Raw genomic sequence first — 117,692 nt, forward strand, 5'->3', positions numbered from 1 at the left:
GATTGTATTTAAGTCGTTAAGATGAAGTACCAGCAAGCGTCCGTCAGTGAAACATGACATTGAAATAACCTTTAACATAAACTAAAAAATTCGTCAGCTGAATTTCCTATATACCATTTCTTTTTGCGTTCTCCTTGAAAAACATATTTCTGCTGCTTTCACTGTATTTCATAGAATCATAGAATTGTTTAGGTTGGAAAAGACCTTTAAGATCATCAAGTCCAACTGTTAACCAATTATTTTAATTCGCAAGACCGAAGATTCGATTCAGATATAAAAGTATAGAAAGTATAGAACTAGTGTTAGTTAGTGGGAACTCAGGCCATTTTCCATTACGACTATTAAATAATGTCCCCTCCTGGAACTTTGTTTTTGAGGACATTTGCATTTTCCGATATAATTTAACATATGGTTGCCTAAGCTAATGTTAGCTAAACTGTTTTAAAGCCCAGACCCAGCCAATTAATCTGTAATTATACTTGGTGTTATACTTACCAAGCAAATTAATAATATGTGGAAATATTTCTTAGAAGATCCTGCAGGTATGAAGATTAAGAACGATTAAGTATGTAAATGTGGCCCATTCCTACAGAGTTTAATTCGTGATAACAGGATAATGCACATGGAGTAGAAGACTGAACCTGCAGAAAATGGTGGCTGCTGAAGTATAAACGCAATAACTTTCCTTCACTCCACCTTTACTACAGTGACTGGGGGACTGGAAAAAGGGCAAGAGTCTGGTGTCCTTCTGCAAAGAAAGGGTGATAGCCGACAGTTGGCAAAAGTGAAATTCCAAATGCTTTTGTGTATGTAAATTGAATTAGTCGTATCTGAAAGAGAATCATGAAACCTTACTATATCTCTGCCTGCAGAACTACTGGTAGAAGCAGGACTGTTCCTAATGTCATATAGGTGATCGGAATACTTGCAAGAGCGTTGCCATACAGGCATATACGAGAGAGGGAATACATCTTCCGTGCTTTGTCATGGTTTTGCACGTTCCAAATGTAGATCTGTCACAGACTCAGGTAGGCTGACGTATCCATGTTGTAGCGCTTCCTGACACTTTAACTTGTTTACAGTAAGATATAAAGAAACTCTCCCCTGACTCCACAGGAATTAATAATATTTACTTATATTATCTACTTGAACCTTATGGCAATTAAATCCAATTAACGAGCAATAACAATGGCAGCATATTTGAACGTTGTATCGCAGAGTAGGTAGCCCCTGGAGGAAATCCACTGATTCCTTCCTTCTACCACAAGCAACCATGTCATATAATCCCTTTTGTAACTGTGTGGGCCTCTATCTTAAAATGAATTAGGTGTTTTGTCCCCAGAATTATAAGAAGAGCTGCATTACAGATGGGTAAGCTGCAATTTAGAAGATTGCTTCTAGGATTATTTCTGGTGAATTTATACCAATTTCTTCTTGTATCAACACTGTGATTTTGCCGCTTTCTGTAGAGTTTACTCTTGAGAGTCAGAGGTCATGTCCTGTGCAGCCCTTCTTCAGAAGAATAACACTCTCTTACAAGGTAGGGATTATTCTGATGACTGTTTGGCTAATTTTACTCTTTGAGTTCATCCTTTTTAAAGATGAATGACCAGAACGATATACAGCATTCTCAATGAGACTCTGAATGTTGTCTTACATAACTGCATTAAAGGAAGTGGTGTTTTCTGGAGGTTGTGAGATTTTATTTCTATATAAAATGTCATTTTTTTAGTAGTTAAATTTAGAAGTTCAATTTTAAAACCTCATCTCTTTAACAAAAGGCTTTATTCCCGTCCATTCAGATTATCTGTGTTGTAGCCCTGTTTTTGTCCAGAGAGTGAACACAGCACTGCTCTAGACAAATATAACTACTTTCATCTATGACAGAATTTTTCTAATGCTCTTTTTGACAACAGGTTGGAAATTCCCTACCTACCCATAGTTTCTTTTTGCTGCTGTTTCATTTGTTTTAGTAAAGAGCGAGCATTTTCTTGAAAAAATAGGTTGAATGATTTTTCTGTTTGGTTTTGTGGTTTTGGGGTTTTTGTTTTGTTTTTGTTTTTTTAAGGTAGGCACAGCTTTCTCATCTATATGGGACAGTTAGCTGCAGGTGAAGATATTTGAATGCTTGAGATATTCAGACTAATTACAACCTGAAAGACCTGCCTAGAATTAAAATGCTTGGTAGAATTCCTGGTTTTGCAAAACTGAGACGCTGCTTCTGTATCTGTGTGAGCAGGGAGTTTAGAGTGTAATAAGTATTCAAGGAGAGCAGACCAGGGGTTACTCAAGTTTATCACTGTGACTATGACATTAAAGGAACTCCCTCATGGCTTCAAGAAGTGTGATCAACAAATAAACTGTAGCACAGGAAAACAAATTTCTTATTTTCAGGGCAGTAACGGGGTCAACACAGTACGATACCACTTCCACTAAACGAAGCGCCTGTATTACATATACACACACAGATGGTGCAAATGGAAAAAATAAATAGGGGAGGAAATACACTGCCTGGAGGCAGGTGACTTTGAAAGTGAGGTAAAAATAGAATGAAAAGGAACCTGAGGAGGCAGATGAGAAAATGAGAGAGTGAGAAACATCCAAGCAATTGAGGAGCGGATTGTGAGGAAAGGAAAGATGGGAAAAAAAATATGTTGGGCAAAGGGGCAAAGTAAATGCCTCCAAAGAAAGCTAGTAATTACAGGGAAGAGAAGGAACACAACCTCTTAAAAGACAGGAAAGTGAAAATGGAAGAAAAAGCATAATGTTGAAGGAGAAAAGTTATGGTATGAATATGAAGAGCTAACACAAGTGAAATTCTGTATATTTTGAATAGATAGCTCCTACAGATAACTTAGTCAAGTTATAAATAGCATACAGCAAGTACTGAACTTTTTTTCCCACCAGAGGAAAATAAGTCTCTGGACAAATATTTCAAAGCAAGAATGTTTTTCACAAACTAGAGAGGTTAAGTGATTTGTAATCACCATTATAATTAAACAGCATTTTCTCATGTTGGTAGTAACAATTTGCTGGTTAAAATAGTTTGTAAGTATTTTTTTTTTCCTTGACTTCTAGTTGGAGAAGCATTTCAGTTTATTTCGGGCCTTGCCAAGTTTATCAGTTATCCACAAAACCAGGCAATATATTTATGGATACGTCTTTTATCATTTTCACCATAAATGGCTCTCTCTCTTGCCAAGTACAAAACCAGCAGAAACACACACTGTATTGGGTTTGCATGGCAAGGTTTTGGTAGCAGGGGAGCAACAGGGGTGGCTTCTGTGAGAAGCTGCCAGTAGCTTCCCCTGTGTCCGACAGAGCCAACGCCAGCCAGCTCCAAGACAGACCCGCTGTTGGCCAAGGCCAAGCCCGTCAGCAATGGTGGTAGCGCCTCTGGGATAACAGATTTAAGAAGGGGGGAAAAAACCCCACCCTGCGCAACTGCAGCAGGAGAGAGGAGTGAGAATATGTGAGAGGAGCAACCCTGCAGACGCCAAGGTCAGTGAAGGAGGAGGGGAGGAGGTGCTCCAGGTGCCAGAGCAGAGATTCCCCTGCAGGCCATGGTGAAGCCCATGGTGAGGCAGGCTGTCTCTGTGCAGCCCATGCAGGTCCACGGTGGAGCAGATATCCACCTGCAGCCCTGGAGGATCCCACACCGGAGCAGGTGGATGCCCAAAGGAGGCTGTGACCCGGTGGGAAGCCCGTGCTGGAGCAGGCTCCTGGCAGGACCTGTGGACCCATGCAGAGAGGAGCCCGGGCTGGAGCAGGTTTGCTGGCAGGACTTGTGACCCCGCGGGGGACCCACGCTGGAGCAGTCTGTTCCTGAAGGACGGCACCCCGTGGAAGGGACCCACGCTGGAGCAGCTCGTGAAGAACTGCAGCCCGTGGGAAGGACTCACGTTGGAGAAGTTTGTGGATGCTGTCTGACATGGGAGGGACCCCAGGCTGGAGCAGGGGAGGAGTGTGAGGAGTCCTCCCCTGAGGAGGAAGGAGCGGCAGAGACAACGTGCGATCAACTGACCGCAGCCCCCATTCCCTGTCCCTCTGCACTGCTCAGGGGGAGGAGGTAGAGAAAATCAGATGTAAAGTTAAGCCAAGGAAGAAGGGAGGGGTGGGGGGAAGGTGTTTTAAGATTTGGTTTTATTTCTCATTACCCTACTCTGATTAGACTAATTTGCCCAAGTGGAGTCTGTTTTGCCCATGACGGTAATTGGTGACTGATCTCTCCCTGTCCTTATCTCAACCCATGAGCCTTTTGTTGTATTTTCTCTCCCCTGTCCAGCTGAGGAGAGGGAGCGATAGAGCGGCTTTGGTGGGCACCTGGCGTCCAGCCAGGGCCAACCCACCACACACACACACACACAGAATTATTTAATTGTTTTTCCACACTTAGTCTGCCCAATTCAGGGCAGGCAAAAAGAGTTTACAACTCTGTAGACTTACCCTAAGCTGACAGCCTGGTTCTGTGAAGTCTCCTGTACTAAAGTTAATGGGACTGCTCAGATGAGTAAATTTATTGAACTGTGTATGTATATGTTTGCAGGATCAGTTTCTGCGCTGATAATGTAATGTGAAAGGCAAATTTGAAAAAGAAATTTAGGAACATTTGGTGGTGTTATGTCAGCAAGTAAATACTAACCATCTGGTCTCTAGATTGCTAATCTATTTCCCCTGATTTTATGGGCAGCATACTTCCTGTGTGTGCAAGCTTGAGACTGCATCATTAAACTTTTGTATTGATCTTTTTTAGTGTTTTAACAGAAACATTTAAATTACTTTGCCATTTTTGGGGTGAAATTTTGTTTCTATGCATAATTTTTCTGGTTGGAAATTTTTCATTCTCCTACAGCTTATTTTTTAGGGTGTTTTATTAAAACACATTTCTAATGAAGATGAATAATTTCAGGTATGTTCTTTGAAAGACAGATCAGTCATCTGCAGTGAACGACATCCAGTTAGCTAGAGCTGACTAATTATTACAGATAAGATCTCAGTTTGATCCTGGTTGAAAGTTACGTCTTTGTAAAATATCTGCGGTGTAGCGAAGGGTGTTACTTGTATTCCAAATTTCTTGTTCGATACTAAAATATTTTTTTAAAATAGCTCATATAAAAACATCTTTCAAAGTAGCTGCCTTCAGTCATCTGAAAATGAATCCTTTTGTAATTCTGTTTTCTTAAACTGTGCTTCTTCTATCAGGTTCTAAGATTTTGGTAAGTAAATAACTCTTAAAATGTTTAAGATGCGAAACCATATGTATCTGAATTTGGATTGGTAAATGTGTTAGTAACATTTTCAAGGCAAGTCTAACTTCCTGACTGTATGTTGTTATCTGAGGGGTAAGATTGCTATGCATTGCAAGAAAAAAATGAATTGGTGCATACTGTTAAAGGTATAAAATCTGCTACATGCTTCAATGTTGAGAAGTACTTATCACAGCTTGAGGAAGGCTTGGTTCACTGAGGGAAGCTATAGGAATATCAATTTTCTATGAACTGCAAAGTAAACATATTTAGAAAATTAATTAAAACTACTTTAAAAACTCTCCATGATCCTCATTCTTCCCCCTACAGGTTTAACTATCATTTATCTTCAATTCAATATAATTAGATCAAATGCGCTCTCCTTCATGGATGCATAAAACCTTGCCCACGTGAATTTGTGTGTTGTTAACTATAACAGTATACTTTCTTTAAACTTACATGAATAAGATTTTATGTACTTCTTTTTCAGTTAGCTTAACTTGGAACTTCACTAGATGAAGATGAAATACATCACTGTTAAATCTTTCACAAAAATAAAACTGTCCACATAGGGTTTAAATCTACATCTCATCTGTATTCAAGGATTTAAGCCTATTTAGAGCTGGTTGACACGGGTTAACATTCAGTGAAAACTACGACTGGATTTTACCACAGTTCAAATGGCATAATGCAGATTACAGTGCCGCCGTGCTAGAAGAAAATTCCTCTCTGATAGTCCTTGTAGTCAGCCATCTGTCTCCAGACGTAGCTATGCCTCTGCATCTCTTAGCTGGAGACACAGCTAAGTCTTGTGATCTTGTCTTGCGATCTTGTCTTGCCCACTCCAAATAAAAACTAAGTATACTTGACGTGTAAGGTATGTGGTTCAGGCTCAGTCTTAAGAATAGTGTGGCTTATGAAAAAAAGCATGGGCTCATTTTCTATTTCAGATGGAATTAGGATGTTATGCTAGGCAATAACTTGGAGTAAGCCAGCTATGAAGGAAAGGGTGTTTATGGAGGATCAGCCATAAGGACCAGGATTTCAGCAGGAACCGCCTGGGTCACCTGGCTCACGAAACGGCCACCACAAATGTTGTATCCCCAAAAAGGTGAAAGCGGAACTTGGCTGCCACAGGTTCAAAGAAATGATCCATCAACGTTTGACTTTTGCCATGGAATAGAAATTTTAGTAGGAGGCAAGACCTTAACCTAGTTCTGAGAGGAACCTTAAGAAGCGGTGGTGAGGGCACTGAGAAGACTTCCACACATGCTGTCAAGGCCAAAATGACTCTTAACAAATGCACTTAATGGAGAAATCCATTTCTTTTCAGTCCAAAAGGTCATTTAGAATAGCTGCAAGGCTAGTCTTAAATGACACCAACGTTTTGGTGGAGCACAAAGAAATTATTCTACTTGATGTAGGTATATCTTAATGAGTTTTTATACTAATTGTCATAAGGATTTTTACCCAGAATGAGCAGGTATCTTCTAATCTTAAAAGCCATTCAGAATCTAGTTATGAGGTGGAGGAAGATGAAGTCAGCCTGAGTTAAATCAGATTGGAGAGCCAGGGCAGAATCCTGTCATTCTGCGTTATTAGGCGTGGAAGCTATTAGCACCAAAACCGCCTCTGCCAAGGTGGACCTACGCGTCGCTGCGGTCATGCCACGCCTTTTCAGCTGAACTTCGGGAGAAGAGATTACCACAAGCAGAGCAGTGCCTCTGGCAGGGATCCTAAAGACAGGCTGAACTTGGTCCAAAAGGACCTTCTGTTTTCTCCAAAGTTTGGAGATAAAAAGCTTGGATGAGGAAATGGGAAAATGCTTGGACTTGACTTTGTCACATCCCAAGTAGAGAGGTGGTAAAATGCATTCTCCCAGGGTTAACTACCGGGAGTAGAGGATCCCTCCTCCTCGGGCTCTCATTTTCACTCAGTTTCTTTTCATGGAATCATGTGTGAACGTGGAGAACTCTTAGCATGTTTTTCCTGAGGTTTAGGGATACGAGTGGCACTTTTATACTGACATTTGTGCCTCATCACTTAGGAAACGTGCTTAGCAATAAACTCAGCCAGCAGAGTCCTGACATGTCACTTGTCCTTGTGTTGTGTGTCAACCTGAGAGCCACACTGAAAATGGCTTCGGAGACGAAAAAAAGGGAGACTGGAGTAGAGCACTGGGAGATGTCGGTCATGATCCGAATTCAGCTCGCTGTTCAGATGCAAGGACAGAGCTCGCTCGCTCTATGAGAAGCTATGGCTGAATACGATGATAATGAATGTTTTGGGATGGTGCTCAGAGCCACAGGGAATACCTCCCTGAGATATCCCTTCTCCTTACAGCACCAAAAATACACAGTGCTTCTTCAGAACATGTAAATTCAGCTGCTAGATGATACATGTCTTTAAGCCTAATGGGACTGAAGACGCTGTGCTTAAATGAGCCCAACGGGTCAGCAGACACGGCTTAAATGGAGCAGCAAGGCCACGGCAGGTTAATTAGTCAGGCAAATTTGAATTAGAAGATTAAAGCTCCAAGGCTGAAAGAAAAAACCTGAGCCCAAAAAAAGCCCTTCAGTAATGTCTCAGAGATATCCCTTCAGAGCAAAAATAATAGAATGAAATACACTAGAAAATGATATGTTTTGGTGTATGTTTTAACAATATTAGAAGGTGTCCATGACACAATATGCAATTAAAAGTTTAAAATCATTCTGCCTCAGCAAGGTATTCCTCAGGAACTTAGGGTATACGCTATTTGACCACAAGAAATGGTGGAGTGGAGGTTTCTGTGCTTCCACTGACACCAGTGAGGCCAAACCCAGTTCTCTGGTCTCCAGTTCTTGGCAGCAGTATATTAGGTATGCTTCTGTACTTGAAAGAGATGTTTTGGTTACACATACACTAGGGTTGCTCGTCAGCATTGGAGGTTTAACATGACACCAACTTTAATCACATGTAGTCACAGGTAAGGGAAGAAAAATGGAGATCAATGAGCAATAATTTGTGTTTCAATTTTTGTGTACAACGACACGCTTAGATTTATGTTAGTGAATTTGGGAAAAATAAATATATCACATTCTATTGCTGGGACGTAAATTTTCTTAAGCTACTAAAGCATTGCATTTGTACTGCAGTGCTATCCAAAGGAGCGGTCAGGGCTACGGCCCAGCTGTGCCTGTTTTCATACAGCGAAAGACGTTGCAGACTGTTGACCTTGTAAACCTTCAATTTTGCAAATGGTACCGTTCACATATTTAAGAGTAAGTGCACGCAAGAATCTTTCAACACAAAACCTATTTAACTATATTTTAACGTCTAATCAAATAACATAGTAGGTAAGGACACCATTACCAAGCCAAGTAGATGCACAAGGTCTATAGATCAATCCTTTTATGTCTGAATAGGATTTGAGAGGATACGTCTTCTATTGGCCAGTCCAGATTTAACAAGATCAGTATCCCTGTTTAGTTCTACTGCTTCACGGCTCCTTGCAAAGATTTTTTTTTACATTGGTATGCTAGGGTGGGAAACACCATCATCCAAACCAAAATGCATTCCTATAAAAATATTTCCTTCCTTTTCCCACCGCCAAGAGTGTCTCCCACTGGGGAGAAGATGATGTTTAAAATAAAGGAGAAGATATTTCCGAAGCTTAGATTAGCTAGTAAACCAAGGTAGATGTTGATGGCTGTATTCATCTTGCAGTCCTCAGCGCGGAAAACATGATCCTCACTGATCCTTTGGAATGGACTCTGATGGTTAACTGAAGGAGGACGAGCTTTTGGAATTCAAGAAATAAGTTCTCTAATAACGATTTTGCTCCCAGCTACGTATTAACTGGCTAGCACAGGCTAACTGTAATGTACATGACACATAATCTTCCCTGATGTTCAGAACAAAATTAAACTAGGAAAACTGGAGCGAAGTTTGTATTCTGAAGAAGCATTTAATGCTGACAATTATATACAATTTTATTATTTCGAACATGTTGAAAACATGAGATGGGAAAATTGACATTTATGTGAGGATATTTCTGTATGTCTAAAATAAAACCTTTTTGGAGCAACCAACACTTTCATTCCTTTAACTAAGGTAATTAAACAACAGTAATTAAAACCATAGACTTTGCATCAGATGCTGGCCTAAGTTTATTTTCTGACTTCTCATCTGACGTTTGTGACAGCAATAATCACACTTCATTACAGTATGCGTTGTAAACCTCTCCAGATCAAATCTGACAAGCTGTTTTGTGACAGCTACCCTCGGTGTGATTGAGATGTCTGCACAGCCAACATTAAGCTACTTAGGCTTATAAGCCAAAGCTTTTACAGCCCAAAAGCCACAAATCCTCATCACTTTGTTTCACACCCTTTCTTCCTTTATTGTCTCCAACAGCGGTGAAAATAGTAAGAGAAGTTACGGCTGAGACCTCGTGTGGATTTTTGAGGGGCCATTAAACACCTTGTCCCAGATTCTAACAGAAAGTCTCAATCACCATTTCCAAAAGTGCTGAAGAAAAGCACTAAATTCATTCACGATGAGTTGGATATTTCTGACTGGAAGCGGGCTGTGTGAGCACACCTGTTTCCATGTCAGTCTGGGCGTTCCCTTCTTCCTCGCTGAGCAATACTCATGTATGAAATTCTGCTCTACTACAGTGAAGCCTTCTGTGACGTCGGAATAATTACGTTCTCCCGCGCTATTACAAAAGTCCTATCAGTTCTGTTGGCTATCACAAATAGGACAGGTTCGGTATCTGTGGAAGAGGTAACCTGACACTGCCACGGAGTCATTATTTTATAGTCAGTAGATGCTGATGCCACTTCCTAGCATCCCTCCTCTTTGAAACAAAATAAAGCAGAATTTCTTTGTATTAACTTGATAACGGCTCAGTGGGAGACCTGCAGATACCTCTGTGGAATAGTTACAATTCCCCTGTACTCTACTTGTCACTTTTAGAGAGATTTTCTTCTGTTACAGCTGTTTACAAGGTCAGACTGTTTGAAATACATGGTTGACCGACCTTCCCTTCTGTAGGCAAGGAGGCAGTGCAAGTCAACGCTAGACCTGCTGAGGTAGCACGGGCAACAGAAATAGTGGCAAAAGACGTGTAGTCCTCATAACCTCATATGGAAGCTGGAAATAATTGGGATATTAAGGGATGGCCACCCAAAACACCTTTTTTTTTTTTTGTAGAACACAATTCTTGTCCCTGTGACATCTCCCCAGTCAAAGGGGTAAAGAACTTAAGCTTGTTTGGGCAAATTTAGATCTCCGGAGTACTTTTTAAAATTATTGTACCACACCTGAAAGAATCAATCATGTGAGGTTTAAGATCAATCAGTTAATTTTCTTTTTCATGTTTTGAATTTTTATCCTCCCTAAAGGATCAATAATTACTTTTATAGGATACAGTACGCCTGGAGAAGTTAGGAAGTCTGTCATCTTGTAATTTTACACTGATCTGCCAAGATGCCTTCTGTGAGGATGAGGAAAAGAAATAATGCTTATTTTATTCAGTTATTTTCTCCTTCAGAAGCTTTTCCCATAAAACCTGGTGAGACAGGTAACAACACTGGGATTTAACTCGATCTAAAATGTTTCATGTTGGTAGAAATCTCCTTGGGATGGAGTGACAGAAAAACACCCAGCAGACAGAGAAGGCGGAGGTAGGAGTGGAGGAGCAGGATCCTCTGTTTTTCCAAAGAGCTGCTTCTTTTGGCCTGTGTTTTTGGTTTTCCTGAAGACTCCAGAATACTGTAAGCATTTCAGAAAGTAAAGGAGAGATTAAGAAAAAATTTCGTGGACTGGATAAAAATTAAACAAATTACTGAAGTTAAACCATCAAGCCACATTTTTAAAATTTAGAAGTTTTCTTACAGACCTAAGAGCAGCAGTGAGATGTGGGATATAGATCCTGCTCTGGAGATTGAAAAAAACTTAAAGAAAAGGTAAGCATTGCCCTTCACCTTGTGACTGGTAGGTTCGGTTCCATTTCAGGTTCTAGTGCATAGATAGACTGAAATAAAGAAATCCCCTATGTAAAACGGATTTCTGCCATTCCTTGTTCACAATTAAAGATTACAACCTTCTGCAAAGATCACAAAATCTTTTTGGGTTCTGCAGGAAGTCAAATACGTTTGTTTAATTCTTCCCTTGTTCTGAACCTTATATTCCTTGGGAATCTCTTAATTGATGTTTATTTTTATGTGTACCATCTTCCCTTCTTCCTATTTCTCCTATTTAAAATAAGGTTTTCTAGTGTTGCCCTTTTGAAATAGCTGTCCCCAATGTATTTTGAAAACTTGTTGCCTGCGCCCTGCTCCATCTGGGTGGCAAAACTTCCCCTTTACCACATACTCCTGCCCTTTGGATGCTTAATTACTATGAAATGCCTCACCTACCTCCTCACCCTCATCGGATGGCTTAATGTTTGAACCCTGCTCCCTCCCACTTTCACCTTTACCTTGTAAGGCCTGTCTCACTTTCTTCTATAAAGAGACTCTTTATAAGGGCAGATAGCGATAGGACAAGGGGGAATGGTTTCAAACTGAAAGAGGGGAAATTTAGATTAGATATTAGGAAAAAATGCTTTACTCAGAGGGTGGTGAGGCACTGGAACAGGTTGCCCAGAGAGGCTGTGGACGCCCCGTCCCTGGCAGTGCTCAAGGCCAGGCTGGACAGGGCCCTGAGTAACCTGGTGTAGTGGGTGGCATCCCTGCCCATGGCAGGGGGGCTGGAGTTAGATATCTTTAAGGTCCCTTCCAGCCCAAGCCATTCTATGATTCTAGGATTCCTGGGCTTCAAAGCCACAGCATACCTCTGCACCTCTGAACGCCCCCCGGCCTCTCCTCCCTGACCAGCCTGCCCCTTCCCCTCAGCACCGCTTCAGAGCCGCAGCCTGTTCTAACGGCTCTCTCCCCTGCCAGCTCACTTCGCAGCGCTGTTTCTTTACGTCCTCAGACGAGGACCGGCTCCGCTTTGTTCTCCCGACTCCGAGAGGACCGAACAAGCCCCCGCTGCTGTGCGATATTGATCATTTAATTCCTCCCCTCGCCCCGCTTTCGGCCGCGAGGCCGCTCCTCCCTCGCGCCCCCTCAGCGGGCGCCCGCCAAGCCGCGTTCGAACGGGCGCCGGCCACGCGCGCCTGCGCGCTCCCCCGCCCGCCGGAGCCAGGGGGCGGGGCGCCCGCTGCCCACCGCGCCCCGGCGAGGCGGCTGGGGGAGAAGCAAGAACTACGAGGCCCGGCATGCCCCGCGCGGCCCGCTCCCCACGGCCGCAGGGAGCGGGCCGCTCGCAGGGCAGGCCGGGAGCTGTAGTTCTTCGGCGCTGGGTATTGTCTCTCCCCTTTCTCTGTCCGGGAACCCGACCGCCACCCCTGCCGGGTGAGTGCGGTGACTGACAGCTCCTCGCAGCCAGTGGCCGAAGCGCTGGGTGGCGGAGCCCGGCGCCCGTCTCCTCGGTGACCGGGGGAGCTGGTGCCTCAGCAGAGTAGCCGGAGCCCCGGGGGACGGAGGTGAGTGGGTCCGAGCCGCGGAGCGCCCGCCCGGCTCTCCCCCAGCCCTCGCCGCCGAGCGCCGGCCCGGGACCCCGCTCGGGGTGTGGTGGGAGGAGGGGGCAGCAGAGGGGCGGCGTGAGGGGGGCCGAGCGGGGGAGGGGAGCGGCGCGGAGCGCGGCGGAGGGAGCCGAGGGGGAGGGCAGCCCCGGCCGGCGGCGCTGAGGGGCGGGGGGGCGGCGGGTTCGCCTTGCCCTCCCCTCCGTTTACCGCTTGATTTTTCAAACCGTCCCCGCGGGCTCAGGTGCCTCCCCGCAGCTCCACCCTCCCGGGGAGCGGCTGCCCCGCGGGGCGGCTGACGCGGAACCCCGCGGACCGTTGCTCCAGGCGGGGAGCGCCGGCGCTGACCCCGCCGCCCGCCCCTCGGCCCCGCGGCCTGCCGGATCGCCCCCCGCCGGACGCCCCCAGGTACCGGAGCCCTCCCCGGGAGGGGGGCTGCCGCTGGGTCCCCTGTCCCGCCCAAGAAGCCGGCAGCGTAACTTTTAGAGCGGCTTTTTTGCAGCGGGAGCCAGACGCGCCCCTCCCGGCTCTCGCCTTTGCCTGGAAGCGCCCGGGAGTGCAAACCATCCCAAGCCTTTTCCCGACCGCTTTTATTCCTGAGCAGATCTCGCGTATCGCTGCTTCGCTCTGGAGTGCTGCCCTTTCTCGCGGCGTCCCAACGGCTTTGGAACGTATTTGCAAGAAAAGAAGGGGGGAAAAAAATACCTAACTACCAACAAAACCTTTTCACCTTCTTAAATACAGCAAATAAATTAATCTGAATTGTAAACACATGACTGTTTATACAGTAGCTTTAGAAAACTTTGTCCTGAGTTGCATAAGTCTTGTCACACAAAACAGCAAATGTCCTGTTTGTGTTCTTTACACTTTGTACATTGGCTTCGGTGTGAGAAGAGTTTTTATTAACAACTATTTTTTAGCCTGCTGTTACTAATTAAAGTCAGTATTTTTGAATGATGGTGCTAGGTACGCCTAATTGTTTTCTGGCAAAGCAGTTGCTGCTTGTACATGAAACATAATGGTATGTTTTGCCAATTGCGAAATGCTGATAAAATTTTTTATTACAATATTGTCCCACCCGAGTTCTGAAACAACTGGTAGCTGTCTTCTACAGGTTGTGCTGTTATATTTCTTGTGTAACTTGTCTAGAAACATGTACCGCATTTGAATAGTGAGTGGAATTCAAATTTTATAACTTCATTTGATCTTTGTAGTGGCATCATTTGCAAAAGTCAGTTCTGCCTTAATGAGTGGCACCCATGCTGATGAGTCTTTTGCAATCAGTCTCTCTCCTCTATGTGCTTCCACTTTGCACGCTCGGTCCCCTTACAGTCTCGCTATTGAAAAACAAAATGAAGCCAACCAGTTCTCTGCTTTAAAAAAAAAAAAAAAAAGCACATTAACATGGATATTGTAGAGCTGAGTATCAGCTCGTTTCCAAAGGCTTTTCCAAATGAACTGGTGGTCAGTAATGTAGTCTTAAACTTCACGTGCTCCCTCGCTGCCCTCTGTAACTGTTACGGTTGTAGTCTAACATAGACTATAACAGGAGTATGCCTCCTGTTTCTGTTTGCTCTTTTTGTTGCTATGAGTTAACAAGAGCAGAAGCAGGAAACAAACCACCTCTCTCCCTTGAAAGTAAGCAAATAAGTATTATTTTCTCTGTAGTAGAGTGTTTGAAAATGACATGAAAAACCAGCACGGATATGTAAAAACATTACATAAAGAAATGCAGTGTTTGTGGGATAAAGTACAGTTCAACTGGAACTGGTATTTTGGGTGTTTTATACCCCCAAAATAATTGATTGAAATGGTAGACCAGAATGTATGCTGGCAGAAACCTCAAATGTTTATTTTTGTTTTGCACTTCTGTGACAAAGCTGATGTATTTGGGCAAATTATGTTATTTTACATATTTCAACAACTCTTTATTTTGTGTATGTTAGTGTTTCTGTCTGAAATGTCCTGTGAAATATTTTGTAGTTATTAAACTCTATTTGTTCTGTGTCATATTACTAAGCTGTGTGGGTACAAATTTTGATGAACTTTCCGAGATCACAGTGGTAATTTTATATTAGCAGTGTTTTTCAAATGATAGTAGGAATTCTTTATTTTCAGTGCTTTTAATAAGTATCTTGAAATGTCACAAAACTGTATTATTTGCTTAAGATTTAGTGACCGTGTATTACAAATTATTCTGCTTTTATAGGCCTGTTTTCTTCTATAACATGCACGTATCCTGACTAATACCCACTAATGTGCTTTGGTATTGTACAGGCTTTTTTCTTTAAGACTTACTTTATCATACTTAGCAATAGCAGAAAGTCAAAGTAAGCTTGGCCATGTGTAGTATTGTGGTGTAACAGTTTTTCTGACCTACTGTATATGGCTGAATGTAGTTATGCTATCAAATTAATAAAATTCAGTGCTATAATTCTTAGACGTAATTACGGTAGTATATTGTTGGTAGGCTCAGTAGGACTCGGTATTTCATTTGTATTGAAAATAAGCAGCTCAAATCATTTTATCTTTGGTTACTCATGACAATTAACACAGGTTGTATGTTTCACTAACAATTTCATGTTTTAGTAAACATGCAGACACCTGCAAAGCTTTATATCAGTGCAACTTAAATGATTTCTTTGTTTCACTGGATGCACTGCACATTTTGTAATCTATTCCAGGAAAAGGATATTCAGACATATGATTACTTTGAAACTGTGGAAGTTTGTGCCCTTTTTGGGCCCTATCTCTTTAGCTCCAGGTTTCAAATCTGCAAAGAAATTGAAAGAAAACTTAGGCAATTAGATAATTTGATAATTTAGTTTTGAACTCGTTTGTTAACAGTTTGTAACTCAAATAATCTGTTGGAATCTCTCTGGTTAAGAGAAACACTATTTTGTAATTTTTCCATTTGCCTGTTATGCCATTGTTGCAGTGAAACAGATTTGAATGCTGAGGGTTCTTGCAGAAGAGCTACATTTGTCCTTTGTTTTGAAGTTTCCTCAATAAATTTAGTGAGCTGTTATTTGTCATGGGTGTAATTGGCACAAAAAATGCACAATAATATTCAGCTGCTGAGGGGGGGAAGAGATGGCTTTTCCAGTGATGTAACTCAGGTGTTTTTTGTTTGTTTGTTTGTTTTTTAGTGTATATATACATTAACAGCAAAAAACCCTTTAATGTTGAATTACTTCCTAACTTTACACTCACAAAATTACACAAATAAATTAATAGCTGGAAGTCTTTACACGTCTGGAACTTCATCATTAGAGGAAAGTAATGTATTAGCAGCCTGCTGTTTTGTTTTTATAATGGAATGACGTTCCCTTATCAGTGATTATCATCTGGAATAATTGCTTGATGTGTAAGGGGCATAGGTAAGGAAGACAGACAGGTAAATTAACTTGTGAATAGAGTTAAAAGGAATCCTCTCATAGCAAGTATGGAATCATGAGGTAAGACAGCGCTGGGGTTTGCTTCCTCCCAAGAGCAGCCTAACTACACTTTCATTGTGTGTTTTTTATAGTTGCATTTAGGGTATTTTTTTATAGATTAGAAAGATAGTTGGAAAAATGTATTTTTTTTCTTATCAGCCATTTCAACGTTACAATATTCAATCTTAATTTTTTTGTAATGACTGCTTTTTATTATATTTTTTGATCAGATTGTTGATAATCTAAGACTCTCTGGATTCTTTCTTTTCCTCTTGCAAGCTAATAGCACACTTTTAGTTGCCAGATACTATAGTGCTTTATGTTGACCAGGTTAGCAGCAGAGTTTTGGAGGGTAACCAAGGGACACATTAGGCTATTCTCCAGACAATTGGGAACAGAAATATTCACTGTAAGGCAAATTAAAACATATATATATATTCATGCTCCCAGATAGCAGGTTTTTATTTACTGTTGGGCATTTGTTAGTGTGTCTTTTTGGTTGAAGAACTATATCTTGAAATGTTTAATGATTATCCTCAGAAACTACCAGACCTAATTAGAGAGAGCTGAATGCACAGTGATCTCTTGGTTCACAAGTTTAGCTTCATCAGGAAAAGGTCAGTCTATGCTTAAGGTATGAGACTGGATGCAAGTTGACAGGGGTCTTTTACAGCAACATGTGAGTTTGGTTAAATGTTTGCAAAGCATTTCTTATGTTATGATTTCCCTTCAAAGGTTAAGTGTGAAGTTTCATAACTTTTTACAGCTAAGTTATTTTCTCAAATTATAGAGGAACTGTTGTTATTGAAGCTAGATAATTGCTATATTAAAACAATTTGCAAAAAGCATACTATATTGAACAGTCACAGCTGCACCATGGAGACATAAAAACCTGATGTCCCTTTGTTCAAAAAAATGCAAACTAAAACCCACAGGTAAAGCCAAGTGAATGTCTTCTGTAGTATCTTGAAGGCTGTCCTATTCAGGGTTTGGAAGGGTCCTAAGGGAATCGCATCCTGTAGTTGAGTATTTAGCAGAATATTCAAGAAACAACAATGTGGTTTTTTTTTTTAAATTTGGTAATCAGACAGCTCATATGTAGTTAAGTAGTTAAGACATTTATCCTAAATTGTATTTTAGGATTTGTTTTTGTTTTTTTGGTGGAACTTTTGAAGTCATGGCTCTTCTGTTTGTTCTATCCCAGGCAGAAATACTGTGAAAGTAATGTGCTGTGGGCTGCATCACATTTTGAGTGTGGTTTTGTTGTTTTTTTTTTTTTTTTTTTGTTATTTCTGTAGCTGAGAGCGATGTCAGAAGGATTTCTTGGTCATTTTTCTTCCATGCAAGTAGTGGGTTGGAGTCCACTAATTTAACACTTTAGATACAATAAACAAGTGTGTGTCTCTGCGTGTGTGTTTATATATATATATATATATATATATATATATATTTAATGTGTATCTATCTAAAATGTTGCCAGCGTTTTGCCCACATATACAAGATACTTGATTTCAAGTACCTTATACACTTTTAAGTATGTTACAATGTGACTGAGTTATGAATAAGCTTGTGGAACAGCTCAAGAAGAAATTATTTTCAGATTAGTTCTCACTTGCTGCATCGAGTTTATTGCAATTTTATGTAGCTGTAGTTCTCCAGTTATTTCAGTCAGTCATCCTCCAGACCTGTGGAAGTAAGAGTTCATATGCAACAAGGGGATAGTTTCAAAGCTGAACAAGTTGTCATGTCTATTGTTTGCGTTAAAACATTTTTATGCATTTGAACCTGCTTAGTGGAGGAAACCTCTCTAAACCAATGGAATTTACCTGAGTATCATTAGAACGAGACATCCAGACTTCAGTGTCAGCACCAAAATGTACTGAAATCTGCTACTTCTTGCTGTTCATATAAAGCTGCTTTATTTTAATTGTAAGTCATGACTAGATTAATACTGGCAGCACATAGAGTTCCTTCTTTTTTCCTCTTTTTTGGAAGTTTTTATCTAAACTAAAACACATGGATGTTGGAATGACTGACTGAAATGCATTTTTGATTGTGTTTGCTTTCTGACAAGTTATTTTTGAGTAGATTAATTGATTGGTGTAACAGAGTAAATCTGATTTTGGATCCCTTTGGTCTAATACATGACAATGTCCATTTGTTGTTGCATATGTAACTGAAATGTAGGTGTGAAAGTTGAAGTTTGAGATACTTATTTTAAGCTGCCTTTACAGTCAGTCAGTGGAGAGATACATGCTACTCTAGGGGTAATTTATCTAACCTGCTCTATATGGGTATATTTGGTACCTGTTTCTGTACATTGAATATAAAGGGGGGTGGGCTATAGCTGAGTAGATACACTTAAGCTCTAATTTTTATGTGGCTGGGAAAGGATAGATGAGCTTCATCCAGGATTTTCACTGTGCTGTGAAATGTGTGGTATTGCAGTGGTGCAGTAAGCCAGAAGTTAACTGAATAGTAGGTAACATGGTGGAGTTGGGGAAGATGTAACATGCTGTAGTATAAAAACACTGGCTGTATGTTAGAAGACTTAGAGTCTGTTCTTAGCTTTGCCTTTCAGTTACTTTGCCATTTTGTACAGCCACTTTATTTGTATTTGCTACTGCTTTCTCATCAGTAAAATTAAGACTGTGGTACGTGCTCTTTTCAAATTGTTTTGAGAGCTGTGTTCATTCTCTAGCTATAGCTTATTGTAGAGTTCACTAGCAATATTTCTGAACAGTAAAGGGAATACTGGGTACTAAAATCCTGAAATATGACTGAGAATTAAATGTCTTTTTTTTTTTTTTTCTTTTTCCCTTTCTTTAGAGCTTCATCAGATGGAGTGATACTGTGAAACATGACAAAAAACTGGACTAATTAAAAGTTTTTTCCTAGTTTAGGAAAAAACCTCAAAATGTATAGACCAGGGGAAACGGTCAAACGTCGGCTTAACATGCATGCTCCTCCTCGGATAAGAAGCGTGGAAGTTGCTAGAGGAAGAGCAGGTTATGGGTTTACCCTTTCTGGACAAGCTCCTTGTGTTCTTAGCTGTGTTATGAAAGGAAGCCCTGCAGATTATGTTGGACTGAAGGCAGGAGATCAGATATTTGCAGTTAATGAAATCAATGTGAAAAAAGCCTCACATGAAGATGTAGTGAAACTTATAGGAAAATGTTCTGGAGTCCTGCACATGGTCATTGCTGAAGGGATTAGTCATATAGATTCATGTTCAAGTGATGAAGAAGTTGGTTTTTATGATGGAAAGGGGTGGCTGAAACCCAAACCTGACTCTAAAGCTCTGGGTATAAACAGAGCAGAGAAAGTTGTTGAAGAAATGCAGTCTGGTGGCATTTTCAACATGATCTTTGAGAACCCTACTCTTTGTGCTGGTAGCTCAGATAATTCTGTACCAAAGCAAAGATCGTTTTCAGATTCTGCTGCTGTTAAATTTGAAACTGGAAATGAAAGTGTAAGCAATCCAAACCTACTGTCAAAGGAAGAAATATCCAAAGTCCTGAATGATGATTCGGTTTTTAGAATTGGACTGGAGAGCGCAGAAGACTTTGCATTAGATGCAAGCATTTTAAATGTTGCCATGATTGTAGGTTACTTAGGCTCAATTGAACTTCCTTCAACAACCTCAAATTTGGAAAATGAGAGTTTGCAGGCTATTCGTGGATGCATGAGACGTCTACGAGCAGAACAAAAAATCCATTCACTAGTGATGATGAAGATAATGCATGACTGTATTCAGCTCTGCAGTGACAAATCAGGTGTAGTGGCAGAATATCCTGCAGAGAAACTGGCATTCAGTGCTGTTTGCCCGGATGATAGGAGGTTCTTTGGACTAGTTACAATGCAGACAAATGATGATGCAAGCTTGGCTCAGGAAGATGAAGGGGTTCTGAGGACATCTTGCCATGTTTTCATGGTGGATCCTGAATTATTTCATCATAAAATTCACCAGGGCGTAGCAAGACGTTTTGGACTGGAATGTACGGCAGATCCAGACACAAATGGCTGTCTAGAGTTTCCAACATCATCTCTACCTGTTCTTCAGTTTATTTCTGTCCTGTATAGGGATATGGGGGAATTGATTGAGGGAATGCGTGCGAGGGCTTTTCTTGATGGTGATGTAGATGCACATCAGAATAATAGTACAAGCAGTAACAGTGATAGTGGAATTGGAAATTTTAACCAAGAGGAAAAGAATAATAGAGTTCTGGTGGTTGATTTAGGGAGCAATCCGACTAAACACGTTCCTAACAGCATATGGGAAAATCCAGTAGGAAGGGGACAAAATCAGCCTGCTTCCCATTGGAATGGCTTCTGTCATGAACAAGAAGGAAACATTCCTTTAGAAGTAATTCAGAATGATAAGACCCAAAATGTTAGCAAACACTTAAGTCCTTCTGCTCGCATTGAAGTTCCACTGGTTTCCTCCCGAAATTCAGTACCCCCATCAAAGAAAAACGCTGCAGGCATAGGCAATCAAAGATGGTTGCCTGTGCATGTTTTACAAGAATGGCAGCATGGAAATGCTAGCGACCAGGAGTCGTACACTGATTCTACGGATGGCTGGTCAAGTGTTAACTGTGGAACTCTTCCCCCGCCAATGAATAAGATTCCAGCTGACAGATACAGAGTCGATGGCAGCTTTGGTCAGCCACAGTTAAAATCTCATAAAAATGAATGGTCTAAGAAGATGTTTTGCATGCAGAACAAATTTGGCCCTCCGCACAGTATTAGGAAGTCTAAAGAAGATAAAAAGGTAAGAATATGTTCATACTGGTTCCTAAAAAACAAAAAAAACCCCAAACCCAACAGCCTATGGTATTATTACACCATGATATTTGCATACTAAAATTTAAACACATATTATATAATTTACAAAATTTCAGATGAAGAAAATAATATGGTTCTTTCTCCTTTGCAGAGGCTTTGCATATTCCTGTTTAATTGAGTGCAGCTCTGGAATTGTACTTCTGCTGGAAGTGTTGTCTGTTAGAGCTTTCTCACATTTCTTCTTGTCTCTTCATTGTTTCCAAATGTTGCAGTGGCATTGCAATAAAAGGAGACATGACATTCTAGAAACTTCAGTTCCTTCGGACCTCCAGCAGCAAAAGAATGGAAACAGTCTGGATCTTCAGTCTGGTTCCTTTTTGTATAGAAGGCTGGCTTGCAAATGTTAGTGATATCTATTTTTATAGAGATGTAGTCTAATCATTAGTCAAAAACTTGTGTTGTACACTTTTAACTTTAACTGAATAAGACAATTTTATTATAAAAAGTCACTCCAGCAAACCTCTCGGTACAAGTAGCGTTAAACCTACATCAAAGGATAGTTGTTAGTGGTGATTATAGTGTCCACTATTAGGTCACAAATCTAACACTCTGGCAGTAAGCTGTAATTCAAATTTTATTCCAAATTACTGCTTCATCTACTTGTTTTGTCTACTATTAGGCTTCTATAAACCAAAGCGAGAAGATTTAAAAAAAAAAAAACAAAACTGTGGGGGGGTATCCAACATAATTACATACCGTTCCCTTTGTCACATACACGTTTTGCTGTTGAGGGAACTAATCTCATGGGAGTCTGTTGTTGATAAGTGGGATTCTAGTAAAGTGGAAGTCATTGGTCTTACACTAAAGGAGTTAGTGGCAGAGCCGTATCTAAAACATTTGCTGACTCCAGGGAAAGATAGAACCTTATACTCCAAATTAGGCTTCAAGAAGCATTGTCCTTCCATGAGGAAGCATTGCTTATATGATTGATTCAAGTGTCCATCATGCTATCCAAATCTGTTTTTGAAAAAATATTATTTTCACCTGATTAAAAATATCCAGCTGCTGCTCAGGTGGATGACAGTAGAGATTCATTAGTTGTTTCACACTTATAAACAAAATCTTTGCATTGGTGAGACACTCGGCATAGACTTTTTGGGGATTAGAATGCAGAATTTAAGAACATTTTGATTTTGTTGTGGAAAGTGAAATTATTTTTATTGCTTTTCTTGCACTGTGAAGCCAACAGTTTTCATATATGTTCTTTTGTACGCATTTTGTGCTGAAAATAACAAAATTAAACTAGTATATATAATAGTTATACAGGAGTGTATTTTTAAGGTGAAGTGACTGCTACAGGCAGCAATATTTTCCAGACCCACAATAATGTATTACATTTCAAGTGACCTTAAATACAAGGTGATTCACACTTTTCAAAAAACAAGCAAATTATCCAAACAGAAACACTTAATTTGTAAACATTGCCCATGCAAGCCACCTAACAATCAATTCTGTCTGCTACCCTGAAGACAACTTGCTTCATGATCTCTTTGCTGATGGACCAAGGAAAGGGCCTCTTTATAGGCAGCACCTGGTGCAGGTGCATTATGGATGTTGGTCCCAAGTGCTCTTTGGGAACAGGACCAACTGCCTGGGATGCTGTTGAAATTCCTTAAAGTCTCTGCAACAAGTTTGTGTCTGTAGTGTTGTCCATGATAGTAATACGGCTTAGATATTTTTTTTCCCAGAGATTAAAACTAAAAAAAAAAATACTTTTGAAATGTTTGAAACATTTATTTCATGGAAGTCAAGAATATACTAATAAAAGTCTCACAGAAGATTTTGTACTTTAAGATGAAAGGTGTTCTGTATGTGGGTAAATGGTAATACTATTTCACCTACTGTATCATTCAGATCAGCATATACCAGAATATGTGTTCCAACACTAAATATCTCAATTAATCTTCCCTTTTAAGTCTATTTACTAATAAAACAGGTATTCTCTTCTTTGATTAATAGCAAATTTGTTTGCAAGACACATTTAAAATGTTCCTACATGGCTTTAGCATTTAGTCTCATTAAGACTACAGAACCTCTTTTACATTTTAATTTTGTTTGTCGGTATTATTGAAGGCTATTGAAACTGATGAGAAAACTTCATGAAAGTCTTGAAATCATTTGCAAGTGTGAGTTGCAAGCCCTTGCTGTTACTTAGAGTAATCCATAAAGATGAAGTAGTACTATGTTCTCATCTTAAATCTTTAATGAAAATAGTCAGGGGATGTCGTTCTTGATGAATGTACCTCTGTACTTCTTTAGGTACTGCAGAAATAGGGAAAAATCTATGTTTTTGCATATTAGAGCACTAATTCGCTTTCATAAGAGAATGATGTTCAGAAATTCAGACTCTCTTTTGGCTTTGTGTGAAGAGAAGAGGTAAGACTGTCTATTCCAAAACATTATTCAGATGGGTTAGATGCTGTGTTCTAGAAAACTATACGTCCTCAGCTTCCTGTGACCTTTTTAAGTGGTAAGGACTGATTTTACACAGCATGCCCCGACACATTCCAGTCATGGAATAAAGTGTATGAAGTGGCCACGTGGGATTACATTCATATTTTTACAACCGAGTGGCTGAGTCTAATGCTTCATTTGGCAGAGCAGTTATTAAACTGCTTTTTAATTAAGGTGGGTTTTTTTTGCCTTTTACATTAACACTGAAGGGTAATATATCCTACAAGTGGGAATGTGCAGAAGCCACTAGAGGCAGAAAAGGTTCCCAACACTAGAGTGTTTTTGTGATGGTCTCTGCACATCCATATTATGTACCATCTTCCTTGGAGCTTTCATTACACACTGGGGAAAGGACGTCAGTTCCTGGATGCAATTCTGATCGAGCAGAACTGCTGTGCAGCTAAACAGTGATGATCACAGCGTGTGATACAGGAAAATGTGCTGTACTGTACAGTGCTAGTGGGGGGTAAGAGGGGCATAAACTCTTCCCTGATTTTATAGCTGCACTGATAAAACATTTGTGAATTGTACGGAGCACAAGAGTAGATGTGAGAAAGCTCTAGTGAACATATCTATTTAAAATTGCACTTTCAGAACTGGACCTGGGAAGTGTTTCTTGTGGGTAGGAATAGGTATGGTGTTTCAGACTTCAGGTTACAAGAAAGTAAACATGTTTTCTGAGCTTTGTTTTCCCTTTCGTGTTGTACTCCCTTTAATGATGATGTTTTCAGCTCACAAATTAGAATTGTGGTTAATGTTGTAATAATTGGCAAAACCACTTTTGAAATATTAATATTCTTCACACTGGTACAAAGCATTTTAAAATTCAACGTAAGTGTGAATAGTTGAAAAAAATTAAAAACACCTAATTTGATTAAATGTTACTGGATAGCATGAGTTTTTTTGTTTTGCTTTAAAATGTTGTAAGGAATTTAGCCCTAAATTACTGAACTCATACTTTCACCATTGCTGTATTTTTTTTGTTTTTTTAATCTTTGGCTTTTAAAGTGGTTGTTGTACGTGGAAAGATGAGAACCAAATCAGGGAAATTTTGGTTCTATTCCACCTCTTCTGACTGAGACTTACTGGAAGGTACCTCTGGCCCTATGTACCTCTAAAATTATTTCCTGTACTGAACTTCATGTTTCCTGTGTTTCTTAAAAGTTTCATGTGAACGGATTTCTATTGAAGCATCTTATAAAACTTTTTTGGTCTCTTTGTGGTCTCTTTTTTTGGGGGTCTCCTTGACTAGTGGGAGGCCTGATGATGTTGCTGAAATTCGCTGAAGAGGAAGATCATGGAAGGTGGCTTTGAATCTCAGAATGACTAAGGATGATTTCTGGCAGCAAGAAGCTTCTGAATTGCTACAAGACTGATACTGGGTAGAGGTGTGTGGTCTAATGAGCTCTCAGAGACTAGCAGATGAAGAGGCTGGTTATGGTTTCAGTGGCAACAGAACAATTCCTACTTTTTTGTTTGTTACTCCTTTTGCACTGTACTAACTTTGCTGTTGCCTTGTTATTTCCACCTTCTTCAGCCTCCCACTAGGTTCCAGTCACTTACCTCCTCACTCTTTTGCATGATTTCGGGTTATGCAAAAGAAAAGCACCATAAGCAATATGAAAACATCAGGGGATGTTAGGATTGGCAAGGGACTTGAGAAATTGCTGAACAGGGAAGCATTCCTTTCCCTCTAGACTAAATTAATTTAATACATTTGATTTTGTTCAACCCTCACTCTGTTTTCAGGCTAGCGCCTGGCCAAAAATATGTCTACCCATTACTGTTTTAAATTAAGTTTTACTGGGAAAATACTCCTTTTTCCATTGGAAAGCTTCGTAACAGTCAGTTTAGTCTTTGAGTTTCCTCTCTATGAGGACAGAATCCTAGGCATTGACCTCTCACCATTCTTTTTTTTTTTTTAAAAAGAAAGTCTGTTCAAATATTATGGAGGTAAGTATAACATTTAAGATTACAAGACGTTTTACAACCTGAGCTTAATAATTAGTATTTAGGTACTAGGTTTATTCCAAGTGAATATGACAAATCTATTAAAAAGTAATTAAAAAGCCTTTTAAAATTTTGGGTATTGATTTTTAGAAACCCTTTTCTGCTTCACATTTGTTGTAAGACTTCTATCTTGACCACATTATTGCTTGTGCTCGTGAAGATTGTGAATTTGTAAACGGATCCTATTTGTAGATCTTAGAGGAAGAAAAAATAGAAAATCTCATTGAGACTCACTGGACAATAGTATTACAAATACTTTTTTTTATTTTTAAACCAAAAAACATATCAACAGCTTTGTAGCCTTCATGACTTAAGGTACTGAAAATACTGTAAAAATGTAGAAGAGAGAAGACAGGTAAGCAACGCTGTGGGTTTCGTTAATGCATCTTTCCTTGCTAATATATTTTCTGGGTTACTATTATTGTTACTCTGTTTTGATCAGAAGTTTAACTGTAACTACTTCAGAGTTGTCTTTGTTTCCAAAGCAAGTATTACTGAAAAAGATATGCTGTTCAAGTTAAAAATGGAATAGGTTTTTTTTGTGAAAATTTGTAATTTGCTTCAAATCCAAGAATTGCAGTTTTTTGTGTTGGTAACTGGATGGTGAACTAACTGAAAGGCAGATATTTTAGATGCAAAGACAATGTTGGCAAAGCTGCGTGGTTCCCATATTTGTTTTTTGTTGTATAATTATATGTTTTTTTCCCTTTTCTCTACAATTCCGTTTGCTCACTAGCTTAAATTGTTCCACCCCAGCTGTTTATAAAGCAGAATTAATGGCAGCTGGATTGCTATTCTTACACAGTACAATTTAATGTTAACCTTTGGAATTATAGGCTTTGATCTGATTTGAGATGTATGTATATACCTTAAAGAGAACTCAACTGAAATCCCAAACACCAAGCTAGATCTGAGAATGTGCTAATGTGAATTAATCTGCAAAGACATGTCTATGAAATAGGTCTTCTGATACATTTTGCTACGAGAAAATGAAAAGCAATTAAATGTTTAGTAATATCATGCAGCCTTTTCATATGTATTGTAATCTTCTAAAGTAATGATTTTTAAAAAATGCTGAGTTCTAGGATCTTTAAATATGCATAAAAAGCCAAAATAATGCTGGGTGCTTTTCTCTGAAAAAGAAATTAGATAAAATCTGGACAGTAAATGTCTGTAGAGCAATGCTGACTTTGTGAAATTTTCTCATTTCAAAATTATGTGCTAGAGATTTAGAATTTTTCATTACACCTGAATTTAAATGTTTTCTAGATCAAGTGTACATTTGGACTCCAATTAACATCGTGACAATTAAAGGGAGATACAGGCATCTAAATATTTCTGAGCCAGTTTAGAGTTGCAAAGTCACAGGAGAAGGTAGCATCTTGAGAAACAAAGAGGAACAATGAAGAAAATAGTGTGGAGAAAATAATTAGCACAGAATGAATTGAAATAATGAAAAATTGCTTTAAGTTTTAAACGTAGAAGCTTTGAGATAAAAGATTATAAAATTACTGTCTGAGCTTTCAGTTGGACAAAGATAGACCCCAATTCCTTGCAGTTGAGAAGATTTAGAGAAGAAAAGGAGATGTAATATACCAGTTCTTCACTGGAGAAGTAATAGATCAATATGGAATAAAGGTCTTTTATTAAAAAAAGTAAATATGGAATTGCTAAAACGAATCCGAAGTGTCTAAACAGAAACATGGAAAAATGAAGTCTCAAGAGAAAGACTTGAAAATTAATCCCACCAATAAAATGGTCACTAAGACATCCATAAGTTTGCAAAGATAGTACCAGAGAAGGATATTCTGCATCATCAAACCAAATTCTAGCTCTTTTAGGCAATCATGTATTATCATGCCTTCTATACACTTAGCAGCTGTACCTTTGCCTTCCCTTCTACTCTGCCTTCTACAGGAACAATATCCATCACTATTACGATGTTAGAAACTTTTGTTTTATTTTCCAGTTTGAAATCTAGTCATGGCCACTTTATACCCATTTCTTCTGCTGCTAGTGTCTCCTTTAGTGAAAGTGACACTTTCTTTAGTGTTTACCTTTTTGTTTATGCATACAAATTGTATTCTCTTCTGGCATTCTTTTCTTTGATGTAAAGCACTTGTCTTTTAGTCTTCCGGGAAGTAAAGTTTTCATTGTCTGGATAACTTCAGTAGCCCTTTTCTGAAGCTATTCTAGTTTAAATTCTTTCTTGGAGCTGAGTGACCAAAATGTTTTGCTGATTTCCTGGTCAAGCTTTTGTGTAATTGTAGTGTACATTTTCCTGTCTCTATCGTTAATAATTCATACAACACCTCTTCATATATTATTTACTTTTTTCATAGTGCATAGCATTGATGGTTAATACTTATTTTGTAATTGATCAGTAAAAACATCCATATATATCAGGTGAGATATCCAATATTGAGGTCAGTATTGTATTTTGGACACTGGCCAGGAGCAGCTGCTTAGAAAAACCATGGAAGAGCAGCGAAAAATACATCCTTCTGATTTTCAGCAGCACGTGGTGTAGAGACTTTCCTCCGGTAGAGGCACCATCCACATCGTGCGTAATAACCTTTGTGAACCTTTGGTCTTGAATTTGTTGTACTTTTGGCATTTCTGGTATCACTTGACTTATATATTCTGCAGTTTAATAGCGTGGAAAGAAAATGGTACATCATTGTACTTTCCATATAGTTTAATTTCATACTTGAAAATATTTGTCATGAGAAATACTGAACAATCTTACTCTGTATTTATTTCCTCTTTGTCATTTTATTTTGTTTTAAACCTCAACCACCAATCACTTATTTTCCAAGCAGAAGTCAGCTTAGTCTCCTCCCATATAAAAGTGTTGGTTTTTTTTTTTAATTGTAATCTTCCTCCCTTAGTTGTACTATATTACTTTTGAGATGGGTTGACCAGAACTATAAGCACTTTTTAAAATGTGTGGGCAGGCAACGTATTCATAAAGCTTATTTCTTGATTTCTTTTGCTTTTCCGATGATTCTTCATTTGCCTTTTTGATTGTTACTGATTATTGGGCCATACTGACTTAACGTTCCCAGCTAATGCCTACCTAATGTTCAAGATGATTTGGAACCAATTATTATGTGTGTACTTGTAATTTTCTCCACGTTTTCCCCTAGTGTACTCAGGTCTTTCTATTCCTCTGCAATTTCCAACTAATAGGCTTCCAATTCATACAAGATATTATTATCTAATTATACTGAGAAAATGATCTTATTATTCCATCTGCATTAATACCATCAACATATGTGATTTTTTTGTTTGAAAAGGGATTAGGATAGTACTGAAATGTAGGTGGTCAGTGTTTTGTGCCTAGTATCCTTAGTACAGGAGACAAGCAATAAATTCCATTTCCTTGGATGTCCGATGTGAACAGGACAGCCTCTTTTCTATGTCTTCCCAGAGTGCATAGAGATCTTACATGAAATTTTATGTCATTCTTGATTATATTATGGGCCTAACTGCCATTAAAAATGCCACTGTGATGGTCAGAAGGCAGTGAAATGTGTCATTATCATCTGATTAGTAAAGAAGTTTTCTTGAGAGTGATCAAATCCATTGACCAGTAATGGTGAATAATACCATTTGAATCCTTTGTCATACTGGTGCCAAAAAAACAAAACAAAACAAAATCATTACAGGAATTGCAGTGTAATTAAAGCCTGTGGAAAACCTGTCTGTAAAGTCCGAATGATGCTAGTCCTTTTTTAATTAACCCTCCCCCACCTAATCCAATTTTGTGAGGTGATGTCCATCCATGATTGGCAGTGTTAGGTTTACAGCTGGACTCGATGATCTTAAAGGTCTTTTCCAACCTAAATGATTCTATGGTGATGGCAGCAGCGCAGTGCAGCCTGGAGGGTGTTGCTTCATTTTCTGTTCCATAGCATATGGAGCCCTCTCTATCAGCATGCCTGCCTGTACCCCAGGGCTTACTGCTTCTGTTCTTGTGTGGTCAGGGGGCTCGACCACAGCAAGCTCTTTTCCCATTTACCTCCCAGATTCTTTTATCTCTTTCAGGCTACGAGAGACCCTAACCCAACATACCCCATTTTTTTAATCTATCCCTTTCTCAGGCCCCATAGACCCTCACTTTCAAGTCCTGCAAGTCTGCACTGTCTCATTTTGGGTGGAGGCGCGTGTGATGCTGGCTGATGGGATGAGGGGGAAAGGGAGGTCACGGCCCACAGCCTTGCCTGCTCTGCATTGCTATGGTGGGGTGGTCACTCTGCTGACAGGACCCATAATCAGGAGAATGGGCACTTAGGGGTAGTAGTGGACAATGGGGGAAGATTAAGCCAAATGGTCCAGAGCAGGATTTCAGACTAATATTGATGACAGAATAATATTTGTATCAACTACTCTGTTCTATGATCCTCCAAGACTTGCAGTATTTTTTGAGATTTTGAGCACTGACTATATTGGTGTTACTGTGGCATCCCTGTTTCCCATCCCTTTTCAGAAGGGTCTAAATTAGGAACTTTCTTTCTGAAGTCTTAAACCTGCATTTTTTGTAAAGATGAACTGCCGCTCCAGACTGACCCTCCTGTTGTTTAACATCCAAGAGTAAATTCGGCGTGTTTTGAATATCCACAGAAGTTTCAAATTATTATTTTCAATTATATGATCTGTGTATCTGGGTTCCGAACTATTATGCACTTTACCGTACAAAGTCATAGAGTCAAACCTAAAAACACTGAGAGTCTTTAAAAGCTTCAATAGCTGGAAATAGCAGTAGGACAAATTAAAAGTTGATGATTTTATAGTTAGTATGATTAAGCTCTGAACACATAGAAAATAGCAAATTCTGTATTATTTGAGCCCCTTAAATTGGGCTTTTAAATGGTGGATTTTTTTTTCTTGGCGATAAAATCTGTGAATATAAGCACCCTCCTTTTGTTATGTGCTTTTTAGAGGCAATTAATCAGAAATCAGTACTCGAATTGACACATTGTACAGACACTCATAGGCAGAATTTTTGTTAAAAGAATCTAATATATTGGACTTTTCAGTACAGGGAGATGCTTACCTGGAGAACTGACCCTCTGGAGCAGGATGGCTGGTTGCAGTCTGGGTAGTGATGGTTGTTTCTGTTGGAAGTGCGGTTTAGCTGGATTGTATAAAACTCCCCGAACTGTTGTTCTGGTGAATTTTTGTAATCCAGCTGCCAAGTGGTCCTATGTGACCATCCTAGCATCTGCGTGGTCCTTTTGTATTGTCTTAAACAGGACAGAGGATAGTATGCTTCTTCCACCTGAAGTGGAGAAGGAAACAATTTCTATCAAAATTACTACATATCAGTAACTATATTTTTCGTTTAGAGCCCTTATAACTTTGTTCATGACATTCAGTTACTTTCTTATGCTTTTTTCCTCAAACATTTAAAAAAATTTAAAAAATATTTCACTCACATGCCTGTGAGATTAGCTTTCATTGTGAAACAGTTTTGAAAGCATTTGAAAGCATCCTTTTGTAGATGTAGATGATCAGGCTTGTTACTGGTTTTTTAACTTTTTAGATTAGCTCCCCTTCTTATATTTTGTCTTTCCCTCTTCCTGCTCTTCCACACAGCAGCCAAAATCTCTGTCCCATAAGATTCAGCCCCTTTAGTTTCCCCTCAAGGTCACAAACTGTAATGTGTTTTCCATGAAAAGGTTAAATTTGCTAGATGTTGTAAAGCTGGCTTAAGCCTCACAGTTGTTTGTTTTTTTCTTTTGCCTTTTTTCCCCTTTCTGGATTCCTGTTGACAGCTCCCGGTATTTTGTCATTCTCAAGGATGCTTAAACACCTAGGAAAAATCTCCCACTTCCTTAGCCTCTTGTACTCCAAGAGCTGCTGTCCTCTCCTTGCTACCTCCTTCCTGCTCCTCCAGCTTTACAACTGTTGTACCAGAGGAGAGGAATCTCACTGATTTATTAGTTATATCCAGATACTTGGATGAGACGACAATATATGTTTAACTGTAGAGAGACACAAAGACTATGTAGTACAAAATGGAAATTTTGGGTTGTTATGTATGATAATTTGTGAAAAAGTTATAGTACTTGATAAGTGCATTTGCTAGAATATGAAAGAGCATGATACAGCTCATGCTATAGCTCGGAATTTCTTTAAGCTAATTGAAGGTGTTTTCTAAAGGTGTTTGGTTTCTTTGGGTTCTGAATAATCGATAAGGTTTCATCAACTTGCTTCTGTGCATTCAGGCTCCAGGTTAGAGTATCGTATTGACTGTCATAGTTTCACATTGCATTTCTTTGGTAGTGCCAAAGGTAATTCCTGTCACGCTCAGGCCGGAGCTGGCAGTGAGCATCATCAGTTGTGTTGGTGTGACCGTCTGTGGATCTGTGTTAGAAAGAGGATTATTTCATTTTGTAAACTATAGTTTATTGTCAGTGGAGAGGAGGGGGCAGCCTGCTGCAAATTGTGAGCCGGCATGAGTGGTCAGAGGTACATGCAAAGTCCTTTAAGCCAGCACAGCTGCTGAAAAAAATGTATATGGAACTACTGCCTAACTTGTTTATTAGTTAAAATTACTTCTAAGAGCCCATCCTTTTTCTTTCTTTTTAAAGAACTAGATTTGTGCAAGTCACCTTTTATTGGATCATTTTTGTTCTTTCTGTCCCTCTGTTTGCAGTCTGAGTCATGTGCTTCTTCATTCCCTCTGTCTTGCTACTACACGAAGTACAACATTTTCCACTTTCTCATTTGTACTTGTACATCTTTCTCGTTATCGGACAGAAACTGTTCTCACTTGGACACATTCACAAACTGCTGCTATATCAATCCTTCTCTGGTGACTTTTGTTTTTAATGCTTTTCTTGATGAGTAGATTAGGAGGTAGCTCATCCACTAGGCCAAATAAGCAGGTTAAAAATTAAATTTAAAAAAATTATATTTGAAGGGAAAGAAAGACTATAGTTTGGCCAGTGATTGATGGTTATTTCAGGGGAATGTGTTTGCCCTTGCCGTTTCCTGTTAGCCTAAGGAAAAGGGGTGATCTGGTCATATATTAAAAAAAAACAACTATGTAGACCCATTCATTGTCCTGCTTTTTCTCTTATGATTATACATTTAACTGGTATTTCAGTCTATGCTAGTTCATAATTTTTACTTTGTTATAAGAATAGAAAAAGGAATAGATCTTTTTGAGCATCAGTGTGTTAATTCCTTTAATCCTTTGTTGTTTTTCCTCTCCATCTGCCAAATCATAATAGGAGAAAGGCTTTTAGAGATACGTTCTTTGTACTTTCGCCATGATAGATAGTAGTAGCAAGCTTGTAAGTATCTGTATTGCAAAATGCAGAGGATGTATTGCTGTAGCACATGCTTTTTACTAATCAACTTGTTTTCACAAATTTCTGTGCTTTTCTGTTTGTTTCTGGATTCCTAAAATGAAGACACTTAGTGGAGTATCAGGTGGACTTCCGTTTCTAATACCGTTCTGTGATGGGATTTCTTAGATTTTCTTGAATATCTAGCTATTTTTGGAGTTTTCTTTTATAGATTCAGCAACACAGTGTTTCCCGAAGAGAATCCTTAAGATATGATAGTAAATAGTTCTAGGGTTTATAGGCAATCTGTATTTAAAAAAACCCACAGCCCAATGTTCATGTAGCAAATTTCAGTGTTTTAGTTTGGCAGCTAACAGTGAATGAGAAAGCATTTTGTTGGTTACACAGTGTACTGTTTTGAAATTTTTTTAGGTTCATTTAATGGTTTTTAATATCTGTTTAATAGTGTAATACAGGCTTTTAGAAGTATGATAATTTCTTTACGGCCAACATCGCACTAGCCATCTCTCTTTGCTCAAATGCTGCAGATTTCTTCAGCCAGGCTTAGTACATTCAGTTGCAATGGCTGTTCTCTCTTCAAGTCATGGATGCTTTTATTTCCAGCTCTTCAGAGTCCCATGAAAAACATTTGCCAAAATGTTGCTGCTATTTGCTTAAGCTACGTGATTCTTTCTTTATTTGTGTGCGTGTGTGTATGCAAGGCAATTTTTTTAATTGATCTGCAGAAGGAGGTCTGCCTTCATAGTCTGAATGTCTGGAATAGAGTCAAGAAAAGATGAAAAGGGAGACTTCTCAGCACCATTACCAGGAAATTAAATACTTGGTGAATGGCAGTCTTTTTTTTTTTTTTTTTTTTTGCCAATGTCTTTCTTAATTGCCTAGATTATTAATTTGATTCTTCAGAGCAAGGAAGAGGTTATTGTCAGTTGAAAATGTTTTCCTAATGGTAATTGTTATCCAAATGGGTTGGGGAAATGGTTAGCTCAGTGAATTTTTTTATTTTTGTAATAGTTTCTTAAGTGCTGTTTTATTCTGACGGTCTTTTTTTCCTAGCTCTTATCTTTACCATTCCATCCAGGGCTCAGTAGTGAGTTTTGTATAAGAGAGTAAAAAATTGTAAATAAAAATTTTGATTGGATACTAATTTACTGTTCTCTTTTCTACTACCACACAATCTGCAAGTGGTTTTTGTCCAGTCTCCCTCTTTCTCTTTGTTATGTTTCTGACCACAAATAGGTAAGCAGCATTTACTTCTACAATGGCGCATCTGGTGATAATTAATCTTATCTAGAATCTGCTTCTCAGTGGAATCTAACGATATTTGTCTTCAGGCAGTTTGTTCCTCTTCCTTCGATTTGTAATGTTACTGTTTCAAAATTTTTTTGCGTGTATGTTCTGTAGTTGTATGTCTTAATCTCCCACAATTGTACACGGCAATCTCCACTATTTAAAAATATACTGGACAATTTATATTCTTTTTGGGCTGAAGTAGAAAGAAAAGTGAAAATGTATTCGTTATTCAAAATAGATATGACTGCTACTTGGTAGTTTTTTAACTTTGTTTCATTTCACCAGTTTTCCTTTATGAAAGATGAAGTCTTCTGAGGGATGCATCTTGTTCTGAGCAATACGTGAAAGACCATTAAGCAGAATCCACACTCTGTAACTATTTCATTAGTTTCAAAATACCAGTTGTACTCGCACTAATGATGTCATTAATTCCACTAGCCTTAGAATTTGCTGAGCTGTTAGCTTTTTCACTAATTCACAGATTAAAAATTTTAAAATTGCAAAACGAGTGTGGTCATACTTGACCAGTGGTGAAACCTAGTAGTTGTACACATGTATTCATGCTGCTTTAACAGGAACATACTCATATAGGAGGAGCCATGTCAGTGTTCTGATACGTTATGCAGAAAGAGTAATGGATACTGCTGAATTTAGCCAGGGGCTAATGTGGAGCTTGCTGTTTGACACAGATTACTGCACTAGGTATAAGCTTTCAGTTTAGATGGGAAAGACTGCTGGGACTCTTAAGATATGAGCCAAGGGCGAACCACCTCAGAGGTACCTGCCTGGATGAAGAGATGATTTTAAAAGTGGCTCAGAAAGACAGGAACTGTCCTCATTGCGGTGGGTGCTATCTGTGAACATTTACAGAGAGCAACTTTCCTGTCTTCGCATTTAGTTGATCATTTTAGCAAAAGCCATCTTAGATTGTTTATACTGCGCTTTTAAATGTTCTCTTAAAAACCTTAGAAGCTAATCTCCATTTGCCAGATTTCCGGTTTTCCTTGGCAGAACCTCCCCAGTTTTCTTCTCAGCCAATAAAAAAACCCTTTAGTAAATTGAAAATTGGGAGGGAAGGAGATTTCATATAAAAGTGGATCACTTTTAATACTGAATGAAGAAGCTGGACTCTCAGCCTGTTGCAGTGATGAACCCTGCTACATACGTTGGGTCCAGATTCCTGTATACTGTGTTACATCTTGACATTTCTACGAGCTTGTGAACAGTCTGTTGTGAATACTGGTGACAGTCAGAGCCCTGTTGCTAAAGAGTAGTGTTGACTCCATAGCAAACAGGCAGACATCTTCTGCTGGATACCTTATCTTTTATTGCAGTAAGGAGGCTGTATAATATTCTCGATGCTCTTTTTCTACTTGGTATGAGTGGTTATTAGCACGAGATTATAAGAATGTGAAATTTATGATCGTTCTTTTGGTTAATGTGACGTATATAGACTTTCAAGCAAGTGATCAAAGGGATACCAAAATATTTCAGAATTGAGAGCACAGCAACTTGCCCGAAGGAAGAAACAAATACAAATATAAAATGTAATAAATATTACAAAGCTGCCAATAAGCAACCATAAAAGTACTAATAAGTATATTTTTAAGCTTACTGTGATGAAGAAAGATGCTGAAATGAAATAGAAGAAAATTTACTCTGAATTAAACGCTGTTATTTTCTAAAGCGAAAAAGCTTCGGAAGACAGGGAGGAATTTTCCCCGCATTGAATGTTACAGTGACAGGAATCCAAAATTTCAGGCACATAATCACAAGTTTTCATAATGTAGTGAGTTTATGTACATCTGTTTAGCACCACTCACTGACTGTGTGCCTACTCTTAGGTTTAAGATTACTCTTTGCCATTTGGCATAAACTAGATATGTACATGCTGAGCTGTTGTAGCTTAACTGACATCTGGTGACTTTAAGGAGAAAGAGTATGATTATGGGGAAAAGAGAAAGCCATTAGATTTAATTATTGCAGCACCAATTCTAGTCATGGAACATCCGTGTGAGGTAGTTTCTTTCCTCAGAACAAAAGTTCCTGCATTTTGTACTGTGTGATTTAAAAAGTTGGACTACACAGCAGCAAGCTTTTAAAAAAAGAAAGAGTAGCGAAAGTAAGATTTTTAAAAGTGTGGAGAAAGATTTCAACAGGAGCTGGGTGAGATGATTCCTAGGATGGTAGTTTCCTGTAGAAAGAACAAATATTTTGTCATTGTAAATATTTTCCAGTTAAGACAGTAAAGAGCTAGGATTGTCTTCCTTTTAATTAAGCTCTGTCTACTAATTCTGACATGTAGCATATGTACACTTTAGCAACCTAACTGATGACTCATGTTTATACAGTAACTTAATGCTGAATATTTATGATAATTGACTTGAGACTGGAGAAGTCATAACTTTAATGATTTTAATACGTGATTTTACAGGGGCATGGCAAGTGACCAACTTGTGTTGAAATTATGGTCCTGTTACAGGGTTGCAAATCCATCTCCTTGGAATTCTGTACCTACTAATGCTTAAAATTCAGATGCTGTTGCTATGATCAGCAATGTACTAAAATTAAAGTAGTAAAATAATAACATATTTTCTGTTTTGTTTAGGGTGCAAAATTTGGACATCCAATGGGATTAAATCAGGCTCCTCCCCCGCGTTCTTCTGTTCGAAGATCATTTGGAAGATCTAAGCGATTTAGTATTACTCGTTCTCTGGATGACCTTGAGGTAATTAACTTTTAAGTAAAAGTTAGAAGTGAGTCCTAGAGAGGAACTTACAGTAGTTAATGCTGATCATTAATGACAGAAAGTAAGTACTATCTGTAGTGTAATAAAGTTACTAATCATCATATGACATTTATGTGAGAGAAATACAGATTTCAGGTATCATCTGACTCAGTGTTTCTTTAATAGTTTACACTGATGCCAGCAATGGCCATTCTTTCTGTGAGGAATTTTGACTTTAGTTTACCCATGGCAGCTGGTCATGTAAGGCAAAACAATACAGTTTGCTGATCAAAATGTTCATCATATCTTAGAAATCATGGTGTCGTGATATCGTATAAAAAAATCAAATGCTCATCATGTTCTTTTTTTTTTTCATTCAGCTGATGATCATTGCATTGAGAAAATTTTGGGGGGTTAAATTTATTGCTGGACCAGGCTCTACGTAACTTCCTAAGGAATGTAGCTTACTGAGTATGGAAAAGTTTTTAAAAATACTTAAATAGGTTTTTCCTCCTTATATGTCAGCAGTTGAGGAAAGGGAAGTCCTAATCAACTTGGTGTTGGTCATTGGTTATAGTGATTTTGGGTCTTTCTGAGTGTAATATAATAACACTATTTCACATCTGGTATAACGTCAGCTGATGCCTGGGCCTCAGTGGCCAGACCTTATTGATTTTGGTGAAAGCAAGAAATGAAAAGCCATCTGAATTTAAAAAGCTGCTCCTCCTGCTCTGCACAGAGCTTCCCTCAACCAGCTGTAGGAATACGGCTTTGCTGTATCTTCCCTTCTAGTGTGCTTCCTCAGGAGAACCTGGCCCATAGTGATGTGAAGGTGAATGGAGAGACTTTTCCCTTACCCTTTTATCATGCTTATCTGGAGGAAGATTTGTGGTTGAGAAGAAACAAAAATATGTGCAGAGCTCCTGGCACAGGAACTATGTAATACATATTATACCACTCTTCAGCATGGGAGGGAATGTGGCACACCGATTCCTCTAAATGGGAAGGGGGTGTTTAAAAAGCGTTTGAGATGGGAGGAGGAAAGAAGGAGATATTCTGAGTTTCCTGCTGTGGGAAAATGTAGGAAGAACGGCATTTCACTGACTCTGAACTAAAGGAGAGGGGAGCTCAGTGCACTGGATTTTTAGGGAACAGAATATATGGAAGGAGCTTCTGGTGTGCTTAGGGAATGCAGGTAGGAACTGTAATTACTTATTTCTCAGATGTTTTAAAGGACATTTTTCATTGTGGTCTATTTCTTGTTGTCTGAAGCTTTTAAGTGTTTTGCTTTTTTTTTTTTTCTAGTCATGGAAAACACTTTTTCATTTCTTTGCCCTCATAACTTTAATACAGTAAGTGCATAACTTTAACAAACAGAGCAAGAGCCCCTGGATAAAGCTGTTTGGGAACCATCTAGCTACATCTGTCTTCATCAGAAAATGGTGATTCTTCTAAACTAAAAGAGCTTGCTACTATATATTACCAATTTTGACGGAATTTCTGGTCACAGTAAAAGAGAATCCTCTCAGAATATCTAACAGCCTACTGCTAGTAATTCACATGCAATAGGAAAAACATAGTTCACACCATGTTCTTCCAGATTGAAATTTCATACAGATTTATGTGCACATCTCATATTTTGAGAGAGTGTTTTAAACACCAAGGATGTAATTTAATTTCTGTTGTTGGAGCTGTTTTACATTGCACAAATATTCATTAAAATAGGGACTTGGTACTTTCCGTTAATTGCAGAAAGATGTCATAGTTACTGGCCTAAAAAGTCAATTTTTCTCTCATTATGTCTTAGTTGGTATTCATTAGTGTATATAAATCGAGTAGCACCAACAAGAGGGATTGAGAGGCTCTCTGTGTTACCCAGCGTCCTAATTGTTAAAGCTGTTACTTTGGATGGGGAAACTTACATTCTAGGTCATGATATGAATTGGACAAAGAAACAATCTGTATTAAAATCTGTATTTGGATGAATGCCCTTACTACATGTAGCTATTTGGGTGTGGACTGCTCTCGGTTCATTGCTTCTTTTCACTTTGAAATCTCTTTTTTTTCCCCTCTGCATGCCATAAGAGAATGATATCCTAGCCACCAGGAGAAATACCAGCCCAGAGAAGAATTTAAAAAACTTCATAAGTCAAAGTAAAATAGTTTTGAGGTGTTTTGATTTCAGTTCTAACTTTAACGTTGCTGCTGCAGCACTTTTCCCAAGTACTGTTACACTAAGTGTAGTAGAACACAATGTTGTTAGTACATGTTTAGATTATTTCAGGCCATCTATTTAGAGTTGCTGGAAGAGGAAATAACAATACCAGGAAATTCTTAGAGACTCCACCTTTGGAATAATGATCATGAACGTATTATACAGGCTTCTCAGTTGCTTTTGTGTTCTTTCCAGTTATCTTAGCAGAATGGATAAGGTACTAACCCAAACATGAAGTCTGAAAATTAATACGCTTCTCTGAGCTTGTGGGTTTGATTCCTGCTGGCATCCGACTTAGTCTTCTAAACTGAGCAGTATAAGTAGGTTCCATGCAGTTTCTTTTATGGGAATATGCGGAACACTGTTCATTTGCTTATGGGTCTGAAGAAGGCTGTATTTGTATTTTTTGTGAAAGTCTGAACTTGTTCCTCTTGTCTTTGGAGCTGTAGTGTGTGAAATACCAGACGTGAGTTTTGCTGTCTTCTGCCATAAGGTGGCATGATTTCTTTGCAGTTTTTTTTTTTTTTTAAAGCTATCCAAGAATAAAACATATTTTTTAAAATATATTATTTTAATACATAAAAACAATGATTGCAAGAGAATATTTCACTTTTTCTTTTAAATTGTTAGATTATGGCTGGCTATACATGCACAGACAATATTCTTATAAGATTAGAATTAGCTGTAATGATACAGTTGCCCCTCCTTAAGCATTTTCCTCTTACCTGCAGAAGCTGTATTATACATAGAAGAAAACAGACAAGTTTGTAGGATTAACCTCTAGGTGCTGTTTTTACTAATAGAACCTGTATAGAAGATTATCTTAAATCTTCAAGGATCAAAATAGGATGAGAGTGTAAAGTGAATGAATGCAGTTATGCTACAACTATGGTGCAGAAAATGTCTCACAAAACACAAAATATACCATTTTATTTCTGCACTGTGGAAATTGTGCTTGTTCACACCAGGGCTGAATATGATTATCTTGCAAGTTGGAACTGAATTCAGAAAATTAGCGTGTCTAGTATATGCCTTAATTATGTTGTTTTCACAAGAAATTTATTTAGAACTTTTTCTTTGTTAAATTACAAGAAATCTGTTTTTATTAAGAACAGATTCTTATTTTGCACGTAGTAATAAATTTTCCTATGTGAATAATTTGTTTTTGTGAAATAGTGTCGATTAACAACTATGTTAAAATTCTGTGATTTCCACCAATTTTACTTTATAGCATGTTTCCTGGTTCATATTTGCAAGGTGTAGCTTAGGCTAAATGGAACTTGCCATGATTTAGGATTATTTAATATTTGGACTAATGAGAGAGCATGATCCTATCTTTCTTGCTACTTTTCTTCCCCGCAGGTAAGTGCCACTACTACCATCCTCTTTCACGATTCTTTCCTGGCAAAGACATTGTTTATAGATTTATAAACACAGTAAAGGTGACTCTGTGAGACTGCAGAGACTAGAACACTGTCTTTGTAAATTTTTACAATTAAACAGAGTAATCTTTTTACTCATCAGCAGTTTTGGAATGAGATTCCATAACACTTTCAACCATAGCTCATTCCATTAATTTTTCTTGAGGTCTGTAAAAATGGGGGACCCTTGCAGTGTTCCCTTGAAGTCAACAAATTTAGGTTCCTCCTCGACAAGGAGAACATTCAAAGCTGTTGTGTTTCCTGAAATTCATTGTGGCACTTCTACTTCTGGTATTTCTACGGGGTTAAAAATAGGGCGGAGTAGTATCATGAAAAACATACTATCTCAAGCAAACAACTGTCAAGCTCTTTGAGTATTGTTAAATAATCTTTTAATGTAGAGATCTTTTTAAAATTAAAGAGTATTTAATTCCTTTAACTAAATATCAGGACAAAAAGATGGCTATTGCTGCTTTTCTTCTTGTCCTCATCCCGTTTTGGTAACCTTAAAGCTATATCCTATATGAAAAAGGACATTTGTTGGATCACATTTCTAGAGTTTAGTAATGTTTTCAAAGTTGGAATGTATCATAAATTCCTTTTAAAAATCAGTGTGAGGAATTTTGTTAGAATGTTCTATCTTAATTATAACCATTAATAATGTAGTACTATTAGCTGTTATTTTAGATAATAATGCTTGATTTTTTTTCTGTTTTGTTAATTCCACTGAAGCAACTTTTTTTTGCATTTCATCTGCTAATTGAAAGCATACAACACATCTCTTTGGTATGAGGTTTTTATACTAATGAATGACATGTCTCTGCTGGATATTAGCTTTGGCATCTGTGGGTGGCAAAACCCCCTAAACGCTCATTTGACTTAATAATGAGTTTTTAAGTGGGTACCTGTCTTTGTTTGACTGATTTAAATAATCAGACAAAGCTTACACACGGAGATAATAACTTATATTAGACCAACTAGTATACTAGGAAAATCAGACAAGAAGAGCTAAACATGCCCCAAACTTTTCCCACCTTGTCAGTTGATCCAATAAAAAGTATTAACTCTCCCTGCAGAGCTTGCTTCTCTGACGTTCTTAGATCATCACCACGGCCACAACGCCACCACTACAGCTAGTATAGTTACATGATTTAAATCAAGAGGCCTCTTCATTCTCAGCTTATAATTGTGAATTTAAAATTTGAAAACAATGTATATTTTTGTCTTAGATTTCACCAATTTTTTTAAGCTATGATAACTTGTCATGGGCTTCCAGTATACACGGCTTCCACTGTGTACTACCTTTAAGTATTGCATCTTTTGCATGTATTTTGTCCTAATTTTTATCTAAGATGTAACTGGCCAATTGACAGTTTTGCTGTCTGCTTTCATGAAGGTGGAGAAAAGGCCAGTTTGAAATAAAACCACATGCAAGAATAAAATCTCCATTTTTGTATGTAAAAGGTAGTCTTGTATTTTTAGCACGCTAACAATAGAGTTCTTAAAGGGCTGCTCCTGTCTCATATGTGGATATTCTGAAGTCTGAATGCTAACACAGTCCAGCCCCTAACACTGCTGGTTTGGAAGCCTCATGGATCTGTGACCACAGAACAGGTTCTTTGTTTCTCTTTTCCATTTGCTAGAACCTGCCTGGAGTAGCAGTGAATGACAGATCCTGTTTCTTGGTCCGTGCCACCAGGGGTCAGCTTTTGAAACAGTGCAAAGCTAAGATGTGTGCTTACTGATTTTACAGTCTCTTGCTATAATAGCTCAAACCCTTTTGCTGAACTGTAATATATAGCTTTAAATAGTTTAAGTTAGTCATGACATTAAACATTTCTTTACCTTGAATTACTGTAGCGTATGTGGTCATGGGGCTGATCCGTAAGGCTTTGAAAGCAACCAGTGGTTTCTGCCAGGCATTCTGCTCTGTTCAGGCCTTTGACTGTTACGGTCCTGGCTGGAGTTGTTTACCCACTGTGCTGCATAGTGGCCGCACACCTCCGCTGGTAAATGAAACAGCTCCAGGACACGGGGGCAGGCAAGGGATTGCAACATTAGTACTGTCACGTTGTTAGAGTCGTCATTTATGTGGCTTCGTCCTGGGCCAACTAGTATTTTCTCAAATTTTGGACATGGTTTAGAAGTTAGCCCTAACAGCTAGCATCACTGTGCCCAGCAGGCAGTTTGGATGCAACCAACTTGATTGATAGGAGGTTGGGAAAGCTTGGTGGTATGATAGTGGCCAGAAAGCACCGTCTGTCTTTGGAATTACGCAACAGCTTATGGTGCTATTTATTTGACTAGTACAGATACAGCTAGTACGTCTGTAGGTTACCATCATCTCATTCTGGATGATGCTTGTGTTATCCCTTAGACTTTTTTTTTGGCTGTCATCATTCTTAGTGTGTCTTAAAGACTTCCAAGAGCATCATTTTTTTCACATTTGGTTCTCTAGACTGCTCTATTAAGAATTTCAAACTCCCTTCAGAGTACTCTAGAGGATCTTCTCCAGGCTTTTACTTTGGCATGTGTGATCTTATCAGGTACCTTAGTTATATCCATTGTTACTGCCTAAAGAAGGAAAACATTATGATAGCAGTATACATTTATTTATTTTTTCCACAGATTGTGCACTAGCATTAATGTTAAGCCTTTGCTGGTATTTTATACTGTACCATAATTTTTAAAAGATTACCAATATATGCTCTTAAGCTTTCCTTACATTTATAGACTTTATAATGCAAAGTTCTTATGCTCTTCACACTGTTTTGTAAAGTATCTGACAAAGGTTGATTGGTCAACAGATGAATACAGTTGTGTGTAACCTCTTCATCGTGAATTGGAGATACTTGTTTCTAGATACAATCCAGAATGTTAAACTGTGTGATTTTTTTTCCAGACACTGAGAAAAATGGGATTTGTTTTCTGTTACTGCAATTGGTAAAATGACCATACTTTGGTAATTTTACTGTTTACTGTTTTCTCCTGCTTTTGGATTATTTTCTTTATTTCAGATTCTGGAGAAATTTGCCATGTAAATTTGCCTGTAAAAAGCAGAGTAGTCAGAGAATGTGCTGAGAGCTGGATCTCATCTCTGCTTTCTTTGTGAGGTGCATATGGCAATGCTCATCACGGCAGCACTCATCCCATACTTTGGTGCCTGAGAAGAAACCAACAGTGTTGCCTAGGATGGATTCCATAGGGAACTCAGTCCCCATATGTGCAAAGACAGTTGGCACTGGATGGAGAAATTTCTCCCTGAGGAAGCAATCAGTACATTGTCTGACCCTGCCACTCAAGTGCTGTCCCAGCCTTATTGCCTCTGGGCTTGGCTGTCCAACACAAGCCAATTTCTGTCACAGAACCAGAGGCACAGTATGTGCTTTCAGGGACTAGATACGAACTTGTATTCTGCATAAATCCTCAGGCAGCAGGCCTTACTTCTTGTCAGTAGCCAGTACAGCCATTCTTGAGATGTGTGATGAAATGGACACAGGTGAATTCATAAGCTGTCAACGTCTTTGACGCAGTCCTATTTGTGGAACTACAAGGATCAGTCAGGGTGAACAAGTTAAAGTAACAACCTGAAGCTACAGAGGGGCCATATCCTTTAGTTCAGCAATATAAGGTATCAGACCTTGGCTTTGGCTCTATTCCTTTGGTTCTCGTTTCCTTGAGTAGTGATGAAACAGTCAGTGCTCGCAGAACTGGGACTCTTGGTAGGTGGGAAACTTCTCAGGGGTGTCTTTCTCTGTAACCTTTGGTATCTAGCGTTCTTTTAAAACTGGGGTTATTCTCTTTGAACTAAAACCGTTTGCTCTTCTGAGTCTAATTCATGAGGCACGTGACTGGGATCTGCACTGGGATCTGTTACTGAAACCCAGAATTATTTGCTGCTTAAGGCTGGTCCTTGCTTCTGTTTCTTATGTTACACTTGTTGATTCAAGAGCACCTTTTAAGGCTCCTTCCAAGAAGGTGAGCAGTGAGGTGACGTTGCTCAAGGTAATAAGGACAAGAGCAGTCTCTGAAGATGAGAGCAGGCTGCTTTCACAAGACTGAATGACTGGACAAGAAAATGGCAGATGAAAATTATGCAGATAAATGTAAAGCAATGCAAATGAGGCAAAATAGCCCTAGCTTCATATATCAAATGATATATATGTCTCTGAGCTGACTGTTTCTTCTCAGGAGTGAGGTCTTTGAGTTACACGAGAGAGCTGCATGAACACATCAGCTCAGTACAGTAGCAATGAAGCAAAATCCCGCATTATGAATTATTAGGGAAAGAATAGAGGAAAAAACCCACATAATGATTCCATTGTATACATCTGTGATTTGCCCACACCTGGTCTCTTTATTTAAAAAATGTTATGATATATTAGAAGTAGAAAAGTTTCAGAAAGGCGTAAGCAAGACTACAAAATCATGGGTGGCACAGAAAAAGTAGTTGGGATTGACTTGCTCACTGTCTCCTTCGGGACAAGAAGTCAGCACCATTAATTAAAGGTAGCTGGAGCCAGGAGCAAAACAAACAGCAGAACACGATTGTTCATGCAGGAGGTGAGTCGATCTGTGGGACGCCTCGCCACCGGGTGCTGTGGATGCAAGATATTTGCATGTCCTGGGGGAAAAGTGGACAAGTATTTGGAAAAGAGAGCCACTGGGGATTATTAAGAAGACAACCCACACCAGGTTCAGGAAATCTCCTGAACTAAAAATACCTGGAGTCTGGGAGAATGTAATCAGGGAAATGTCCTATATGTTACCCTGTGCTACTCGTTGGTAGACATCCGTGTGTGGCCGCTACTGGAAACGTTAATACTGGGTTTGATAAACGCATGTTCTCAACTGATTATGTTCTTAGACTCAAGGATGGATGTTGCTTCTCCTTAACTGCGGGATTCTGGGTTGTTCTCTCGGCAAAGGAAGCTGCGTTACCTTTCACTTGGTGTAAACTTGTTTTTGTTTGCAAAGTAGAGGGCTCGCTGACCACAGCATTTGCCAGCGCAGTGTAACTGCCGTGGGCTCAGGGAGCACTTACTGTTTGTGCTACAGCTCTCTGAGGGAGAGGGCACCTGCAGCTTTCCTGGTTAGAGCTGCTGCTGCAAAACAGATTCCCCGTGCAATTCCCGGGTGGGAAGGAGGACCTGGGTGACTGGTTTCATGCCTCTCTGTTCCTGCCCTCCCTCCGCTGCTCTTCCTCTTACCTGGTATGTCTTTTTGTCGTGTCGCCTGCTAACGGGGGTAAGGAGGGATTTTTGTTCCGTGAGACCTGGTTAATGTTAGGGAATGAATGAAGGCCTTATTGAATGAACGGAATTTGTATTTCTAGAGTATAATCACAGAATACCTATGGCACAAATGATAGCACTGTAGCTATCCTGAATTGCTTCTGACCCTGTCTCCATGCTTAAACTGCTGGGATTTTGGCTAGGAGTTGGTACCATTTAATTTTCACTGTCGTCATGGTTTTATCAGTCCAGTGAAGTTCTGTGGAGCTTCTATTAGATGAGCTACTGCTTTTTATGCAATACTAAATCATCAAAACATTTCTTCTGTTCTGCTGATACGTAAAAATACAGTAAAAATCCTATCCTCTCTTTCCCTCTGGACCGAGGAACTGCAGACGGATGGTACTTCAGCATTATTTGTTGGGCAGAAAGCGTGTGCATTTCTTCCTGAAAATACACAGATATTGCTGGTCTGTCTGGAGAGTAGGTGTGGTATTGAAAATTATAAAATCATGTTTCACTTGAAACACGATCCCTGTAAATGCCAATGCCCTGCTTACTCAAAAGAACACGGAGCATTTTGGTAGGATGAGATAGATTGCATAATATGCATACATGTGATTGTAATCATACGGAGACACGTACCTACATGCCAGAAACTGAAAGAAATTTGCTGTTTGTCTTACAAGTTTTAACAATTTTTTTTAAAAAGTATTTTTAGATTGTATTTTAAGTATTTTTAGTAGGGATTGATGACCTAGTTAATTCAGATAATATGCTCATCAAAGGGCAATGTATTAAAAAAGAGAATACTTTGGAGGAGAAAACAATGTTGACTCAATGCTTAAACAAGTTTGGACAGACGTTTAAGACAGAGTCCTGTAGGCCCTTACCGACTGCATTGTACAGGAGCAGATTCCTCAGCAGCGTGCTCTTGTCTTTACAGAAGCTTTATTGTTACACAGGACCTGCCTAAACACCATTTCAAAAGCTGCCTGTTCCTTTTGATGGGAAGATACAGAACCAGTATTGAGGGCGGAGAATGTGCTGGGGAGGGAGGAGAATGGGAGAGGTGTTGATAGGGCAACAGAGAGAGAAGCCTCATTTTTTTACTGGACTCTGGAAGAAGTAAATATGTGTTCAGACAGAACGTAATAATAAAGTTGAAGGGACTGTTTCTTAACAATGAGCTATTAAACTATTTATACATGGAGAAAACTTTTACTGATAGTCAAGTGTCTGTAAGTATAAAGTTTTGTTTGTCTAAAGCGAGCAGAAAACAGGAATATGGTTTAATGAGTAGTCTTCCGAGCTAAGAAATCTTGCAGTGAAATATGATAAATAATGCTTCTAAGGATTCATTGAGGTTTTAAAGAGACAAAGTTCGTAAGTATAAGTATTTAAGTTGACTTTCTATTTAAGCTCTATTATGAAATTAAGAATACACCATTTTTATAGACTTGTTTTAAATCTCTCTTTAGCATTGTATTGTTTTTAAAATGTTGAGTGAGTTTAGTAGATATACAGATACTTCTCTAATTAAGTTTTTTATAAATCTTTCTGTTAATTTTCACTATATTTGCACATGTTTCCGTAAAGCAAGAATGTCATGTTAAAGTTACAAGTTACCTTCAAATTGTTACAGTGGTTTTTCAAGGTGTGCGGCTAAAGTGATTTTTTTCTTCCAGCTGGATTTTTATCCAATAAAACAGAATCCAGATGGTATGAGTTATTAAATTAACTGAAAATAAAGGAAAACTATTTATAGCATACAAAATTTCTGAGGTGTAGAGACTTCAGACCAGTTTTAGCTTCTTGTTGCTCAGAAAACACATAGTAAATAAAGGTCCTAGCTGTATTATCAGATTTTGACATTGTAGTCTTATTCTTTATGTCTGTATATCTCAGAGTATAATTGCCTTTAATGCTACAAGTATAGCAGCAAAACTGTCAGTTTTTAAAAAAGAAAAGGGAAAGAAACAATTACAAGGCTTAGAAAGATATATATATATTGTTTATTGTTTACTTAAAAATTAGTAGCATTCATGCTCAGTTTTACATTGATTTCCTCAAAATCTATTGATTCTTGGAGGCTCCATCTGCAGTAGTAGGAAATTCAGAAGCAGCTTAATATTGTTTCAGTGATCTGTCACTTAATCATATCCTCCTTAATATGTAATTTAATTTTAATTCACTTTTGGGCTGCGAGTCACCTTCTGTCTGGATATGCAAGTTATGCTGTTTCTGCATGTTTTTATTAGTGGAGAGAATTCAGTTGTCCTAAGACGTTGATCAACAGAAGGAAAAAAATAGTAATTATTTAAAAAACATTTTTTTAAGGAGTGTATTTTTTATTATCCGTTTACAGTCAGGCTCTACAGAAGTATTCTTCAAAGTTTACAATACACCTTTCAAAACCAAATATTTGTTTTCAGAGTAGATTTCTGGATGGCAAATCTTCCTGCACCTAACATTTCAAAACGTGTGCGTTGGTCTCAGCAGGGCAGGCCGACAGCAGGGGGCACTCGGCGCAGCAGTTTGCATCCAGTCTCGTCGCTGAATTTAATGTATGGGAAGTCTTGATGTTTTCCAAGGCGGCTTGTATTTCAGTTATTTATACACCAACAAATTGAAAATAGTTTGGCTTGAAAATAGTTTTCGTTAATATCACCTTGGAATAGGAAGGACTTTTATCTTTAAAATTGATAGAGGGACACCACAATGTTGTAAATAAGAGACTCTTCCCTCTTTTAATCAGTAGCACATATGGGGTCTGTTTATTGTTGAGTAGCTGACAAATGATTGACAGAATTATATCTGGACAGATAGTAGAAAATTCGGAGAGTTAGGAAAAAAATCCAGTTTATTTTATAGCAAACTTTTCTGAATTTGTGCGTAGGCTTTTTGATACTCCTGCTTTTTATTTCAGTAAGTAGGGTCAGTGAGCTAAATCATATTCTTAACAGATATTTTTTCTCTGGCTTTCATGCAAGTAGTTGTTACTTTGTTTAGTATGAGATAAAAAAAGAAATACTTGATATTGATGAGATTTAAGATTTTTGATGGTGCATTCTGCTAGTGTCAAATTTACTTTAGAAATTTGTGTGACCCGGAGCTGGTCCAGGGGATTGCCTCTTTCTCGTTGCCTGGTGTTTTTTGTGTGGGTTTTCTTCTGTTAGGAGTCAGGGATCTATTAAATCCTAATCATCTTTTGACAAGTTAAAACTTATCCAGGCTTCCTGTCATTCTGTCTTTCTCTCCAGCTTTTTCTGCTCTGCAAACAAATGTACAAAAGAAAATATGAGCAGGAAGTGGAGGGAGGGTAGAAGAGAAAAACAGATCAACCGTATCTGGGGTCTGTACCCCTTCCCACAGTTTAGCTTCTAAGCAGATGGATGTGGGTTTACAACTGTTGTCTTTGGTATATCTGAATAAGGTTTTTAAAGCTGTTGTGTCATATTTTAACACTTCCCATTAATAGCTTTGCAAATTAACGTTCCTTCTGCTTTTGACCTTTGAACTTTGAGTTGCCTGCCTGGTTTACAAATATGGTACACAAAATCACAAGATTTTGAATCTGGCAGCTGCTGCAATAACCTGTGAAAATGTAGAGGGATATGAATTTTTTTAAAGGGCTTTCAGAGTCACATGACATTTCATAGCCATTATCATTAACTGGTACTGTCTAATTGGCAGAGCTTATTTGCGGTGCTGTATGGAAAAAATGTGGACGTGCAACGCCGAGTTCAATGAAATAAAATCAACAACTCTAAAGGTCTGTTTAAACTAAGGGATTATTAGGTTTGTAACGCCAAGTATGAGTGCCTAGAATGTATAAAACATTGCCCACACACAGCGTTCCTAACAATGTTCACTACGGTTCCTCCGGTGAACTGCTAGTCTTGCAGCTACGTCCCATTGCACGTGGGGTTATTTTTCTCCTAATCATTCTTGTGTTCTTGTGGGTAACATCCTCACCTGCTAAAACACTGCTAGTACATTTGGTCTTTCTAGGGCATTCCTAGAGGACTTAGGTTGGGCATTAAGTAAACAGTATTGATAAAATTCCTTTTTTGTGTTACCCCAAAAGGCTGTTCACAGGAAAGTTCTCTAGGTATTTCTGATCCATTTGTGCTTTTTACTCTTTTACACTTGTTACAGTGTAAGGATTGTTATGCACCTGGTCAGCTGCATATTTGTGTCGCTGCTTGCTTAAGGTATTGACAGTGAAAATACATTCTGCATCCCACTTGGTTTAGTGTCAAGCAAAATGCAGTATTTAAACAGTTTGGCATTTTTTCTTTATAAAATTGTAATTTTTTAATACTTAACCACACATAGTAAAACTGTTCTTCTGTGCAGGTATCATAGGGCATTTGCTTCTTAAGTCCTAAAATAATGGAGGGTGTAAGTCGTAAAACACATTCATTCCTGTCTACCCACCCATTTGTTTCCATTGCATTTCTTCATGGTATTAAATACTTGTAGAAGACAGCACTCAAAAGTGCAGCGGTGCCTATTCAAACAAGTAATCGATCATAAAATGAACTTTGTCCATTGCAGCAATTTGCTTATGTCTCTGGAATGTTTGTTAAAGTATGCTTCTTCCATTTTCATCTGCAATTAGCTTAAAATTTCTTCTCTGATCTCTCTAAATTAAATGGAGAAGACTGAGTTTTCCTGTTAACCAAGTCTCTTCATCCTAAATCCAAAAATGGGAAGATGTGCAGGCTTGGACTGTCTTTTGCAAGCCAGTCTTACCATGAGGTCTTGAGTGAAGGCTCTTAGCTTCTTTTTGCCTCATTTTCTCTCTCTGTAAGTTGAAAGTAATATTTGCCTTCTTCATAGGGTTTTTTTATGTTAGGGGCACAACCTAGGAACTGTATGGCTGTGGGAGATTCCACATGCTGCATTGAACAAGGGAGAAGATTCCTTTTTCCTAAGCTACTACTAGTAAGTCCACCTTGGCTTTAAGGACATCCCACTAGCATCGACATGCCCACTAATCATTCCCCGTTTGCAATTCTGGTATTTCTTTTTGGCAGAAAATTGTATTCTGATTGCTTAAAAAATAACAGCAATGAATGGGTTAGGTACTATCGCTATTTACTTGTGAACAGCAGCAAACTTCATGAAATCCTATACTTTCCATATACAGTCTCTTGAAGACACTGCTGTCACAGGCAAGGTAATAGCACTTCCCTCTTACGTTACAAGTAGCCTATTTTGCTCTCTGCTCCTAAGGCGCTGTGCACAGAACTGTCTTGACATCAGTTGAGCATAGGCTTGGGTAGTGAGGAAGGAAGGGCAGAATATCAGTTGGTTTCTGAAAGGAGAATTTTGTCTTCAGTGACAATGGGCTGCTCCTAGGTTTAACCAACTATGCCAAGTTTCCTTGTACTGCGGATTTTTACATGCAATTTATAGTGTTAACCACTGAAAAGTTAAGCAGAATAGACCGTTTGAGGTCCTACTTTATTCTGGCTTGCATTATGTAAACCTCTGAAAACAGTGGTTTACTATGTAAATGTTTCTATAACTAATGTTAGGGTGATTAACTAATGTTTTTCTGAAAACTGTCTTGGAAATCTGTTTTATTGAATACAGGACTATCACACAATTCAACGTCATTTTATTTTCCTGATTTGTTATAGGAAACGTTATAAAATACAATCAGCATGATTTATATAAAATGATCTAGCTTTTCTGGTGAGAGATAATTGAGATCTAATCTGAATCCCTGACGAACCACAGCTTCCTGCATTGGCCTGTTGCTATGGGTAACATAAAGGGAGTAAAATAGAACTTCATACGAAATGCCTTTAAACTTTACTGGCATGTACAGGCATGGAACAGGGTTGAATTTTTTAGTTTAATCTTTGAGAAGCTGATGTGTTAAGGAAATGCTTTTTCCATATTAAGTGAAGATGAATTTAGGAAGAGTACTGTTAGGAAAAATAACTGCTGTTTCTTACGAAGAGCGGGTAAGTGATAATGAATTATATTTAGCTAAGGCAAGGCATTGTTGCAGTGAGAAATTAGAAGAGGCTATTGTTATTGGCAAGAAATTAGAGAAGAATGTTATCAGCTTCAGAATGCTTTTTTGCTTAGCCTTTAAGCTTTTTTACTTTAAAGTATTGGAGTTAAAATTCCTTTGTAAATGGAAACATTGGGTTTTATTATCAGAGAAAAGGCAATCTTATTGTACCAACTAACATTCAGATTTTGAGATGTATTTATGAACTGTGCCAAATATGTATAAAGCTAAAAAATCAGTATGTTTATAATCTGTGCCTATTTTTAATTCTGTGCAATGTATTTTGTATGTACTTTCTGTGCCATTATATCAATATTATATCTTTAGGTAAAACTGTATATATTTTGTGTTTATCTTTATCAAAATAATATTAGGGATGGATTTGGCATTGAGGCACTGTGTTTTATGTGTGATAAGGTTGGTTTTGCTTGGGGTAAAAAGTTGAACATTTATTTCTTAAAGGAATTCCAAATGTCACATAATTTACTGTTGTTTTTATAAATTCAAATATTTGACAAAAATATTTAACCTTCAGAGAAGAGTGTATTCAGTAAAATTATTGTACTGTAGTTATACTGTATTTTTTTTTTCCTTGGGAATTCTTACATCCTAAATACTTTTGTATTAACTGTTATAAATGCACTTCTTTGGTGGTAGAGAATTGAAAAGACAAATTATGTCAACAGTCCTCCTTTAAGTGGCATTCTGGAGGGGCATCCTTCTCATAGAATTCTAATCAGGAAATTAATTGCAAGAATATTTTGAAACGAGGATAAAAATGCTATGATATTACTCTAATATTTAGGAGAGAAGTACATTTGAGATTATTTATTTAGGAGGAAAATCTAGCAATAATTTGTAAGTAATGTGGCTTTATTTTTTATTTAAAATGTTAGAACAGTGTATACCATATTTTGAGACGTGATCTCCCTCTCAGAGATCATTGGAGTTCATGGCATTTGTACAATGTTAATGCTGTAATGCATTTAAGAGGATAAAAATACATGTATGTAATGTAAGTCCTGGAGTAATGTGACTGAAGATCTGGGGACCCGCTCATAATTCATTCCTTGGCAAAAGGAAAAGTTGCTTTAGGTGATTTAATAAGGAGTTTGAACAAAGCTAGATGCAAGCAGACGGTCGACTGAGTGATAGGCTTTCCCTGAGCCAAGTGACAGAATGTTTGAAAGTTGGCTATTTGTATTCAGACTGTAAATCTTCAGTGCTTCATCTCTTAAAGAACACAACAAGTTTCCCAAACTTATTCTGTATATTGAAATCATACGAGAAAATCAGTTTAGAAGGTTGGTGGAGCTAGGTATGCTGTTCCAAACTGAAAGGCTTAATTAGAGGGGCTTTTATAAAATAGTGTATAATATAATATTGTACTAGGTAAGTCTAACAGATTCTGAAGGCAGCAGTCAGGCAATTCTTTGGATGCAGCAAAAACCCAATGCCTGTATTGGAAGAAAGTGTACTTTAGAAAGGACACAGAGAGAGGTCATTTTTAATCCCCTTTTCTCTGAATCCTTCTGGATGCCCAGGAAAGAAGTAGATGTTCTATTTAGTCTGTGACTTGGTCATTGTTAGGGTAGGAGAGAGGAATACGTCTTCACCCTCCGTATAGATTTTATCCCTCCGCATCTCAGAAGGAGTTGGAAATAGATATGTCTTTTTTTTTGACTCAGGAAGGCATTCACCCACATTCTATTAGCGCAGATGACTTCATGTTGCTTCATTTTATTGCTAAGGCCTGGCATTTCCTAGTATGTGTCACCCCTCCCAGTATCCACATCTTTCCCTTTGTTCTACTCAAGTACTTGAGCATGACTTTGACTTGAATGACAAATCTTGTGAAGAAAAAGGATGTTTTTGTATTGTGTTATCTGGGTAGTCTGTACACATGGATTTATTTGCTCAATTATTTGTCTGGGATATGGGTAGGGTATTTTTGGGTTTTCTGCATCATGGTATTATGGGAGATTTTGACAGTAGTTAGTTTCCTGGGACCTGATCCATGTAAAATGGAACTAAGTGGATTTTCTGGATAAGAATTTCTGTCAACTGAAAGATGTCATCAGACTAGTTTCGTGCAGTGGTGCACACATCTAGCAGGTTATAGACCATGAAAGCTAAAAGATATAGGCTGTTTCAGCCTTATGAATTATTCTCCTTTATGCCCTCTCTCCCTTTTTACCCTGTTTTTGGGTGCAAGATGCTATGTTGTCTTTTTCTATTCTGGAAAAAAAAAATGTGCTCACAAAGTAGTTTTCTCCCTGTTAATTATTGTAAGCTAACACTCTTTTAGATTTGTTGCAAGCAGATCCTGAACACGACATCATGGGCCCTTCTGGTTTTTCCACCTAGCAAAGAGAGATGATACAAAGAGAAATTTTACATGTTTTCCCTTAATCAGAACTTTACGCTCTCTAATATATGCTAAAGCAATTGCCAGTTTACAGAGACCTAGAACATCTTTTATGGTGTATGATAACTGGGAAGCCACTGTTCAGCTTGCTGGCCCTGACACTGAGCTCCTCACTTGGATCACGGGGATCAAGATCTTGCCCTGAAGTCTAGGGAAGAGAGTTGCATCCTCCACCTCTGCGGGGTGTGCGTGTGTCTGTATACCTCAGCTGCTAATCCAGCTAGATGAGCAAGCAGAGTTCCCATGGTGAGAGATACTGGAAGACATTTTGGTTTTCCTAAACTAGATTTATTTTCTAAATTTTGGTAGTTTGTTACCATCAGACTCCTGGCATATACCATGAGCTTTTTCATAAACCAGTTTGGAAGTCAGGGTGATTTGAAGAACTGATTTCAGTTCTTATCAGGTTGTGAAAGACTGGAGAGTTGAATGCAGTTAGATTTTATCTCTGGGTGATAGTTCAGATGTACATTCACAAAATGACTACATGTATGTCCTGTCGTTTGGAATGAAATACTTAAATACTTTTTTTTTTAATCTTCACATTAGCCCTAACTGGCATGGGATCATACTCTGCCCTTCCTTATCTTTCAGAAATGGCTACATACAGGAGCTCTTCAATTTTATAGCTTTTTCATACATATGTTTTTTAATAGGTAGTTCTTAATATGTATGTGGTAAGTGTTAAAATTAATCAAATAATCAAACTTCATAGTAGATCAAATTTTGTCCTGAAGAGCCTCCAGTGGTGGTAAGCGCGAGTGCTGAAGAATGAAAAACAGCCCCCAACATATAGTGAATTTTTAAAATGAGATCATCGTAGTATTTAAAAAAATCTGGTCTTGCAACTTATACCTTTGGACAAATCTAGACAAGTTTCAGCTGAACAGTTTAGAAGAGAAACTGCTTTGTCTAAATGTGGACTGCATGCAATTTCTGCCAGGTTTATATTAAGATTTCTAAGTACTCACAAATGTGTTTTGAACATATTACTGTGAATTCTTACACAATAATTCCAAGCTTTAGTTTCTAGCTGGTTTTGTTGAATTAAGAGGATTTAGTTCAGTTGCATAGATGAATTTAAAGAAATGTTCTTAAAATAAATTTTATTCATTTATTTATGCTTGGAACATGCTGGGTAGTTTTACTGACACTGTAATGTAAAAAAAAAAACCCATATAGTTGGAATATATCAAAACCAACAGGAAACTTAAAATATCTTAATAGCACAGAAATAGGTGGTTGATATTTAGATAAGAAATTCTTCCTATATGTACTTTTTTTTTTTTTTTGTAATCTTTAAACATAATTATTACTAAGGCCTTGCTTGGAGAGATTTTAAGGTGTTGATAATGTAATGTAACATGCATTAGCCAAAGCATTTAAACACACAAAACCAATTGATGGTATGTAGAAAGCTGACTGCATTAACTTATGCTAAATGGATTGAGGTAAAACTGTATCTCAGTGTCCATAGAACTTAATTAAGTGGTGCTATTACTGTAATGTTTGAGCTTTTCTATGAAATCACACCATTTTTCCTTTAAAATGATATTTTACAATTGTTAACTTCCCAGTTTTTGATGAAAGTAGTGTAAATATTCTTTTTACTGTTGTGAGAATCCTATTCATTTTACTTGATAGCTTTCAAAAACATGAAGGAGAATTGTACTTGCTGTTGGAACCTAGACTCATGCAAGCTGCCAAAGTAAATGACCATTCCTAAAATGAGTGTATTTTGACAGTATTCTTATTTTTTTCTGTCTAATGTGTAAACTGATACTATTACTTTGAGTCATCCTTTTCTTTAGTCTTTGAGAAATTACATTGAAATTGTTTATTCATCAGCTGTTCTGTACGGTATGCGAGTAAGAAATTAGAAGCAATCATATTTATAAAACAGATTTCAGTAATGTAAATTAAATTTCCTAAATTACAAACATGAATAAGTTATGTCTTCTGAATGCATAATATGCTTGCTAGACTTATGTGCAAAATAGAAGTAGAAAAGATGTCCCAAGCCTCACTGAAGAACTGAAAAACAGAAGTACTTTTTTGATACCTGAAACAGTGCTGTTAAAAAGAGGGGCCTGGATACACTTTTGATTATATTATTATGTTTCACAGCTTCAGAAGCATTTATTTTTGTGTAGTTAAACAAGAAGTGCCATCATTTTTTTGATCTTTTCCATGAAAGATGGATTTGTGTTTACCAGAACTAGCACCAGAGGAATGATGTCAATAGAGACTAGTTTAGACTTTGCAGGTTCCTGAATACTTGTATTAAAAACTAGGTCGGATCCTCTGCTGCTGATGTGAATGGTGAGGCCACAACAGTTTCTAACAAGTGATGTTCTTCAGGTAGTGTTAACAGTAGTAGGAGATCCTTCAGTGAAATAGAAAAGAGAAAGAAAGGAGAAGATATTATTCTTTTAAGGATTACCAAAGGTTTTTGTGGATTTTGAAGAGGAGAGGGAATGTTTGTTGCCGAGGCTGGAAAATACAGACAAACTATGGAGAGACAGCTTTTCTTTTGAGTTGTGTATATATGTATGGCTTTTTCTTCTGTGTGTTTTCCGTCTTGAAGAAATTGTAGATATTATAGGGCATTCTTTTCTAGCTTTTTGAAGAGCAGTACAAAATAAGAGAGTTTCTTTTTAACTATCTAGAAAGTTACTTAAAGGTTCAAGGACACCTTATATGACCAAGAAAAGATTCCCCAAAGAATAATCATTTTTAACAGCCATTAAAAATCAGTACAAACTTAAATCTAAAAATCAGCTGTCCTTCCAGTCTCTCACTCAGCTGAGTGTCGAGGTGCCAGTGCTGGAGTACATGTTTGGGAAATGGTCACCTACTTGGTTTTATACAAATGTTAGCTGCCTTGAGGTAATTTGTGATGAAAGGTGAGATGTTTAGGGTAGATAAGCACATAAATGTCAACATTTCACAAGAAGACTAATTGTCCCTGAAAATTTGGTGTAAAATACTAGTAGAGATGGTGAGGAGTTCTTACCTAGCTTATTGGAAACACTCTTAACATCCTTTTGGCTCTGTGGAATTCAGAAGTGATTGGCAGGGGAAGTTTTCAGAGTAATCTGACTGACAAAATACTGAATTTTAATTTTCATTCCACATATTTCTAGATATTGCAGAAAAATAAAGTATATGAGGTGGTGTTTTCATTTTAAGCCTTTGCAGGTCAATTTTAAGGTATCTGCTTTCTCACATACGCCAACCGATTGACTCTATTCCTCTAAGAAGGACTGTTGGAAGCAGTGTAGCTACTCGCAGCAGGAAGTACTTTGTCCAGTAAATCCTAGTGGGATCAAGTTCCAGGACAGTGGTTAAAAGGCCTGGGCTGAATTTCATGGTGGGGAGGAAACACTTGTGAGAAAGTAACAGCTGGTTTCTTTAGATTTTCCTCTGTCATGTTATCTGTTGATAATAGGATGATAAAAGTAGCTAACACTTCAAATATTACGTGAAGCTCAGAGATTTCTAATACTTACCATGAAACTTAAATAACACTTATTTTTCTCTTTCTTATTGCAGTCAGCAACTGTTTCTGATGGAGGTAAGCTGAAGCTTGTTTTTACTTTTATAATGACAAAGAATCAATTTTCCACATTAAACAACATAATATGTGGTAAATAAGGTGATACATTACAAGATGTGAGTCCAAAGTGTAGAACTCTGACTTCTTTGGGAACTGTGCCAATGAAAATATTGCAGGATTAGGTTCACATATGTTCATTGGTTCATTTGCATAATTTTTCTTGTGGCACATCTCTCTGTATATGCACATTTTTATTATAACTAGACTTCTTCATTCATAATAATAAAGAGGCAGAGTTGGTAGACTTTTGTATAATTGGCTGGTAGCTAAAATCTTGTTCTCTGTTTTGTTGTCCTTTACATACCCTGTTTGCTTTTGAAGAGATATGCTTTAGCTCCTAAGTTGTAAGCTGTGTTGGTGCATTTGTTGAGGCTGAAATTTCTTTACAGTGTGATGCATTTTGGGAAGGGGTAAGTAATTTGATATTTGTAAAATCCCAGCATGGAGCTTTTGCAGTTCTGGAGTACTTCTAAGTAAACTCCTCCTTATGTCACCTAAGCTTGTTTGTTTTGATTTTAACATGGCTTTAATATTTTAAAGGGCGTCCACTCTTTGTCAAACATTAGAAGACGAGTTCTCTGAACCTTTGAAGTTAATTGAAACAGTTTAAGTGTGCTTATAATGGAATAAAGGAATTTGTATAGTTTAGGGTATAGAAGAGGTGGCTTTTCTCACTTGTCTTGCTCAGCAGGAGTTGGTTCACTTCATCCTGCAGAGACACTCACTTACATACATATTATTACGTTTGCTATTCTTTGACAACAGTACAAGACAATTTTATTAAATAAAAAGGGTACAAACTGTGTTGCTCTAATTAGCGCAGTGAAACTGAGGAAATATTTTGAATGGTAAGGGTAATTTTTTATATTACATGCAAATGTAAATGCAAAATTAGCAATACTATTCACAAAAGTCCATTGTGTCCCAATTTCTGATTCCTTGCAAAACTAAAACTACAGTTGGTAGAAACATTACTGATTTGGTCCTTTTGACAGAGCCATTTTCCAATGGCTGGCTGACATTGTCAGGTATTTTCCTTCTCTACTGCTGACACAGTCTGCCGCTGTAACAGTGCTTCTATCTAGATGCAAAGATAGACTCTATATTGTACCTGTCTTGTCTGCAAAGTGACAAAAGAAGGAAACAGAAAATAATTCTGTGTAGTCTGCTTTCTGTTTCTAAAATGTAGCCTATGTTTTGTGGGAAAAATATGTATTTTCCCCCCAGATGCTACCTGTTTGATATACAAATCAAGACAAAGCACAGGCTTTTTTTGTTTGTGTATGTAGTTGAATTAAGTTCCAGGTGCTAAGGGGCAAAAAATTTGATCGATCTTTTTTTAGCTAAAATGGAATGTACTTCTGTCTTGTCTTCATGAGGGTTCTTGTTCCATGTTAATGAAAATTATTTTACTTCTGTTGCCTATCCAAACTTGGAGATCCCTGTGATAGTACTCATATAATAGTCATTTCAAGCTTTTTATGCTTCCAGCTGAAAATATATTTTAAAGATCTGACTTATTTTCAGTTCTTCCAGTATGACTTTTGTATTTCATTCCAATTCCGTAGGTAATTGGGTTTTCACAATTAATTCTATACAGTTCTGCGAAGTCGTGAAATCTAAGGGCCATGTAGGTTGCAGAGGTGAAAGAACAGGCAAGTTATATGCATTTTTCTGCTGAGTTGTATGGTGTTTTTTCAGCTACTGCTGAAGATTTAACATGGACTCTCTTCATTGTTAAATGCTACTTAAGAGGGGGGGTGTAATTTATGTAAAAAGCGGTAGTTGAACTATACTGAGTAGTATTGGATCAATGCTTAAATACCTAGAAAGTGGATTGGAAAAATAAGAACTAGAGAGACTGTAACCAGAAAAAGTGAAAAGAAATAAAACCCTAATTCATTTCATTTAGAGCTGCATTGAGTAAAAAGCTCTGATTCATGTCTGAATTACATTTTCAGGCTTTTTTATTGAATATGTCACAGCACTGAAATTTTTCCAGTCTTCTCTAATCTCACCAGTTCATTAATAGTTCAACAGATTTACACATTTTAGGGCATGTCTAGAGAAATTTTCACCAGTGTAACCATGAGTATAGCAGTGCATACTTCCCTTCCTAGACTAAATCTTAATATTAGTATTTGTACATACAACTAGATACTATAAATACTGTTGTTAAGCTTTAGTCTGGGAAGAGAAATTTATGTGTAAAAAGGAATTATTATGTGTTTATATACATCCCTGCAGTATAATAGGAGGCATGACAGCTCTCTGTACGTTTTCTTTCCAAGGTCAACGAAGCCTCATGTCATATGGCTTTTATTACATTAGAGCCAGGCACTGGAAACCATCTACCCCTTGTTGCATTTATTTTACATGGTAACTCAGTTTGTGCAAGGCTGGGATGTTCTCAGCAGCCAAAACTGTGCACTTGGGCTTTGCAAGATAGGTAACATGTGAAAGGTACAGGTACTTGAATTAGTGTTGTTTCCAGGGATGCTGACCAGTAGCAACTCTTAACTGTAATTTATTTGCTTAATGAATTGCAGACAATCAGAATGTAAACTGTAATAATGCTTACATGCAAGATCACTACTATAGATCAATTAATCTGCAGCACCTATGCTCTAGGAATAGCAGAAACCATTTTATGTTACTACAGTGACCTGTAATTAGCAGATTTCTCCTACTCCGCATCTCAGAAGCTGTCCATTCCTGCTGACTAGGAATAGGGAGAGTGTGTAGGCAGCATGCAGGCTGTGGCTGATGTTTTGAGCACTGAGCCATCTAAATCATCACAGAGATGATCAATAGTGCCCAGCTAATGTCTGACTTTGGCTATTGATACCTAGATGGCACTTTACAAAGGGAAAACCTTAAGGTCAAAGGACATATAATAGAAATGCATCATCATTCATCTCCCAGACAGACAGGTGGTGAGGTAGCTGACCTATTGAGAATGTCTAAGTCAGTTCCTACCTGCTATTCCCTACAGAGATCAGTTCCACAAAGTTGTAGTCTATTATTTCCAAATACTTAAGCATAACAGATGCTACATGAATGTCTTTTTCCTAAGATACTACTTTGCTGTAGTTTCTGCGGATTTTTGTTTTTAGTGTTCATCACCTGGAAAGAATTTTCATAAGGAAAAGTTCTCTTAAAGACTTTTTTGAGAGAAATCTGATGTTTACAATAATAAATAATCGAAAACTGTATTTTAAAAAGTAACTAAAAAAAGTAGAGCAAAAAATCCACAATGAAGTCCAAAATAAAACAAAACACTCTTTACGCTTTTACACTATAAATACAGATGGATTATTTTCTCCACCAGGTATATGACTTGTTTGTCAGTTACGTTGCCAATGCACACTTGCTGTAGCTGTGTTCCACTGTAAGATAAATAATTCAGGTTCCTTTAGCAGCAGTGGCAAAAGGTCTTTTCTTTAAATTATTGATGTAGCATTTTATAATGCTTTGTGTTAAGTATACTATTGCTTTCCTCTGCTTGAAGCCATGAGGGTAAAGAATCAATTTGTTTAGGATGGTGTTAGAGGCTACCAGGAATTGCTGGGGGAAATGCCATAGCTTCCCTTCTCCCAAAGTAGCAGAGGAACAATGTGCCGTACAGTAAGACTAATCCGCGCCCAATGGGTTCCGGGACATTACAGCTGAACTTGGTATGGATTCAGAAGGATGGCTTTCAGGGAATGGCTTGAAGTATTTGATTAAGTGGCACCACAGTGGTTCTTACCAGCTTCATCCAGGTAATGTACTTAGTGACTAACTGGAGTATCTTAATTATATGAATTTATGCATTTCGATGATTACAAGGAATACGTGTAGCTTCTCGCAATAATAAAAAATATTCGTAGGTTGAAAAATGCATATGAATTTTATGAACAAATGCATACAAAAACTTCCTTAATTAATTGTATTCAGACTTACTGCTTTATATTATTTAAATCAAAACTTTCAAAGCCATCTTGTCCTGTATACTTTCAAGATCTTAGCTGATTAAATGCCTGCCTTCTCTTACATAATGCTGGTTTTGTAAAACAAAACCAAGAACCTCCACAGAATGTGTGAATACAAAAGGTGTAAAAGGTGGTTTTTCTGCAGATTTTTAGAAAACATTCTGTGTCAATTCTCTATTTGAAGACGGTATTAAATGAAACTAAATGAGTTTGCACAGAAAGTGGTGCTTCCTCCCTTGGTACAGTGTTTCTTGAACAGAACAGACATAAATTTAGGTCCCCGGGATTCAGGATGCTTGAGTAAGGAGCATCCTTTTACAGGTAATGCAAGATGAGTCGGTGCTTCTACACAGTAAAGAAAAAGGCAGGCAGGCATTAGGAAACTTCACAACACTGCTAAGTCTTTTTTGCACCCGAGCTGGGGTTTTCACAGTAAACTCCTTTGTCATCCTGAGATTCCCAAGAGCTAATCTGTTTTTAAACACTTAACAAGAAGGAGGAGGCCACTTTGCACAACAGCCTTGCGGCTGGAACGTTTGAAGGTGGGAATCAGGGCTCTATGTTTCCTCTAATGATCATCACAGAGTGATCATTAGACGAAATATGTGGCTCGGTTGGAAAGTTTCTCCATTCCTGCTTTCCAAGGTGGGCTGTGTGTACCTAGGAACGCATGAGCTGTGAGCGTTGGGAAACCTGACACTGAAGTCTTACATCGGAAACATTCCTCTGCAAGGGGAGCGGAGCCAGAGTTACGGCTTATAGAGTCTTCATTAGCGTGATTTGGATAAACTCTGTACTAGTGTTATAGTTGGTGGGGGTTTTTCTTCCCATCTGGCCTTTCTTTTTCTCTGATTCTAAATGGTATACCTGCACTAGGTTGTAACTGTTTAATTGCAACTGTTGATATATGTGGTAAAAGAAAGTAGAATAACCAAGCCTTTTCTGGGAAACAAGCTTGTTCTGTGTTGTTTTCAGCATGTACAGATTTTTCATGTACAGATTTTAAAAGCAAACTGACTGCATTTTTGTTTTAAGGGATAACAAAGCAGTGTCAGGGTCAAGTATGAACTCAAATAGTTCTTTCTGGAAAAAATCTGAATTAGCTAAATAAAATCCACCAGAACAGAGACAGTTTACTGTGAATGTGTAATCCCTTGATGCAACTTTAACACTTTGAAGGACCTGTGTCAGTAGCTCTCAAAGTTGTTGAAAATGCAGTCTTATTTGTTTTCATGGGACCTCCAGAGCCAGCAATGTATCAGAGGAACGAGAACCCAGTGTAGTTTAGAGCAAATGTGACTCTGACAAGCTGGAGAGAGCGAGCAGCTGCTAGCAATTAAAGGTAGTTAGCAGTCACCCACTGGTGTAAACACTCAGAGACTGTAATTGCAGTTTGGCCTTCCTGCCTGCCATAGGGAAACTGAGGAGCTGCCGCTCGGAGGGAGGAAGGGGAAGCTGACCTGCTAATGACTGCCGTGCCTACCATTTTGCAATCCCTTCTGAGTCCTAAGGCGCCGTGACTTGTGGATTTAGAGTTGAGCACTTCATGTGGCTACTCTTTGATTTCCCTCTGTCAGCCAAGTAGGTTTAAATGGTTTGGTATGTGGGATGAGCTTACCTTTCCGATATTGCCTGAAAGGAACTAGGAAATTTTCATCATTCATCACTGGAGAACACTGGGGATTGAACCCTCTAGGAGTGAGGCAGTATCTGAAACTGTTCCAGATATATCAAGAAGTGGGTGTCTATTTATATCCTGGACTGTAAAATAAAACGTATCCACCTGCAGAGTTAAAGCAAAATACTTCAGATAATAAATTTAGATACAATTCTCTTCAGATTCATATTAGCTTCTTTCACAATAGTTTCACTGTGGTGACAGGTATTCTCTAATGAAGCTAACAGTTGACTTGGTTATGCGCTTTCATGTATCTTAAAGGAAAAAGTGAATAAATATTTCTTATAAAAAAATTTGGCATTATTTGAGTGTTTTTAATTAGCTTTGATTAATATGACAGTTAGGCAAAGAAAAATATCTGTATACCTGATGTCCTATTATAGTCCTTAAATATTATCCCTGTTGAAAATATAGTTACATTTTCATTCCTCCCTAATCTATTTCTCTATCTTTGTCTTATTTTGTCTTATTTTTGTCTTAAACAATAGCTTCGCTTACAGAAATTTGCCATAGTTAACCTACATCTTAGTAAATATTTCTGAGCTACAGAACACATTTAAAAATGAAGTTTCAGAACTGTTTTTTTCTTTAATTTTTCTTATGTTTATAACTTTTTCCTATGTTCATAACTATCTTTGAATGGTCCCTTTTTTTCAAAGTTCATACTTCCAGGGAGGAATAGTAATGTTTTGTAACATAGACTTTGGAAATGCAAAGTGCTTTGAAATATTTATAACAGAAAAGGAGAACTTGGGAGATCTTATAAAGTAGTAATTTTGGTGAAATTACTCCTTGCTTTAGTTAGTCCAGGTGATTAACTGAGGAAAATAAACAACAATAAAAATGTCTCTGTGAAGAACAGGCCATTTCTTACTGGTTGTGAATTCAGTTTTCTCAATCAGTTTACATTTCCAATGAGCTGTATGAGATCAGACCAGGTAGCTCAGGGCTTTATTCAGTTGTGTCTTCACAACTAATTAAACCTGAGATCACCTCTGTGAAGTGGGTATCTGTGAGTACTACTATACCAATTTTACATTTATGTAAACAGAGATGAAGAGAGCGGTGATTTGTAAAACGACGTACGACAAATAAAAGACAGGTTTGTGAATAGGACCCTGTTGTTTACAGTTCCCTCTTTTGCTTAGAGCAGCTGTTTCTTTCACCTTTACACTTCTGTGAACAAGTGGTCACTCCTTTAAAACTTTATTTTTCATGCTCTGTTTACTGTTATATGACAAAGATCATCTGGGTCAATACTTGAAATTACTACAGTCACACTGCTACACAAAGTTGCGTTTTCCTGAATTCTCTGTTTTCTTGTTAATTTGTCTTTCAGAATACAAAAAAAAAAAAATCTGTTTTTCTGAGATCTAAAGAATCTGATCATTTCTCAGCTTGGGGTCCCTAGATTACTGCACTGTGTTGGCTCGAGTCTGGAAGGGAGTCACGGATCCCTGTTTTTGTCACAAACCCTGATAAATTTAGGACCTATGGTTTGATACCTCTGCTTTCCTTGGATGCGGAAGGCATCCATTACTAGCTCAATTTCCTTGGTGTTCTTTTCCTCATTTGACTTCTCTCCTAAATTTTCAGCATTTAATAGGAATCTCTCATTTCCATGAAAAACTTCACATAGTCCCTGTCTGCTGATTTAAGAGTGTAAGAGATTTTGCTATCTCCCATCAACTAATAGATTTTTTTTTTTTTTTCTCTTTCTGGTGAATGGTGGGTTCTTAAAGGTCTACTTGGATAACCTTATGAAGGATTGCAGTCCATGAGATGAAGAATGTGAGCAGAAGATTTTGTCCAAAATATTTATTTTGTGAAGCAAGAAAAGAGATTTCCTTTTGTGCCTCCCCTTTTGGTTCTGGCAGGGGATTGCTGTTAAGACACTCATTTAATTTTCTTTGCAGTGGAACCGAAGAAAATTGAGAGATGGTTGGGGTTGCTTTGTCTGTGCGGTGCTCCTAATAAAAATGGGGAGGGATATTTGGAAGTCCGCACTACTTTCAGCTTGAGCAGGAGGTGTGATAAATCAAGTAAACGATGCTGAAGAGTAAAAGTGAATAATATTTTATTGACAAATTTGTTCTTTTTTTTTTAACAGAGCTCAATAGTACTGATTTAAAAGACTGCATCAGTGAAAACAGCCTCAGTAGCAATGCTAGTCTTCCCAGTGTACAGAGCTGCCGACGACTTCGAGAAAGAAGAGTTGCAAGCTGGGCTGTTTCATTTGAGCGTCTTCTTCAGGATCCTGTTGGTGTTAAATATTTTTCAGTAAGTTTTGAGAGACGGTGAGGGGCCTTTCAAAATTGCTGCAGTAATTTTTCTGTATTCTTTTTTCTTTCTTGACAGTATCCTTACACAGGGCAAGAGATAGTTTGTTGTTACACAGTTGTTATCTGAGCATCTTTCGAAGTTTAAACTGGTTCACAGTTGAACAAGAGTTCATAGTAATACACATATTACCATGCATTTTTGGATAGCAAAAGTTTCAGATAAAAATGGAGGCTATACTTTGCTTTGTATCTGAACTTTTAGAAAGCTTCCCCTTTTTATGAAACATTTGGTTACATTTACATCTGTAGCCTTTGAAAAAAGAAAGAGGCAGTAGTTTCCTAAGAATTGGTAATCTATTCACGTTTGCCTACTGAAATGTTGGAAGCCAGGTAGAACACTTTTTCAATGATACAGTGGTGTATCTTCCTGCAAAAGGTTTTTAGAAATACTTTTTGGAAATAATTAAGGTAGCTAACAGCACTGTTTAAAGCTGCAGCTTGCAGGAGTAGTGCTGAGTATTTGCAAAGCATAAATTAAGCTTCTTCACAGCACATTTATGAAGTTGTAAGTAGTGTCATCTGTTTTACATGTAAGGAAATAGAGGTTTATACGCTTCTGCGTTGTTGCACTGAAAGTCTGCTGCTGATTCTGGATCACAAGGATGTTTTGTGCTGTCCAAATAATTTTCACAAACAGGACATAAAGAAACCTATGGTATAAGAGATGTAGATTATTGGACTCCTTTACTTGATACAAAAGTACATGAAAATATCAAATGATTAATAAGCAGGCTTCCATATTAAATGGTGTGGGGACCCAAAAAACCATGTTAACAGTGAATACCTTTTTGAGGAAACAGAAAAGATGAAAGCAAAATAATATATCCTGGATATTATGTTCCCTGTCTTTCCATTTTTCTTAGTAGAGTAGCCTAAGAGTTATTAGTGTTTCTGCTTAGATACTGAGACGACTTCTCAGGCGGAAAGAAAAATTACAGTTTTGATCTGATGTTAGAATCCACCTGAAAAATGATATAGTTTGGTAGTGTGCTACTGAAAGTTTAGTTGTCTTTTCTCATTACTTTTAAGTAACCAGTAAACTTACTCTGTTTTATGCCAGATTCCAAGTCATGGTGCCTAAAAAAAATGCCTTTTCAAGTGATAGGTTAATGTTCCTTCAAAGGGAAGCTCATAAAGCCCACGGACTGAGAAGGGAGTCACCTATTACTAGCCAAAAGACACAGATTTCTGCCAGTATTCAAGAACACTGGGGCATCAGCATTTAATTTACGATTGCGTAGTAAGCATCTTAGTGCATTTGGGATTCAGCATGCATAGGCCTTTCCTGAGGACAGCTTTGTCACAGAGCAGGAATTACTCTCTAAGAAGAAGAGATTTTGCATGTTTTGCAAATACTCACATTTTGCATAATAGTCGGCTGATTAGAGCAGTCGTTCAGGAAGTGAGAGACCTGATTGCAAGTTCCCTCCTCAAGTGGTTCAAACCAACATCTCCAGCTTCCCAGCCATGTGTGACAACTGCAAGGCTACATAATGTTCCAACTGGGGCACCACTCAGTCTTCCTGATGAAGCTGAATTGTGCAGCCAGCTGTGCCCAAATCACGTCGCCAGAAAGAAAGCAAGCAGGAGATTGTCTATAGATTCGTAGTGAAGACACTGAGCGGGGAAGTAGGCAGTTGGGTTCCAGTTCCTGCTCACTAATTTGATTCTCTTTTAATCTGTAATTACATGTAAAATGCAGAAATGTTCCCTGACTGCTCTCTGGATTGTCTTTTATACATTTGGTGTCTCAGGTTAGGTATCTGAAGAAGTTGTAGTTTAAATTGAGAGATTGCTAGTGTATTTAGACTCCTTGTATTGTATTTTATCTCAGTTGCTCTCTTACAGTTGAACTCCCTAAACTCTATGTAAATCTTAAAAGCACAAATAAAGTTAGGTTTTAAGTATTTCTGTGAAGATTCCTCTTACACTGCTTTCTGAGACTGCCTTGTATGTTAAGGAAGCTTGAGTGATACCATTGTGACACTTAAATGAAGGTTGTGGCTTGTGGGCTGACTTAAAATAAAATTTCCAATTAAACACTGATACCTAAAGCTCTAAAGTGTAAACAAGCATTGTTCCAATTACATGCATGCCTAGATAATTTTTTTTAGAGGACCAAGTTAATTTTTTTTGTATCTTCCCCCCGATGGTTAAAATGCTTTCAAGAAACGTATGCTGAGAGAATATTGAATTATACAGATTTAAATCAGGGACAATTTGTGGTTGTACAGTTTCCCAACTGAATGGGGTCCCAGTCTTCATATGGACCTGTGGATGCTATAATATAAATATCCTGGTTATTGTGTGTTGTACTGGGAGATTTTTTTTCTTTCTCTAATAATGCATTTTTCCAAGGAGAACCTATGTAACCACAGCAGCAAGCAGTGATAAATGTTTTTTTGTAGTTGCCATGTGATGCAGAAGGGCGCTGTAGTGAATACAGAATTGATTACGGGCACTGATTGATAAACATCTACTCTATTATACAAGCAGAACTGCAATTAAAGACAGCCAGTTTACAGTGTGATTTTTAAATGTAGTTATAAATTATTTAAATTTTTATTAAAAGTTTATACACTACTTAACATGAAGCTTCAAGCTTCATCTTTGTACATGCAAATGATTTGATTGTAACTTGATGGATTCTTCTCAATTGTACACATTTAAAAAGAAATGAGAAAGAGGAGAAGCACTAGGCATATATTGGCCATGCATTGATTTTTACTTTAGAAGAAAACTGGACTGTGAGACTGATTGAAATGTTACCATTATGCAAACTTTAGTATTCTTAGCAAGCATTATAAATATGTTGTTTGAAATGGCAAGTAACTTCTTTTCTTTATAAGATATTTATTTATTTGTTTATTTTTCCCCTAGGAATTTCTGCGGAAAGAATTTAGTGAAGAAAATATTTTATTTTGGCAGGCCTGTGAATATTTTAACCATGTACCTGCACATGATAAAAAAGAGGTAAGTCAATGTTGTATTTCAGTATATGGTGTTGCTTACTAAAAGTGTTACTTCTTCAAGGTTATTGAAATTGGAGCTGTGCTTGGTCTTTCTATTGTGACTTCACTAAAATAGGGTTGGAGCCTCCGTCTAATTTTCTCAGTCCCCTGAGAGTACTGTCCCAGGTTTAAGATGATGGATATATTTAGACTGCAGTGAAGTGCAGAGGTAGCTCTGTAAAAATGAGCTAAGGTATACTGGATGTTGAAAAATGGCTAAGTGCAGTAGCCCTGTGCAAGGGAGTGCAGAGCAAGTTAATTTAACATGTCAAGGAGAGGCGAAAATTAGCAGCTAGACTGCCTCCACTAGACAAGATAATGTGTTTATAACTAACTCTAGATATATCTGCTGCTGTAAGTGTAGTCATGTTTTTTCACAAATTGTGAGAATCTGCATCGCATCCTTTTAAGACAGTCCTATGTCGGTCAGGCAGTTTTGGTGAATTTTGAATTTTGTGCAGGTTGGCAACACTTTGTCGACAGCACAGCAAAATCTAGTCAGGTTTATACTGTGGAAACGGTTGCATCTTGCAAGTCCCTCTTTGGTCTTCTGTGGACCATTGAAGCGTTTTCCCCACTTTCTTCTGTCTTTGAACAATGTATTTTCTGAACACCACCCTTAAGGGCTCTGAGCTCAGTTTGGTGGTTTTTTCATTATTTCCAGAATGTGGGTGTTTCAAAGTAAACAAGCTAAAAATAGAGCATGAATGTTGTTGACCGTAAGTATTCATATGTATACACTTAAGGAATTGAAGCTTAGAGGATTGATTTATTTAAATAGTGACTGTTATGTAAAAGGTCTAAAATCTAAAAAAATCTATTCTCCTTTGTAAGACAGCACTTGATGTGCTTCACTTTTATTATTTTCATAGTTTGATTATTTTATTTTTTATTGTGATGGCAACTTTTACTGCTTAAGAAATACTTGATGACTATTTGTAATTTTAAAGTAAAGACCCTATTTATATGCCTTAAACTAACAAAAGCTGTTAAATGAAAAATGCTTGTATATTAATGGAATGGCTGTATATTTTTGGGTGGAATATATCAGTGTAAGAAATGCCTGTCTAAAAATATGGTTTTAAAGCAAACATACATTTAGCATTTCTTTTCGTTAGCTTTCTTACAGAGCTCGGGAGATCTTCAGTAAGTTCTTGTGTAGCAAAGCTACAACCCCAGTTAATATTGATAGCCAGGCACAGTTGGCAGATGATATTCTCAATTCTCCACATCCAGATATGTTCAAGGAACAGCAACTTCAGGTAACTATAGAAAACATGACTGCTGTACCTTTATGTCAATTATCTTTTCCTTTGAAGTACTTTAAAAATCTATAAAAGTAGCTTCACATGCTGTATATTTTACTATGTAGAAAAAGACGTTGAAGTCAAGATCATATAAATTCTGTTAGCAGAATAGAAAAAGGCTGTATAATGGAAGGCTGCTTGACTATTTTTCTGTACATTTGCATATGTGTAGAAAGTTGCCATTAACTGAAAAGTAATCTGAAAAATACTATTATTGAAATGAAGCTTTAGTGCAAGTAAATAATTCCGTGTGTTGCTACACCATTGCATATGGTGTTTGCATACGGTTGCTTATTCTTTTCTTTAGTGGACAATTGTGTACACAAATAGTGTCTAATTTCGGTTAAAGTGGTTTGTAAAATATGTCTGTTGTATTAAAGGAGTCCTTCCCTTATGCTTTAATAGAACAGTCAGACAAAGAGCTTCTTAAAACTGTTCGTGTCTGAAGACCTCTGAAGTGGATGTATTTTAAATAATTATTGATGTTCAGAACAGAACAGTTATGTAACAACAGGATACACTTTACATTTTCTGTAGAATTTAAGTTTCTTTTTTCTCCTAAGTAATCTCTTTGGTAACTCTCCCACCCTAACAATTTATTAGTAGAAATAGTTTTGAGATCATGTTATTTAGAAATCAAGACTATAGCTTTAACTGCATAAATGAAGCAGGTCACAATCTTAGTCTTTGTGCAGCCTCGGATCGCATGCTTTTGGGGCAATCTGGGCAGGTGGGTATAGTACCTTCCATCTGTGAAGTGGAGATAGAACGGTAGGTCTAACTGCTGGTCTGGTAGCTTCTAGCATTACAGCTACCCCCCATGCACCTACCAAGGCCTGAGGCTTCTGTGGCAATTACCAGCCACAATCTCCCCAGACATTTTTTCATGCATTCCTCGTCTTGGCTTTGTAAAGCCCATGCCTGAATTCCTCTTCATCCTCTCCCAGTTGGCTGGTGGAGCAGATGATGTTCTTGTGAGTCTGGTGTCTGGGTGGATGCAGGTTTTCTTCCTTCTTTGAAAACACTGTGTCCTTAGGCTGAAGGGCTCATAAGGTGAATGAAAATGCTGATGTGAAGTGCTGCTGTGGGTCTAATCCCAGCCACGTGGCCTGTCTGGACCTGACTTGCTTATCTCAAATGGTCAATGCCTGTGTAGCTCTTCCGTCAGATCCCTCAGTCAGGCCCGTTCCTCCCACTGGAAAATTAGGTGAAGCAGGATGAGAGTTACTTCTGCCAAAGTAAGTGGCCCTGGAGCTGGGTGTGCCAGTGGAGGTACTAATGGTGTGTTTGGTTGAGGTTGGTGCTGGGTAATCAACTGCTTTGATGGCCCTTAATATGTTGGTTTCACTAAGTGGTGGTTTTGCACTGGATCGCTTTTGTGGTCCTGGTGGGTGGTATGACCTCGGGAACACAGAACTGTAGGTGTGTGTAGTCAGCACAACACACCCGCAGTCTTTCAAAGTTCAGTTTACAGTGGTGACACCATATTAATAATGCGAACGCTGTGCATTTGTGGTCTTTCACAAGATTTGTTTAGATTTCAGCATTGAGCATAGAGTGCAAAGGTGCTGATCGGTGGTGGTTGTCGGATAAGTGTTATATGATGCTAGGGAACAGGGCGTGTTGCTATAAGGCTGCAGTGGAATTGCAGGAGTGTGTGTGGGAAAGTGCCTTGGAAGGCACTGCTGAAACAATTAGTGCTCAAGCACTGCCTGTTGGGAATGCTGCTGGAAGTTGCTTTCTGCCCATAGCCTGACAAATTTGCCCTTAAGCCTGTTGTTAGAGGTGTTGTAATACGACAATGTGGATGTAGCCAAAATGTCTGGTTAGGATTTCGCTGTTTCTTATAATAGAATAAGAACAAATATTTTGAGTGTTTCTGGATGCAAGACAGTATAGGTCACTTGAAGATACTAAAATAAGAATGAAATATCATTTACTTCATGTAGAATTGCATAAATGGATGTAAGTTTTTCTACCCTTGTTTACATGTAAAGTTCAAATTATGCTTTTATAAGCTGTATTTCTCTTTCGCATTTGTAAGAACAAGAAATAGCATCTGCTAGATTTTTCCAATATGCAGAAGTCATTAACATGTGTAAATTAATAAGATGATAATGCTAAAGGTGGGAAATTGGGGATGTAGTGTGGGCTAGCAACGTAGCAGGGCAGATGATGATCAGCTCAAGATAAAGCAGTTAAGTTGTCATCACTCTGTCCAGCAAAGTTAAAAGGTCGGAATGTTTTTGCTGTATTAATTATATGTAATCTGCAGACTTAATTTCTGTGGTAACTCTCTTTGTGTCTCTTAGGAAGAATAAAGGAAAATATTGCAGAGAATTAACTAGCATGAAATAACAATTTTATCTTCTTTTGGTGCTAGATTCCGTGACAGGAGACAACTCTGAAAAGCTTTGTTTTTCATCCTGAAACTGTATTAAATTTAAGGTATTTAAGGTTAGCTGCATCGTAAAATAGTGTCTTATATTTTGGGGGCACAAATTGCATTTAGCTTAAAATATTGTAGTTTGTTGAGTGTAACCTGTATACATTTCATTTCCTTGAAAACCTCAAGGACAGGTGAAGTATTTTGTATTTTCCAGTCAGCTTGGTTTTTGCATCCGTGTTGGTGTGTGCAGACTGCACTTACCATTTTTCCCCAATAACTAACTTTGTATCAGCAGTTCATCTGTAAGTCTGTGAGACTGAGGCGTTTGATATCTTGTAATTGCTCCTCTGTATTTTACGCTATTTTGGCAATACACCACAGTGTTATTCTTTGAGTTCAACAGAACTCAAAAAACATTTCCGAGCTATGTGCGTTGTGTACACTGAATAATTTGTTGAGTCTTGACCTGAAGACTATGTGTGCTCTGAAACTAGTTGACTTTTTAAACTTTGGCAGTGTACCTGTGGTCAGAGGAGTGTATCTTTCATAGCATGAGAGAGAGATTCCCCTTTGTGAGCGGTTTTTCAAGTGGGAAGAGTCATTGACATCGGATTGCCTTTTTGACACTGCATTGAGGGCACGTTAGTCTGCGCTGACCTGTGTCAGCACATTAAGCTGGCAAAACTAACCCTACAAAAGTATTCTTTCCATAGCTTACCATGTGAAAAACAGTTTGTTAGAGGGCCCAACAAACATGACAGGTAGCACCTAAGAGGGAATGGGAAGGCAAGAATGTGGAAGTCAGCACTCAGTTTGAATGAGGTTTCTGTGACACTGCAGCATCTTGCTGTTTGCCAGAAAAATGCACAATCTGAAAAGTGAATTCCATCTGCAACTGGGCCACTGTGGCTTAGTGATGGACTTCCCTGTAGGCTCTTGGGAATGCGGTAACCAGTTGGGTGGCGCGTACCGTTCTCTGCTTGTAGGGAATTTGTCATGTCTAAAGAAGGTGGCATTCTTACTGTTTTTTCAGATCAAGTGGATCACTGGAGAAGGTATAAAGGTAAAAGTATGGCTTCACTTAAAACTATAGGTTTGCAAAAATGGAACAAGAAATTCAAACGTTGTTTAGCATATAAGAAGGAACTTTTCTTCCTTTACTTCCATAAATTTAGCTTTGGCTAAATTAGCCTCAGGCATTTGCTCCAGGCCTGGTATAGAGCTGCTTCCTTCCTATGTAGTTAAAGATAAATGTTGGTCTTGCCCAGAGCAGCCATTTTATGTAAACTGTTCTTCTTCAAGTTCTTGATTTTACAGCACCTTGATTATTGAATCTTCCAAAGATATTGATCTTTTTTTTTTTTTTTCCTTATGATTGGGCACATGAACATTACATAATACTGTAAAGGACTCTTTGCTCCTCCCCACGTCAGTAATTAACCTTGTACATCTGGTATCATTGCATACTATTGCATATTGTGATTATATCATATTACTGAGTTTTAGACCACGAGCTTTATTCTTGTTCATAGCTACCTTAAAACACGCTTGTATAATTTAATCCTGTGACATGTAGTACTGATGTAATAATCTTTAATAAATATTTAAAATGGCAAGCTTGCTATGCGCTTCGCATAGAATGTACAAAGGCATGAATGCAGTAAAAGATGGCTATGAGGATGGTGTTGTCAAGACTCTACAGCATCTCAGCTTCTCATGCACTCTGGAAAAATCACAGCATTTTTCTGAACCTGTGCTAAGGGAATAAGTCAAATTATGTTTCACTTTAAATTGGTGCAGTGTATTTAACCAGGTCTAAACAAAGTCACGCCTACTGCTGTTTACAGGGTAACGTCCTAAATTTTGTGGGAGTTGGGTGTTGTGAAATAGCTTCATTTTCTTGATGTGTTATTTAAGCTTATGTAACCATTATCCATTGCATTTTAATTTCAGATATTTAACTTGATGAAGTTTGATAGCTATACTCGCTTTCTCAAATCACCCCTTTATCAAGAATGCATCTTAGCTGAAGTAGAAGGTCGTCCTCTTCCTGATCCTCAGCGTGTTCCCAGCAGCCCCACTTCTAAACACAGTATCAGTTCAGAGAAGTCCAATATCTCAACACCGAAAAAGGTTATCTTTGTATTGTTGTTATCTGAAAACTATGTTCTTAAATAATGTTTTTCAAGTCCTTTAGAAGATCAAAGATAATATATGAAAAACAAGGAGAATGTTTGTTTAGTGGTGCTGGCAGATATAATTACAAAATCTTTATGTACTCAGGAAAATACTTTTTTTTTTTTTTTTTAATCCATACCTTTGAATCAGATTTCTAACTATTGAATTCCTGAATATAATTTTAAATCTTTGTTATTTTTTAAATACAAGTGTACAAATAAAAAGTGAGGATTATTCTAATGCATCAGTTCAGAAGCTTTTTTGATTGAATATTAGAATTAAGATGTGGTATTTTAACCTTTGCTGAGAGCAGACATTTTAGCAGAAGTTATTGGAGAAGGCTTAACCTAATCTAACTCATCTTTGCAGAGGATAGTTTTTGTAATTTCTCAGCCCCTACTGACCTAAGATAATTCTGTGTAAAACAGATACAGTTGCTTAAAAATTAGACCTGTAGTCTTACTGATCTCCTAACATTATTTAGTTTATTTTTTCTTCATGTTGGTAATACCACCATAGTATTACATAACTGTATGGGTAAATTATAACTTTGCATTTTTCATGTCAATCACTACACATTAGCCCATCTGCTATTATGTATTTTTATGACTAGGAACCTTTTTAAAAGTAGCATTTTAAGGAATACTCTAACAAGAATAGTAGCTTGTTAAAAGCAAATTTAGTTTAATATCGAACATTCCTGATGTTTGTATTCTTCAGCACTAACAAATACTTTGATTATACTTGTAAATGTTAAACAATACTTTGTCATTGTCTTTAAATGTAGTTCATGTTCCAGCCTGGCCTAGGAAAAATTTCTGAAATACGGAAATGAAGTTCTGTGTTTTAAAAGGAAGGCAAATGGCCTTTCCACGTTAACTTAGGCATTGCTGGTGAGCTGTGGAGACTTGTTTCATGTTTGCAGGAGCTCTCTGTGGCTTGTTTCCAGCTACAGTTTTGTACTTCCTACCAAGTAGCACATTTCCATCTATGTATTTCTTTTTGTTCCCACTGGAGGTTTTTTTGTTTTTTTTTTTGATTGCTACTGAGAGGCATACTGGCATATACACTTGTGAGTGGGGTAAAGATGACAGCTAACCTGACCATCACACTCTTGTTTTGGGAAGAAGTGTGGGAGGGTTTATTTTAGATGATATACTTAAAACTGTGATCCAACCAATGATTTAATTGTGTTTTGGTGATAGTTAAGTGGTAAATCAAAGTCAGGAAGATCTTTAAATGAAGAGTCAGGAGAGGAAGACACCGAGAAGAAAAAAAGGGGAACATTTTTCTCATGGTCAAGAAGTAAGAGTTTGGGAAAATCACAGAAGAGAAAAGAAAATGGTGATTATCCAAATGGTGAGTATTCACATTCCACTTTGTTGCAAAGTTGTTTCAGCAATAGATGTGACTAATCTCATCATGTTTAGTTTGCATCTAAGTGACAGAGGGAAAAGAAACTGTCAAGTCAGAATGCCATAGCGGGGCTAGTAGCTATAAATAGATAAAAGTATGAAAATACTTAGATTTGTTTTTATTGACTTCCAAGAGAGTTTTTTCCTGTTTTCCAGTAGACTCTGCATTTCTGTGTGTTGGCAATTGCTTTTTCAAGCAGAGAGTTACTATTTTTATAGTAAGATAATTTCAACTCTTTACAGAGAAGTTCAGTAGCTGTACATGCAAATAGTGCTATAGTTACAGCTATTTAAAAATTCCTCCATCTGCGTTATCCTACGTTTCTCTTTTATTAGTACCGCACAGGTATGTTCACTTTTGAACACGCTTACTACCTGTTTCCACCTTTCCTGACTAAAATGAAAAAAGAAGAGTCAGAGTTGTGGAAACCCTTGTAATCTGCTGTTTTGTTGCTTAACTGTTTTTGAGAGTTTAAGGAAGAGTTCCCCTATGAAAGCACCTCTGCATGGCCTCTAGAGGAAGAGATGAAAGTTTCGCATTAACTTATTCCATTGAGTTAAAAATGATAGAAAAATTCCACTGAAGCACCAAATTTGGACCATATTGTTACTGTGGTTTCTTCTTCTGTATTTTGTAGTAAAGGCCCAGACCCAGAAGATATCTTTGATCAGATGGATAGTTTAAGTGTTCTCATTATATTCTTATGTGAAAAGACATCAGAGGCATTTGCTAAGATTATAGACTTAAACTTCTGAAAGTGACTAGTGATTATCTTAGGTTTTAGTTTTCTAACACCATACTTGCACTTTTCAAAATATTTCTCTCTCTTCAAAATATCTGAAGAGGTAGAATAATTTTCAAATTTTTAAAAACATTTTAAGATTTAAAAAAAGGTTTTTAGTTTTTGGTTTTGTTTAAATATAAAAGCAAGTGGGGTTATTCAACGGTTACATAACCAAGAAATACTTGACCAAATAGCAACCTGATGTAGTTGAAGATGTCCCTGCCCATTGCAGGGGGGTTGGACTAGATGACCTTTAAAGGTCCCTTCCATCCCAAAGCATTCTATGATTCTATGACTCCATATTGGTTTGGTTTTCATGCTTCAGTGCACAGTATGAAGATATGGTGTTTTTTCCTTCAATGAAAAAAATTCTTTTTCTGACCAGAGGAGCTAATATTTGAAATAGTTTTCTGTATTAGAATAAATAATAAAAATCAGCCTTTTTACTGATTGCTGATTCTTTCCACTAACAGATTCTATGCAGTCCAATGGATTATCATACAGACGGGAATCACAAGGCTCCATGTCATCAACTGCTAGTCTTGATTTGGTAATGGCTGGCTCTTAATAATGAAGAAGTGAGGAAGCAGTGAAAACAGTGAATTATTAATTTTCTAAGTAGTGTGAAGTAATTTGTTTGAAGTAATACTTTGAGAAAGGGTCTTTAAGTGCTACAGTTAGAGGCCAAGATGTAATATTAAGCAATTTTAGAATACTAGAAATGTAATAGACGTTGTGTTCATATATTGCTTCTTATTTTGTCCTTGTAACAAAGATATCCTTTGCATCTTGTCTGTTGTAACTTCAGGCACCAGTAAACTTCTGGAATAAAAGTTTGCCTATCAAAGGGAGCTACTGTAGCTCTTTATAAACAGCTTTTTCCATCTACTAGAGCTTTGAGATTCTGTTCTGAGCAACCACATGTTAAAGCTTTCCCTCTGCTTGATGTGTGTGCAAGTTGTGTTAGGCTGATTTTTGTGGTACCCATGTCTGCTGTGCTTCTTTCCTCTCCATTTCTTTTGAAGTTGTGAGTTTTTCTTTTTGTCATTATGACTTAACTCTGCTCCTGAAATCTGAGAAAAGAGAGGTAGGGAATTTCATTGCAAACACTGTGATTTTTGTCATAGTATGTAAGAAAATAATCAGTGAAGACACTGTGATTTCTAACCATCAAGTTCTACCTTCGCATTGTAAAAGTAATGAAATGCAAAATTAAAATGGTATTAATAATAGAACATAAATGTAATACTTCTTAAATTTATTTTAAGTACATTGATATGGAGGAAGAATATAAAAAAGGAAATTTAAAAAAATTTTTTTATACTCTTGATATCACTCCAGTAGACTAGATTCTAGCGACTATGTAATTTTGCCTATGCTACAAATATTTTTCAGGGAAGCAAGCATGGCAAAGTCATGTTTATTTCAGTTGCAGAAAAGTTTTATCTTAAAAACCAGAAAATGCAAAGCCTCCCTAAAGCAACAACCCCTCTTTTTCTCTCCCACTCCACAATTGATTAAGTCAGAAAGTTACTGTGATTTGGATGAGAAGCAGCAAGTTAAACAGAAAAAGCATGATGAGTACCCTAAAAGACTGTTGAAAACAGTATTTTTGTAGTGTCCTTTTAAGTTATAGGTGAGTTTTTTGTTAAATTTACGAAGATACTTTTGATATTTTGTAGTAGTGGTGCTATTCCACTGTTAACTCCAGAATAAAGGTTAATGCTGCACCCTTTAGCCTTAACCCATAACGTTATAGTTTTTGTTCCCTTTAATAACAAAAAAGCATGTTCATTAAGTGAATTATTTTAAAATTTTAATTTCTCTATGTTGTATTTCTATGTGTAGCATTCAGATTATGTTAAAAGAAGAGAAAATTTTCTTTAAGGAACCTGATGTTTTCTCATCACTTAAATGTTGATTCATAATGTGCCAATGGTAATTTTTACATCGGCAAGTCATTATTGAGTATAGACACTTAACTATTTGAAAGTTAAATAAGATTTTATTTGCTTCTTACACTTTTTGATTAGGAGTTCTGTTCTATAGTTTGAGATTCTTGTAACCTGTTTTACACACTCGCTGTTTAAAACTTCATCTGTTCTTGAAATACATTTACGTTTGTGCAGTGCTGTTATCTTTATTGAAACTTTTTTTTTCCCCTGGATTTAAATTTATCTGATATTTGTGATATTTGAAAGGATTTCTAAACTGTAAACATGGTAGAAAGTATGCTTCTTGGCTTAGTTTTATTTGTACAGACTCTAAAAGTTTATGTATATTCCTAATTTTCCCATTGGGCACTGACCTTTCTTTCTTTTTCCTGTCAAGTCTGAAGCCTCAAGATTACCTGCATTTGTACCAGATAAAGAGAAATCCCCCAAATACTGCTGTGTAAACCTTCCGGATGGTTCATCCAGCAAAATGGCTGTTAAATCCGGATTCTCTATCAAAGAGGTGCTATCTGGGCTCTGCGAGAAACATGGCATTAACATAGCTGCAGTGGACCTTTTTTTAGTAGGAGGTGATAAGGTATTGCATATTCCTATGCTTTTTTTAAAAGCATTTTCATACTCATTTTACTAACAAGGAATTAAGTTCTCTCAATAGTAATACGTATCTCCTGGTTCTACCTATAGCTTTACGTTGGCAATGCTAGTTAATGGAAGAATTTTAGTGAAACTAGAACTGCTGGAGTACTGTGATTGGTTGCGGTATCTACATTACAGAAAGCAGAAGAGAGCTTATGACAAGGATTTCCTTATAATAATAAGTTAATTTAGGTATCTAGTCCACATAGTTTGTCCAGGGGAGTGGTTAGTTTGTACTTAATTGAAAGTATCCACAAAGAAAACAAATGTGTTGTAGTAGATGGTACTTCATTAAAGCAAAGAAACATAATGACATTCAGTTGTTCAAAGGTGAATGTGATGAATTCATGCTAGAATTAAGGTACATGTTTTAATATTGAGGAAAATTTCGAAGACAGCAGTGTATGTTGGTGGAAGTATTTCCAATTCAAAGAGAAGCTGTGGATGTGAAACATCTATTGTCTGAAATTTGTGCTTATGATCAATCTAGATGATTGCAATGACAAAAATCAATGAACGTGCATAGTTATGTGCCTGTTCTTTTACATCTTTTAAAGACTGTTAACTTGCCATATTTTCTAATGCATCATTCTATGTAATAATTTGTTTAAGTTGAAGGACCTAGGCTTGTTGTTTTAAAACACTGAGTTCCTGAATACCTGCGGACTCCAGTGGAAGTTGAAGTTTGGTCATTGTCTCACAATTGTAAATGAATATCCGCTAGAATGCATACAACCTATATTAATAATTTTCTGAGTTATCTGAAAATTTTTTTTAACCACTCAGCTGTTCTTTTTTACATATTTTAAAATTAATTTGCTCTCTCTTGTTTTGTTCCTGACATGTGCTCTGTAGCCACTTGTATTGCACCAAGACAGTAGCATCTTGGAGTCTCGGGACCTACGTTTAGAAAAACGCACTTTATTTCGGTAAGAGTCAAAAATACTATCTTGCTCTGGCATTTTCCACCCCATTTTCCATTTTACTTTTTGTAAGTGCCCTAAAGTATATTGTCAGTTACCCATGCAGCAAAACAGTAGTTAATGCAGAAAATAATTTGTCTGAATCTGGTAAAAAATCCAGTTAGTCATGCAATGCAACATCTTAGAGTGTAATCCAGAATCTAGCATTAGGGCATCTGAGGTTCCCATTAATTGTACAGGCACATTAGAAGAAATAGGCCTTAGTATCAAGCAAAGAGTCTCATGTGAAGAAGGAAGGTGATGTAACATTTGTAACCGAAAATGACTGACTTCCACGTCTCACAATTAACTCACAGTCTGAGTTTCTTTTAAAGTAAAAAATCCATTTTTACTTTAGATTGCAATAACACTTATGCAAGAGAAATGCATTTAGCATGGGGATTCTCTGAGTTACACAAGTGCCTAGGCACTGATATCCCTTAGATTTAGAGCCAGCTGCTAAGCGCTTCCTCTTCAGGTAGCGGTGAGATTAGGGTACCTCGGAAAGGTAATTCAGATGAGGGCAGCCAGGGTAAGGACCGACAGGAGAAATGTGGGCCTACAGGAATGTTTCAAACTGAGTAGAGCAGCACCGCAGCACCTGGTGAGTTTTAAACGCTGCAAGAGGAAGCTTTCTGGATTGCTGTCTTGGGTACAAGTGGGATTTTGATGCCAATGTTCCAGTTTTGTCCTTGTGCTTGTTCACAACTGCTAATCTGCAGGCCCAGAGGGACCTTCCACATCAGGAAGAGACATGTTTAGTAGGTTGAAGCAGCACAAAAATGAGATGGAAGTTGAACTGCAAGTCTCCTAGTCTGATCCTAAATACAACAATAAAAAAATAGGCCTTTAAGATTAAATGGATATATTTATTGATTACATATTCCCATTCAGTTACATCTGTAATTATGTGCGTAACTGGCAGATTATGGTAAGACTAATTGTATAAATGTAAATTCATCTGAGTATAGATTTATAACCCTGAATCTTTAGCAAGTCAATGTTATAATATTATTATTAATATGGGTATAATATATTTCAGTACATTATATATTTATATTATGTAATATTATTTTATAGTGTACAGTTTTTTCAAAATAATCTGTTTCTATCTTTTTCCAAAATGCCAGAAAATGTTTTAATGTTCCTAAATTCTAAAAATCCAAACTAGTGCTATGAAAACTCCTGAAATAATTATTTCGGGAAAAAGTAATGAAGTAGAATGTTTGTTACATTAAGGAGTTGTGCTTTTGAAGTGAATAAAATTTATTTTGTCAGGCATTCTTCAGTTTGGCTTTATATTACTTTTCTTTAGGAAGTAGGGCTAGTTTCTATTTAAGGGTACTTCAGATTAACGAATATGGTATAGCATATTCAATTTTGAAATTCAGATTGAGCAGTCTTTTATTAGGTGTGAGTTTGAGTTTCCAAATTAAAAAGGAACTTTAGGTAGGCAGTACCATATGTTGCTTGTGTGTTAATTAAAATGCAGAAATGTTTTACATTGTTTCTTTCTGTGGGTAGACACTGTATAAGCAAAAATACTCAAATATTTGGAATATTTTCAGATATAAGACAAATACTATGTGGATATACTTGAATAACTGAATGTCTGCCACTTCTGTGTCAATTACCAGTTAATGATTAAAATTGATCATTTCTATTTAGTAGCTGTTGTATTCAAAGAAAATATGAAAGACAAAGTTTCAGTTATTCAGGTTTCCTGTGGAAGGGAAAAGTCAATGAGACTAAACATCTTACATTTAAGTAATTTGTGTGAGAGAAAAGATGGGGTTTACATTTAATCGTGACTGACAAAATCACTAATAATTTTCATTTCTTCTGATGATGTACATTTCTGATAATTTTGTTAGTAATAAGCCTGCCCTTGTTTTCATAATATAGTGCCATTATAGTCAAATGCGGCTGTTATGGAGGAATCAGGGCACAGATGAAGGGCATTTAAAAAAAAAAAAAAAACCAAACCCAAAAAAACCAACACACGAATTAGGCACAGTTCTGTCCAGGGAAATAGACATAAATGGAATAGTTGTTTACGTTTTAAAAAAATTTTCTTATGTCATTATTTTTTTGCAATATTTTGATGAAATGATATAAAGTTGCATAATAGACTCTGAAAAGGGCTGTCTTTATCCTTTAAATTCCAACTGAATTGCTTTTACAGCTTTTGCATGTAAGTTTCTCTTACCGCAATTATTTGTGATATGGTGACATCTAGCCAGAAATTAGCATCATCTGGAACTCCAATGTATTTGTTCCTGTGCTTAAAAATAAGAATTCCTAAGAATAGGACATTGCGAGTCTCTCTTGTGGAAGTAGGAAGAAATATTTTCCTTGCATCCAAGGCTACAGTACAGGCATGGAGTCACGTTGGAAGCACTGCAGGACCAGAATGGTCAGAGTAAACTCAGTGTAAAGATGAAAGTGCTATGGAATGTATTTAATTGGTCTGAGGATCACCATGCAATTAGGTTGGTTCACGCCTTCGTTCAGCTCTGTGGAACAGTAGAAGTTTTATTTGTATTAAAAATGCTTTATCCCTTCAGGTTAGGGTAGATTTGTGCTGGTGAAGTTCCAGGGTCACTAGCTATAAACTGGTATAACTTTGCTGTAGATTGGATTTTATGTATTTTGTACATTTCGTTTATCGGAATATTTCATACTTAATGTTACAATTGATGTATTTCAGGCTGGATCTTGTTCCAATCAATCGATCAGTTGGTTTGAAGGCTAAACCCACCAAACCAGTAACAGAGGTCTTAAGGCCTGTGGTTGCAAAATATGGTTTAAATCTTAATGAACTTGTGGCAAGACTAGTAAGTATCTTTTGATGTAATTCAACCTGCAATATTTTTTGTCTGGAGAAGATCATATGGCAGTCCCTGAAATTATTCCTATCCTTATAATTAGGTGTTAAAATCTGTATTTATAACTACATGTTGAGATGAAAATGCATAGTAGTCATAACCATTATGCTTAATAGTAACTACCTCAAAGCTTTAGTCTGCATCTGTTTTATATTCTCCTTTAGAATAAATTCAACATCCTAAATAATAAAGCCTGAACTTAGCTTCTTCCAGAGCTCAACTTTTCCCATTGTTAGCCAGGGAAAGTTGATTGAGATTAGTTAAAGCTATCGTTCCATTATCCTGGTAATCATGAAAGTTGCCTCAAATCCCCTCACAGAAAACTTCTGCGGAAGCAGATTGTTTCAACTTCTCTACTACTAAACACTTGGCTAGCATTTTCTGTGTTCTATTATGATGGAATATCAAGGAATGGAAAGTTAGTTTTGTGGTGTTTCTAGAATGTATACTGTCATGGCTGAACCAGTCCATGTTTTTAAAATAACTGGAAAACATGTTGGTATAAAGATAACGTCATTTAATAAAATTACAAAATTAACAAAGTACAACCAATTTAGAATATAAAATAATCTGAAACTTCCTCTGAAAAATATGATTTGCTGAACATACACACTAATGGTCTTAGAGTATTTATGCACACTTGCAAATTAGAGGATTCTTTTTCTCATTGTATCTTCTTTTCCTCAAATTCCATTCTCCTCACATAAATGGGTTACACTCATTGTAATCAAGGTGGTTTTTCGCAAATGGAATAAGTATTTTTAGAATGGCAGGAGAGAGATATATTGAGGCTACACCGAAACGTAAAAATGCTTTGCTCGTTTTCTTTCAAAAAATGTCAGACTGCATAAATTTATTCTGAAAACAGCTTTTTCTCTGTTATATACAAACTGTGATCCGACTTTAGAATGGTGAGCAGGAACCACTTGATCTTGGTGTTCCTATATCTAATCTGGATGGTCAGCGGGTTGTTCTAGATGAAAAAGAGCCAACAAAGGGTAGAGGTAAGTTGGCAGAAAAGCTTTTATTTATGATGTTAAGTCAGTTTCATAAACTGTGACTTTGGTTAGTTTCTTCTGTTGATGTGAAGATGAGGTAAACGTGATTAGATTTGGATATGTCACATGATTTCCCTGGACAAAATAATTTGAAAAACAGAAGTTAATCAACTGAACAGTTGACAATCTTTTGGCACAATTAACATGCTAAATTAATGTAAGCAGTCTTGAGAGTAAAGGTTCAGTTTCATTAGGAGACCTTTTTATAGATATAGAACACTTAGTTTTAAAAATAAAATTAGTTGTGGTTAAATTAAATTGACTTAGAGCAGAGATCCTCTGAGGAAGAACTAGGAGAATAAAGATGGAGGTGTTTATTGAGGAGAATCAGATTTGTCATTTTTCTAGGAAACAGAACCAATTGTCATTTTGAAAAAAGATATAAATTAAATACTCTCACAGATAATTAGTTTAAGGATTACAAGTAAAACTGTAATCCTATGTGCTGCCAGCTGCAATAAAAACCTAAATCATAGAGGATCATTCTAGCAGTAGGCTGATTCTCTGGCAGCATACCAGTGAAAAAGGGCCATGATTCTGTGTTTGCAGCTCAGTCTTCAGTTAGTATATTTGTTGTAGGCAGGGGTAATTTGAAGGAGCCATTTAGTTACTTAGAAGTAGCCAAGGAGGATATGGCAATGTCTAGAAAACAATTGATGCACAAAACAGGTTGGAAAGGATTCAGCATGACCTTTCAATGGTCTTTTCTGCTGAATTTTTTTTCTTGTTTAAATTCTAAATTTGAGAATTACAAACTGAAGTATTAGCTGAGATTTTAAAAGCTATTTGATCTAAATCAGCTGAAAATTTAGGAGAACTTAAATGAAACTTCAGCATCTTTAAACTTTAACAGTATTGCCAATATTAGGAGAATTTGAAGATGAGAGGGAGATTCTGGTAGGTTTTGACTGAAAAGTATCAGGGATATCAACTGTGCTCACTCTATTTTCTGAGTACATCTTTGAGAAATTTTAAAGCAAAAAATCTGTTTTGTGCATCATTGTCACTTAAATATTACTTCTTTGGGAAATTATAAATCTGTAGTTATAGAAGGTATGTTTATGTTCAGTGTTTACAGATAAACAAAAAGGTGCATCAGTAAAACAGAGTGCAACTGTAACTACTTCAAGAAATCAAGTATCTACTGTAAGTCTTCTGCAATGATTTTTGTCCCTTAGATCATCTTTTGTTTCCTTCTGGAATTCTATACTAAAAGCTCATTCATCCATGATTTTGAATCAGCCAAATTATGTAACTAGATTGAGTATAGCTATAATTCATCTGATATTTTTCCACTGTCAGCAGCATTTATTTGTGAGAATTTTGTCTTCATGATGAATCAAATAGCTCTTTCACTGTGTTGTATTTGTCGTTTCGTGTCTCGTTGGCTTATCTATGTGTGAAAATGATTGAATTACTCTGAAAGTCAAAGGCCCTTTCCATAATTTGAATTCTTCAGAGTAAACAATATTATATTTATTTATACACTTTTGGGAAGTAGTATGGCAAATGTTCTTTGCAATAATCAAGATTAAACTAAAACATTTGTTGTGGTGGTGTTAGAGCAATGTGTTTTCAAAATAACTTTTTTATTCACTTAGACCATACTATGTACACAATGATATAGCCTAAATGTAAGTAGTACCTTAACTTTCCTTCTAATGCAGGGAGAGGGAAGAACTCTAGGAAAGTCTAATTCTATCAAAATGAAAGGCGAAAATGGAAAAAATGCTAGGGAAGTCCGGCTGTCAAAGAGAGAAGACTCTATTGCAAAGATTGGGAAAAAAAAATGTCAGAAAATAAATTTGGATGAAGCAGAGGGTATGTGAACTTTATAGTTTATGTATTAACATAAGTAGTCTTAGAAAAATGACAATTTTGTGTCTGTGTAGGAAAAGGTACTGTGTGTTTAATACTGCATTGTGAAAATCATATTCATGATCCTTATATTTTTGTTTCATACTGTGTTTGAATTGTAAAGTTTTTGATGCTGAAGGTAAAATTTTAAGAATCCCTAAAGATAGACGTAGGTGCCTAGTGGGATTTTCAAAAGTTGAAGCTACCTAATTCCAGGTAAAATAAAAAGAAATTAGTTACTCAATTGCAGTTGAATATCCCATTTGATACCTTTTGCAAGCCACGTAGATGCTTGCCTTTCTGTTCACCTTTACATAAGAATCTTTAACTCACTGAAAGGCATTCTGCACCATGGTGTAGACCTTAACTTACTCAGGTAAGAATTTTTGAAAATTTTATGCTGAAGTCTATAACAGTCAGGGCAGTACAATCTGATGACTGTGGAGGAGCTGTGATGGGCAAGAGTAAAAGCTTAGTTTACATTCAGTAACTGCTCTGAAAAGGTGGTTAGAAGTAGAAATAAGCAAAGAGGGTATTGGTAATCTTGTATATTCTGAGTCCTATTTTTACCTTCCATTATATCTTAATAGTTTTGGTGATACCATTGGAAAAGAACTCATAAGAGAATTTGCTTTCTTATAGAAAGATGTCCATGGGAGAAAGAGGAATAAAAACGATGTAGCAGTAGAAATCTTGACATACCACCCTCTGCCCTAGGGCATTAACTGAAGCAATTACCTGTCTTGTCAGCCCTACACGTTCTTCCCTATTTTCCCAAGTAGAAAAAAATCAGAGGACATATTTTACCCACAGATTAAAATTTACTGCTGATGCTACCTAATATGCATATCCAAAACCTGGTTATGCACATTTTATACAGCAAGTGAATGTTCATCTGTGAATAAATGTCCACTGACTAGAATGAAAAAAAATGCTGTGACTAAAACTTTTATTGCAAAATAGATGTTTGTTAATGTAAGCGTTATTACAAAATATTAGAGCATTTTAAATTATTTTCTGTTGCTTACTATTTTGTTAACTTGTTTTCCATATTTTAATATTTTCATTTTTCTTCCTAGGGCTGAGTAAAACATTAACATAATTTGAAAACTTCAGAATTCGAGGCTTTCACATTTTATTTTGAATTTTGTGAAATTTGTCCAAGTTCGGAAAATACGTACCAAATGTTGTAGACTGTTTTTTAATGAAAAAAAGCAAACAACTGTTCTATGAAGTTTGAAATTTCAGAAAGGAACATTTTGTATGACATATTAGAAATGTTGCATGTTTTAATATGCATACTGCCATTTTGCAAAACTTTGGCAATAAGAAGCATTTTGAAGCTTCCATCTTGGCTACGTTCAGATTTTATGGCATTTAACAAAGCATGTTAAAAAGTAATTTTTACAAATACATTGCTAAGCCTGCCAAATGTGAATAGAAGATTAGGAATAAGGTCATACAAGTGCAAGTGTATGACTTCATATTATGCTAAGTTAAAACTGATACTGACATTTTGTGCTTTATTTTGTAATGGCTTTTGCTTCAAACAGTACTTATAAGCTGGGTTGAAACTGTTGATTTTAATTCATCTGTTGGAGATGGCCTTTTTAAGTATCTTTAATATTCTGTAGTTTCAATGCTCACTTCTTGAAAAATTAGGACATGCAGAGACCCTATATTAAGAGTTACATATTTTTATATTTATATGTTTTGTACCAAAGAGTTTGTTTATTGTTGCGATGCTTCTTTTTTGAGGAGTGGTATAGTTCTTGGCTTATGATTGATAAGTTTCTTGTTGCCAAGTTTTGAGACTTTCTAGAACAGTGGTGTTTTACTATATTATTTATATATAGAAACATATTAAACCATTGGACATCATTAAGGACATGATCAGAAAATCACTTCTAATTGTGTTAAAAACTTTAAAAAAAGCTGCCCCATCGCTTTTAGTAATGGCTCCTTTGATGGTTATTGACTACCTATATGCTACTGATTCATTGCAGCACAAAGTAAAATGGGGTTACTTAAATCAACATCTGATCATGCCCTGTGATGATAACATCCTGGGTTAAAACTACACCATGAATTGAATTTAAACTGTGATAAAATATTATTAAACTGAGAGAAATTCAATACAACAAGGAATTTTGCAACATTTTGAGTCTTTGACCTTTCAAATGGCATGGCTATTTTTGAGTTAAGATGGGTAAAAACCATCCAGAATATAAAAATGTGCACCCATTGTCAGTAAGACCAGAGCCTTGTTTTGTATAAAGAATTTAGAAACCCTGTGTGTGTGTACAGATTTATTAACTGCATAAAACAGAAGATGTGTTCAAGGCTCAGTGAACTGCAGCTGTTCTAAACTGCAAAACTCTTACAATAGCAATCCTGATGGTCTTAATTATAGTGATGCTAGCGAACATTGCTGCAATTGAAAAAGTTCCTAATTAACATGGGATCTTATTTCAAGGCAGCATTGAAAGAATTGAAGATCTTCATGGAAAATAAATGTGCTGAAAATTTACGTTTTAATGACATTGCACTTTCTGACAAAAACTTGTCAATTTTGGGTTTTTCCCCAATAGAATTTTTTGAACTCATATCCAAAGCTCAAAGTAACAGAGCAGATGACCAACGTGGACTGCTAAGGAAAGAAGACCTTATTCTTCCTGACTTTCTTCGTTTACCGCCCACTGGACCAGAACCATCCTCATCTACTCCCGCAGGCCCTAAAGGCCTCAACAGGCGAGTTTCAAAAAATGATGGCAAGGATGGATGTACCTCACCAAGTGGAAAACAGGAGTCCGTACAAAACTTTAATGAAAATTCAGTTAAGAAAATGGGTTACTCAGAAAATAAACATAAATCTGCTTTGACAGCACTCCACAGTCAGAAGACTTTCAGTGTTCCTTTTAATACTGCATTGTCTCCAATTCCGCATGCACAGGAAAACAATGCAACGATATGGAAAAGGCAGTCAAGAGAATTACAAGCTGAAGGCATACAGATGGTAGATGATGAGAATGTGGCAGACTTGACTCTTGTGGCTGAAGGAGATATTAGTAGCCCTAACAGCACTTTGCTGCCACCGCCACCACCAACACCACCGTCAGACGTCAGTAAACTCACAGAAGCCAACTATCCACCCCCAACTCCTTTTGCAGGTAATCAGGAAAAATCTGGATATCAAAGATCCAATTCAGGTATTTCTAGATTTTAATAGTCTTTCCTTTCATGTAAAACTACTTTTCCTTGGCACTGTTGATCAGTATTTGGCACCCATTAAAACAAGAAAGAAAATTCTCTCTGCACCTTAATTTTTTTACAAAAAAAAAAAAAAATTTCATTGCCTTAGTCTGTGCTAACTGTAATATTTCTGGTTGCCTTTAACAATGTACTTTTGTTTGGATTTGGCATGTGGCCAAAGCTGGACACATGCAGACAAACTTTAAAATCATGCATATGCTATAATTATCTCATTCTTTACCCTAGGAGTACAAAATAGGATATCAGCATTTTGAGCTGCATAACACTGTTGCGTTCCAGATTTTCTGATCCATTTGTCATAATGAGATACATGATTAGGGTTTGGAAGTTTAAGTGCTGTAGCAGGAACCCTAATTATGTGTTGAAAATTGCAGTACTGCTTATGATTAAAATTTGAAATGGCTAAACAAGAATTTAAACAATAGTTCTCTAATAAATTAGATACTTTGACCAAAAATAAAAATGTTAGGTTTTTTTAACCCATACTTTGCTACACAGAGAAATAGATTGCATCTATCACCCTTTCTCCCAGAATATTCACATGTGAACTAGCTCTTTCTATTAGATAATTTTAAAGAAAATATGTAACATTTTTTAGGATGTAAGTTTCATGGTCTAGCAATATCACAGAGCAATATTAGCCCAAGGCTGAAGTATGGAATTTCTTTATAAACACGGACTCTAATAATAATTGCTATTACCAGAAACAAGAGTTTGAAGACAATGGGTGTTGGGACATTGATGTTTTACAGTCATTGTACTGTACATTTTAATGTAAAATATAAGAAGAGGTATCTATGTGCTACATTTATTTTTGATGTTTCACAAACATATGGTGCCATAATTTGTATGATCACATTTCTTTGTGATGTGGGAATATACATTTTAATTATTTATCTTTTTACACAGAGTATTTGATACTGTTCTTTATCTGTATGGTTGATGATTTGTAAATACTTCTTTGGTTGTTGGATGCTTATAAATGGCAATGCAAATTATTTCATCCTCTTGGTATTTTAAAAACATTTTCCTTTATTAGTGGTATTTGAGAAATGTTCTGTAAGTGCTACCACTTAATTTCTGAAACTGAGTATTGAACAGACTTGTAACCAGTGCCTACAAATAACAAAACCACAAAATGTACTTCAGACATATTGATGTGTATATGCATAGATTTGTGTTGGTGTCTTTCTGATAATATGACAAGTGTACAACATAGGTATCGATTTGCATATTTTTCAGTGAGAACTGTTAAAAAAACCATTTGCACTTAAAAAAAACTTCATGAATTTACAGTATTTTAATGCATGCCATACATTTCTGTGTAACCACTGAACTGTAGCTTTCCCTTTTCCCACTTTCTACTTTTTACTTTGTAGAAATCTTTGTGTAGTTTTCACATGTATTTTGTATCTTTGTTCTCTCAGGAGTAATAAATTCTAGACCTAGTTACGCAAACTGGTTTTAAGCTTTGATTTTCTTTGTTATTTAAAAACAGTTCTTTCAGTCCTGGATTAAGAATTCTGATTGAAATTATCTTCTAATAGCAAAAGATTAATAGATATGAACTAGCAATTACCATGAGACAAAGTTGACAAATGTTATATTTGTTAATAATCTAGATATCATAGGGCAAATACTGTCTTGAGATGCTGATGGGTCACATGTGAAATCCATAGTGTTGACATGTGCACCAGAAGGCAGATAAGACAGGAGATTTCTTTTAAATGAGTCATAACAGGAACTCCTGAAAGGAGAGTCTCTTCTGTCTTTGGGTTCTTGGGCTGAACTTTATATTCATTACTTTCCTTCTTATTTTAAACTAAAGCAATTCTTCCCTGGTCTTTAAGAAATGAGCTGGTGATCTCAGTTCATTTGGTGTGGAGTAGCCAGTATAACCACCTCTTTATTTGCTAGTCTTGGGTAAGAAACGAAGGGTTGGATGGGTGCCGGAGACCGCACTACCCTTTTCATTCTTAGAGATGGGTCCTACATAACAGCGCTGCGAAGCCTAATTAAAAAAAAAAAAAATACTGCAGAGAGGCTTGTGGTGCTGTTACCTAGGTCTCGTTGTGTTCTGGGGGCTGAAAATGTAGTTTTTCCAAAAGTCACTGTGTTCCCACATGGTTGTGGGCCTCCATGAAAGACAATGAAGCAGTTGAAAGTCCTGTATCAGTTCCCCTTTTAAAATGATTCGGCCTTTTCCACAACAAATCATTAATATCCTACATATTGAATTATTTTTTTTTTTACAGATTTTAATTTTCATGTGTTCCAACTGCTTGTCTCTACTTGGTGATTGTGTTTTATTTTTCTGTCATGGTCACCCATGAGAGACCTTTAAGTAATCAAACAAAATAATTTTGCAAAACTAAAATCGTAGTTTCTCTTAGATTTGTGACAAACCAGATTTTATCTGTTTTTTTGAGGAATAACAAAAATCTGAAAGAAAGATGTAAAACACCTTCCTTTTTGACTACCACCTTATTGCATACACGAGCTCTATTTTACACACCTCTCACAGTACACTACTATTTTATGGGAACTGTATTCTACAAAAGAAAGGAGATTTTATGGAAAAAGTGTGGGCCGAAACAAAACTTCTCTATTTTCATGATTTCATGGAGTTTGCTTGGAAAGACTATTCAATGATGTACAATAATAAAGACTGCTGGAAACTATCTCCAGTCAATAATATTTCAAAGGACTAAATCATTAATAATGGTTGCTTTTTTAAGTGCTTTAATGGTTCTTCATTCATAATCTCCTATCAATGGAAAATGCATTTCTGATTGGTTTATTGAATTAAAATGTTGGGATAAAAAGAAAAATAATGGCTACATAATTTAAAATGGTCTATAATCTTGTTTTCAAATTGGTATAAAGCCAAATCACATGTACGCTTACACTATGCGTTGGGCTTTTATACATTGGGTTTCTGTATGCTGGGAAAAGGGCTGGGGGCGGTGAAGTAGTCCCTCACGTTCTGCAGGGGGCAGTTCTCTAACTGCAGCCTGATGTAGCAAAGCGAGGCCAATATCCACCCCGGTAATGGGTAACTCTTCAGGTTTTTTTCATTTGAAGATCTAGAAAGCAAAATATGAATAATGGAAAACAGCAAAATGAGGTTTGCATCACTCAGAGCTTTTGAGAACAATTTTTCAAACACAGATCTTTCTTAAATAAGTGAAACGTGTTTATGCTGCAGTAATATTTAGCCATGAAGTACATATCAAACCAGTTTGCAATATAAGAATCATTACGGATTCTAGTTGCATTACTCATCAAAAAGAAAATATCTTTATTCTTTAATAAGCTGGCAAATTTCCCACTTTAAAAATCAGGGGTTTCTGGAATCTGAACACTAATTCTGAATTATGCTTACTTCATGTCTCTACATATAATAGCGGTGGTACCCATCTGTGGAAGAAATAATTATTGCGTGGTGTAAGTGTTCAGTGCTTGAAGTGATATGTTCATTTTTGAAAGTGTTAAAATACCTATTTAATCTCTTTGGTTTTGTTTTTTGTTTGTTTGGGGTTTTTTGTTTGTTTCTTTTTTTTAAATTCCACGGTATAGTCTAAGTACTTTGAATGTTGTCCGGTTTTTCCCAGGGGGCTAGGCACATTCATTACCCAAGTGAAAAATAGCTGTCACGGGGGAGAGGCAGTCTTTCAAACCTTTAGTCCCCTCAAGAGCTGTGAATATCAGGCCAGAGGCCTTGCACTAGATGATTTATTCAGCGATATTCCACTGGGGCCAGAGAGTTGCTCACTGTGATTGTTGCCTCTACTGCAAAGCAGGTGGGCATCTAGTCTTAGTCGCAGTTGGGCTTTTTCAGGGAGTACCATTTCATCCTTAGATAGGACAATTTGCAGCAATCCAGACTGAAGGTGCACAAGCTGTAGATTTGATTCCATCAAATTGGTCTTTCTTCTGTTGCTAAAAAAATTCCCCCTTCTTTTTTTTGCATTTAGGATGAGAAATAGTCTTGAAATGAAATTACAGTTACAGTCAGTGGAATTATTGCCTGCTAAGTAAGAAGGTGTTTTTTTGAGTAGATGTATAGACTGGATCCGGCAATTCAGTCGAATAAAGAGTTTATTCAAAACTCCCTTTTAACAGGTATATACTGTCATTGGTTAAGATAGAGAGCCGCTAGGGAAAATAAAAGCATGGTGAACTCTCTGGAATTATAGTTTAATAAGGCTATGGAAGATAAAGGATGAATTTAGACTATAGAAACAGTTACTTAATTTGTTCCGAAGATACTGCTTTGTTTCTGAAATAGATGGCAATGGTATCCTCAAAATAAACTTGCTTCTTTTTGTAGTGGAAAGAATTCTTTCACAAATGGGATGGTTAGTACCAGTGCTAGGATTTTTTTGCTTTGAAAGATAAATTATGCAGAAATAAAATGCAGGGTGGACTCTCAGAGGCCGGGGCTGGCTATTGTTCCCAAAGACAAAAAAAGAATTCCCAACTGCTCATTTTTATTATTCACAGAGCGGACGCAGTACGCTGCAACCAAGGAATAGAGATCAGATAATAGCAGCAGTATTTCTGTAATTTTCACTTCTTAGCTACTAAACTTTTCAGTTATAAGGGTAATGAATTCCAAGTGCAATTTGTGATAGTTAAGGAGATGAAAAATGATCATGCATACGTCTTCAAAAATTCAAAATAAACCTTTATTTTTTTAATAAATGCTATAATATTTTATGTAATTAAAACTTTGCAGAATCCCTTAATTCACGTGGCATATTTTAGAGAATGTCCAGCAATGTTTCCTATGTAAATCAAGATAGCGACATAAGTGAAAACATAAATAAAGAAAAATTTAAGAAAAGGAAGGGATTATGACTAAAAGATGTAAAAATAATGTAAAGCGTTATTTTTAACAAAGGCTGTTGTCCTGCAATTAATTATATCCTTACTGGCTCTGTGTAATTTTATAGAAGATAATTGGATTCTGGATCATTATAAAGAAGTACTTGTGGGGATCCAGTAATACTAAGGCCAGAATCTGTTAATCCTCTTTTAATCAGAGCATGATTAAATTGGAGAATTACATGTAGTACATGACTGAGATCAGTAATAAACAAAGGAGAAGGAGAGTTATGTTAAGCGTAGGCAACCGGGACGTGAGGAAGGCCTTGAGGGATAATTATTTGACATGCACGCTTGTTTCAGTCAAACGGCAAGATATGCATTTTAGAGAGAATTACAGATTTTATCACAGACTAGATAAAATGTTAGAAAAATTACAACTGCTCTTTAAACCAAATGCACACAGGCTAAAACCAGGTCTATTCAAATGCGTGACTTACATTTGGACCGTGAAATGAACTTAGTTGAATTATTAGTTGAAATGTAACTGGTAGCCCTGCTAAACCACATTTTAGAATTTCTTAATTGAAAAATAACATAATGAATGGCAGATTAAATTAAAACTGATTCAAGTAATCCAATCCACTCTTTCCCAACATATTACCCTCCGCAATAATTAAACCTGCTGTTACCGACTCCTGACGGAAAAGCAAAACCAATGTTAACAATAAATGCTGGAAGCTCAAACTGAGGGCTGAATACTTTTAGACCGCTGCAGAGATGTTTTGTCACGCCTATTGCTTGGAGAGCATTCAAAAATTATTCCAACTTTAGCAGTGGAGAAACAGAAAGTTTAAGCCAAGTGGCCAGCGTTATTGAGGGTACGTGTATCACTTTGGATCAAAATTCAGAATTTCTTATTTTATTTCTTCTCGGACTGTTCCTGGCTCTTACATGACGTCGTGCGCAGTTCCCTTCAGCAGCTGTTGTAGCCGTGCGTAGGAAAGGTCGCTGCCCACAGCAAACGCGCTTTGCAGGGTTTCCTTTTTTGATCGTATATGCCACTGGTGAGCCGTAGTTGTCATACCAGCTGCCTCTTCTATGTAATATTCAGAATTTGTCTTTCCAAATAACGTTTTGTGCTTTCTTCTTCTTGCAAATGCTTTTAAGATGGGTGCAATGAAAGAATTTCTATCCGCCCTGTGTTTCTAAACTTAATGCTGCAAATGTATTCCAGAAATTCCCAGGACAAAAGTAAATAGACTGATAATGCAGGGTATTGCTGTTTTGTAGAATAACCCATTTCCTAGCTTGATGCCCTCATCGTTATTGAGCCAGATTTCAAGGCCCTGAGCATATGCTGCAGTTGGTGTTTCATCATGCAAGCGAAATACAGCATATAAAGGCAAATTTCCTTTGAAAAGATTTAGCATAAACTGTAGGTAGGAACCTTTTATTAAATCCTCTTTCTCCTTGGTCTTGTATCAGTTAAGAGATAAAAGGAAGGAAACTTTTGAAGGAAATTTAACCTACAGAATTCTAAATCTTAAATGTAAAGTATCCTTTTCCCTTCAGAAGCATAAATCACTTTGCAAACTAAAAGGAAAAATAAATGGTTACAGTACTAACAGTACCTCAGCCACTGTGGAAGTCATTTATCCACCACTTAAAAGAATCCACACCCGGGAATCCTAAAATTCTGAAGTACCGTTTCACAACAGTTGAGGACAGGAAGGGAGAAGTGTCTTTCCCAGAGTGAAACTGCCGGATTACACCTATCTTAAGGAAAGAGTTACTCATGCTGAAATATTTCCAGGACATCAAAGTGAACACCACTGCAGAACTGACCATCTCAAAGCTCCTTTTTTTATAGTCTCACGTAAGAAAAAGCTCTCTCAGCCAGCATGTTATCACCTTAGGACAGGTGGTTGGATGGAATCGGAGATGAGAACAGTATCTGCCCAATCTCCCGCATTAAAGAGCACACCAGTCTATGAGCTTGGGGACTGAAAATGACTGATTGCATTTGGAGGTGGTATAGGCCAGTAAATAACCAATTCCAGGAGTTGTGCCTGAAAACTTTCGTGGTTTCTTTTCACAAGAGTTACAATATAAATACTTCAAAGACATTCTTATCTGCTGTAAGTCAGCACAAAATCATTAAACTGGAGCTCTTTCTTTTTAACTGAATATCTGATCCTCTCTGACATTAGAAGTCAAATGCCTGGGACCAATGGTATAGAAGTCAGCAGAGTGTTCTTGTTATCTTTCAGTAGAACGGAGAGCCATCTAAATAGTAAATGGTTTTGACAAGAACAGTAGGATTTTAGCAAAGGTAGAGTGCTCAGTGGAATGCTGAATCTACATGGAAGAGGTGTCTGTCTATATGGAAATGGTGTTGGGAAAATTATGGAATAGAATTTAACATTCTGTCATATATGAAATCCACTAAGCATGGACTTTTAAATACAGAGCTCATCTCTTACAGTGAAACTTAATAAATGTCTATGTGCTTCTATAAAAAAAGAGAAATATGGTGTGAATGGAACTAAATCAAGTATTGATCACTTAAAGGTGCTGAATTTCAAATTAGATCTAAATTATGCTTTAACAAGGGAATCATAACTAAAATCAGCACATTGAAAATAAATGGATCTAACAATTATGGTAGAGAAATAATATCATTGCAAGATGTTGTGGGTGAACCTTCAAATCCCAAGCGTCTGCATTGAGTTATGGTTATTTGATCCTAGCATTTACATTTGACAGTTAGTGCTGTTCCTGAAATTTCCAGGCTTTTGTAACCTTGTCTTTGCCTGGAATTTGGCCAAATGCTCCCTTGGTCCTAAACTACTTGGAAGACAATGTCTTCCAATATCTTGCTTAGATCTTACTTAGAGCTTGAGGAATATTTTATACAGAAGAACAAAAAATCCCTTTTTCTTCCTCTGTAAAGGTACCTTTCCATAATCATCATGTTAAATTCAGAGAGCTTGAGAATAATACACAAAATCAAAATTTCAGAAGAAGAGAAATATTGGTAAAGGAAATCAGGAGATCAGCCAAAGCGCTGCCTAATCATTTACCTTCTAAGCAGTCATTTAGCTGCAAGTCTGTAAGATGGCAGATCTCCAGTTTATAGACAGAAGATGACATGCATCATCCCATCTTTAAATCAGCTGGAACATATTAATGGGATCAGATGCACGTGAAAATTCCCTTAGAGCTGTGTGGAATGCTTAGCGGGGGAGCCGAAGATGACCAGTAGGCATGATTATGTTATTCCAGTCTGTTTGGAAATTAATCTGTGCAACTGCTGCTCTAAGCACTGGCTTCCTTTCCCTTCTGAAGTTAGGTAGGACATTTAACAGATTAGATTCAGGAAAATGTAATATCCTTCCTGACATGCTTTATGCAAGGCAAAGCAATCCGCAGAGATACCCATGGTGGTGGTCATCATTTCAGCGCAAGAATATGTGAAGAGAAATTTTATCTGTGAAAGCTCTCTGCACCTTAAATGATGCCCTGCATAGCTAAGTTTGCTCAGGTATTTGTTACTCAAAAAGATAATATGAGCAGGAGACCCATGCAGAAGTGGTGTAGCCATCATTTAAGCCTCATTATAAAGCTCCACTAGTACATACAAGTCTTGAGTCTTTTAAAACTTGCAGGATACATTTATACACAAACTGGTTTTGGGAATCTCTCCTTTTATTTGTGCTAAATAGCCTTGCTTCATAAACACTTTGCTTTTAACAATGAGGAAAAAAAAGCACATGAAAATACTTTTTCAGTGTAGTGCTACTCTTGAAATCGTCCTCCTGTTTGGTGTAGATGAGCCAAGATCTTTTCTACCCTGCCAGGAAAAAAGAAATCATCTTCACAGTATCATCCCTTAGTAATTCCAAATTCTTTTGAACCAGTATTTTGAACAGTATTCTCTGTTACTGTCCTGCCTCTAGTAGTGATGTATCAGATGCTTCAGAGGGATTGCTCCTGAGAAGGGCGTTAATAGAAAAAACTGCCCCTAGTACGGATTTGTTCCTCTTCAGATGGGCTTATGTCTTGTGAAGCCCAAGAGCTAACATTGACCTTATTTTTGCTTTGTTTGTATTAGACAACTTGCAAGCCCAGTTGTGCCGTGTGCTGACTCAGTGACACATAATTCCAAGACTTAATGACATTTCTTATATGTAGCTGTAGAAAGACTTAGCAACCAAATAAATGCAGCAATACTTACACCTTCCATAGCGTTTCTCATCAAGAGTTTCCAGCTCTTTCATCTGTTGTACCCTGTTAATGCAGGCTGTATCTTTTGACTGTGGAAAGTGTTTCAGTCAGCAGAGCTATGAGACCTTCCACCACCATCGAAGTAGTTTCTTTACATTACATTAGCAGGAGGATGTATTCTCAATACTAGGACAACTGGGTGACTCATGCTCCGTCAATGCAAACTGTTTGGTATAATTTATCATTAGTATGGTGTTTTTGAAATTAGTATCTCTTTTAAACAAACATGAAAGGAGAATCAGAGATCTTCCTCAAAGGACATAGAACAGTAGATTAAAAGGATCAAGAGTACAATTCACTACATTCATGCTAAGATAAGCATTTTAGAATAGAAGAATAGCATTTTACACCACAGCCATGCAAACAGCAGTTAAAATTAAGTCAATGTTCGGCTGCAGTAGGAAGATGTAAACATGAAGCGTAATATAGTCCCATTAAATGTTAGCTGTAATTTAGTAGGCTGGAGTCGTGCTGGGCTACCAGGGCTGAGAAAGCTTTCTGCCTTCTCTGCTATTGCTCAGCTGATTTGTTTGGAGTTTGAACTAATTCCTCTGGATGTGAAAAAAGCAAGCATTACTGATGTGGAATATCCACATTATTAATGTGGGGCTGCACTGTAGCTAAAGCACCAAAATAATATTGCACTACTTAGAATTTTAACTTATTTTCATTAAATAGAAAGCTTTAACTCTTGAGAAGACCCTGGAATGATTTGACTGAAACAGTATGAAATTGCTTTTTTGTCCTTTTCATTTGCATTTTCCCCCTTCTTCATATGAAGAAGTTCTTGATTATGATGATTATACATTGAAATTTATTTTTCTTGCAAAAGAACACTGTACACATCACTTTATGGAACAAACAGAAATAAAAGATTTCAAAGCCAGCTATGGGATTTAACCACACAAGTCTCATGGCATTTGTGGGGCTAAATGTGCTAGTCAGACACTTGTGTGTACTGCGGCAAAAAGTTTAAAATGGTTTAGGTAAGGCATGTTGGACAAGATGCTATCTTTTAATAGACCAACTGGTATACATGGGAAAAAGAAATTAAATGTGAAATGGAAGCCCTTACTCACGTCTGCCTTTGTGCCTTGGAAGTTCTTCTATTTTTTTTCTTGGATATCAGTTGGTACAATAAAAGCAGTTCTCTCTCCCTGCAAATTTTGCCCCTTTTTATATCATTATGGTGGGGGCACCTCAACTACAGAAATCATGTTAATAACCACGGTGCGAATCATGAAATCAGCTCATTCCTCATCCTTCCCTTCTTGTGGCCTGTTGAAGCAGGCAAAACAGCTTTATCTGCATTTGCTTTAACAAGTGCCTAGCAGTTTGCAGTGTCACACCTGACCCAAAACTAGCTTTTGGGGAGCTTAAGGTTTTAATCTACGATTAACTTGGGATAGGAACGGCTTTGTGTAAGTAGTCCTAGAGAATAGGCCCGAATCTTAACAATTGTGATTTTAGAAGAACTGTACCAGAAAGAAAGTTCAAGGTTAAAAAAAACACATGTAACTCAGGTGTTTCTTGAATGTTTAAAGCCCTTCAGCAGATTAAGTTATTTCTTCTTGTCCTGTAAACCGTTGCCCATAATTGCTCGGTTGCAGTTCAGGAGAGTGAACTGCAACTTCAAATCACCCTTTCTTAGTCTGCTAGAGAATTAATCTCTAGCCAAGTAAAAATAATATCTCAGCGGGGATCTGGTATTGGAGGCCAGTTCAAATCAAGGACTGTCTCCCGTTCTGCCCCAGTGGAAGCTCTGTATTCTCCTCCTTCACCTTTCGGTTTGCTGGTGGGAGAGGTTTTTTTCTAGAGGCGTATGAATTTATACTAAGTAGTTATTTTTAATGGAGTCTTTTTAAAAAAATTTCTGAAAAATGCTAAATTAAGACAGATACACATTAACATTTACATTAATCTTTGAGATCTACTGTTTAGTTACCTACTTGGTACATCAATAAGTCTCCTTGAGGGGGCAGAGGAATATCCCAGCTGACTACCATTAGGACCTCAGAGGAGGTTGCAATATTGAAAACTGCTAAAACCAGAAGATACATAACTCTCCTGTTTTGTGTTTTTTGTTTTTAATTCTTCTGTTAGGTGCAAACCACAGAAAGAAAAAGGATTCACAAGGAGCTTCAGGAAACTCTTGTGAGCAAACCTCTCACAAAGCGAAGACCAGCAGAAGCTTTAATCCTGGTGCAAGAGAGAACCCCGGTACGGAGCTCCCTGTAAACAGGATAATCGACGTGGATGGAGTCAAACTGGAAGACACTGGCACACGCTCCTGTGACGATTCTGAAGGGAACCTGAGCTTTGAAGGTTACATCTCTGAACTGAGATCTTGCCAAGGGAGGATGAGGACTGGAGTTTATAGGACATCAGATCTTCCATCTCTGATTACTGTCAAGAGTGAGAAGAATAAGGGCACTGAGAATCAGTATAAAGCTACTTTTGTTTGAATCTCTGTTTTTAATTAAGAGTTCTGGTATTTTTGCTTGGCATCAGCAGCAATGGAGATATGCCTTAGAGACATGTTTCTGCAAGTTTTAAGTTGTTTTCAGTACCCGTTGCCTTCACTGAGCCTGCCTGACTGTCTCTTCTGATATGAGTTAGAACCTGTAGAATGAAAAAATAGTATTTCAACAAAAGTATTGAGCTATTTGTTTTTGTTACCATTTCTATATCATTTTCCCTGGGATGATTCTATTGCACAGTGCAATTAAAATTATTATTTCCATGGCTACCCTTCTTGTCTTTAATAAAGACAAACTCACTTTAAATTCCCCTATCTAAACTTTTTATTTAAGATAATTTCACTTTAATAGTCTAATGTTTTTTCTTGGTCTGCAGTATTCCCTGCGTGTCTGTAGACTTTTGACGTGGAAGTAAAATCAGTTACTGGTGTAAAAAGATTAGGATTATTTTCTTAACATCTTCCTATCTGTCTCATAACATTTGGAAGAGGTCCAGGTGGAATTCGGTCTTGTCTAATGCATTGCCTGGGTGGATATATGCAATAAGACCATTGTTATACAAGCAGTAAGAAGCAAAAAAAGAAAAGCTCTGCATTTCCTGTGCTGGGAACAAGGGCTGCTGCCGTAGCCAACGCTGGCGATGTTTCCATACCAGAAATGTATATACTAATTACATAGCGGCGGGAGGGTCATCCAGGTCCCTCCTCACCACTGCTCTTGCTGTCTTTTAGCTTTGGGGAAGGCAAATTTTGTTATTGCTCTTTCAATAAGTGGTTAAATACCCCTCATTCTTCTTGGCATTGATTCTAGTTTCAGTTAACCACCTAGCCTTGGGCAGAGTTTTGAGAAAGAAAAGATACTTAATACTACTGAACATGTTTCTTTTGCCACCCGCTCCTTTTCCTCCTTTCCCATTTCTTCAGAAGAGGTTGTCAGTCTGGACAAGCAAAAGGGTACACAAAGAAATGAGAGCATTGGGCCTCTGCTCATCAATGTGAAAAAATATTGAGTGTATATATTGAGACCTTCTGGTGGTTCACTGCTTTGAAATTATTGTGAGACTCCAAATGTCATATTGCGTAGCTCCTAGATGGCAGATCCACGCAGGCAGTAAGTCTAAAGCATTACAGTAATTATTCATTAACTTTTTCTTTGGTCCTTCTTACTAAAGCCTATCAAGAATTGTGAATTTACTGAATAGCTGAGAACACTGGAGGCAGTCACTCAGCTTCTTAAATTTGTAAGATGAGAAAGAGGTACGTATGATTTTATCACAGTAAAGTAGGATTCCTAAAGCTTAAGAGTTATACATCAAATACTCCAGTGATATAAATGGACACAGCACCCATTAGCTTCAATACTTTAATTCTTTTCTACTGATAAGTTATTTTGCTCTTGATATTGAGGAAGACACTTGTTAACACTTGCTCAACTCAGTGTGTGACTGAATGAGAATATATGCTATGAAAATAGCTGTTCTTTTAAAAACCTTCAAGATTAAAACCAATTCGAGAATCATGCTAAAATCACAGTGGTGTAACGATACTAGAAGCTCAGGGAAACACAGCAGGCAGCAGCTGAGATCAGAACTAGGAGTGGGTGAACAGGCTTGGAAACTGATGTAAATGGGTACCACACTGCGATGGACTGTGCAGTTAAAATACAGCCCTAGCACGGTGCACACAGGCTGACTTCGCAAGCACTTGGACTATACCTGTGCTGAGGATAAAGGGGGAAAGCTTCTATACTGATCCATAGGATATGTTGTTTTGTGTTGTACTATATATCACCTGTGTGGGACACAACGTAACAAAACTATCATAGTCCAATGATGTGAAAATATTTAAGTATCTATGTATTTTTAAAGTGTTTTTCCCATGTTTAGTTCTCTTATTTTTGGTAGTATTTTGCTAATAATTGCACATGATAGGATGTTTCTTTACACAGACAAATGGCAACATTTTTTTCCTATCTTCTGGAAAATTAATAGCTTTGTTCTAATCAAGACCAACATTACACCAGTCAAACTCAAGAGAGGGCCTTTTGACCTCTGATACACTTTGCACTTTTTGTGTGTCTTGGAAAATAACATCCTAACATCATACAGGCAAAAGCTTGAAATTCAAATACAATCATTACGGTCTTTATTAATCTCTGATCAGTATTTTAGATGAAACAAGGCTGTTTACCTTACATTATGCAAGTGTGCTTAAGTGACTTTTAGTGAGCAATACAGAATTCTTCAGCTGGAAAAGAGACAGCTGAAGGGAGATATAATAAAGTCTGAAAAACCTTGAGTGCCATGGGAAGGGTGGATAGGGATTGACTACCACACTCTTTTCTAATACAAGAATTAGGGGTCCATTAGATGAAGCTGGTAGAACCCAGGTTCAAATCAAAGAGCTGGTTCTTCACCTTCTCCTGTTTTCTTTCCACAAACTGCTGTGCTCAGACAAAAAAGCAACCAAAAAAGCTGTTTTTAAATTCTGAGTACAGCAAACTGGATTTGACTGTATCAAGGATTCAGAGGGAATTTGTCAGTATGGGAGAGTCAAGCTGTGTACAAGAAAATGAAGGATGTGAAAGGACAGAGTTTTCTTTAACATAGGGAAAAATCTTGGCACAATGCCTGGAAATCCAGTAAACAAAGGGACATGGGAAAACCCGTTCCTCCCCACGCTGCACTGTTATGCCAGTTATTGGCGTATTGTTTAAAAGAATGACTTCTTAGCTAGGACTCATGGAAATTCATTCCTTAGAAACAATTAATAATATTAGCTCTCCTATTCAATATCTGGCAGAATATAAGAGCTAAACCTGCTGGAATCAGTTGCCACAGATCATGGAGTTAATAAAAATGAATGTGGGCAGCCTGTCTCTGGCTGATGTTTTCCAAGATTTTACTAAGGATGTTGTCCAGTTTTAATTACTGCGTGACTTCAACATTATAATATGATTTTAAGTTGCCTCATTATACTGTGATTTCCAGTACTAATGAAATCTACTTACAATTAAAAAAGCAGCCCAATTGAAGCACTGCTTGATAGCTTAATCCTTTGTCTTGCCAGCTTGTTCCTAAAGTTAATCAGATTTTATGTGGCTTTATTTCTCTTTTACTTTTCCCAGTTTTCCCCTGTTGAAACTCGGCTTGTACAGAGAGTTACTGTTATGTCTCCTTAATCCCACCATGATAAATAAAAGGGGAATTCGGTCTCCCCGTCCTCTTACATGGAAAAGGGAGATCCACTGTCCTATATTAGTACTCAAACCTGAAACTGTAAAAAACAGTGTTATAAGAAAAACCCAACACTTTTAGAAAATCTTGCAGCATTCTAAATCTTATTTAATATACCAGTTCTCTCATATTTCACTTGTTGTCATGGTATTTGATTTTCAAATGGTTGTGGTTTCAGCCTCATAGTCTCCGCAACGGTCACAGTTTTGTTGGTTTTCTGTTTTAAAGCCTCTGTGAAGAATAAAAAATAAACATATAGGCAAACTTGCAAAGGGACTTCCCCCTTAGCATTACTCTAGCATTTGTTGTCAACGAATTTGTGATATATCACACATGCAAAATAAACCACTGTGCAATTTAGCTCTTGGGGACTGCATGACAAATAACCGACGTTTTCTGAAGGCACATAAACAAGCTTTGCAAAGAGACTTTGCAAGAGATTTACTGCTCTGTGGGAAGGAGCCAATACCTGACTCTACCATGTCCTTTCTCATGCCCCTGAAAGTCTTCTGGGGGCTATTGGGTGTCTTTCAAGGATGCTGGGTCCTTCGTGCGCTACTTCTCTGCCTGAAAGTTTTGATCTATTTTCTTGCCTTTGCTGTAGCATGTATTACTTTATTCCTCTTTCTCTTCTCATGCTGGAATTTTCTGTTCTTAACAGAAAACTGTTAAAAGATGTGGCTCAGCTAGTAGCCTCCTTATCTTATTGCAGCAGTGATGATCAGGATTTTTGAGCTTATTTTGATTTTTTGGAAGCAGCCTGATTTTCACCACGAAACTGAAATCCTTGCCAGTAGTTGTTTCTCAGTAGTGGTGCTACTGCTCATCCCAGGCATCTCCAACACCGTATCAACAGCGAATGTTCTCATTTAAAATGGTCTCTCCTAAGGTACTCTTCAGCTGGGAGACGGAGCGAGTGTGCAGTAGTGTGCTGTAGTGTCCGTGATGCAAACACCCGGAGGCATCTTTTCACAATTTCTCAGAGAGTTTGAAAAGTTTCCAAAGGCTCAGTTAGACAATGGCCATGGCCCAACAACAGGTCTTTATCAAGAGGTGTGAGAAGCCAAAATGATTGCAGGTCCAAGCCACTCCTCCGAACTTTCAACTGCAGCTTGTTGTGTTGGGTTTGGAAATGACTGTATTTTCTGCATCAACAGGCAGATTTCCAAGTTTTGTGGGAATGTAGCAAACCCGTGTGACAACAGTGTTGCTCTGTGGAGAGTGTGGGTGTTTACCCTGCAGCAAAAACAAGTGGCACATCCAAATACTTCTCTCTGCCTGTGCTGTTGGAACAGCATCCCAAGCTTAGCATTGTAGAGTCAGAGTAATGAACAACCGAGAGATTTGTGAACCCTAATCCCATGCCAATTAAAACTCAGGACAAACTTCCATTGATCTTACTGAAATATTTCCTTGCTGTAGACCAACTGTCACTTTTAGCCAGGTTACTTTTGATTTTTTTCAGACCTTTATCTGCTGAGAGGCGCTGGATGATCAGGTGTCTGCAAATCTTGCCTGCATTACTCAGAATGTTAGCAAATCCGATATGTTACACGTGAACCAACATGTTTGCTGAATTGTTTGTGTGGAAGATAAGGAAAGAAAATTTTTCATATTTTTTCATCCCAAGTGATCATTCTGTTGTACAGTCTAAAAATGTTGTACAGAATTTGATTTGTATTCTTTTTTTATTTGTGGTTTTGTCTTTAAACTTCTATGTAATGACTTTATAATATGAAAACGCACAATGGATTTATTTCTCATGCCTTGTCTCCCCAAATTATTGAGAAATCCTGTACCGTACAATAACGTTGATAGAATCTTGTGTGTCAAACTCATTTAAAATGTTAATTGTATATGTAGTAAGTAAATAATTTATACCACTGGAACGGATAATGTTTCATTGATATCTAATTTCAATGTAGGGAGAAGATGTGAAAAAGGTTTTTTCAGTTATTCTGGGACCTGCTGCCATTTGGACATCACAGCTTCAATGGAAGTATGAGACGACGTGAAACTAGTCTGCATTTTATTAGATTTTGCAGAGATGTCTTCTTAAACCCAGCTTACATAAAGAAATTCCTTTAAAAGAGGATTGTTAAGAATTTCTGCCAAATATTTATATACCTTAAAAATAGCTCATCTTCTGGAATTTAATAATAGTGGGTTAGGGTTTTAGCCTTTAATTAATTCCTTTTGCTCTATTGTAGCAACACAAAAGGATTGCAAACCTGAGGTAAAGCAGTAGCTGAATGTTTTCCAGGTACAGTGTAATCCTCCTCTGGCTTCCCTTCTACATAGTCTTGGTGGGTTGTCTAGCTCTGTGGTTTCTGAGTGGACAAATGCATCAGAACTGCTCTGCCCTTGCAGCAGGCACTGCTAAAATATACGAATGCTCTATCTACCAAAAAACCTGTGGGCCCCAACAGATCGGTGTCTGGGTACACTAACCTGAATCAGTGACATGAATCAGCTCCTTAGATGGTTCCCTTCTCATTCACCATCCTCTTCACTGTGCCAGAGCAAGGGGCAATGCAGAAGTTTGAGTGCCAATAGTAGAAAATAACAACGGATGGGAACGGGATGAAGAGTAACTCTTCCAATTCCATGCTGATACTCCCCATGATCATCTCGTACCAGTTTCATAGAATCATAGAATGGTTTGGGTTGGAAAGGACCTTAAAGATCATCTGATTCCAACCCCCCCTGCCATGGGCAGGGACACCTTCCACTAGGCCAGGTTGCTCAAAGCCCCATCCAACCTGGCCTTGAACACTTCCAGGGATGGGGCACCTATAGCTTCTCTGGGCAACCTGTTCCAGTGCCTCACCACCCTCAGAATAAAGAATTTCTTCCTAATATCTAATCTAAATCTACCCTCTTGCAGTTTAAAGCCATTACCCCTTGTCCTATTGCTACATGCCCTTGTAAGAAGTCCCTCTCCAGCTTTCTTGTAGTCCCCCATCAGGTACTGGAAGGCTGCTGGAAGGTGTCCCCGGAGCCTTCTCTTCTCCAGGCTGAACAACCCCAACTCTCTTAGCCTGTCTTCTATCATAGGTGCTCCAGCCCTCTGATCATCTTTGTGGCCCTCCTCTGGACTTGTTCCAACAGGTCCATGTCCTTCTTATGCTGGGGGCTCCAGAGCTGAACACAGTGCTCCAGGTGGGGTCTCATGAGAGCGGAGCAGAGGGGCAGAATCACCTCCCTCAACCTGCTGGTCATGCTTCTTTTGATGCAGCCAGGATACAGTTGGCTTTGTGGGCTGCAAGCACACATTGCGAGGTCATGTTGATCTTCTCATCAACCAATACCCCCAAATCCTGCTCCTCAGGGCTGTTCTCAATCCGTTCTTCACCCAGCCTGTATTTGTGCTTGGGCTTGCCCTGACCCATGTGCAGGACCTTGCACTTGGCCTTGTTGAACTTCATGAGGTTTGCACAGGCCCACCTCTCCAGCCTGTCAAGGTCCCTCTGGATGGCTTCCCTTCCCTCCAGCGTGTCGACCACACCACACAGCTTGGTGTCGTCAGCAAACTTGCTGAAGGTGCACTCAATCCCACTGTCCATGTCACCAACAAAGATGTTTAACAGTGCCAGTCCCAATACCGACCCCTGAGGAACGCCACTCGTCACCGGTCTCCGCTTGGACATTGAGCCGTTGACTGCAACTCTTTGCATGCGACCATCCAGCCAGTTCCTTATCCATCCGTCAAATCCATGTCTCTCCAATTTATAGACAAGGATGTTGTGCAGGACAGTGTCAAATGCTTTGCACAAGTCCAGGTAGATGACACTTATCCACCAACGCTGTAACCCCATTGTAGAAGGCCACCAAATTTGTCAGGCACGATTTGCCCGTAGTGAAGCCATGTTGGCTGTTACCAATCACCTCCTCATTTCCCATGTGCCTTAGCATAGTTTCCAGGAGGATCTCTTCCATTATCTTACTGGGCACAGAGGTGAGACTGACTGGCCAGTAGTTCCCTGGGTCTTCCTTTTTTCCCTTTTTAAAAATGGGGATTATGTTTCCCCTTTTCCAGGCAGTGGGAACTTCACTGGACTGCCACGACTTCTCAAATATTATGGACAGTGGCTTAGCAACTTCATCTGCCAGTTCCCTCAGGACCCACGGATGCATCTCGTCAGGTCCCATGGACTTGTGCACCTTCAGGTTCCTTAGATGGTCTCGAGCCTGATCTTCTCCTACAGTGGGCGGTTCTTCATTCTCCCAGTCCCTGCCTTTGCCTTCTGTGACTTGAGCGGTGTGGCTTGAGCACTTGCTGGTGAAGACTAAGGCAAAAAAGTCATTGAGTACCTCAGCCTTCTCCAAATGCCAGGTAACCAGGTCTCCTGTTTCCTTCCGGAGAGGAGCCACATTTTCCCTAGTCTTCCTTTTATCACCGACGTACTTATAGAAGCTTTTCTTGTTGCCCTTGATGTCCCTGGCCCGATTTAATTCTATCAGGGCTTTAGCTTTCCTAACCTGATCCCTGGCTGCTCAGACAATTTCTCTATATTCCTCTCAGGCTACCTGTCCTTGCTTCCACCCTCTGTAGGCTTCCTTTTTATGTCTAAGTTTGTCCAGGAGCTCCTTGTTCATCCATGCAGGCCTCCGGGCGTTTTTGCCTGACTTCCTCTTTGCTGGGATGTGTCGCTCCTGAGCTTGGAGGAGGTGATCCTTGAATATTAACCAGATTTCTTGGGCCCCATGGTTTTACCCCATGGTTCTCCACCAAGCAGATCCCTGAAGAGGCCAAAGTCTGCTCTCCTGAAGTCCAGGGTAGTGAGCTTGCTCTGCACCCTCCTCAGTGCCCTAAGGATCTTGAACTCCACCATTTCATGGTCACTGCAGCCAAGGCTGCCCTTGAGCGTCGCATTCCCCACCAGCCCCTCCTTGCTGGCGAGAGCAAGGTCCAGCATAGCACCTCTCGTCATTGGCTCCTCTGTCACTGAGAGAAGGAAGTTATCATCAGTGCATTCCAGTGATGATGCTGAATCCCACCCCTGCAGGTACACAGAGCTGCAAAGCCACTGGAGCATTTCCAAGCCTCCATAGCCTGCATCAAGCCTCAGGGTAGAGTACTGTAAAGACTGCTCACTTACCTCACTGGAGAAGGCCTTGAAGTCCAAGTTTGGGAAGTGTATTCTTTAATACCTTGTGTCTGTTTTGCCAGGATGCACCAACCTGTACCTCGTTTGCATTCTCTGCCTGCAAAGATCTGCTCACAATCTCAAAATAGTATATAACTTAGTTATTGTACAGCTTCAAGCCTCAGTTCCAGAGCAGGCTGATAAAGAAATGAAAGGCCAGCTAGAAGTTCATCTAATTAAAGCTAATCCTCTCGGAGTGGCATAATCTTAAATCAGGGCACAAAAATGAAACTAATGCCTCTCCCCATTCCTGCGAGAGATAACTGGGGTCTGTCTTAGTGATTTGAATCTTTCCTGGAAAGACGAAACCATGTGATGAGGGGAAACTACCCTTTAATTACTGTTCTCCCTCATTTATAGACTTGCACGAGCATCCTTTTCAGCAATTATTTGCCAGTATTTGCTAGTATACTAACAACATGAACTCAAATACCAACAATTTCTATGTCGCTTAAACCTCTTCCATGCTTTTAATATTTCCAGAGTCAATACTATGGCCAGGATGAAGCAATGCCTGGCTGAGATCAACTCTCTGTATGCAAAGCAGTTAGCTGAAACTTGTTTGCAATCGGGAGATAATCGGTGATGGTGGACACGTATCTTTGATCTTGTCCTTGCTCATTTGAGGGTTGAGTAAAACGTGTGTGCCTATGTATTAGAAAATCCAGAACAATGCATGCCACAGCTTCACTCCGGGGCGAGAGGGTGAAGGCACAAACAGGCAGATGTTCATCTTCCTCTTGGAAGGTGCTGGGTGGCTAAGCACCCCCCATTGATATTACACCACCTCAGTCTCCTGGAGAAAGCTGGTCATCCCATTGCATCTTGCCTGTTTGTTTGATGCTCTTGTGGGAAAGGGACAGATACAGAGGCATGAGATTTTGCTGCCATTCATTGCAATGACATTAGCTTATACCATGAAAGGACCCACTCTGCGGTGCCTTAAGATGTAATTTTCCTTGCTAGGCAACTGCATAGTTAACGGGATTGGGCCTTCTGTGAGCAAAAGAAAGTCCAGTTTAATTCAAAATAGACTTAACAGAGCTGATCTGAAAGTTATGATTTCTCTTTTAGGTGATCCTGGCTGGGATCTTCGTGCCTAACTTTAGGTGTCTACTCCAAAGCTGCCTTTGTATCCTAAACATGGGTGTTACTTTATGTATTTCTTAGAGATATAGTTAATACTGTCCGTGGATATAAAGAATGATTTATTTCATCCTTGAATTGAAACATACTTTTGGACAGGTGACTCGTACCTTAAATGTCACTCTTTATTTTCTAGGTCTCCATTGCTTATACTGGGAGCCTTGATACCTACCTCAGATGTAAATACGTATGCAGCAGATCCCTGAAGCTAGGTGGGGTGACTGATCTGCTAGTTTCTCCTGACGTATGAACAATGTAAGTCAATGACAGCTCAGATATTGTTTCTGCAGCAATTATACAGAGCAGCAATTACATTTCTGCAGCAATTACAAGGAGTGGCACTGGAAGTACAGGGAAATGAAGGGAAAAAAAGAGAGAGAAGGAAATACAACGGGGATAGTGGCCAGGTTGTAAAATCTTTAGCCTAAGCCTATTCTTGAGGCCAGCAGTGAGATAGCGAGTGGTTCACAAATCACTCCTGAAGTCAGGATTTGTGCAGCAGGGATAGGGCTGCTCACCAGGAGGGACCCCAGTTTCCTCCTGGTACATCCCTGCCTGCCTTACTTTTGGGATTAAGGGCAAAAGGGCCTTTAGGTTTTGTCAGGGGTAGAATCCCTATTGATTTGGTGAAAAAACTGTGCAGTAGTCTCCAACAGGATGAGACTGTGGACAGGAGAGAGCAGAGGGAGGTAATATAGAAGAGATGGCCATGTGTAGCGGGGCTTTTGTATACAGTGAGAGAGGAGCCCTGGTTGAGGGGCACTCATGTCCCTCCCTACAGGAGGCAAACTTATCTCTCTGCCTATCTCTTACATTACCAGCTCTTCCAAATTCACCCCGAGGCACAGGACTGAGGTCCAAGGGTCAGGCCACTGTTTAGAAACAAGAGCTTGGCAGCAGGGAGACTGAGAGGAGAAGCTGGGGGAGAAAGGCAGTGGGAAGAAGAGGTAGGAGGGGAAAAGGAATAAAGGAGATTTGTGTCTGATGGGGAAAGAAATTGCAATTTGTCACTGTCCTAAGCAGCTGACTGCTTGACTGGATTTACACCTACCCATGGGGAATGGTTAGAAATACCCTCTGGGGACACTCCCTTAGAGGTTTGCCACCAGATTTGTAATGCAAAAACCCCAGGGAAAGCCTAGGCAAACACTGTGCTAGATTAACAGGTTGAAAATACAGATTGATAAGGTGACTATCCTTATGATGACATTGCAAAATCCATTGTCCAAGTAGCCCTGCTGGCCCTGGGCAGCTGTGGCAGTGACACTGGGGGACAGGAGCACTCCCTGCACAGGGTGCAGGTTTGGCGGAGGGCACCTCATTGTGTGGCTTCCCCTGGCCACCATAGCCAAAAGGCTGATCAACGGGTGTCACCTGGCACTTCAACCCTTGGCATATGAGTTATCTGCAAAGCAGAAAGTGAATGTTTAATCAGACATCTGGTTCCCATACATATATATATATATATATGGAAAAAAATATGGAAAATATGTATATGTATATATATATATATATATATACACACAGAAGTTTCTCTACAGGATATTATTAGGGCTGCAATTAGAATAATTAGAGCACTATTTGTGAACTCTGCTCTCTACCCTACCATGAGAAATAACCCCGAAGTTGAGGCAGGCTGTGGGGCTGGTGTCCTTCCCGTGGGGCTGTCTCTTCCCCATCAGAGCTCTTTCCCGCTTCAGAAGGGAAGACTTCAGCTGCCTTCAGCTGCAGCATTGGAGCCACCTTCCCTCACACATGCCTGACTTATAGACCATTTTAAAGTATGCCATGGGGGCGTCTAATATGCTAATGAAGAAAGTGGGTGGAATAGCAGGAATTTGAGCACAGCTAAAAATGTACGTGCCTAACAATTGCAAATCAGCCTGTGCTGAAGTTACCTAAATGGGTTGGCATCGGTGGAAGGTGGGTGCCTCTACACCTCTTCTTGTCAGTTTTCAGTGAGTACACGGCTAAAAAAAAATCCTACGCCTCTGTATATGGGCCTACTGTTTCAGCCAGGGTTATCAGCAAAGGTTTATATCAAAGTCCTTGAAAAATACAGTTACCTACTTTCCACTCTTATTCATATACAGTAGGAGGAACAATCTCTTCATGTCTTCATGCAAACACATCCTAGACTGGTTGCAGGCATAGTATTTTAGGTATGCCATGACATCTGGGTGTATGAACAGAACTAAGAATCATCTTGAAATGGACTTCTTCTAAAATCTTGGCTAGTTTTTGCAACCAGAGCCATGTCTGGGGTTTATAAATGAAGGTTCTGCATATTGTGGCTTGTAGCAAAGCCTTAAATCACTCACAGATTTGAGTGATTAGGGGTATAAAATCACAGTCTAGTTTTCTTTGTGCAGCTCAGGCCCAGTTCTTCCATTGCTACTTTCATATGATTTGATTTTTTAGATCAGAACTAAAGTTTTTTGGATGCATGAAAGAAACATTTGTAAGCACAGCTGCAGGTAAAGGCTTTTTAAATATATACCTGCAACTGCAGTGGCTGGGTCTGGCTAAAAATGTGATTTCACAGAGAAGAAACCATGAAGCCATTACAAAATCAGTGCACACAAAGATGGTTAATTGCAAAGAGAAAATTGCAAGCAGAATATTGTCTGATACTGCGTCCTGCCAAGGCAAAACCACCCATACCAACGGGAAAATGTATCCAGGAGGTCGTGCTCGCAGAGTTGCAGCTTGATCAGTATGTTCTATGCCTCTTTGGGAAAGTAAATGTTAGCTGGAAAGACTGATGTGGGAACCAGTGAAACAGGGCTACAGCTGCAGGGAAAGTACAAAAATATGGGGAGACTCTTCCTAGGAGCACTGAAACCAGAGGAGGAGATGCCCTGGGTGTTTGCTGCTGCTGCAGGGAGCCCGTTTGAAAGGCTGCACCTTCTGGGTTCTGTGCTGTTGAGGGTCTTGTGCCTGCTCCTGCCAGGTGCAGGTGATGAGGAAAGGCTGTGAAGCTCTGGGCTAGGGAAGGGAGAAGAATACAACAACCCTGTGGCTGGGGAGGGGCTCACAAGGTGTGATGCTTTTAGCTGAAGGTAGGTATAGCTCTGAGCACTGGCCCAGCGGTGTGGGAAGAGAAGATGCTAGTGGAGAGCAAGACCAAAGAGGCCATGTCTGAGGGTCAGCAGTGAGATAAGGGGTAGAAGCAGCAGATAAGCACCAGGATGTGGGGTCTGGTGGAGTGATGTTGAACGAAAACATGCCAAGGCCAAATGGAGGAACTATGGGAGAAAATCCAGGAGCCCAGGAGGAGATCCATCTCTATGGGGAGCTGTGATGGTAGCGTGAAGGTCTGCAGAGCTGCCGAAGGAGTGCCCCAAGCCCTGCAGAAGGCAGAGGGGAGAGGAAGACCTGATAATGCAATGAGACAGGCTCGTGCATGAAGGAAGATGTTCACTCTGCTGCTGCGCTCTGGGGAGGCAGTGGAGGCTGCTGGCAAGGTCACGGTCCAGGATGGAACATCCACAGCCAGTGTGTCAGTGAGGGATGAGGGTGGTGAGGGAGCGAGATGAAAAAAATAACATGATAGATCTGAGAACAGTTTCAGTCCCTGGAGAGAAGAAAAAGGAAATTGGTGCAGAAAACCCCAGAGCTGTGAGCTCATGGGTGAGGGAAGCCAGGAGAGCTGCTAGAGGTGCTGGAGGAGTGTGGGAGGTGAGAGGAGTGAGGAGGAGTAAACATTTGGGTGAAGGCGTATCTTTCTGTCCCAGGATTATCTGCTAAAGCGCAGCAGTGCCAAATCTGTGTTTGCTGGATCCCAGCTGCCCAGCAACCAGCCTTTTGCAGCTGCGCTTTTACCAGCCTCGCTGCCTCTAGGAGAGGGGACAATGGTTTGTAAAAGGATTTGTTTGCTCTGTTATGATGTGGCAGAGGTTATGCACAGCTTGGGGACTGTGAATATTAACAGCAAAGCCTGGTGCAGGAGCAGATGGACCAGGACTCCATTCCTCTCTGAAAGCCAAAACCACGTCGATTTTTTCCCCTGGGATTTCTGAAGCTTCCAGGGACAGGAGGGGGTGACACCCAGAGGTGTTTGCAGTTGCAATGCAGCTATGTGGAAAGCTGGGTGTTACACTGTTTAAGGTCCATGTGAATAACAACTTTTCAGTTTGATTTGAGCCAAAGCTTTTCTTTTTTTCTTGATGAAATAAGCAAACAAGTGTAATGATTTCAGCTTTCTTCCTTTGCACGTGGCGTTAGCAAGAGGAGTGCAACGGCTTTTCTCTAGGCACCGCTCCAGAACAGAGAAGAGGAGGTGGAGGCTCACTTCTTGCCCAGCAGTGAAGATGTTGGTTTCGGATGTGAGCGCCCAGATTGAGGTTGCACCATTTCCCGAGACAGGTCTGACCCGTGCCCTCCCGCCTCAGGGCAGCCCCAAGCAGTGGGTGTTAGAGGGAAGGGGAAGGATCCCTCATGTACTCCCAGTGTTGCTGCATTGCCTTATTTTAAAGTCTTTTAAAAGTCATTAGACTTGGAACCCCTCAGTTCTGGTGACTGAGATATCCATTAAGTAACTGGAACAGCTGAGTTTTGGTAACGGCTCCCAGGGCCTGAGGATGGGAATGATCTCGAGCAACAGAGATGAAGGGAATCCCATCCAACAGTGACACTAAGGTCTGCAGCATGGTTTGCAGGTCCCCCAGAGGAAACGAAAAGAGTCGGGAGGGTTTGTACGTCAGTCACATCAGCACCGAGTCCCTTGATAGTACATCAGGAGCAGAATTGCCACACATGATTTCTTGCATCCTACCTTCCCTGAAAGACAAATTTAAAGTTATATTTTTCATGCCAGAAATACTTCTAATTAGATTCATAGAATCATAGAATTGTTTAGGTTGGAAGAGACCCTTAAGATCATCAAGTCCAACCATTAACCTAACACTGCCAAATCCACCACTAAACCATGTCCTCAAGCACCACGTCTACCTGCCTTTTAAATACCTCCAGGGATGGGGACTCAACCGTTTCCCTGGGCAGCCTGTGCCAGTGCCTTCCAATTACTTCCAATTCACATGCACTCATCAGGTTGTATAAACGGCTCGGACACGGCACACTTGCAGTGGCTTTAGACCTAGCATTAGTTCCTTGTACCAACAATGCCATAGCCTGCAACTGTTTCCTTATCCAGGAAGCTAGCTTTGGGCTTTGTGACAATAATGTCAGCTAAAGCCTGGACATCACATCATCTCAGGAGGCAACACTGGCCCCTTAGCTGGCTGCCATATGTGACCTTCAAACGGGATGAAGAACCTGGCTTTGAAAGAAGAAAACCTTGTTGCCTTATTACTATGAAAAAGCATAGAAGTTTGCAAAAATAAATGGGGAAGCAGTTAGTCATTAGAAAAGATTACAATTTTCCTTCAGTTTTGCAGTAGCTGAGTGGTAGGTTTCTCAGAAACATTTACCATGGTCAGAAAATAACGTAAAAATGGAGAACACTGTTGAACTTGCAGTCATGGGATAACCTTCCCCCAGCCTGCCTGGCAGCTGGCACATAGAAATGAATGCAAACGGATGTGTGTGTGTTTAGACTTGTCTTTTCCACTTACGTCTAGTGTACTAATTGATGAAAAAAAAAAAGCAATTTTATTATTTCATATTGGTGACTGACTCAGTTAATTTACTTTTTGTTGATATTTAATGATTTAGGATCGTCGTTAATATTGTTTCATTATTACTAAGTAGTTCAGAGTCTGGGCTCAGTCTGGGCTTTTATTAATTATTGTTAGATTTAAAGAAATAAACAACATTGTGATGTGGGAAGTGAGGAAAAGGCAGACGTATGAGTCAGCATTATCAGTATGTGCTATACCCCCTGCAGCAAGGATTTCTGTCTCTTTCTGCTCATTTATTGTGTGTTTATTTGCCTTTTCATTTTCCCATGATGATGTCAATAATAAGGGAAAAATGCTGAAACTGAGGGATTTTAGCCTTTGATACAGAAGGATTACAGCCTGCAAACACAATAAAGAGTTCCTAGTCTTATTTTGAAACCTTCATTGACTTCAGCAGTAGCAGAATCTGGCTCTAAATGCATTTGGATTATGTGTGCTCCACAGGAAATGTTCAATATTATGTGCAACATAGTTAAGAATCGGAATGTGCCTTTCTTTAAAAGGAAAATGGAATTTTCTTAGAAAACAAGAACCAGACTCTAGCTGCAGTTTCACTGGTGGGATGAGCTGCAGGCTCCAGGCCTTAGAGCTGCCAAATATTCTGTCGCCCCAAAGCCGGGTCTTTCCTCTAGCTCCTATTTCCCAATTTTCTCTCTTTTATATATACACACACACACTCTCTCTCTCTCGTATATATTTATTGATATTGATATATTGATATTGATATTTATATTTATTTAGTATTTTACAGAGCCTCATTTGAAATGGGTGCTAAATGAAGTCTAAGATCCAATGCTAGGGACTTTATCTTGAATGCCGTATGGATTGTTTCCATATCTTCATTGTTTTTCTTGTTGCTGTTACGGTATTCGCTCCATTCACACCTGACTGTTTTCTGCCTTTATGGAAAGTTTCCTTCAGTACGCTGGAAATATTGAGTCACAGATTAATTGATCTGCGAAGGTTAAGGAGAGCAGCTCTGTGGGCTCCTCAGCCTGACCCATGGGGCGATGGTTTTGGTAATGTGCCCCGGGTCTTGCAGGCTGGTGGGCTCTCAGCTGCAGCGATATAAACCAAGCAGCATCTCCTCCCTACAGCAGAAGACATTTCTCTCATGGTAGGCATCCCCAGAGGTCCTAACAACATGTAATCTTCTGATATCTGAATGAGAGAGCGGCTCTTTGGTCTTTGGCAGAGGCAGAGGGCTGCTGCGGGTGCGGACCATTCGATGCGTTGCGTGCTGAGGAGGTGGCCGGCTGCGTGCACTGGTTCTGCCTTCGTCTCTGGTTAGTCCGTTCCTGAGGTCAGGTGCAATTCCTGTAAACTGTCAGAGCACAGCAATTGCAGCACCCGTGTACATGAGT

At 38.2% G+C, this 117,692-nt stretch overlaps 1 protein-coding gene across 8 annotated transcripts; it reads left to right on the forward strand.

The window, feature by feature from the left end:
* Positions 1–12,612: 12,612 nt before the first annotated feature.
* Positions 12,613–101,140, forward strand: RGS12 (regulator of G protein signaling 12). Of its 8 annotated transcripts, XM_087736376.1 has the most exons (18): positions 12,616–12,765; positions 19,071–21,015; positions 36,774–36,893; positions 57,784–57,805; positions 65,610–65,779; positions 68,722–68,814; positions 69,971–70,114; positions 74,502–74,681; positions 75,932–76,085; positions 77,400–77,476; positions 79,258–79,458; positions 80,373–80,446; positions 83,190–83,316; positions 84,275–84,371; positions 85,495–85,571; positions 86,093–86,246; positions 88,874–89,491; positions 100,779–101,140. In XM_087736376.1, exons 2-18 carry the CDS (start codon positions 19,159–19,161, stop codon positions 101,138–101,140), a joined length of 4,527 nt encoding a protein of 1,508 aa, XP_087592502.1. In that variant the 5' UTR covers positions 12,616–12,765; positions 19,071–19,158. The 8 variants fall into 8 exon arrangements, with proteins under 8 accessions (XP_087592497.1, XP_087592498.1, XP_087592496.1 ...); XM_087736370.1 differs by lacking the exons at positions 88,874–89,491; positions 100,779–101,140 and adding an exon at positions 87,362–88,724 and having other exon boundaries at positions 12,614–12,765; XM_087736369.1 differs by lacking the exon at positions 100,779–101,140 and having other exon boundaries at positions 12,620–12,765; positions 88,874–91,013.
* The last annotated feature ends 16,552 nt before the right edge of the window (positions 101,141–117,692 follow it).

Source organism: Nipponia nippon, unplaced genomic scaffold (genome assembly GCF_047370975.1).
Source record: "Nipponia nippon isolate SJK-2023a ecotype South Korea unplaced genomic scaffold, ASM4737097v1 scaffold_6, whole genome shotgun sequence".
Lineage (NCBI taxonomy): Eukaryota > Metazoa > Chordata > Aves > Pelecaniformes > Threskiornithidae > Nipponia > Nipponia nippon.

Coding starts and splice junctions, on each gene's coding strand:
- RGS12 (XM_087736376.1), top strand. CDS start 19,159: ATGTATAGACCAGGGGAAACGGTCAAACGTCGGCTTAACATGCATGCT. Junction 80,447..83,189: donor GAAAAACGCACTTTATTTCG/GTAAGAGTCAAA, acceptor GATGTATTTCAG/GCTGGATCTTGTTCCAATCA. Junction 84,372..85,494: donor AGAGCCAACAAAGGGTAGAG/GTAAGTTGGCAG, acceptor GTTTATGTTCAG/TGTTTACAGATAAACAAAAA.